The 144,179-nt window shown below is 43.9% G+C and overlaps 2 long non-coding RNA genes across 4 annotated transcripts; one reads left to right on the forward strand and one right to left on the reverse strand.

The window, feature by feature from the left end:
* Positions 1–932: 932 nt before the first annotated feature.
* LOC149992327 (uncharacterized) lies at positions 933–119,494 on the reverse strand. The gene is made up of 5 exons (XR_016508307.1): positions 119,351–119,494; positions 112,039–112,172; positions 69,569–69,678; positions 44,362–44,442; positions 933–1,593 (listed from the first exon to the last, which is right to left on the reverse strand). It is a non-coding gene; the product is annotated as an uncharacterized LOC149992327 (long non-coding RNA).
* On the forward strand, positions 7,384–27,023 carry LOC149992328 (uncharacterized). Of its 3 annotated transcripts, XR_016508313.1 has the most exons (5): positions 7,384–7,408; positions 10,699–10,838; positions 15,446–15,593; positions 23,054–23,219; positions 26,776–27,023. It is a non-coding gene; the product is annotated as an uncharacterized LOC149992328 (long non-coding RNA). The 3 variants fall into 3 exon arrangements; XR_016508311.1 differs by lacking the exon at positions 26,776–27,023 and having other exon boundaries at positions 23,054–23,974; XR_016508312.1 differs by lacking the exons at positions 7,384–7,408; positions 26,776–27,023 and adding an exon at positions 10,159–10,260 and having other exon boundaries at positions 23,054–23,974.
* Positions 119,495–144,179: the final 24,685 nt, after the last annotated feature.

The following is a 144,179-nucleotide window of genomic DNA, read 5'->3' on the forward strand; positions in this document are numbered from 1 at the left end:
CCCAAACTTGGGGATATGAAAATGATTCTGGAATTTCCTCCAAACAAGACACCTTTGCTCCGAAGACATCTGTACCTCTCAGGAATGTGGTGAGTTGTGGCTGCCCTTCCAGCAGGCCTGACGTCATAAACCCTGCAGAAATGCTCTCTGAGGCCGAGCACGTTCAGGGCTCTCCGTCGCCCTTACATGGGCAAAAGTGTATTTGCTCTGCACCTTCATCACCCACAGATTAGCTAAGCAAACCCACAAACACAATGGTTTGGCGATGAGATATCATTCTACTGGGAGCGGCCTGCGAGTTCTTAAAAGGTCCGCATCAAGCAACTCCGAAGGAATGACTACCCCAAATGCGGATGGAGTGACAGAGGACGATGTTTTAGCCCAAATCAATTAATAGTCACAAAAGTGCTCATTTATCCTTAGTATTCTAAATAGAATTTTTTTAAAAAATTTCATTGTTGGTGACCGCTAGGGAAAAACAAAAGTTCTTAGGAAATTTGGATTATATACACAGTGACAACAGGTAAAAGTTCTGATTAAAAGGAAGAATCCTGAGCAGGGACCATCCTCAGATGTTTAACATCCATCACATCCAACAGTCAGAATAGACAGTGACCACAAACAACTACTCTTTGCGCCCGTGCGTACTGGTTGAACATCAGCGCTGCTTCTGTGTCGCATGCACTCACCTGTTACCAGGGAACGATGCCTAAATTGTACCTATGAACCCTGTCCAGGTGGAGATCAACATCACACATCAACCTAAAGGACACTGATGTCCCTGATACAGATGGATATAAGTTTCAAACACAAGTGTATTCATTCTGTCTCACTTCATCAATTTTTCCTTCTCTAATAGATTCTTTCTAATCAATGTGAAAGCGTATGCGGATACCGTTGTCTACCTAAACAACAAAATGAACACCCTTTGTGCTCCGCTGGTCTCCATCACCCCTGTACCGTTCCTTTTCCTTCGAGCAAAGTTCTAAGTGGAGGGATGTGTGTTTCATTTATCCCGAGGGACACAGTCCAAATGCTGACAGATGACTAAGCGCCTTTGCTCCTTCACTGGTTCATTCTCTTGAATTTTGGGTTAGTTGGTTATGAGCAGATACATTTTCCTTCTATTGCACATGGAAAAATTGACATGCAGACTGTGTTTCTGCTAAACTAATCTTTGTGGGATACGTACACGAAGCAAATCAATTGGCCTGTGTCGTCTACTCTATGTCTTGATGGAATTCGGCAAGAAAAAGTTAGCTGAAATCAGTCTCACAGACATTCTGTGTGGGTGTTTATAGGACGCTTGGTCGAAGGCTCCTGTTTTTATTTGATTTTACACTTTCTAGGTGGACCGCGTCAAAGGCGTCTTAAAATGACTCCCCAAGCATCCTTCCAAATTTCCTCCCCTCGTCTTCATACTGAAACTTCTACGTAATCTGTCCCTTTCTTCAGTGTCCGGGTCAAGTTCCTGCTCTTCTGGGAGGGCTTCCTGGCTCTCCCAACTTCCCGAGTCCAGCGAGCCCTCTGTTCTGTGAATGTCTGTGACCCAGTCTGTCCCCAGCAGGAGATACTTGTTAAGTTCTTCTTTGACTGAAAAAATAAAAAACCACATAAAAACATCCTATTTTCAAAAACTAGAGTTCTATTTGATCGAGGTGATGCTTAGCACGTAGAACAGAGCCCTACGGCAAGTCTGTGCTCAGCGGTGGGCTGTTCCAAGCGGCGCTTCTAAATGCGCCTTCTGAGGACGCATCAGACCCTTTCTCCGCTCTGGCTACCATGGTCTCCCCTCAAAATACCCTCCACCTGTCCTGCTCTGTTCCACCTCATGCTCTTCCCTACGTCCAACATGCCCTTTCCTCATCTCTGCCTGGTTGATTGCTACTCGTCTTTTAGACGTTAGCTCAACAGTCACTTCTGCAAGGAAGCTTCTGGAACAGGCCTTCTATCCTTGACCAGGACCAAGCTGGGGCCTCTTCATATGGCTCTGCCTTGTCCTTCCTGATCATTTATAATTATATACAGGAGTCCCTCTCTATGTCGCGGTTCACTTATCGCGGCCTCACTGTATCGCGGGGTTTTTAAAAATATTATATTTAATTACTTATCACAGATTTTTCGCTCTATTGCAGGACTTTGTGGTACTGTATACGTATGTTGTTAAAGTGACGTAGGTTTAAGAGCGTAGGATAAATGTAAGGTTCCTACTTCGTGGGGGGGTCTGGAACATAACACCCGTGATAAGTGAGGGAATACTGTATAGTATTCTTAAGAACCTCAGACGATCATTTTGTTAAAACCTGAACAATTGAGACTAACAACTTTTCACTGGTGGCCGTTGACTGGATTCCCATTTCTGTGTGTTTGGTTTGGCGCATTGGCTATTATTACAGATGAAGGAGAGAAACATCATTGCGTCCCAACGCCCATCACAGCTCCATTGTAGAAGGGTGCCAACACCTGATAATAAATCTCACGGCACAAGTTCTCACAGTGGCAGGGGACTACGGGACAATCTAGAATAATCCTCTGTTTCACAGATAATTACACTGAGACCCGTTGAGGTTAGGCCATGTGTCTCCTTAGGCTAGGACAAGACCCCAGACCCCTGATGCCCACCCCATGACCTCTCCCGCTTTATTCTGGGCCATCCCATTCCTTTTCACAAGCCTTATGAAGCAACATATGTCCCCCTTTTTCTTAAGAGTAGGTCTTTGGCCAAAAAGAAAAAAAGGAAGGGGCTGTGAAGACTTCTCCCCTGCGCTTTCCTGTAATGAGGCTCTGTTTGTATCATTTAGAGAAAGGTGATATGCAGGTGGCCCCTTGGTGGCACTTAAGAGTCATTTCTGTGTGAGAACAGAGTTCTTAGTGGAGCCGTTGATGGCCCGGTAGGTGATGATTGATGAATATCGATTTCCAGTTCCCTATCCCTGACATCATCCATTTGGAGACAAGCCTCCAAACGCACGAGGCTGACATTCCTCAGCCCAGCTTGCGGCCTGGTTAGCCATGATGGTCTCCAGGCGCAGATGATTTTGTCTCTCAGTCTTTTCTCAGGTTGCTACCCTCAGCCTGGACTGGAGGCAGGGCAGGCTCATGGGCGTCCCTACTGGAGCAAGCCCCATGGCAAGGTCGACGTTCTGGCCCAGAGCCACTGAACCTTCCTGACCGCGGAGGAGGAAGTCCCTGCACCTGCTCGGCCTGGCTCTTCTCCTCTCCAGCACCCTGGGGTCAACCGCTCTGCATAGCAGGAGCTGTGCTGGGCCTGCTGCCAGACAGGCCTGATTAGGATAATGCCCAGCGGGTTTCGCCTTTCTCCTCTCCTCTACCTCAGCTTTCCCACCCTTAAATACACTGAAGGCCCTGCTGTTGCTAAGGGCCCAGATGACAGGACCTGAGTTCTTTTAATGGTTGTATCAAAGACCGGAAGCTCTCTTCCATGGGAAGGAAAACTAAAGAAACTGGCAAGGCGATTGGAGCCCACGGGATCGGTGTGTGAGAGCGGTTTTTTAAAGGAGGTTCACATTTATTTGGGGGATGAAACATGCTTGATTTTCACCAGTATTGGCCAGATCAGGCGATGGGTGTGCACAGGGATTCAGTCGGAGGGAATGATTTAGGGTGCAGATGGGACCTGTCTGGAGTAGGATTTGACATTGGCACCAGGAAGGGCTTCCATGCTTGTAAGTATCTTTAATTTTGCTGATCCATCGAGGTGAGAGAGCTTCTTCTCCTATCGCCACCCCCCCCGTTTCGTTCCCTGACATTCTTCTCGCATTCTTTCCTCTTTTTCTTCCTCTTAGTGGATCCTGAATTGGAGGATCTCGTTGTCCCCTCGAGTTCTGGGCAAAGGTCATGATGGCCGTTCCTCAGCAAAATACCCACTCACTAATGAGACGTGACCTGCACAGATTTGAATATACGGCAGGTGTCAACTGAAATTGGCTCTCGCCTCTCTACCTGTCTCTCTCTCGTCTCATCTTGGACAATTGTTTTCTTGGGGGCACATTTTGATAAGAAAATGTAAATTGAATGTTAAAAGTTAGACACCACAAGTAACTTGGGAGAATTACAGGGTATGTAAGGAAGTCAGAAGAAAGACAATTTGGTATCTGTATTTTTGTAGCTAGTAAGAAAGCAAGCGAGCAAATCTAAAAGTACGACAAAATAAAAAAAGCAACCCAAACAAGATGGCATCTTCTCACCCACAGTGGTTGAGCTATCATCATGGCTGAAGAGGTTAAGGTATAGGAGATGGACTATGGCATTATTCTGTCAAGAGTTCCTGCATCTCCAATTATGTTTTTAAACAGGAAATCTCCCCTAGAGAACACAGTTTGCTGAGAGCTTGTTAGAATAGAGTGGAATGGACACACGGAGGGTGTTAAGACATTTGGAGACATTGCAGGAGCTTTAAAGGAGCTGGAAGTTGGCCTCTCTATCATCTCTCATATTTTTATCTACTGAGACCCACTGGTCCTTTGAAGCACCGCTAAGAGAAGCCCTGGTCAGTGTGAATCAGTTTAAGTCAACATAAATGAGGACTTATCCTCTGAGCACTTCAGGGCAGTTTGGAACTCCACACAGTCCTGCTGGTAACCGTAGGGGTCTGTGTTCACAGTGACTGTTACTTGTTATAGCTGCCATCAGCTGAGACTGTAGGTGGAGTCATGTCGATGACACACGTAAGTCACCTTTGTGCTCTGAAATGAGCCTGGGGTTACAGGACAGGAAGCTGTTCATTATTACAAGATATTTTTCCCCTCTTGGGATCCTTAGAGAAGAAGAAAATATAGGGGTGCATGTCTTCAATAGATCTTCCAATTTGTGAAGCCCTGATATTTGATTCAAGAGAAGGAATTACATAATACCTACGTAAATATATATAATATATGCATATGTATGTTTATGTGTGTGTAAGTATCTTTGGTAAAACATTAATAAAATTGATGTAATTATTTTTTGGTCAAAAGAAACTATATATATATATACCACAATCAATTAGGGCACAATTTTTCACTTGGCACAAACAATTTTTGTTTTACAAAGCAATCCCTTTTAAGGTCATAAATGAATGAACCGGTAAGATCCCATAAGCCCTTAAAATAAGATTTTCTATAGTGCATTAATAATAATAACTCATATTTATAGACTTTTCTCTTGTGCTAGGTACTGAGCTAAGCACTTTATATGAAGTATCTCATTTAAATCTCCCAGGGACCCTAGGAGTTAAGGGACTCATTATTCATTATTTCGAGAAATGGAAGCTTCGAAAGTTTAGTAATTTGCCCCAAGTCACACCATCAATAAGAGGTGCAGCTGGGATTTGATCCTACACAGTCTGACCCTACAGCCTGTTGCTGTCTCCTCAGCAACAGCATTTCTGTATTTTGGGGTCCCATGCTGGCTCTTATGCAAAGTGATACTGCACAGAGAACTTGGGACAAAGCAGTGCACACAACTAAGGTGTGAGTAGAAATAAAATGATCGATTCTTGGTTTACATCCAAACGTCATTCATGTTGGCCAATGTTTTTCTTTCCATCCTTAACGACTTTGCTTTCATCATTTGTTGAAATTCGGGAAAATCTGATATCACAGAATTAAAAGACAGGATGTGGAAAAATGGCCAATCTAGATTTTTCTCTGTTCAGTTCCCATGATACGGAACGGGCTCTGTAGGGATGAAAGCTTTTAACTATCGGGCAAGAAGCTGTTTATTTTGATGTAGTGAATCACCCCTCATGCACAGAACTTGGGCAAGAAGGCCAACTCCCGTATTTTGTGATGTTGTCCAACAATAATTCAGCCTAACACCTGAGTGCTTGGGGAATTCACTGGGTCTCTCTTGCCTTCCACAGGCTCTCTCGATGTACACACGCCTCCTATAGACCCGGAGGAATGACCGACATTTATTCAGTTTGTAAAATACAGAATTGTTTTCCCAGAAACACCAGCGAGAGGCATGTGGGCCTTACCAGAGGGGCGAGTGGGTGTGAGAAAACGCAGGGCAACCTCTTGTGTAAACATCACTGAGGCTAAAGGTCGCCGCAGTCCCGGCCAGGCTGGGAGAGTAGAGGATGCATGTGCCAGGCTGGCACGCAGGGTGCCGCCCATCAGGGGAGGTGAGGCGTGGGCAGCAGAAGGGGTCCGTGCCCCCCGCTTATCTGTCAGCTGAAGTTTTGATCTCAAGACTGGGAAAGATGCGGCCAGAAATAAATGTTTAAGGCATGACATTCTTTCCACGTTAGGACACTACATTCTTGCAATTCGGTGACAGATGACTGCACAGAGAGCTTGGTCCCACGTATGATCTAATTCCCTAAAAATGAAAAACCCTGGGTCTTGGCTGCAGAGCATGCCAGGAAAGAGTTAAAGCTGGATGCTGGGCCGCTGTCTTCTTCCTTTCTGGTGAAGGACAGGCCAGGGTGCTGAAGGGCAGCCCGCGGGCACCGCGTTCGGGCCTTTTCCCTCCAGGCTTTGTGGTCTGCTGCCTTCTGTGGGCAGAACATCTCCCTCACTTCCCTCTTCTCCTTGGCTTGAAATCACGCCTAAGGAACATGTACCTTCTATCTTATTTTTTAATTTAATTAATTAATTTGGTTTTAATGGTTGTTCCATTACAGTTGTCCCATTTCCTCCTGCCCTTCTCTCTTTAAAGCACTTTGCGATAGCATCTTATCATCCGGAGTGGCTGAGCTCTCCTCCCGGCAACAGAGGTAGAGGTAGAGGGTGACAGGGACAATCATTCCCACTTTTGAAAAGCTGACAGTGAGCGTGAGGGGCTGTGGGGGGTGTGTTCTGCGTGGGAAGTGTCTGAATGGAGTCCAGCGTGGCGGCCTGGCCGCGATCATTCTCCACCCGGCGGAACAAAGCTTCCAATAATACACGGTGACATTTAAGCAAATATTTGCGGCTCTGCTTTCCCTTGCTTCTTATAGGAAACAAGTAAGATTTTTAAATGCCTCAGGGATGTGATCAGCAGACAGTAGTGGGAAAGAATTTTCCTGAAACTTGACTGGCCATCAAAAGAAGGGAGGAAGATCAGAAGGACCGGAGACTATTTCAGCTAATCAGGATGTGGCCCTTTCCGATAGCTGATGTCCAAACCATGTTTGGAATTCGATCCCATTAACTTGGGTCGCGTTAATGAGTGTTTTCCTCTGGAGCCGAGCGGGTGGTTCCATGTTTGGCAGTGCTCTCCCGGTCTGTTGCTTACATTACCTGACCCACATTTTCCTGGTGTTGCCAGTGGGAAAGACAAAAGTGGAAACAATCTCAGAACCTGGAAAACAGTGCTGAGAACGCAACTCATCTTGAACGGAATTGCTTCCAACAGAAGCCCTGGAAGTTAGCTTCTCACTGCGGCCCAAAGGCAGAGAGAGAGTCCTCTTCATATCAAAAAGGTGATGGGCTATCTTTCTTTTCTTTTTTTTTTTTTTAAGCCTGAAATAGGCAGCCAGTCTCTGCCATCATCCTGTTGACTTTTAACAAAATCAACCAGAGACCAGCAACTTCCTTGGATCCAAAAGCATTTTCAGGGGATCAATAATGAGATGTCCTCATCGATCAATTTGAAAAGCTCCACACAGGAGCCTCGCCTCGTGCTCTGAAAAATCTTTGTAGGCCTCTGCTCATTGCAGAACCTTTTAAAAATATTGTGTTTTCAGTGAGAGAGGCCTTGGCTATCTCCAAGGACTTTTATGAGGAGCAGGAGGGGAAGGAGAAGGCGGCCGTATGCTGGATGCTGTGTGTGTGCATGTGTGTGTCTGAGTATGTGTGTATATGTGAGTAGTATATGATATGTGTAAGTATGTGTACATGTGAGTATGTAGTGCGGGTGAGTATGTGTGTGCATATGTATGAGTGGACATGCGTGTGCGTGTATGTGAGTGGGTTTCCCATTAGACACGAGGCTCTTTGAGGTGGTTGGTGGGGAACCCTAAAGGCATAGGGTGAAGTCCCAGTGCCATCATGGCCGGCCTGCACCGCCTCTGACAGGCTGCTCCTTCTCTCTGGGCCTCAGTTTCTTCGCCTGTGCATGCAGGTACCCGTCACGCCCCCCTGGTGACCAGGTCGCAGTGAGATAGGAGGGGGAGGTGAGCCGCTAGGAAAGTTCCCAACAGGAACCTCAGATAGCATCTCTGGGCTCCCTCTCCCCTTCCTGGTTCCTGGAGGAGCTGTAGCTTTTGTTTCTTGTTTTGAAACGGAGTGGGTGTTCCCCCCGCGTGGCGGGCTCTCTGACTCACAGCAGCATGTGGGTTCTTGTCTCCGGAGCCGTCGCTCACTCTGGGGAGAGGCACGGTCGCCCTCCCTGCTCTGTCTGCTCCACTTCCCTCCCGATGGTCCCAGGTGCCGGTGGTGCCCTGCTCCCGGGCGCTGCCACCGTGGTGTCTGGGTGGGGAAGAGGGCTCCGCCTCCCTCCACAGCCCCCGGGCCCAGGCGCAGAGCGAGTCCTCACGGAAAGGAAGGAAGGACGCCAAGTCTGAGACACGCAAGAAGGGCCAAGGGATCCTTCTGTTTCAAACTGACTTTGAATTCCATTCAGCGGGCTCTCCAGTCCCCATGAGTTACTCTCAGAAGGAACCAGACAGAGACACTTCCTGGCGGGCTATTCCCTCTGGCTGCCGTGACAGTCCCCTTCCAGCTCCCTCTCCTATTTTCATCCAACACTCTGTTTTCTAAACTCCTTTTGCTGGGAAACGTCCTCCTTAGAAAACGGACTAGTCAGTTACAGTTTCAGAATTGTTTACTTAGACATTCAGGAAACACGCAACACTCCCTGGGTGGAGGGCTGTGTTAGATCCTGGGGAAGAGGGTAATTTAAGACTTTGTCCCTGATTTTAAAATGCTCGCAATTCACTGGAGGAGAAGGACAAGTAACTTAGTGACCTCAATGCGGTGTGGTGACTGCTGGGACGGACGTGGGAGCACAGGGTATACAGGATGGCCGAGAGGAACGAGAGTTTGAGAAACCTGTCCAGGGCACCAAGTTTGTATGCGGGGGAGACAGGATTTGAGCCTGTTTTGTATGACTATGATCCTACAATTATTAATGGGGTTTGCCAGTGAGAAAAATATTTTAATTGCACATTATTTTTTTGAGAAGCAAAATGTTACAATTAATAATAGTGATGTGAATCAAGCTAACAGAGCGGCAAAGGCTAAAGCATACGACTGGATAGAAAAGAAGGATTATTCATGACGTGTCTGCAATGTCTGTGTCAAAGTGCACATGAGCGAGGCCTTCAGAAGTTTCTTCTGTCGGTTAGGGTTGTGGTGGGCTGCCTGGGGCAGAAACCAGACCACAGAGGCTCCCACAAGCTCTCAAGTGGCGGTTCGGGGCTGGTGCAGCTACTCAAGGAAGCCACCCAGGGCACCAGCTTCTACGAGCCTCCCAGCGTGCCATGCTTACCATGTGCTTTGCACCCTCGAGGTGGCAAGATGGCTGCTCTACCTCTGGGGATTGCGTTCCCCTCCAAGACTGAGGAAAAGGGAGAGGGGATGAGGACGCAAGGTGTCCGCCAGCTGAGTTCAGCCCTTCCAACTGGGCAAACAGCCCGATCACATTCCACTTGCCTCTCCTGGTCTCCCGCTGGGCAATACAACCACCTTGGGCTGCAAAGATTCTGGAAAAGAGGATGCTCCCCACCCCTTAGATAAACTGCTGCCCTCCCCAAAAGCTGGGCTCTGTGAGCAGTACGAAAAGGAAGCACACATAGGAAACCACCAGCAGCACTGTCTGCCACTTTCCCTTAAGGAGCCTCACTGTTCACTTGAACTCTTATTTAAACCGTTTGTTCTGCCACAAAGCTCATTAAACTATATATAAGGCAAGAACGCGATTCAGTTCCAGCTTGTCTGAATGATCACACAGCCTGCATAAGCTGAGTCTAAATCACAGCTGGCACTACAAGTGGACCAGGTGCCTCTTTACCTTTCTTCTTGTGTTGCTATGGCACACCCACTCCCCCCCCTCAAATTTCTTTTTTTGGTGACAGTAAACCTGTTTCTCAGTGATTTTATGCTTTCAAATGAAATATGTCTGTGCTCCCTATATTGTTCAATTCTCTTTTATTCCTAATTTTTGCTATTAGTTATTTTCATTGGGCTGCAATGAAAGTTTTCATAAAATACGCCTTGAATTTATAATAAAAATCAACAGAAGAAGAACGGAATAGGAGTGTGAATGCTGACACCAAAGGTTCCAATAATGAATCACTCAACACATATTTATTGAGTGTTTTCCACGGCCAAGGTCATTACTTTATAACACAAACCTTTACTATCTCCCTCAGCACCTGGCATGCTGTACTGTACATGATAGTCAATAAATGTTGCTGACTGACAAAACTGTGCCTACCAGGGGATTTAAATGGGTAGAGAAATAATGTAATTTCACCCATCATCATCACCATCACCACCATCATCATCATCATTACCACCATCACCACCATCATCACCATCATTATTATCAGCCGCAGTATCATCATCACCATCATCATCATCATTGTTTTTATTTATGGGGAATTGCCGAATGTTATTTTTAAAGTGGAGTGGCCATGGGCTGGGATTGTACAGGAAGAAGGAAAGCTCTGCGCTGGTCAGGAGTCCCACAAAGGTCCAGATGAAAATCTTCCCGGCATTGGGGTGCTGCCACTTTAATTGCTCATTGCTTTGATTCTTCTGGTTGTAGAGCAGCTGAGCCTTGCTTCCGACGGAAAACTGCGTAGAACCATGAACGCTTTGCACTGAGACAACACAAGAGGTCACCCTGTTTGGGACAACCCACAGAGAAACCCGCCCATTTGCAGACAGAGGCACCTAACTCTGAAGGTATGTGAATCAAGTCTAAATTTAGAGGCATGCTGGAGATGAGCCAAGAAGAACGGAAATGTCAACATATTTTGAAAGATGACATCGTAACATGCGTGTCAATCGATTCAATCATTCATTCATTCACTCATTCAACAAATATGCATTGAAGACCTGCCACGTGCCTGGTCCTATGTTATATACCATGGATATAACTGCTCTCAGAGGGGCTTCCATCCTGATGGGCGGAGGCGGCTTGTTAGTGAACAGACACACACACACACCAGGCAGTGCTAAGTGCTCAGAAGTAAAGGGAAGCAGGTGAGGGCGCTGAGAGAGCTGGGGTCGTGGTGGTGTGGAGGGTGCTGTTTCAGATAAGCTCGTTAGGGGTGGTCTCTATAAGGGGTCACTGAGCCGCTGACGGAACTCAGGGAGGCACACACGTCTCTCTGGGAAAAGACACTTCCGCAGAGGAAAGGGAAAGAGACGGGAGCCGCTGGGCTTGTCTGAAAAGCAGTGTGTGGAGAAGACCCGGCAGGAAGGCAGGGTGAGCGTGGGTGGCTCTGAGGGCTGCTGCTGTGATCCAGAGGCAGGATGGCGGCCGCTGGGGACAGGGTGGGGGCTGGTTACTTCTCCGCTCTGTCCTTTTCACGGTTCTCCGTGCTGCTTCTTCCGTCCTCTCTCCTGTGCCTCCAACTCCAGCACCACAAAGCAAGATGTGGACCTTCTCGCCCAACAGGAAGTCCTCTTCAGGCATAATTTCCATCCTAGCGTTCTACCATCTGGAATTCTATGTCTACCTCTGAACGCACACTTCCGACAAACAGCTAAGATCCTATTTAGGTAACAAATCTCTATCTGGATAACAATCCTCAAGGCCCCTACTCACTGACCTTCCCGTCCCCCCTCACATTGTGGTCTGTTTTTATTCCTAAGCACGTAGATGCTCTTGATCTTCTTTATATCCTTTGTCTCTCTTGCCGCCAACCGTCATTCATTCTATTTTTCCTTTCCTTAAAATTAGATCTCTATGCCCCGTTAATTTTCTCAATTTTTGTTGCTATGAGTATCTGGTTCTAGTCACTCCTTGGATAACTCTGCTCCATTAAGACAGTTTGTATTTACATGGGTCTGCTTTTGTGTTTTTTTTTAATTGTTTATTTGTTGTTTCTGGCATTTCTAGGATGGATTTTTGAACTTCTCAAAAGTGAGCACTGTTTGAACTACCTCTTATATCCAAGAAGTGTTCTGTATACAGAAGGCACTCAACAAATGGCTAGTTCTCTGTTGACCAAGCTTTTTGCTTGGGTCAGGTCCAAACACTACTCTCGTATCTACCACACTGACTGGTCCGCATTGCCATGTGCCCAGACCCTGCGATGGGAATTCTTTAATGTGGAGATCACTATCTGTGGGCACAAGGATGGCTTGATACATGACCAGAAGTACTTCCCACGCTGAGCACGCAAGCCTTTGGTTGGCAGCCAAAGGCAATTATGTGCAGAATCTGGAACTGTTTGTGATTCTGAGTTTCATGCTTATTCATTCTAAGTCCTTTATGCTTTTCTCCCAGAGCCACCCATTTCCAGGGGATTAGCATCAGGCCAGCCATTAGCCGTTGGCCGTTGACTGTTAAGAGTTGTTTAGCAAACCGCAGATCTCTTGCATTGTTTGAAGTGGTGTTTGAGAATGCATTTTTCTCTGCTCACCTGAATTATAATTGGCTGGTCTCTGCTCACCATATGTAACAGCCACATGGGCTCTCTCTCTGAATCGGAACTACCCAGTGCGGCGTGGACTCGTGTGCTAACTCAAATGACCTGGTACTTGCTTCATGTCTGTATGTAACTCCTTGAGGCTGGAAAAGATTCTTTTATAGAGTCCTACCAGGTCTGGTACAGCTGGTGATCACTCAGTCTTTATGGTTCAGCTGATGGACTGGACCGACAAGTGATAAAATGATTAAACTACAGGAGGGAAAGCTCAGAGATTCTCAAATTTTAATCAGCTTTAGAAGCACCCGGATGGCTTTTCGTTAGAACAAGATTGCCAGGCTCCACCCTCTGAGTTTTGGATTCACTAATCCCATTAGGTCTGGAGTTGGCTGGTGATTTTGTATTTGTAGCAAGTTCCCAGGTGCTGCTGCTGTTGGTATTGCCAGAGGGGTCACAGTTAGGAATCACTGCCCAAGACTAAACCAGGAATCCAGTTTTTCCTTTGGGAGGTTGGCAGACAGAGCTTCAAGCTTCTGACCGTAATTCATGCCTAGAGGGTGGTGGTCCAATCTCCCTTCCACACGTCTGTGGGAACCACCAAGCTGTTTGGTCTCTTCATGTACACTTTTATTAGTTCACCTCTGAGTCATGCTTATTATACTTGATTATAACATTAGTCAGAAACACCCAGCTCGAATGCTTCCAAATATGTCACCACTGGACAAAGTTCCAACCCTGGCAAATTGGGCTACGATCATCCATCTGCCCAGGGGCTGGAAATTTACCTGTGGGTCTTGGACATTTTTGCAGGACACGAAGGGAGAGCATAGCATGATGTTGTAGAAAGACCAAAGGCTTTTGCAGGCAGCCGCTGTGCGATGGAGTTATTAAGCGCTCTATGATGCCCGTTTCCTCTTCTTGAAAACAGTATACCAGCACCTCACAGAGAAGGTGTAAGAATTAAATGTGTATATATATAATTCCCCTTTTGTATGGACACATGATACTTCTTAATGAATGGTGAGTAGGGTTCCTATCCTGGTAACTTCCTATCTGTCCACTCTACTGTCTGCCTGGTGCTTCTGTGGGTTTCTGCCTGCTCTGAAGAGATGGCTGGACTTGTTAGATACCTTAGGACGTGTCAGACCCTTTTAAGGAGGTCGGTGATTTGAACAATCACTACAGAAGCACTACCCGAGAGTCTCCATGGTGTAGCAACTGTGCCCAAAGGCATACCAGCACCCACAGAAAAGGCTTTGTTTCCGTCTTTGACAGGGCCAACCTTAGCCAAAATTAAAAAGTCCTTCCAAGTCACCTCCTGCTCTGTGGCCCCTTTCTCCTGGTGTCTGCCCCTCTCTCAAAACTCATTCTTTGGAAAGGAGTTTGTGTCCGTGATTCAGAAAGCCCTCTGCCCTTCTCACCCCAGCCTGGTAAGAATGGCCGCCACCAAGAGCCCCCGTGGTATGAGTGTGTGTTGTATCCTTCAGGTGAACTGAGGTGGAAATAGACCAGGTGACTATTTCCAGGAGAATCAGTGTCTTTGTCAAGGTGTCTCTGTAGTTTGTCGCATTCGTTTTCACATTAATCCCTGCCCCTAAGTGGTGGCTGAAAGGCTCTCTCCTCTGCGGAGGTAATTTCAGGCATCAACAAACCGGTGGGGAAGACCAAAGTGCCTCAGGTCGCTACTCCATCCACATGGGGATAAGATTGGCCCTGGGTTCAAATCAATTCTAAAAATGTTACTATTTCCTGTTGACATGTGGCCTCAGAGAAATCCAACATACGCATGGACACACACACACACACAACTTCCCTTTGAAACCAACTTTTCTCCTTATAGACAACTGCAGGGCCAGCCTCCTTTAATAGGACAGAGCGTTTTGTCGGGATAAAAATGCTCTTTTGCTTAGAGAAAATAGCTCCTTTGTTTTTACCACGTGAACCTCAGAAGAGAAATGGCAAACATCTCAGGAAAGAAAAGGGTCCCCTTTAGCTCTGCTGGGATTCCACAGCGTGGCTCCAGCTTGTCTGGGGATGTCAAACCTAATGCTGAGACCGCCGAGCAGGGAAGGGACAAATATCACTCCCGTGATAAGGAGGAAGCTGAAAATAGGAGGAACAAAGGCGAGCTTATACTGTCCACAGAACACGGCGTGATGACAAGCAGAGCAAAGGCAGCTGAGAGAGAAAAGGAAATTCCCGAGAGGGCGGGGGAAGGGGTCCTCAGCACCCCCAGGTTCGGTTTCTAAGGGAGGAAAAAATGCAAAGACTATCCCTACCCTTCAGGGGTGCTTGTTCAAACACAGTGACCCACTTAGCCAAGGCCACTGCTTTCTCTCATCTGTCGAACCCACTCGGATTTGCTCAGGAGAGCTGAAAATCCTGGACGCTCTCCTGGCGAGGTCCTCAAAGTCTCTGCTGCAAGCGTAAGAGGAAGGTCATGGCTCTCTCTTAGTTACCACTGGAATGGGTCACCAGGCACTATTTCTTTTTAGTTTTACATTCAGAAGGAGCTGTTTCTACACACTCTTTCCCCCCCAGGAGTATTATGGGGGAGAGCCCCCCCAGGAGGAAAGACTGGGACGGCTGAACCATGTATGGTGAATTGAAACCAACTAGGGTCTTCGTATGAGATCATGCACTCTCCTCTCAGATACACGTTACGTACACGCTTTGTGCAGATAACATCCTTTACCCTCTACTTAGTTTTACCTTTATGGGTACTTCGGGGAGACACCTTAATGCTCATTAAGTGACGGAGTTAGAATTCAAACCAAGACCTGCGTATGGCCAACGCTGTGCTGGGGTCTGTGTATATGTAACTCGTCACCTTTGCATAAAAGCAGCATGAGGTAGCTACACATCTTTGGTCGGGTTTTGAAGTGAGGTGAAGAGAAGTTCTTTTGTTTACAGGATCAGCGATCTTGCACGCAGCAGGACTCTGCTCTGGTACCTTCGATGACAAACGTCTGCCTTTTTCCTGGTGGCACCGAGGTGTACGCAATGGAATCAGTCAGGGGCTCTTCGAGGAGACAGAAAATTAGACACATGTTGAAATTTGGTAAGTAATCATACCCTTACCTTCCTCTGTGCTCCAAAGCAGATAGACAGTGGGAGAAGAGGAGGGAATGTTGGCTTTTGGACTGGAAAGAGATTTGGAAAACATGGTTTAAAGGACAGGCTGTAATCCCGTTTCCTAAATGCTTCGCCCCCCAAACTGAGTCAGTTTACCAAGCTGGGGGCTTGTGCCTGGAAGACCGAATCCTGCCCAGGCGTGGCTGCCACATGGAGGATGGCATGGAGAGCATGCTGGGGTCTGCTGGGAGGAGCTAGGGAACATGTGCTTCTTCCTTCTTCCGTTCTTGCCAATGCGACTGTTCCCTTTTTCTCTCGTAGGGAGTGAACGAAAGAAGGGACAAAAACATTTTGCTCATTTTCCCCTTCTTGGGAGTGCAATGGAATTTTCCTCCCTTCCAAGGAAGTAAGTGTCCCCTGCGCTACAAGCAGTGAAACTATCGTTTTGAAGTTTGGGGGTTGGATTTGAAGGCAAGGTTCAAGACAGTGTCTGGTTGAGCTCAGCTGAATTTCAAGCCTTTGCATTTTGTGGTCATAAGCAACAGTCTAGCTTCTGAATTGAAAAGTTACGGTCCACGCATTTGCTCCGTGTGAGCAAACTGTTCACTCTGGGTAAGCAAGCGAAATAGCCAGTCATGTCAGTGGAAGGAAGCAATGGAGCCAGTTATTTAACTAGATTGGCCAAATATAAAGAGAGAGAGAGAGAGAGAGAGAGAGAGAGAGAGAGAGAGAGAGAGAGAGAGAGAGAGAGAGAGACTTCATCTGTAAGTCATTTGCTTCTGTTCCAAGGTGGAAAAAAAAATCAGTCAGGCACATTTGGTTGAGAATGAGGGTCTGGATGCTCAGTTAGGTGAGCACAAACGAACAGCAAACGAGGAGGACAGAAGTATCAAAAAGGTGATGTCATAGCTGCAGACAGATACACACGTTCAGGATGACCTTGACACTGGTGGGGAATGTTGACTGCTTTGGGTGATTCTTCAGGATGAGATCACATCAGAAACACTTCTCACCTGGCTCGGGGATGAGTTCATGTGTTCAGATCACAGAGAACATCGCGTGTGGGAGCTCGCCGTGTCCTCTTTACCTTTAACACAGAAACTACTTAACCGAAAGAAGACGTGATGAGGGAGCGCCAGCCTGATGCTTTTTAAAGCCCATTAGGGCTCCTATGGAAGTCACAGGGTGTGTTTTTCCTATTGGAGCTGCAGTTTCCACCAAGCTAGGTCAAGAGTGTGACTAATATATTGTGACCACTTTGGCGATACGGCCAAGATTTGTTAGTGAGTGTTAGCATTTTGTTGATGAATAGTTACTGAGAGTTCTTCTGTGACGCCGGGTTCTTCAGGACATCCTTCACCTGGTCACTACTCTCTTGTATCTTCAAAACACATAGATAGGTCCAAAGCACATAACGACTGGCCTCCTACTGGACTCAGAGACCAGATTCTGGCTCCAGGCGTGACGGTCGCCCCTGTGGACCCGGAGAAGTCACTTTATTTGTTCTTTCAACAAATGTGTCCTCGGCAGCTGTATCAGGCGCCCTTCTCGGCACTGGGCGTGACTCCCGCCTTCAGGGCATTTCAGTCTGAGTGAAGAACCCAGGCCATTAAACAAACCGTTACAACCAAGTGCAGTTAAGTGCTATTGTGGGGGCCCTGCGGGGCCCTAGGCGGCACAGAGAAGATGCACCTGCCCTGAAAGGTCAACCAAAGCTTCCCCATGCTTCACCCAGAGGCTTCAAAGGTTCAGTGGATATTTGAAGACAGCATGTTTTTCAAAGAGGGGCTCATCTTATTAGTCACAGACATAGGCCAGCGGCTAGCAGGCACTTAAATTCAGAAAATGTCAGTTTGCGGGGACCCTGGAGTGTGAGGAAGGCAGGTGGCAGCCTGGAGAGAGGGGGGCCAGGCAGTGACAAGGCGAATGGTGGTGAGCGATGAGTCTGGAGGGGTTAGCAAGGCCCTTGCTTTCTGGGAGCACGACATCGGAACGGTAGTGTCCACCTCATGCACCTGTTCCGAAAATCAACGGAGAAAAGGTACACAGGACAGTGTGCCACCTACCAAGTGCTGGGCAGAGGCGACCCACGCGTCCCCGCGCGTCCTCTGTGGACTTCAGTTTACGTTTGCGTAAGCAGGACACTGTGGCATCAGCTCTATGTTCTAATGGCCTTTCCGACCTAAGTTGCCTATTATTAATGATATAGTTTATTTGTGACTTTGTTTTCCACCCCTCCTCTGGGCTCATAGCTGTATTTATTCATTGCCGTTGGCAACATTGGGCCCACCAGGCAGACGACTCTAAGGGCTGTTTCCCAGAACCCGCACGTCGGTGACTTGGACCATCCCCTCACAGAGAGGCGACCTTAGAGCCGCCCAGAGCCCTCGTTCTCTGCTCAGTCACCACAGGCTCTAGACCCTCTTGGTGAGGAGCTGAATCTGGATTGACTTTTTTTTGAAGACCTAATTCCATTTGCTCTTTCTGGTTCCCAAGAAGAATAAAGTTGATGAATGTGTTACGAGCACTTGTGTTCAGAATAGCCAGCTAGTATTTCTCCTCTGCTGGATAAATCCAAAGCCTAGGTTTTTGTGCCAGATGTGACTTGTGTCACGGTATAAGCATATGACTCTTTTTTAAAAAAGATTTTATTTATTATTTTTAGAGAGAGGGGCAGAGAGGGAGAAAGAGAAGGAGAGGAACATCACTGTGTGGTTGCCTCTTACACACCCCCAACTGGGGACCTGGCCCGCCACCCAGGCCTGTGCCCTGACTGGGAATCGAACCGGTGACCCCTTGGTTCACAGGCCAGCGCTCAATCCACTGAGCCACAGCAGCCAGGGCTGAGCCTATGATTCTTTATTTTCATGTTTCCTTCCTCTGATGAGAGAGACCCAGGACAGGGACGTGTGCAGGGCAGGGCCTGTGTAAATGCTTCCCTCTGACTTTGGGTTGATGGCGCGTTTTCTAAAGAAAGGTGTGTGCACTGGGTGGGTGACGTCTCGCACTTTTAGTACCTAGTTTCCACGCTGTCAAGCTCCTTGAACAGAGAATGTGAGCAGAGACCAAGGTCAGAGGGAGGATGTGAAGAGATTACTGGCTTTTCGGCTGCTGCTGACAATTCCCATTTTTCTCTCACACGTACAGAGAGGGAAGCGCCTTGGAGATAGAACATTATGCGCATGACTGATACTCCGGTGTTCGGTGAGACTTAGCTGCACGGGCCTTTCTGGTATCGACTGGCTTGATTGTTCCTGGGTCACTAAGGTCTCTTTAATGTCGGAGTGTTTCCCTTTATCCCTGAAAGACTGGGGAGCGCAGGGAGGTGTCTCAGTGTGTGGAGGCGTCAATATTGGGGGGCAAGGTGGGGAGAACGATGCGGTACGGCGGGGCGGGGCAGCTCCTTTGAGAAGTTGGTACAGGATGCAAACGATAACATTTCCTGCTCTTGAGGAGTCTGGTTAGCTTTGGATGTTGAGAACGTCACACGTGTGTATGTGTGTGTGCTGGGGTGGGGAGGGGCAGAAAGGGGCCACGCAACCGGGTTACAAAGAGGTTTTGAATGAGCCCCCAACAGCAGAATCATTAGAATGTCAGTTCCCAAATATCCACGCCCCCTGCTCCCCCCCGCCCCGCCCCCCTGTTGGTAGGATAGCTGAGAGGCTCCGCTGTCCTTCTTGAAAGCTAGTGAAGTTCTTTCATTGTGCTTGCTGAGGCCAGCGTCCGATGAGCGGCTCTGTAGCCATAGCTGTGGCCTCTGTTGCCCTGGCTGGTGGCCTTGGGGCGCCCTGCCCCTGCTAGGGCTGGTGTGTGTGGCTCTGATGGGGTCCTCACGCGGTCCCCACTGCCTCAGGCTCTTTGCAGGAGGCCCTGATCTTACCGAGAAGTGCAGCCCTTGCTGAGGGCCCAGCTCTCCGTTTCTTACAGTGCCCCCTAGTGTTACCACACTTGACTGTCTCGGGTGCTGCCCCCTAAATCCAAGTCCCCGCAGATAAGGGTGCGAATCCCTAGGATTGTCAGATTTAGAAAACAAAAAGAGAGGATTTTAATTTAAATTTCAGATAACCAGTGAAAGAATGTCTTAGCATAAGTATGTCCCAAGCGTTGCAGAGAACGCACTTATACAAGACCATTTTTCATGCAGTAGCTAAAGTTCAAATATAATCAGGTGTCCTGTATTTTGTCTGAAAACCTGCAAGTATTAGATCCAAATTAGTGATATTTCCACCTCCAGACCCTTACCACACTTACAGTGTAACGGAGGTAACAGATTACACATGGGAAAGAAGGAAATTTCTCCTTTTCTTTAGCATATTCGCTGCCACAATGGGTGTATTCACACGGGAAGGCACCGAGTGACCAGCTCCAGGGTGGATCAGGGCTGTGAAAGGTATGCTTCCCTTCAGGTTTAACACCCAAAAGCCTGAATTTTCAGAAGGATGAACCTTGAGTTTGGTCTACAGATAAATCTCTAGGGGTCTAGTCACTTTTTTGTTTACATCAAATGGGTCAATCAAATATAATTCAGACACCTAAATTTTGAAAAGTCGAATAGATTTGTATATCCCTTTGAGTGCCAATGTCAGACGCTGACAAATTTTTCCAAAAACGCCAGTGTCCCTCCCAGCGACTCTTTTTTCAATGGCTATAATTGTAAATAACAATGGAATAATCCATATTTTATGTTTTGTTCTCTTTTTTTTGTACCTTAGGTTATATATTGATATAATTTTTTTCTCATGTTGATCCAAATTTTGAATTATGCACGGCACTCAAAGGGTTAAATATTGGTTGGGGCAAGATCATTTTATGGAAAATGCACTACAAGCAATCATTTCTTATATTCCTTTTTTGATTAAAAATATCATTTATTTTCAGGGAAGGAGATGGTATGTCTACATGAACACAATAGAATAGTTAATAGCTTTGCAGAACTCTCTCAATAAAACAGCTTCCCAGTGGATGAAGGGATGAACAAAATGTGAAATGTATCTATGTATCTATAACTATATATCTATATATATAGTGAAATAGTACCCAGTCCTAAAAAGGAAGAAGATTCTGACATATGCTATAACATGAATAAATCTTGAGGATTCATTCATTCTGAGTAAAATAAGCAAGGTCCACTTACACTAAATGAAATAAGGGAGTCACAATGGAAAATACTGTTATGATTCCACTTATATGAAGAACCTAGAACTGTCCTTTTCATAGAAGCAGAAAGTAGAATGGTGACTGTCAGGGGCTGGGGGAGGGGAATTGTTTAATGTATATGTCACAATTAAAAAAAAATCTTCTTAATTTTTCCTCTAACACTATCTAAAAGCATTATGAACCTGTCCACTTTTGGCCAGATAAATCCCCCAGATTTCTCAGTTGTGTTAGAAAATCAGTCTAATGCTAACTTGTCTACTCTTTCCTGGACTTTTACCTCATCTTTCCTTGGTGGTTGGGTTTATCTCATCTCAGCCTCAATAACTGCAGAGAAGGAAAAAGATTTTTTCCCTCATTTACACATCATTTTGCAGGGAAAGGTTGACAAGTTAGAGTAAGAAGGACGAAGTGTGAATAAGAATTCCTGAAAGCATTAGGGGGAACCACTAAGACTAACCATCTTAGAAGGAGCCACACAAAATAAAACTGGCCCTTGTTCCTTATGGGTTTGCTGATGTAAGATGTCTTACATACATTATTGTTGCAACCCCAAGTCAGAATAATATTTAACTGCTAAATGGGGGCAAGGAAAGATGAGAAAAATCAGACTCCAACATAATCACCATTCAGGGCAATGGCAAACTCTTCAATCAAATTAATGAATAAATCATTATTGGAATTTCAACAGGTTAATATGCATGTCCCTAAATGTTGTCTTTATATGAGGTTAATGGTCCATTTTTTAGTAATCTGTTCTCCAGATAATTCTAAACTGGTATTTTTCACCAAGAGATCATTTTAGTCTCCAGGAAAAAAAGAAGTCCATTTCAGACTGTGTGATTCCTTGGCTAGTGACATTATTTCAAGAAGTGGTCTTGCTTTTGCAAGACTGCAATGTCATAAAAGTAGGCCAGCGTCTCTGAATGGCTGGCAACGTTTGGACTTCTGTGTAAATTATTTGGGGAAAGTATGTAAAATGTCCAATATGGAATGTTTCAATTCAGGTGCTGAAGTGCTGTCGATTTAGGCAAAGTGGAGCATGAAATAGAAGCCTGCAATTTGTTCTGTTTTCTCATTAACTCGTTTATTCGTTCATTCATTCACTAGGGAAATGTGAACCAAGTCTTCAATACATCAGGCAGCATTTTGAATATAATTTAGCTAGATAAGCAATTGAGATACATGTTGAATGGGAATATGTGAAATTTTTGTTACCCCAGTAGTTTTTCTTCGGTATAAATTATCTTAAAAAAAAATTATTTATTTATTTTTAGAGAGGAAGGGAGGGAGAAAGAGAGGGAGAGAATCTTCACACACCCCCAGCTGGGGACCTGGCCCGCAACCCAGGCATGTGCCCTGACTGGGAATCAAACCAGCAACCCTTTGGTTCATAGGCTGGCGCTCAGTCCACTGAGCCACACCAGCCAGGGATGAATTATCTTGAAAACAGTCAAAACTTTTGTATTAACTGTGCTGGTCAGATGCAGCAGACAGCCTACCCTTGGAATTATTCCCCAGGACACTGGGAAGAAAGAAGGCAGCGTCACTGGCCCTGAGTCCCCAGTGTCCTCCCCACAAAAGGTCCTTTGTCATTGTTTACATTTTCCACACCCCTGGCTCACGGAGCGCTCTCTCGAGCTGTCTGGCTGTGCACTGAACTTACTGCAGATCCCAGATGTGGTCACACAACCGGCCATCTGTCCATCCTCTCCTTCATTTGGACAGAGGAAGCACTTCACCTTTTAGAGTTCAATATTCATTCCCAGCGTTCCTACTTAAAAACTCTGGTCAACATGTTTATTATCATTCTCATATTTTTCTCTGAACAAACTTTCCTGGGATGCTGTTAAAACTCTGAGAGCCATGGCAACAGTGCTGGGAGAGGGCCACCAGGCCCGGGGGGGGGGACCAGGACAGTGTGGGAGAGGCCCTGCCACCGGCCAGCCGGTAAACAAAGGCAGACAAGCGAGAAGCCAATGGGGCCGCCATGTTGGACGAATGAATGAAACAGCCCACTGTATTCCAGAAACAGGAAATAATGTCCACGGAGAAAGAAATGTTTCCCTTTTTTGTCCCGTCAGTCATAAAATCTCATCACATAAGTGGTAATCAGTCTGTAACTTTATCCCCACAAAGCTTCAGCCTTTGTTCTGGCTCTTTCTTTTCTTCTGCCTGGTCTCTGCCTGGGAAGGCTTTACAGTTCCGCCGGGAGAAAGGGGGAGGAATAGATCCGCTTGGTACTTTTGAAGCTTTTAAAAGAACATTTGCTTTATTTTTCTCTTCTTACAGACCACAGCCAAGTGCTGGTGCTCCCCTTTGAAAGAAACCTCAGCTGTACCTGCTCTTTCGTCTCTAGTGTGGAAAAATGTCTATCGGCTGGAAGCCCTCGGCGTCTTAATTTTCAAGAGTTTTCGTTGTAAGCTGGTCAAGGCAGGAGCTAAGGTTTCAGGCAAAGGTAACTTTAGTAGTGAAGCCTGATTTTCACCCCCATCCTGTGCTCTCCAGGCTGCAGGGGTAGCTTTCTGAGAGCGGGTAAGCTCCTTAGTGAAGATGTAAACTTATGTTTTCTGGTATCTGATAAAGGCTGCTGGAAACTGATACTTTAAAAAAGAAAAAAAAAAAAAAAAAGCAAGAAAAAAGAAATGAAGGAAGAGAGAGGGGAGAAAAGGAGGAACGGAACCCGAAGGCTTACAAAGGGATTAGAAAAGTACACTCCAGATGGAAAATTTTATGGGAGCTGGAGAAAATGCATAAGTGAAATATCAGTATCATAAAATAACAGGAAATCGTGTAATCTACCTGATGGAGAAAATTGTCACTTTAAAAAAACTCTCCTCATTTCCTTCAAAATTATTCTTGTTTTTGAGCCAATGAGCTACAGCTACACTGACCGCGGGCCTTTCTTCTGCCAAACTCATATTTGCCCACAGAACCTCGGTGTGTTTACAATTGAAACATTTCCATTCTGTTTTTTTTTTTTCTTCTTCTAATTAAAATAAAGCCACCCAGGGGCAGACAGAAATCATGCAATAAGGAAAGAAAATTGCTAATGATCTGGGTGAATTATGATCCAGAAGTTTAGAGGGAAATTAGAGGGAGTGTTAGAGCCATGGCTTCAAAGCAAATTTGGGGTCAACCAGAAGAAATGTATGAGGGGGAAACCCTGTGTTTTCCTTTAATAAGTAACAATAATAATACAATTTGTCTTAAGTATGCGCACGGAGGAAGATAAATCAGAAAAGGAATGCCTGAGGCTCTTGCTCCGGAAAAATATGATATTGATTTTTTGCCATAGTCTCCCTCCTCCTCCCCCCAGAATCAATTACATGACTTAGTAAGCTATTGCAGAACATATGAGAAAAAATTTGTTCTCTTACTTAGATAGTGTATTATCAGGGTTAACTTATTATCTATGCATATTATTTTGGTTGAGATAATTTTGGCATTTCCAAAGGTAATGATTTAAATTGGTCTTATAACCCATGACATACAAACACACACACACACACACACACACACACACACACACACACACACCACAACCTATTCAATGGCATGAAGTTGGCCAGGCATTGTGTTAAATTGTTAAATGCAGAATAGAAAGATGGACTAGAGAACAAAGATGAAAGTACGAATGTAAGTGTGCTTACAGGTAGAAAGTGATCACGGTCACAAGAGATGGGCAGATAAAACTTTACGGAAGTTCAAAGGATGAAGGATGACTTAGAATGGCGTCCAAGAAAGGCTTCTTAGAAGGTCCGTGTTTACTCTGCCTTTTTAAAGTTGGGTAGGAATGAGACACCATCCTGAATAGGTTCGCCTAAGTTTTAAACAAGCCTCTGCACATTTGTTGACTCATTCACTCGTGGACAAATGTTCATGGTGCTGTGGGTGTTCTAGGTTCTGGAGAGAGGGCAGTGACCCAGTCAGATGTCTCCCGTGGAGCCGAGAGTCTGGCAGGATCACGGCAGTGGTGGTGATGGTGGTTGTATTTGAGTGTTTTATTTTTTGGAACAACTGTTGTCTTCGAACTACTGGTATTGGCTGCACAGTGAGAACATCTGTCTTTCCAGTGAGTCAGTTTGTGGCTGCTGGAAGACTTTAGACAGCCGTCAGGAAAGATACTGAGATAAGGTTCAAGTGTACCTACATGAAAGCTCAAGCAAAAGGTACAGAACTGTGCGCATTTCCAAAGGAGATCATTCGAAGTCGTATGTCGTGCGCACATCATTTGTAAGGTAGTGTGAAGAGCAGGAGAAATATACAATGCGTGAGATCAGTTCAGGAAGCATAAGGTTAAGTTTGGAAGAAGAATGCTCTTCATGGCGACTTCATGATCAATGTGTGAGAATTAGTCTCTTGGCAAGTAACTTTCAAGTTCTTTGTCTTTCACAGCCCCTGACTCTACCCAGGGAGGAGATCAGCTAAGGAAGATCAGACGGTGAGCAAGAGTTCCGACATAATCTGCAGAGCTAGGACTAGTTCCTGAATACACCATGAACAGACTAACCTCACTATTAGAGAGCGGATGAGCATTTGCTCGTTTGAGGTTGCATAATCACTAGGAAATGGTTGGTGGGTATTTAAATAATTTTGGTTTCAATATGTAAAATAAGCAATCAAGATTTCAAAGAGGAATTCATCCAGCTTCTTTTCTTTAAAAATCTTAGTATCATAGTGGAAGAAGAATCATTGGATACTTACAAATCTAGCTGTTTTATCCTGGTTCTTTTAGAAAGCAGAGTCTGAGGCAAGAATTAAAAGGGTCAACCACTGATTTGGGTAGTGCCAGCCAAGGTCACTGGGACTGAGGGGAGACCGGAGACGAGGGAAGACGGGAAGCCACGTCACGTGACAGATTCCGTTGTCGGCCACTGCTTTGTCCTAAGTTGCGAAGACACATAGCAGGGACCTCAAGAAGTGTGCTCACTCTGCTCCTGGGGAAAAAGTCCGTGGCAGGTCCGCAAGGAGAACCACATCTCAGAGTGGGCCATGGAGAGGACACCGAAGAGAGGAATTATGTGTTCAGTTCCCTCTGGTCTCTTGTTTCCCATTGGCCAATGTTCAACTGCTGGGGAGTTCACTTCTTTCTGAAGGTTTAGCCGCCTCCTCGGCACAGAGAAGAGCATGTCCTTAGGCACGGAAGTGGAGAAGCATAGCATTTTGGGAAAACTTCAGGTAGCCTGGTTAGCCTTTGCCGGTTTTTACTCTTGACCTCTGAGTTATGTTCATTAGGTTGATTCTGCCAGAACAAGGCAGGAAACGGCTCCTGGGTGACGTGCAGGTTTTTCTATCACCTGGAATTTCTTGAGAGTGGTTGGGTACACTTCCATTATAAGCCAAATGAAGCAGGCCAGACACAGTCTCTCTCCCCCTAACATACTTTTAGAAAGAAAGCATTCCTAAGGGAAGCTGGTAGCTCCCTAAACTGGAGATGGGAGTAGAGAAGCCATAAATGACTTGCCCAAAATATAGACGGTCTTGCTGCTGGAATTGGGACCTCCTCTTACATTGCAGTGAAGCTATGGGAGTTCTTCCCTGACCTGGTCAGTGTTTTCAGCTTTCCCGGGTTAAACATAGCCCAGAAGCACGTTGCTACAAAACAGAATGGAAACATCAAGCCCAGTTTAACTCAGTTTCTCCGCACCAGGGTGGGTCACTGTTACCCTGAAATAGCATGTGAACAGCAGAATTTTCTCAAAGTCCTTTTACCATATTAAATTACCAAAATAAATAGCAGCTATATTTTATCTGCAGTATCAGCATGATCATATAACCCAGCGTAGGCTGGTATCACTTAACAAGCTGGGCTTAAAACAACACACGCACACACAAAACCCACAGTGGAATATCGGAAAGTGCCGGGCGCTAATGCACACCACAGCATGTCTGGCTTATTCCCGTATTATGATGAATTAAAGCTTTAGATCTGACTAATTGATTCAAAATCCCTGTGCTCTGCAATGTGATGTCCTCTCTTATAAACCACACTCAAAGGCTGACTTCTGCAGCTCCTGCAGCACAAAGCACTGCCCTTGGGGAAAGATTAGATGACTCTGGGTTGGCCGAAGATGTGCTCAGAGGTCCTCCTTCTTTAGAACGTGAAAGAGAGTGAAAGAAGGTAAGTTTACTTTACCAGGTGACCCAAGAGAAGAAACATATTAAATAAAAGATGAAAATGTTTCATAGTTTTGATCGTATCCCTTGTAGATTTCAAACATAACCAAACTTCTAGAACCTGACATTTTGAACTCATTAGCAGGGGGCACTGCTAACTGCTTGAAAATCTATAGGTTAGTTGAATGCAAAATAATATTATGTCTCCTCTTTTATTGAGTTATAATTAATATAGAAAGGTGTACAAGGTAATGATTCAATATTTGTATATGTTGCAAAATGATCACCACAATGAATCTGGTTAACAGCCATTACCATACATAGTGACAAAAAAATTTTTTTTCCTGTGATGAGAACTTTAAAGAAATAGTCTCTTAGCAACTTTCAAATCTGCAATACAGTGTTATTAGCCTCAATCACCATGCTGTACATGACGTCCCCAGGGCTAAACTCTGGACCTTTTGATCACCGTTAGCTCTTTCCACTCCAACCCCTGATTTTACTACTTTTAAGAACATATATTACTGAAATTAAATGCTTATGAAGTACTCCTGAATTCTAAGCAGGCCTGCTAAATAGACAATTTTTCTAGTCTATTATTAAACTGTACAATTTCTGTTAGTTTATTATTAAGCTGTTCATATTTTAATAAATGATTTACTTTAAAGTTTTAACCGCCCCAGTAATCGTATTGATAATATAACATAAACATATTATAAGTTGAGTAGATGAAAATCTAAATAAAATGAGTCTCAGATTTTGTGCCTAGATAAGAATTAAAAATAAAAACCCCACAAGGCCAGAGGACTTTTAAAGGTATTTCCATTCTCATTTACACGGTAGCTGATATTAAATAAGTGGATAGTACTATGTTATTAAAGACATTAGTGTGAGTCCACGTTCACAGGAGCAAAGAGTCACGGAGTTTGAAGAGACAAAAGTCACCCAGTTCACCCAAAGGAGGAAGCCAGTTGCCAATCCATTCCATTTCTGTATAGCTGTGACGGTTAAAACGTTCTTTCTTGAGATGAGCTAAAGCCTGCCAACCTGTAACTTTCCATCTGCTTGCCCTACTTTTTCCTTTTGGAAAAATATAAACTAAACACGATTCCTTTTCTATACACTAACTACCCAAATATGTGAAGACTGCTATCATATTCCCCTTGTTTTTTTCTCCATTTTCCTTTTTCATGCAATCTGCTGTCAAGCCAAGTTTCCCCATTTTACAGTTCTATCAGGGAACATTGGGGAAACAAACGTAGAATGTATATGTTTGAAATCTCATTTTGTCAGAGAAAATACAAGTAACTGATAACAAGAAATAATTGAATCTCAAGTCATGAAAAAACTAAGTTCAAACCATTGAGATACCACCTGTGACTTAGACATGGACAAAGAGTTACAATATAGCAGCCACCACATTTTAGGAAGTAGCTCAAAGAATCATTGGTGTGGGACAAGCACTTAGTTAGGAACGGGTTCATGGTAACAATGTCCAGAACAATAAAATTGAAAACAATCTTATAAGGGTTAGATAAATTCCCAAATGCCCACTCTGTGGTATTAGAAAGTGATAGATCAGAAGAATATTTAATGATGTGGTGTTAACTGGACAAAAGTAGATTGTATTACAGTATTGAGTGTTGAGTGATCCCTATTGTATAAAAAAATAAAAGTATATACGTGTTTGTCTCTATGCATCTATGTATATAGTTATTTATATAAGAAAGGTAGGCAGGAAGGTGTAACAACAGAAACTGGAAGGATTTACACCTAAGTCAGTGGTCATTTAAGTGAAGTGCTTTTTTTGGTTTTATGTAGCCATTGGAGGCTATTATTACAGGTCGTTCTGAATCACTATTTTGACACACCCCTTCAGTGGCAAACTTTTGCTTCTCTCCAAAGCATGTCATAAGATGTCCAACAGGACAGGACGCAGGAGTGAGCATGTTGATTTTTTTGCCATCAGGAAATGAGCCAAGGCACGCCCATTTGGCTGCGTGCTGACATCAAAGATGAAAGCCGTTAATTCAATCACGCATCCTTTTATCCCCTACTCATGAAAACCCACTGTGTATCAGGCCTGTGCTAGACACTGGGCTTCTCAACCATTCGTAAGCCACCATCTTGTTCTGCTTGAAGGACACCTAACCTGGGCCCGCGACTCTTCATCCATGCACTCAACAATGATTCTTGAGTAGGTACTGAGAATCAGCCAATCTAGCGAGGGCTGGGAAACCAGGTGAAATGATAAGCTAGCAGCAGGGTCAGGAGAGGAACAGAGTCTCTTTACTCTTGGACTAAATATATGGTTCTGGCCCTTGAATCAGGGTGCAGATATGATCTCTTGGTCATTACTGGGCTTCAAGGGCACGAGACTAGGAGGCTAAACTCCTTCCTTCTATCCAGAAGGATTTGCCATGACTCCAGGTCAAAGGGAGGACACCTTCCCCGGGCCTGAGCTTACACATAGATGAGTAGCCAAACCAGACAGAGAACCCACAGCTTCTTTTTTCCCCTTTCAGAGATCAAAATGAAACTTGTTCATTTTCAAGATAAAAGTAGTCTCTTCCACATCACAAAATGTTTATACGTACGTATATGTAATATTTATTTATGTCTCCCATGTGGTGATTTAGGTACAAATGATTCTGGAACATATGGAATACATTTTCTTCTAAAGTAAACAGAGATTATTACTATTCAGGAGGACCCAATGTCAAAATGAGGGCTGGCTCCTCTAAATCCCTAAGAGGTTGAGAGAATGACTAACTTCACGTTGCAGAGACGTACTCCGCCTTTCCTGTGATAATAGCCCTTTCTGAGCTAACACAAGCTTGGCCTTTGTTTGGGAGTAATGCGAGGGTTATTTTCAAGTTACTCAAGTGCTATAGCCAATGACGTAGTGATGTAATCCATGTTCAAGGTGGTACAAGGCCGAACTGTAGATCAGAAGCCAATTATATGTACATATGTACTTAGCGATCCTTGCTTGGCCCTGTTAAATGAATTAGCCGAGCCTATTAAATTTTCTGTAATCCATGGTCATACACTGTATGCTTAATCTTAATTTGCACATCATAAACTATGTATTTAACTATATTTACATAATCACTGCAACTTAGTTAATGTTGTAGGGAAAATATTTTCTCTGCCCTCTTAGTTTCAGTCCCTGGAGCTTGTGAATAAACTGACAAAAAAGATGAATAGGAGAAAAAGAATACATATTTTACTTGATATTGATAGTCTAAGATGTTATGTGCATGGAGACCTTTACAGAAAAGAAGTGAACATCCAAAGAGGCATCTGACCTGGGGGGCTTATATACCATTTTAACAACAGGGTTTGAGCTTCTAGGTGCGGCCTCGAGCCACCTCACTGTCACCTGACATGAGGAGAAGAAGAGCGGAGGAAATATCTCAGCTTTGTTAATTTTGCAAAAGTATTTGACTATATGAAACACCATGTGAGGAACTTTTGCCAGCGTTGAAGGGGCCTCATGCAAGGGTGAGGTCTTGAAGTTTAACCTCCACAAGCTTCATGGGAAAATCACCTCTGTAGTAAGACCTAGGAGCCAATGAGAAGGACCAGACTCTCCTTCTACGGGAACACACACTGCATTCATGAGCGTTCCTCTTATCCCTCCTTTTATACTGACGCTCAAGATTCTAGGTAGGTCTATTCAATAGATTCCGTTTGTACTGCTGGTGACAGAATTCACATTGGTGTTCAACCCGTTGGACAGCTGGTTCTCCAGCTACAGATTATTATAGAGGAAATGGCTAGCAGCCAGGCATTGGTGAGAATAATTCCTTTAAACATACTGTTTTCTAACATGCGCCTCTTTCTATATTTGAGAAGGATATTAAACATGGTTTTAAACCGGCGTTTTGGGACATTACTCACGAATGAGTAAACCAAAAAATAAATAGGAGACCTTGAAAATCTCCTGCAGCATGAGGGAAAAACAAAACATTATTTCTTGAGAGAAAGTGATTTATTTCATGAAGTATAAGAAGTATTTAGAGAACATCTTATTCTCAACGAGGACATTTTGTCTATTTCAAAGCAGGCAGAAATAAGAAAATTTCAAAACAAAAACAACAATCAAAGTAAATTGTATTTTAGAATGCTAAAAAGCAGACTCAAAATTACAAAAGAATTTAAAGAATGAAATAGACAATCAACTGAGAATCAGTCTCAGAATTCAGAAGAAATTAGCATAAAAATAAAAACAGGAGAGAATTCCTAGCAAATTTAAAAGGCAATTCATGGGTACTCAAGTCCCGAATAACTATTTCCATTCAGGAAGAAAGAAAGAGAAAATTTTCCAGATATAAAAAAATTCTCTGATATTTATAGATTTTTCCCTTTTGCAGCTTGTATTATTAGTAAATAGAGATTCATACAATTAAAATATGCTGATTAAGTATTTAAAACATCAAGCATAAATGACGAATAACCCTTCTAAGGAGGAAACAATAATGACCATAAAATAAAACCAAACACAACGTCTTAAGTGACTTCAGGCATCTTTTCTGAAACAAGCGAATATGAGACAAAAGCCGTAGTGCCCCCTTCCCCCAAAAGCAACAAGGAATCTTAGAATTTTACAAATAGCCAAGTTGACACTCTCATATCTACAAAATTTGGTAAAATTTATCTGCTGACTCCCACAAAACCGCTCCAAACTATAGTCCTGATAATCAAAGGGTGAGTTTAAATGAGACGCAAACGAGAAACAGGAGGTAAATGCTCTCTTCTGTCTCTCATGCCACAAAATTCTGAGATTCCAATATTTGAGCGAATCAGTCATTTTTGTATTTTCTTGTATTTTTCTTTATGTCTTTTGGAGTGATGTCTTGAGAATATTGCTTTATATCATGGCCTTTCTCGGGTAGGGAGATTGAGTATAAGCCAGTCAGATAAGCAGCATTTTCTTGTTTGAATTTTATGGATTGATGCATATGCGCACATGTGAGTGTGTATGTGCTAAGGTGTGAGTATGAATTTGTCGAGAGAGTGAGAGTTTCTATGAACTAGACAAAAGCATAGTTTTATTTATTCAGTTACAGGAGATAACATACTTAATCTGGATAATAATTAAGATGCAATTAAAATGTAGGTGGATTAGGTAAGTCAGGATGGTTATTTTAAACCTAACTTAAATAGAGCACATATAATTTAAATGCTGTTTTAATGTGATAAAAAACAAGCCAGCTACTATGTATGTTAACAAAAGTTACATTTTCCCCATATTTTTTCCTAACATGAATCACACTATTTCACATATAAGTCTTTGAAAATAAGAATTCAAATTTGTACATCCTAATTTGTTATTAGAGCTGAAATATTTTTTAAGAAATAAACTTGGAAATTAACATAATTGTTGGCTAAAATTGCTACTTCAAAATACAAAAATAAACCTATGCCTCTCTTTAGTCATTTAAAAACATTAACAATTAAATTAATAAATTATGGTTATAACATAATTTAAAAGTAAGACCTTCACTGTTATGTAAATCATAGTAAATATAATGTAATGCATTATATGGCAATTGAATATGAATTTCATATTGTATGTGAATTTCAACCACCTCAGCTTCCTCTTGCTAAATACAAATCTGAATTGATTTGTTTCTATTTGACTGTTTCTCGTGCAACTACAAGGGAACACAAATAGTTAGACTACTAATTCTAAAAGTAAATTTTCTGGAAAATATTATAGTTTAGAGAAGGAAGAAGAAAGTGGACTGGGGTCCGGAAAGGCACAAACTAAACCTTATCTCTAAAAATATCCCCTTCCTCTGGGCTCTGCCAGAGAAGAGTATAATTAAAGGCGTTTTCAGACTAAAACCCGGTGACCCTCAGGAGCATTCACTGGGGCCAGCACCCAATATGGCTTTCTTGGTGCCCATCACCCACGACACATCCACCGGCCTCCAAAACTGTCCTCATTAAAATTAAACCTGAAGAGGGATATGCTAGTCAATTTGATTGTGGTGATCATTTCACAATGTATACATATATCAAAGCATCACGTTGTCCTCTTTAAATATATCAAATTTTTATTTGTCCAAAAAGAAATGAGACCTGAACAAATCCACAAATATAAAATCAAGACTGACATGAACCTTTGCCGAAAACGCAAATCCAACCTCAATTGCCACCCTGTTTTTTAGGTTAAAGAATTCTGGCCGGTTATTTATTTTTCCGAATTAATTTTGGATCATGAGATTCTATTAGCTGGGTTTTGCTGGCACCGAATTGCCGAAGGATGACAAGAAATCGGGAGCCTTGGAAATCTTACACGTCTGCCCTGAGAATTCCAGTCCCGTTTTATAACCCCAAACGGCTTAGATCATTCGGATCTGGTTTAGATAAGCTGACGAGAATGAAACCAACCCAGTGAATCTCCTAAGCTTCCCCCAGCCATCCTTCATTAAGGGAAGAGTCAATTCTGCCTCGTATGAAAACCCAAAAGACCAAAAGACCAATCTTCACTGACTTTCCTTTCATCTGAAACTTTTCCCACAACTCTGCTGCCAGCTCCAGAGCAGAAGTTTCAGTTTTTGCATCCCTGTTTTTCAAATCCAGGGAAGTTACATGGGGACATTCCCTGCAGCCTCGTTGGACCATGAGCTTCCCTTTGGTTTAAGGAGTTCCCAGAGAGCAGGGCATTTGCAAGCACTCAGACACCAGTGTTTTTGCCACTAAAGAGGTGCCATGGACGTCTGTCTTTGCTGCTGAGGACTCCAAGAAGATACCTTAAAGGATTCTGCAAGTGTTACAAGCTATTTTTGGCTTTCATCAAATTCTAGCTCTCTCTATAAAATTGATAGAGTGGAGCATATTGCAGGGGAGGAAAAACAGTCTTCTTCTGCCTGTGGAGGACACACTCTGCCCTGACTTCCTGGGAATCTCATCTTAAAGGAAGGCCTCTGGCTCCCCATTCACTTCCAATGGGAGGGTTCCGAGACAGAGCGCCCTTGTGTTAAATTCCAGCCGGTAGCAATTCCAGAATCATCGGACACGAGAAGCAGACGTTGCCTTTGAGAATGTCTAGTCCAGAATCTGCATTTTATACACAGAGAAATGTGGCTCAAAGAGATTGGGTGTCTTTCCCATGGTCTCACGGCCAGTGGGAGTGGGAGTGAGGGTTGCAGCCTAGGTTTTTCCATGCCTGGCGCTTCCAATCTGTCCTTGGAGACTGATGGCTCCTTTTGGGCCTCATAAATTAGCAAAGTTCCAAATTTCAGTCAAGTTGTTCCTCTCTGTTCTTTACGGTGTTACATGGCAGCTTTTAGTCTCAACCCTTAAGGAGTTTATAAAACTGGCTTAAAAATCTCTCACTTTCTCAGTGATGATGGTGAATGTCTGAATACACAGCTTGGCTAAACTCAGAAAGATTGAGAGCCCATAAAACTCTAGGAAAAAAAAGTAGTCACAGGCTCCTTAGGTATTATGAGTTCCATGGGGAACAATGCAGGGTCTACTGCAGTACCTGTATAGAGTAAGCACCCAACAAATATTTTGTCAATAAACTCCCCCCCCCCCCCCCCCCGTTAACTTGTCCAATTTAGCAACGCAAGTAATGTAGTCTTCCTAGCAGCAACTCATGTTCAAGAAGTTTCTCTGGTCAATTTGTCTGTCTCACACCCATCTTCAGTTGGAAGTTCTCTGCTCTGTGTCCTTGGCCATCATATTTTTTCCATTGGCTTGGCCAATGTGTCAATTATATGCATTGCTTTGTTTTGTTAAATCAATTACTGAATTATAAGCACAGAAAGGTGTTCCTAAGTGTATAAGCTTCCTGGGTTTTCTCAAAATAAACATAGTCTGGTTTTTAAAGAAAAATACAAAAATAATAGTAGATTCCCTGTCACTGGAAAATTTACGATCTCTTTAAAGTAAAATATGTGCATAAAAATTAATTCTGCAAATGACATGTGCCAAATGGATGAATGACATGATATTTGTTGAAAGAGTTCGGGGGAGAGGGGGAAGACTGAGCTGGGATAGTCTGGGAGGACTTCATGGAAGACAGAATTTAGGCTAGGACTCAGAGAATGGCGATGAGTTGGAAAAGGATAAAAAGAATGAAAGAAAGTTTTTGTTGGAGTGATCAAGCATCACAATGATGGACGCACTGCCATGTGGTCTGTCACAATGGTACACCCTGGAAAAGCTCAGGTCTCCGCCTCTACAAACCTATGTGCTGCCCCTACGGGGTCTGACCTAGGGTGACAGCATCAGGGATGGAAAAGAAGAGAAGATGTGGGAGAGGCCATAAAATAACGCAAGTGTTGTCGAACACAGCTTAATTGGTCGTAAGAAATTAAAGGCCAACCATGGTTTAATATGTCATTTCCCTAATAACATTTTAGGCTGAGCTCTTGATGTTTTAATTCCAAAAACTAACTTGTGAGTTTCACTATGAGGTTGGCCCACGAGGTGATATATTTTTGGTCAAAGGCTTTTTTGATGAGTCTTAAGAAACAACAAGTCCATACTTCTTTCATTTGTAAGCTTGACCCCATGTGGAGGTATGGGCCAGGCAAATAAATAACAAGAATAAGAACGTCTTTATTCCTCTCACATTCCCTTGACTTTGTGCTTTGTACCATGGCAAACTGGAAGGGGACATTGAAGCATTAATACGGTTCTGTGAGGTACTCACAGTGGCCCCTGAGGAACAATTTTCAATATGTTACACTGTTATGCTAAGAAAGTTTGCAACCCGGATCATTTGACTCAATCCCCCTCTCGTAAGAATCAGCAGTGTCAAGTTGCTCAAAGAATATTCATTAAATCTAAATAAATATAAGAATTTTACAAATTTTCCACACAGATTTATTGGGTACCTCTTGAGTGGCTAGCACCCTCAAGTGTCTTCCTGGCATGTAGGTTGGGACCCAATAAATATTTACTGGAGGAATTAATGAATTGGTGCAAAGTAGTGTTTTAGGAGGTGAATGCACTGGATTTGAGAAGGAGGAGGCCAGAGCAGAGAAAATAGATGACTTTTGTTGTAACCCAGACCTTTGATTGCTAAGGCTTAACTGTGAAGACAAAGGAGAGGGTAGGGGAGTGATATTCTATGGGCAGAGTAAGTGGTGCATTCTGGCCCGTTGGCTGTAGGGAAACTGTTACGATAAAGGAGAAAAAGAAGAGTCAAAGTTAGTTGGCTGTTTGAATTTCAGTAGAAGGAGCAGTCAAGTGAAGGCGAGGGAGCAGAAACAGTATTTCTGGTAAGCCTATTTGGTTGGGGCCTCAGCAGAAGCCTTGGGCTAGGACGAGTAGAATTCTCCACCTGGTGTCTGGGCCAGAGGCCTGAGCTGAAAGTCCTCAACGGATCAATCAACTGACGCGCACATGTCTGTCATTAAGTTAGATTGACAGGATAATGCAAAATCAACCATGTTAGGTGAAAGGAAAAGGGCTCGTGTCTTCACAACCCAATAGTCAGATTTCTTCTGAAGGACCGGCTCATGTCATTGAAATCCAGAATGCATGAAATATGAGTCTCCAACACCATGGGCACTTTTGAACCGCATTCCTACAGTGTCCAGATCAGGGGCGACGCTCTACCAAGGTGTTTCCTGGTCCTTTTCTCATTATCACCGCCCAAGGAGCTTTAACAGACAGCTTGAGAGGGACGGATGGCATTCGGGCCTAAGACAAACGGATGAGTTCACTGGGAGAACAGTATGAAGAGTAGAAACCTAGGAAGCCCAGAAGAGGAAGGTGGGGAGGGGGAGAAACCAGCAAAACAGACATGATACCGTTAAAAGAGGGAAGTATAAGGAGATTTGCAAGTGACAGAGTCAGGGGAAAAAGGGAGCTTTAATGAAGAGGTAATAGGAGTCACCCAGGATGAAAGGAAGGTGAAAGGCAAAAAAATAAAATAAAATAAAATAAATCAAGAAAAGACCATTGCATTAATCCTTTATGAACTGGGCTTATTTAAAATTTCTGTCTGTGGCCACATTTATGTGACTTATTTATAACTAGTCCAATCAGTTTTTACAAATTAAGCAGAAATAATTGCCTGTCCCCAGTTATTCGGAGCTATGTATATGCTTTTAAATAAGGCTGTTTGGTTTGTGGCTTTCAATATGCTGTGTTGACATTGGGTAGCTTTATCACAACAAGGATTTTGATATACAGTCCCTTTCTCAGTAGTGAAGGCTGCTTATTGTTAGCATCAAGGAAAACACAGTCCATCTAAGGTTGAGACTTATTTTCAGAAGGAACTGGCAGTTCACTCATTGGGTGGTAAACAAAGAATTTTCAGTGTAAGGACCAAGGGGGGTGGTCCCCGGGCTCCACCGTGGCACTGAGAGGCTGAGCAGGGGTGAAGACATCACATCACTGACCACACCGGGAAGATTTTCAGGCCCCTGCTGTGTGGGGTTTTGTTTATGGGTCGATTTCGCAAACAACTTCTCTCAGACCAAATATTCAAGGAGCTCAAGCTTGGAAATAATTAGGTAGCTGGTTCAGTGTCCATGCTGAGTCAGGGATCTGATAGGATCTAAGAGATCATCTAGTCCAGCCCCCTGCCCCCCGACCCCAGCCTAGGAGCTATCCTGATTTACAGTTTCCTGACAGATACTCAGACGTGTCTGCTTGGTTGCTTCCAGCAAAGGGCCACTCACTACACTGTGAAGTCCTTTCTGAAATTAGCCATCTGTATCCTGGAATTATTATTACCAATCTCCTGGAACTAACACTGTTTTTAGCACTACACACACACACACACACACACACACACACACGCGCGCGCGCGCGCATTTAATCTTCTCTTTAACTCCATGGACAATATGGCCACAGAATAGAGTAAATGCTATTAATAGCCGCATTTTTAGATGAGGAAATTAAGGCATGGATCAGTTATGTAAGCTTCCTAAGGTCCCAGGGTTTGAACTGGCACCTGAACTCGTCATAACTGGTTTGCTTTAACACTTAATCCTTCCTGCTATTTATTCATACATTTGAGGACAGTCATTAGGGCTTCCCGAAGCTTTCTGTTCCCAGGCTGTCTCCAGTTAATGTAACCATTTTTCTCATGCCATGGTTGTGATTTTCTAGAAAAGCTTGTCATTGTGCCCCGAACTGAATACAGACTCGGCTACTGTCAGACTAATGCACAGAATTATGTGGAACTATACAATAGTTAGGCTCTCAAATCAGCGCGCAAGGTGAAAACTGAGTATAGCGAAAATTACCTTTGAAAAAGCCCTTCACAAACTTATAATGGAGAGTACATACGATATTGTATGTACACTCCCATACAGAGGTTCTCCTGTTCACTCCAATCTGAGAACCATTGTGGTCCAGCAAGGCAGGGACAAAAGGAAAGGCGATCTGCAGGTGCCTAGGCATTGCAGTCACTCTGCTTTGAAGGGGATGAGCACATTCCTGGTGGTGAATGCAGCAGAGGATGGAAAATACTTATTTTTTCCTGTTTATTTGCAGTGCAAGTTCATGCTAATGAAATATCGAGCTCTGTAACTATATTAACAAATGTTAAATAGTTTTTAATTTAAAATAATTTCAATGTTAAGCTCTATCGTATATGTGTGTTGCTGCAAGAATTATACAAGTGAGAGAGGGATAGGTTCTCAAATCACTTTGTAAGTATAGCTTCACTATCCAGGGCATGGCATTCTCAACAGGGGAAGTACCCCCCCCCCCCAGGAGGCAAGAATTGGTTCTTGTGGGAGGGGGGTGGCAAAAATCTTAAAACATTCACAATTTTTTGCATTTCATTTTTTAACATTCACTTGAGCCTTAATGGTCTAAAGCTACTATTTGACTATTCAATAAAATGCTAAGTTTGTCTTTCAGAAATACATTTACTTTAGAATACACAGGTGTACACAGACATATACACATATATACACGTATCCTACCTATATTTTTAAGCAGATATGTATTTTTAATATTTCTTGTTCATCAAACATCTACATGTTGATTATTATGACAAGGAAGATTAAAAGGTCCTGCAGATTTCTTTAATGAGAGCTACAGAGATGCAGAATTAACAAAGAACTGATTTCCTGGATAGGGCACTTTTGTTGCTTGAGGATGTCTGTGTAAGAGGGAAAGCACCACCAGAGCATCAGCTGTCAAGTGTGAAAAAGAGTTCGAGGGCCCCAGAAATCTAAGCAGTGCAGGTCAACCCCAAAACATTTCACACACGTCCTCATGTGAATGAGACGGATTTCTATCCTGTTCTTCTTCAGGCAGAAAATCCAAAAGGGAAATATCAGGCTTCAGATGTTTGCCAGTCATTCAACCAAATACCTTAAATGTTTGTTATGTGCAAAACAATATACTCATCTAGGTTCTCCTATACTTAGTCTTTTCCCTTGGATCAAAAATCACAAAGAGGTAGCCCTGACTGCGTAGCTCAGTTGGTTATAGTGTCATCTTGATAAGCCAAGGTTGTGGGTTTGATTCCCGGTCAGGGCACATATAAGAATCAACCAATGAATGCATAAATAAGTAGAACAACAGATCAATCAATCTCTCTCCCTGCACCCCCTTCCTCTTCCTTTCTAAAAAAGTCAATCAAAAAATCACAAAGAGACTTCCAGCCAAGATGGAGGCCTAGACAGATAGGCTGCATCTCCCTCCACAACTAAGAAGGAACACAACTACCTGAAAACTAGAGACAACCAGAAGTTCCAGAAAATCAAGCTGCATGGAAATGCAACAAACAAAGATACAAAAAAGAAATACTCGCCCAGACATGTAGGAGAGGCAGAGCCGGGACGGAGAGGACTCAATGTGGTGGCGGCAGTGGCAGCAGTGGCAGGCTGGCGGAAAGCACAGCCACACATTTAAAAAGGTTGAGAAGGATACCTAGGGAGTGCTCCCAGCACCAGACCAGACCAAACAGCTTATGGTCCCAGCACCAGGGAAAATCAAGCCTCATTGCTTATGACTGGGGGGAAAATCAAGCCTCATTGCTTCTGAATGTGCAAACCAGTGCGAGTTGGGGTGCAGGAAGAAACTGTCAGTCTCTCAGCAGAGTCCACTTGTTTAAAGGGCCCGCACGGATCTAGAATGTCCGCAGACCCACCCACTCTGGAAACGACATCCAGGGAAATATCTAGAGAGACGCCAGTCCCATACAGAAGTAGAGGAGGTGGGAAAAGGGGCGAGTGCTGGGCAAGCGGTATTGTTCCCTCTCAGAACCCCCCCAACACACACACACACACACATAGCACCACAACATAGTGAAACGGGTCGCTCTGTACTGACGAATACCTAAGGCTCCGCCCCTTGCAACATAACAAGTGTGACAGCTCTACCTAAGACACAGAGGCAAACAAACACAGGAGCCTGTCAAGATGAGGAGACAGAGAAGTATGGCCCAAAAGGGGGAACAGATCAAGGTTCTAGTGGGAGAATTAAGTGACGAGGAGATAGCCAACCTAACAGACGCAGAGTTCAAAACACTGGTGATAAAGATGCCCACAGGCTTGAGAGATATGCTTAAGTATGGCAAATACATAAGAGAAGAAGTGAAGGCTATGCTAAGTGAAACAAAGGAAAATCCACATAGAACCAACGGTGAAGAGAAGGAAACTGGGGTTCAAATCAATGATTTGGAACATAAGGAAGAAAGAAACAGTCAACCAGTGCAGAATGAGGAAATGAGAATTGAAAAAAATGAGGAGAGGCGTAGGAACCTCTGTGACAGCTTTAAACATACCAACATCCAAATCATAGGGGTGCCAGGAGAAGAGGAAGAGCAAGAAATTGAAAGTTTATGTGAAAAAATAATGAAGGAAAACTTCCCTAATTTGGGGAAGGAAATGGACATATGGGTCCAGGAAGCACAGGGAGTCCCAAACAAGCTAGACCCAGAGAGGACCACTCCAAAACACATCATAATTAAAATGCCAAAGGTTAAAGATAAAGAGAGAATCTTAAAAGCAGCAAGAGAAAAGCAGAGAGTTACTTACAAAGGTGTGCCTATAAGACTATTAGCTGATTTCTCAAAAGAAACTTTGCGGGCAAGAAGGGACTGGCAAGACATATTCAATGTGATGAAAAGAAACGACCTACAACCAAGACTGCTCTATCTAGCAAAGCTATCATTTGGAATGGAAGGGCAGATGAAGTGCTTCCCAGACAAGGTAAAGCTAAAGGAGTTCATCATCACCAAGCCATTATTATATAAAATGTCAAAGGGACTTAATTAAGAAAAAGAAGTTCAACACTATGGATATTAAAATGACTACAAACTCACAACTATCAACAACTGAATATAAAAAATAAAAACAAAAACTAAGCAAACAACCAGAATAGGAACAGAATCATAGGTGTGCGGATCATTTGGAGGGTTATCAGCTGGGAGGGGGGAGGGAGGGAAATGGTGCAGGGACGAGGAAGCATAATCGGTTGATACAGAATAGACAGGGGGATGTTAAGAATAAGATAGGAAAGGGTGAAGCCAAAGTACTTGTATACACAACCCATGGACATGAACTAAGGGGGGTGGGATTGCTGGAGGGGAGGGGAGTACTGGGAAGAGAGGAGTAAAGGGAAAAGAAATTGGGACTACTATAACAACATAATCAATGAAATATACTTAAAAAATCACAAAGAGATCACCAATTCTAGGAATATAATATGCATTCAAAATAAAGCAAACTATCAACAAGGGAAAATTATTATGATACTAGGAAGGTATATTTAATTGGTGAGAACAATGGAGAAAAATGTAAATAATTTATAGAAGATAATGTAATAGAGTAAGAGATTTCAGAATCCCTCAAGTTTAAATTCCCATCTTCCCATTGACCTGCTGTGTGATATTAGATGAGTCTCCTATTCTTTATGCCTCAATTTGCATATATGTTAAATGAACACCATAATAGGTCCTTTCATATAATTATTCTGAGAATTAACTTAATACATTAATGTATCAAAAGTACCCGGCTGAATATCAGTAGTAGAAGAATATTTAGTAAATGGTAGCCACTATTATGTTTAATAATAAAATCTAGAGAAAGGTGAACCTCAGCTGCAATTTGTGCTTGAATGAGAACTTGAGACTCTCATTCAAACTGTGGGCTACATAACAAAGCAAGCTTGTTCCTCTTTTAGGAGAATCTCTCTTAACAAACTGCATTTCTTAAAGAAAAAACTCAAATTCTCAATTCTTCATCATACTGAGAGTCAATAAAATGGTTATATTTAAAACCCCTTTTCTCTTGGATAATACAACATTTTTCCTACAGTAGAATGTCCAAATGAATATGTATGCATTTAACTTGATTACCCTGGCTTTTCTCTTTTCTTTTTTTCTTTTCTTTTTCACTGAAATAATGTGGGGACTGAATACATAAGCTACCGAGATAATGCAGAGTTTAAAATTCAAGCCTGTTAAATTCAATTACTGCCTCCTCTTAGATTTTAATTAAATGGCAAGAATATCTTAAACAGCCATCTGAAGTTGCGTGCTATACAGGCAGAATTTCCCGGTCCTGTTGTCACACTTAGTATGGCGCGGGGAAATTATTATAGTTCAGTGGGTTCCAGTTCTTTGTATCTGCCACAATGAGAGGAAAAGGGGGCTGGGTCAAGGCTGAAGAGGTTTGGAATGTGAATCAGGAGGCCTGGGGACCTGGCTGAAGTTCACTACCCACTTGGCAAATCTCTGTACCAAAGGGAAAAGGCTCTTAGTTTGCTCACTGTGCACAGCGGTGAACTTGGGCAACACAAACCCTCACCAATGGCTGTACGGTTCTGATAGTCACCATGCTTCCACAGATATGCTCTACGTATTAGAAAAATCATGATATTTGTAGCAAGACCAATCAATGGGAATATACATTTGACCCTTGAACACCAGGGGGATTAAGGGCTCTGACCCCTCCTCTGCAGTCAAATATTTGTATATGACTTTTGACCTCCCCCAGACTTGACTACTAATAACTTACTGTTGACCAGAAAATGTATTGATAATATAAACAGTCGATTATCACATAGTTTGTGTATTGTATGTGTTATATACGGTAGTCTTACAATAAAGCAAGCTAGAGAGCAGAAAATGTTATGGAGAAAATCATAAGAAAGAGAAAATAAATTTACAGTATTTATTGAAAAATATATCTGCATACACATGGACCTGCACAGTGCAAATTTGTGTTGTTCAGGGGTCAACTACATTACTTTTGTAATTTTTTGGCAATTATGGTCAAGTCTATTGAATGCTTCCTGTGTAAGCAATTAGGTTACATATCTTACAAATATGACCTTGGTTAACAATACTGTGAGATTATTATTTTGCTCCCTTTATAGACGAGAAAATTGAGACAAACAGAAGTGAAACACAGTGACAAAAATAAGTAACGTCTACCAATATCCATGATTTCCTAATTCCCCAATAAAATCTGACTTTTAGCAGACGAGCTAAAAAACAAAACAAAACAAACAAACGAACCAAAAACAACTCTTCCCAGACTCCCTCGTCGGTAGTTAGGTGTTATCACGTGACAATGTCCTGATCAATGGGATATAAATGACAAGAATGTGGCAGTTCTAGGGAACCTTCCTTAAAGACAGTCATGCTCTCCCCATGAACTCGGTCTTCTGTGATTTTCTGTCCTGCTAGAAATGCCGACTGGATGTCTGAGACCCAAGATGCCGCACTGAAGCCTGGGGACACCAGCGCAGTCCAAGGTCACTAGGAGGCTGAGTCTCTTACTAGTCCCTTTTAGACAAGAGAGAGATAAAGTTTTCTAGTTTATGCCGCCGATATTTTGGGTCAAAATCAAACGCAACTTGAACTAACATGACTGAGGCCCAAGGTCACGCAGCTAGTGAGTGGCGGAGCTGGTGTTCAAACCCTGGTTTGCCCGACTTAGAACACAGAGCATGGCCATAGCATTATACTAACCAGGTGTACTTGATCCTGGACCACGTTGATATTTTGTATCCAGATAGTCTGTCTTTCTCATTACATTTGACCCCAGCTGCCAGGAAATTGAGTTCTATACCCTCAGTACATGCACATCGTTTTTGGCAAGAGAAAGGGTCTCCTGAAGGCCAGTTTGACCTTACATTTTTGATGCAGATGCTTGGAGGGAGTGGCTAAGGCACCCCACCGAGCAAACTCGATTTGCATAGCAATGGTTCCCATCCGCCTTCTTCATTTGCAGGAAGGGACCCAGCCTGCAGGGCTTGCCCTGGGACCTGCCAGCGTCTGCATCCGCTCAAGAAAGCTGCGTTGCTGGCGTCCCATCCTGCTGTCGCCGTAATTCAAACAAGTCACTACAGAGTCCTTTGGCTCTTTTAAATACATACAGTACCGCAAAGTCCCATGACATAGCGAAAAATCTGCGATAAATAATTAAATATAATATTATTCAAAATCCCGCGATACAGTGAGGCTGCAATAAATGAACCGCAGTATAGAGAGGCACGGCTGTAAACGGATTTTGTACCTCGATTACCTGCCAAATACCTCAGTTCCACACACAACATTGCAGATAGGATGGAAGCCATCTCAACTTGGTCCTTGCAGAGGGTGGCAGCTGGGAAGAGAGAAAATGAGCGTTATTTGTAGATAATTTCATTCTACTCCTCAACATCTTGAGAAACTAACGGAAAAGTTGTTAAATTCCTTCAGAGTTCCTAAGGTGGATAGATATGATACAGTTGGAAATACTGGTAGTTTCCTGTGGAATAGGCATAATCATATGACATGTTAAAAATGTGTTCATGTGAGCAATCAAAAAGAAAATAAAATGAAGCAGTTGAGTTTAAGAGTAACCTTAACAATAAATATAGTGGACTTTTAGGAAGAAAACTTCAAGTTTTATAAGAGTTTTAAAGGATGATTTAAATTAATGAAGCGACATTACATTCTTCTGAAGAACTGAACACTGAACACTGCAAAACTATTTTGAAAAGGCTTTTCCAAATTAATTTATAGGTTATGGTCCTGATCAAAATTATATTGGAATTTTATGAGAGCAAAATAATTCTAAAGTTCACCTAGAATAATAAATAATGAAAAAATTTTAAGAAAATTTTGAACATTTAGAATAATGAAGGCTTCACATTTTTAAATATATTAGAAAAATAAAACTAATCATGCAGTATGATAGATATAAAAATATAGATGAACCAAGTATATGTAACAACTCAATAAATAAAAATATAAGGGAGTAATAAATTCTTTAATAGATTAGGAGATTTGCTATTTGAATAAAAATTAATAGTGACAACAATCATATATCTTATAGTAACATAAATTCTGTGTTTACCAAAAATTCATCGTCAAATTAGGAAAATATAAATATAGATGACTATATGTCAAGTTTCTGGATGGGGATGAATTTCCAAGCACAAAAGAAGTAGAAGAAATAACAGAAGAAAAAACGACTAGATTTGGCTCTATAAAAATTTATGACTTTTCTATGTCAAACACACAGTAGAAAGTTCACAGGACACTGGGGGCTCCAGTTCTGGAGTGGCAGCAGGGGAGCCCTGTGGACCCGCTCTCCTGTGAAGCAAGCCTAACTGTGGAAAACTATACATATAATAATAATAATAATAAAACAACCAACCATTTAAAGTCTCTGGCAATTGTCCTAAAAACATAGAGCAAGTGAAGAAATATTGGTTCGAGAGGAGCTCCTCATGTCAGTAGGAACAGCGCGAGTCCAGGGGACTTGGTCTGTGACCTGCTCACTGCCCTCTTCTCCTCGTTTGCCAGCTCAGCCTGGTGGAAGCTTCAGTCCGGGTGGGTGTAGCCACGTAGACATGACTTCCTGCCCCTCAGCGCGCAGTCTAGAAGCACACATCTTACCGAGGGCAGGTTGTAGCATTTCTCATTCCCTTCCACTCTTAGACCTAGAGGCTTAATTATTGGTGTGTGTCCCGAAAGGTAGGGGGCTACCTTCCTGCGCTCAGCCCTTCTCTTAGGATGGAGGCTCTGGCTCAGATGTGGGGAGAACAGAATTCTGGGGTGCCCACTGCCTTCACCTCTGCTCCCCTGTCCTTGCAAAGGTACGTGACAGGGGAGGAAGCCATCAAGACCACAGGCTACCTTTCCACCCAGTTCCCCCAACAGCGGCTCAGAAATTTTGCCAAGGGGGGTGGGGAAGAGCTTTGAAGCTTTCCCTAAAGGAATTGATTTTACTTCAGACAGAGTGTTGGGAAGTTCAAGTCTATGGGCACTCTTGTAAACAGCAGGTCCTCTGAATTAAAAACCATAAGCAAAACCATAGGCGAGCGCCTTCTCCAGAGAAGAGCAAAGGGGGAGACAACAAAGGAGAGAGAGCCCTCTTGGGCCCACGACAGTCTCAGAGAGGGGCATCCAACCCTTTTCTTACCCAAATATAATTAAATCAGGCCACAGAGAAGTTTATGCCCCCAGGGTTTACTGGAAAGAACGGAGTCACCAGCCAGCAATGAGTGAACCCCAGCAGCTGCTGGAGACACTGAGTGAGACATTTTAACAGAGGGGGTCAGGGGAAGAGACAGTGCTGTATTCCTACGAGTTGGGTGGCCTCCAAATACTCAAGCCATGAATTTAATCTAAAGTACTCTTAGTGGGGACTCTCTCTACAGTTAATAAAAACCAATGCAAATTCCTTCTGGAAGTATGCACCTTTTCTTTAGGACTCAATAGACCCTCAAGAATAATTTTTCAAAGAGACCGGGCATCTCACGGTCAAAAATGACTAAGCATAGGGAGTGTCCAGATCTGTTTCTAAATGTACGTCCTTTCTGAAAGGAAACAGGATTTGATGGGAGTAATAGCTGGTCTCAGCCCTGGGGCACGGAAAGTAAACATTAAGTCTGCAATAAATACCCTTTTGTGTTAAAAAAAAAAAAATTCAGAAAGTGGTCCATATGAAAAATGCCACTAAAGGCAGCTTAAGTGAACTTCCAACGATTAGATCAGAGAAAACCTGAGCATCAGAATGATCATTCATGCTGATATATGAGAGTACATTGGATAAAATAATCAAGAGTTCATGTTGACATTGGAAAATATAAATAAGCTAATAAAGGGAAGAAGAAGCTTTATTTATTTTTTGTTCATTTGTTTATATTCTAGAACTGTCAGGTAACTAATAAATATAGAAAGAATGACAGGATTAGAACATCAGCATTTTGAAACCATCAGAATAATTGATTTGGGCAAGAATCACCAATGGATGCTAAAGCTACCGAGTGGAAGTGTGTTGGGTAATGAGATAGTCTCAGAGCATCTCCCCACAGATTATTTGTTAATTAGAAACTTATAAAAGAAACCTTTAGACTGGAGAAATTCTGAAAACACAACCTTAACTAAGTGATCAAAATTAACATCACTACAAATAAGACCAACTGAAGGCCTCTCTGATGAAGGACACAGATGATGGATGTCCTATTCTTGCCGAACATGCATAACCTGAAACCAGCCGAGGGGAGCCTACCAGACAAAGGCAAATTGAGGGACATTCAACACCACGATTAGACTGTACTCTCCGGTGACTTCCACTTCCTTCTCATCTCTCCCATTCAATAAATCATCTTGTTCTGGGGACTTTGCCTCCTAAATATCGCTCGAATTCATTCACTTCCTTCCATTCTCTTTTGCGTCATGTCACCTAATTGCTAAAACAGTCGCTGACCAAGTTCCCCTGGAGTCCATGCTCCGCAGGTCAGCCTGCAGATCTGTCTACAGTCTGAATCTGATCCCGTCACCTCCCAGTGGAGACTGTCCCGCAGCTAGTGGTGTTCAGTAGCTGTTAGAATAAGGGCAGGCTCTCAGATCTGCTTCTTAAAGCCCGTCTCGACCTGCTGGCCCCTCTGCTGCTTCTCACTGCCAGCCCCCTAGTCTTTCCACAGGCCGCTTCCCTTAATTTTCAGGTTGAGGGATGTGGCTTTTATCCACATCTAGAATGGTTTCTCTTTCTATCCTTCCTACCCCACTTCTCTCTTGTTGAGACTATACCCCCTTCATCCATCAGGCCTCAGGTTAGATAAGATAAATCCTGAGACGTTCTCTCTACCCCACCCCCCTGCCCCCGATCTCGCCCAGAGTGACTGAATGAATACATCTTGTCCATTTCGTCACCCAGGGCGCCCATCGCCGAGGCAGGGCCCCAGCAGAATTGTGATTGAATGAACGGACAGTGTAGCTGCAGCAGAAGGAGAAAACACTCATTTTAGGAAACAGTAGTAAATGTTCCAAACAGCACAAATCGTGTGATACTAACCTAACCGTAGGGGTGGCTAGCTGAAGATAATAGTTAAAGGCCGAGGAGTGACTTTCTGAACTTCCTATGAAAAAAAATACATATTTTCAGTATCCAGGTCTTAGTTTCTAACTACCATTGGCCAATAAAGGGGACCCGGGCTCCTCGAGGAAGTGGCTGATTCCGCGGTTGGGACCGGAAAGGATAAGATGAGCAGAGAACAAATGATTTCTCTGAGTGCAAGGGAATGCTAAAAAAAAAAAAAAAAAAAAAAAAAAAAAAACCCAACAAATGAGATGAAGGGACTAAGTACAAACTGGAAGTTATAAAAATAGCCAATGAGATGTCAAGTCCAGCACAGGGAATAGAGTCAATAACATTGTGATAATTATGTATGGTGCCAGGTGGGTACTGGACTTATTAGGGTGATCACCTCATAAGTTATATAAATATCAACTATGTGGTACCTCTGAAACTAATGTAATATTGTACGTCAACTGTAATTGAAAAAAAACTAACCTCATTTTAAATGAGGTCCTGTTGAAAGGACAGAACAGGCAACCGAAAGAGATCCCATTGGCTAAAGCCAGGACAACTTGAGCAACAAAACCAATAGTATTGCATTGTAGCCCCATGAGTGAAATAAGTATCCAAAAATCTATACTGATATAAATTGACTGAATAAATAAACATGCGCATGGGGAGAAGACATCTTACAGAAGAATGCAGAAAGAACGAGGGAAATAGAAAATCACCATTAGGTAAACACTAGAGGACTAATTGTTGTAGGTGAGAACCATCGATGAGTTCTAAAATTAATGAGTGAATGTCAGAGGAGGAAGAGAATATTTGTGTAGCCTCACAAATATCTTTCCCAAGACATACATTCATTCAAAAGAGAAAAGTGAGACTTATAGTCAAGAAACCGGGCCGACAGCACTTCACCCAAATGATCCAGGTTAACGTGACCATGTGTCTTATCAGACACACGGACCTCGTGTGCCCCTGGCCGTGATGCACTGAGGAGCGTCAGACATCACCTGGGTGGTATTTTTGTCCAAAAGGCATAAACCCAATCTAATCGTGAGAAAAGATCAAATTGAGATTGAGGGACATTATGTAAGACAAGTGACCAATACTTTCCCAAAGTGTCAATGTTGTAAAAGAAAAGAGGAGAAGAGACTGTCCTCCCTGAGGGTAGGTAGACCTTGTCCAGTCCATTGGAGGTCTGAAGAGAACAGAAGGTGAAGGAAGGGACAATTCGCTCTCTCTGCCTGACTCTCTTGGAGCTGGGACATTAGTCTCCCTGCAAGCTACTGGGTCTCCTGGTCTTCAGCTCAGAGAACGTGGGTTCCTTTATATATATGTATGTGTAATTCCTTTACATACTGAATATATGCATGTATGTATATATGTATACATACATACACACATCCCATTGGGGGAACCCATACGAATATGGGCGCGTTTACAAGATGAGCTTTGCCTCTGTGAAACTAAAAGAAGTCTGTCAAGAGCTCCCCGGGGGACAAATTCCTCGAGTTCTGGAATACTGAGCTGTCCTCGTGGGAAAACTAATTAGAACTTTCCAATTTCAAATTACAAAGTACAGTCTAACATGCGCAATGGAAAGAGAGTAATAGGCAAACATCCAACTAAAAATGTTAATATTTGCTTTCATAGAACATTTCCTATTCAGCTTTCTGCTCATAAGCAAACATCAACAAAACAGGAAGTCATTAACGCATAATACGCGACCCCGTCAGAGCAGCTTCCCTCTCCATGTCCGTGACTTCATTTTATTCTCGTGTATTTAAAAAATCACAGCACATTCACAAAAGAACTAGATGAAGAAAAACTTGGAGGTCATTAGACTTGAAAGACCTAGAAGTCATAAATGATATTTCTTCTCAAAATAATTTCAACTCAGATTTTTCAAGTTTACCTTCCCACTAATTAGTGGGGGTTTTCAAAATTTTTTTCCCCAAAATCCAGAAGCTGCAGGAGGTCCTTTCTATGACTCATTTCCTGCACCTTAAATGCTCTGAAAAGGTTATTTGAATTTATAGTATTTTACTCATAGAAAAATCAGGGCAGCAGTTTATTCAGGGAACGGTGTCATTTTGCCCACATGCTGGAAAGAGGTTGTCCTCTGTGAGGAGTCATTTGAAAGGAAAACACCTAAGCAGCCCATGACTAAGACTGAGCACATTTCAAACTTTTTTCCTAAGTGAACTAGTCAAGTTGATTTATTCACCAAAATATGATCAATCCCATCCAAGGCGTTGCTCCAATATTTGGAAGTTGATGGACTGAGAAGTTGACAGAGACTGACTGGCTTGCCCTCATTATAATGATTAATGTGTGTGGTCTGGTCACAGCCACAGGGCTGCTGTTTCCGTCCCTTGTCCCTCCTATGCGCCCGAAGCCCTGGGCAGAGGCAGTGACACCCCGGGAGGATTACCTCTGGGCAGCAGAAGCTGCCGAGGAGAAGAGTGATTTCCTGCGCTCCCCTTTCTTGGTGAAGTGTTTCCTGTCGTTATAACTCAGGTCTGCTCCGTCCAACATCCCAAATCTTGACGGTCAAGATTACCGCACAGTTGACTAAGGTCCCTGAATCTTGTCACTCTTCAATTGCGAAAGGAGGGCAGGAGATTTCCTGGACTCCTTTCCCATTCTTTTCTCTCCTTCAGCTTCATTTGTAAAACCCACGCAAGACTTCTGTGACGGCTGCTTTTATGTAGCCACTGGGCCAGGCTATGGTGCCCAGCTGTTTGGTCAGACGTTGGTTTACCTGTCGCTGTGAGGGAACTTGGTAAATGGGATTAATATTTACAACCTGTTGACCATAAATAAGCAAGAGAGATCACTGTCTATGATGTGGCTGGCCTCATCCAATCAGATGAAAGCTGTAAAAGTAAAGGGAAAAAAAAAACCCAAAAAACGCTGCCTATTTCCAGGAAAAGAAATCCTGCCTCAATCTTCCAACATTGACATCCTGCCTGAGTCTCCAGCTTGCTGGCCTGCCCAGATGGATTCCAAACTCGCCAGCCTCCAGGACGGTGGGAGCCAAATTCCTTAAAATCAACCTTTTCCCTGAATTTCTTCTATTTATCTATCTACCTACCCACCTTTCATTTCTCTCTGTCTCTCTCTCCTGTTGGTTCTGATTCTCTGGAGAATCCTGACTAATACAACCCATTAAAGGCTTTTTCTCTTTTTCTTTTTAAAAAGGGTCTATTTCTATCTAGCCAAAAAAGCAACAACAAACAAAAAACAAACAAACAAAAAAGAAAGCAAAACTAAACCCTTTGTCTTTGCCACCAAGAAGTAATCCAAGTTTACCTTAAAAAACAGATAATTTTCCTAATTCATTTGTGTGATGTTTAGATCGGAGTGGGCTGAAAAGTCGCCCATATTTTGATAGACGCCCCCCCCACAACCCCACTATGTCAGAGCCTCAACCTCAACACCTGGTACATGTGACTGATCTTTTAGGGACAATTCTCTTAAGCGTATCCAATTCACTATAAAGAGAGAAGAACGCACACACACAACGCTGTAGTTTACAAGGTGGGAGACAGTGTGACCTGTGAGCCTCTCACAGGTACGGGGACAGTTGAAGGATTCAAATGTCTGAGCAGTGAGAACCAGAGGGGCAGGGGCCCCTTCTTTCGATGTGACCCTCAGTGAGATTTAAGGTGCCTGCAAGTTTGTAAACACCGTGCTGTGAAAAAGAACCAGAGATCGTAGTACTTTCTTTATTGATTTTCCACTTCCTTGAGATTAAAAAATATAGTCATTATTTTTCAAAATCTCTAAGGAAATTGCATGGTGTCAAGATAAGTCCATGAAGCCAAGCTATGAACTCGTATTTATTTATTTATTTATTTATTTATTTATTTTAATTTTATTTTATTTTAAAAATATTTTTATTTTTTTATTTTATTTATTTGTTTTCAGAGAGAGGGGAAAGGAGAAAGAGAGGGAGAGAAACATCACTGTGTCGTTGCCTCTCACTCGCGCCCCCAACTGGGGACCTGGCGTGCAACCTGGTCATGTGCCCTGACCGGGAATCGAACCAGCGACACTTGGTTCGCAGGCCGACGCTCAATCCACTGAGCCACAGTAGCCAGGGGAATTCTTGAGAAGAAGAGATTCTATGGAAATGTGTTCAGAACTTTGTTGTGGTAGCAGGAAGGCAGGGTCAACCTCTATGCCTGAAAGCCATTTTCCCAGTTGTTCTTCTGGTCTTAGTTACAATACAATGGAAATTATTTCTGCAAATGTGTAACCTCTCTGTTAGCAGTTTTTGGATATGCTCCTCAGCAGCATTTTCCCCCAAATCAGGCGAAATCTGAAGAGTACATTTGGATGCAGGAATAGGCATCTTAATCGGGAAGCTTTTATTAGAAACACCCATTGTTTCAGGAAATGGCCCACATTCAAGGAGTAAGCATGGCCTCTATCCCTTGTGCCTGCCCCGACGCTGTCTTTGAAACAGAATGGAGTGCTTACTGGAAGCACACATTCAAGAAACTAGCACTTCGCGGTGTCCCTGTGGGCCAGCTTTGTCCATGACACAAAGGGGCTCTCAGAGGAAGAAGCCAGTGATCATTTATCCAAGTGTGAACTTACATACCAGGCTGGTTCTTTGTGTTCCATTCATCACTAAACGATCCGTTTTCAGGGGTTTTGTTCTGAGACATCGGTTGGACTGAGCTGGCTGGATGGGTCTCACAAAGACCCAGTTTAATTTCCTAAAAATCGTAGCATCAGAGCAGCCAAGTATATTGGCTGAGGATAAATCTGAGCATTTATTTTTTCTGTGTCTATAAAAAAAGACACCCCACACACCCCCATTCCCAACAGCCTAACAATAAGTAAGTCAGCCTGTGATGCCCATGACTTCGACCTTAAAAATTTATGGTGTCCTCTATTTATTCTTGTCCATTTTAAGAGTTAATGCAACTTCTTTAAAAAAATCATTTAAGGGCATTGTGGTAAAACATGGGTATGTCTGGAGGCTGAAATGTGAGATTTGCTCATATACAAAATCAAAACGGATCATAAAACAGCCACTGAAAACCTTTGCCAATTGTCTGTAAAAGGAGACCCCCAATGACCTACAGCAGGAATATAAATGCAAAGTTGTACTTTGCCTCATGCCCTGGGGAGGGTTTTGGCTTTAAGATTTTGTCTCCTTGCAGCCAAAAGCAAAAGCCAAGTGCATTGCTAAAGCTTTAGACACATTTTCATCAATAAAATTTCTTATAAAACAGATCCCGCAAATGCTGAACTTATCTGCCAAATAGCCAATTAATTATTTTACATCCTTGTTGAACAATGAAATAATTTATGATGGGTAAAGGTTTTACCATCACCAATTAGTGTTCTGGAAACCACAAGGCCTACGTTTCAATTAGCAAGAGGCATCACAGTTAGGGATGAAAAGAAGTAATGCTGTGTGTTGGAAAATTTCCCCATAGAGGAATAAAACTCCTGAGGAACAATGACCCAACTAATTTGAGAGAGTTGGTTTTTTTTAGAAAAACAGATCCTTTTTAAAGGTAAAAGTTCAAGTTCTACTCAGATGCCTGGAGTCCCCAGTCTTTCCCCTCTGCAATGGCCTTTCTTTTTATAAATTGCAGCTATTGAATTTGTACCACACTTGCCCACCATTCGTTGGTGTGTTTTAATCCCAGTTCAGACATTGTCTGTGAGTTCGCTCTATCAGTGACAGACAACATTTCCTATGTCGGGTCAGTGGGGAATATGGCGTCTCCAGTTCCTTGAATTTTGCAGAGAAGAGGGCAGTCTGGGCTGGAATAGCACCTATACCATCGATCTTGCTTCCCAAGTTCAGGCCAGGTCTGCAATAGAAGGACAGGTCCTATGGGGGAGTGTGTTCTGAATTCCAGATGACTTGTCTGGATCCCACTGCCAGCGTCTTGTAAATGATGATGTCATGTTCAATGGACATGTCACTCAGTGCCATACCTGTTTACCAACCAGGCTGAAATCTACAACCTGCAGGGGGTGGAAGACGTAGGCAGTTGGGTCATGGAACAAGAAGTTGTCTTCCAGGTTATAGGCCACTGAGGGAGACTGGAAGAAGAGTTGTCATTTGTGAATGGAATTCTTGACCCTTCTGGCCTCCTTGGCTGTTTAAGTAGAAAGAGGAAAAGGAAAAAATGCAAAATCTCTTGGATCTATTTCAAATGATATAATTGGATGACTCTTGAAATTGAGAAGTTGACTTCTTAGGCATCTTGATATTCCCAATATGGTCGGTGGGTGTGTTCACTTCTGTAACTAACAACTTCTAGGAAGTAAAGTTGCCTCCTTAGAAACTCCCACTCTCAGCGGGCTTTGCCTGAACAGAAATCCTGTGAGTTATGGACTTGGACCCTGGGGTAAGGAGGGTAGCTCCTGCTGGAATTCCTAGAAGCCACACATTCACATCAGAGAAGGAAATTGGCCTTTCCTTCTTGACCCAGTCCAGGACGAAATCCCACCCCTTCAGAAACTTGTAAGTGAGAAGTGTTGGTAGGTCTTAATATTCATATGTGTTCATCTTCTCCTGTCCCACGTGAATGCATGTTTAGCTCTGGTCTTGGACATGATATCTATCTGTTACTGGCCAAGTCAAGATCATCCTCCTATTTCATAAGCAGCCATGACAAAGACTCCCCAGGGAACTTGGTTATAACTTCCTCTAGGTACAAGTCCATCTTCTGTGATATCCTCACTTTAAGATGGTCCAGCATATAAAAGGAATTCACACTTACAAATAAGAGGAATGAGCTGGAATATATCTTTCCTTCTTGAAGAAAAGAAATTTTATTTTATTAGCAGAGTAGAGAGACGGGTTTCCTGAATAATAAATACACTCCTTTAATACTTAATTCGCATGATCCTGCTTTCTCTGAGTCTGACTTCTAGAAAAATGTTCAGAAACACATCAATGATGGATCAGTTATTAGTAATAACTCTTCACGGAGTCAACCATAAAGTCCTTGAAGCACATGGCCCATAAAAATGTAATTGAAATTCAAATGTCTGAAAGACAAACCAAACCAGGCCAAATAGAAACTTACACTGTAGAAGGAGATTGTGTTTCCAGAGAAATAAAAACATTAAAAAAATCTCTGATTTCTTCAGGCACTACCTTCCTAGTCTCAAGCCCTCCCTAGGTTGACAAGAACCTTCTCAGGTGGGAGGGGATTTCTGGACACAGGTGCCAAGTTTCCCTTGGGCCTGGGAAGTCAGTCCAAACACCCACCAGCCCCCACCTTCACTGTAGAAGCCAGGGCTAAAAGTGAGTGGCGTGCTTTATCTAGCCACCCTTTCTACCTGGCTATCCTCCCCATCACCATCGCGGCAGCTACGTTTCCGCCCTTTGGTGCACAGATGGCTATTCAGGGAGGGTGCTTTGGTAGAGCTGGTGCTTGAACCAGAAAGCTGAAGTGGAGAGGAGGTTGAAAGGATGCGCATAAGGGATTGATAGCTCCACTGATGTCGTATGTAGCTCCCCTACCTTAAGACTTCTGCCTCCCCAGCTTTGCTAAATTTGGCGTCTCCTCTTCAACACATGCACACATTGTTTTGGTATTCTGTAAGCAGAGGCTAAAAAAAAATACTCTATTAATTATAAAATGTCTTTGTTCCCTAAAAGATCATAACCATCTTTTCTTCAAGTGGGACGGAAGGAGAGTTGGCGGGAATCATCCCATGCGTCAGAAAGAAGGGCCGATTTAATTATTGCCCGAATTTGGTGACTCTGGGCAAGTGTTTGCATCTCTGTGCGTCTCTTTCCTCCTCTTGACTCTGAGGAAGGCCATGCCTACCTCAAAGGATTGTTGAGAGATGAGGTGTGGGAAAGCACCTACTGTAATTCCTGGAACATAACGTTGCCTAAAAATAAATGTTCTGTCTGACAAATGGGTATTACCAAATGGAACTGTAGAGTGGATTCTTTTGTCCTGGTCAATATGCCCCATTGCCTTTCAGACATTTAGCTCGGCTCTGTGTTTTGTTTTCTGTGCCCATGGAGGGAAGGGGTGGGAAATGAGGGAGAAGAGAGCAAAACTCCCCACAGAGCCTCTTGATGTATGCCTTTCCTTCCTGGACATTTAGTTTAGGTCCTGCAAGCATCATAAGCATCACATATTTACTTTTATCACAACTTGTGAGTGGGGGTTGGAAAGGCTCTCAGAAGTGCGAACCCTCTGCTCTGCAGGTGTCACCTCTCAGTTCAGCCTAAAAGAAGATGGGCGCCTCTGAGAGACACCCATGGCTGGGAGAAATGGCTGAGAGGTTGGGCCTGATGCAGAGCCATCCCCACGGCCGCCGGAGTCTAGGCAAGGGATAAAAGGGATCCAGAAGTCTCCGAAAGGAAACACAGAAGAAAGCCGTGGCTGAGAGTGTTAACTAACGTGTGTGTTCACTGGGGAAGACACAGAGTATTAACTGGAGGTGGCTCTGTGGGCAGGGGACATGGGGGGCAAATGGCGGCTACAGTCGGGCATTGGGAACAGGGGAACAAGGGTGCCCATGACAACTGAGAGAGGGTCCCTTCAGCATCAGAAACATCGCAGCTTTGACTGGGACTCACAAACAAGACCCACCATCTACAAACTACAGATACCCCAAGGAGGCAGAGACCCTTGGAAGGATCAGCAGGCCCCTCCTCACCTGTCGTAATGCCTTGGTGAAGATTAGACCATGGATTATAGAATAGCATCATCTCCTGAGTACCTAGCTGGTCCCCTGGAGGGAGGAGTCGGGGGAGGCTGCACAACCGTGCAGGATCGCAGAGGAAGGCAGCAGGACCCATCATCATCACATCCATTTTAAATCAATCTGGCTCAGTCACATGGGATAAAGCGAGGCATGCAGAACTCATTTTGAGCTGCAATAATAACTGTCATGAACCAGCATCTTATTGTGATAAATCTGGGCCTTTAACACGGAGGAGCTTCATACAGGAAAGCCACATAAAGAAACCTACAAAAGTAAAACCATAACCTTGTCATAAAAAGACATGTTTTGACTTGATATCTTCCTTTGGTTTTGGAAATTTACCATTATTTCTTTAATATGGCTTCTTACGCTCTCTCTTCTTTCCTTTTGGGATTCAAATTAGGCTTTTGAGGTCTACTTACTGTTTCATAGGTTTCTTATTATTTTCTTTTCTGTATTTTCTGTTCTTGGTTTCCTGCTTTTACCTGGATATTTGATTTTTCTACTGACCTAACTTCCAGTCATGTATCCTCTCTTCTGCTGGGTCAAATCTGCTTCTAAACCCCACACTGAGGCCTTCCTTTCGATGATTGCGTTTTTTGATGCGAGCATCTGAGTTTGATTCTTTTTATTTTCTTTTTAAATCTAGATTCTAGTTTCTCAAGGGAAACTATAAACCATACCTCTTGTTTGGTAACTCCCCAAATTGGGTCCTATCTATGTTCGATGTTATTTTATGTTTTTTTCTTTACAGTGCTTCCATGGGCCAGTTACTTTAGATAACTGTGGACAGGTTAAATGCAGTAGGTCACTTAATCCACTCAGGGACTGAGCTGGTCTGTGGCTGGGCTCCAGCCTTCATCAAGTTCTATTTGTTGTTTATACCCGCTTCTGGAGTCCCGCCCTCCAGGGGTCCCACCTGAAAGACTTGGGTGCTTGTTAAGGCCACTTGTTCTTGGTAGATCCTAGGGTACGAATAGTATTCATCTCATTTTATCATGTGACCATAGATCACTCTTCTTTTATCACCTTTTTTGGAGGGGGGGCGGTTAGCTACTTAGCAGAGAACTTAGATCAGCGTAAGAATTTGACAGATGTCTTGAGGGGAAAACACCATCTGTGTCTTATTTCTCATTAGATCCTGGCCCCTTGACGCCTGGCTGCCTTGGAAGGCCGAAACCCTAACCTTTGTCTCTCTGGCCCCAGGATATTGCTAAAGATTTCTGGTTCCTCCGCTCCTAACAGGGGTCACCTGCCAAGATTCTCAGCCTCTCCTTCTCTACTGAGGATCAGCAAATGCTCCTTGGGGCACAGGGCACACCCTGCAGGGTATAAGCAGATCTGCCTGAGATTCCCTTGACTCCAGGATCTTAACTCCCCCAATCTTGCTTGCCTTCGCAACCCACCAGTGACCTCAAGAAAACCAACAACAACATATTTTTTCCTATTTTATCAGGCCTTTCTAGGTCTTCTGGGCAGAAACACTGGTCTGCTGCAAACTTTTATTATATAACTCAAGGTCAAAACCAGGCATGAGACTCCTTTAAAGTACATGTAGGCATGTTTACACATTTGAAATCCAGTATTTCCCTCCTTCCTCTTTCTCGTCACTACTGGGTTTCCCTTGTATTATTCCTTTGCACACCATGCAAAGAAAAAGTTAAAAAAGCTGGCAATGTTAGCTCAGGTCTTGTTCAGCTAGACCAGGGTCCGGCCAGACCTTTCGGCGAGTGTGCTGCCAGCCACTAAATGCAGCCCCTGGACTCTGCACCTTTGTCCCGCAGGGTCACTGCTCACCCTCCTTACTCAGCTCTGTCCTGAGGCTCCGCTCCTAACAGGGGTCACCTGCCAAGATTCTCAGCCTCTCCTTCTCTACTGAGGATCAGCAAATGCTCCTTGGGGCACAGGGCACACCCTGCAGGGTATAAGCAGATCTGCCTGAGATTCCCTTGACTCCAGGATCTTAACTCCCCCAATCTTGCTTGCCTTCGCAACCCACCAGTGACCTCAAGAAAACCAACAACAACATATTTTTTCCTATTTTATCAGGCCTTTCTAGGTCTTCTGGGCAGAAACATTGGTCTGCTGCAAACTTTTATTATATAACTCAAGGTCAAAACCAGGCATGAGACTCCTTTAAAGTACATGTAGGCATGTTTACACATTTGAAATCCAGTATTTCCCTCCTTCCTCTTTCTCGTCACTACTGGGTTTCCCTTGTATTATTCCTTTGCACACCATGCAAAGAAAAAGTTAAAAAAGCTGGCAATGTTAGCTCAGGTCTTGTTCAGCTAGACCAGGGTCCGGCCAGACCTTTCGGCGAGTGTGCTGCCAGCCACTAAATGCAGCCCCTGGACTCTGCACCTTTGTCCCGCAGGGTCACTGCTCACCCTCCTTACTCAGCTCTGTCCTGAGGCTCCGTAAGCCCCGGCTCCTGATTCCTGTCTCATCACCAGCTAGACTTCTACTCTGTGGACACTAGCTTCTCCGGCTTAGTCAGCGGTTCACAAATGGTATTGGATTAGAGTTACCCCTTGGATTGGGCTCATCAAATACTACTAAGCTTGCTTTTTTTTTTTTAATGTAGGTTTCTAGGTTTGGGTCATAGATTCTGAATCACAGTTGTTCCGATGAGCCCCAACAATTTGTATTTTTAGTAAGCACTCCAGCACCCAAAAACCACTTTGAGGGGGATGCAGGGTATCCTACCTTGGCTCGTACCCCGGGGCCTCACGCTCTGGTAGTGGCTGACTCAGGCAAGGGACATTCTTCACTGAGGGTTCAACAAATGTGGTTTTTGGCTGTCTGAAGTGATCCCTGTCCTCTGGGGAAAAATAATCAGGGGATTATATAGAATTATCTCCCCCAAAGGCTATGAGGACATAGACCCTTATCCACGTGAGGTGGCAGCATGGTAGATTATGTGACATTTTGTCTTTGCTACTCTCTCCGCGTACTTAGAATGTCAAGTGAAACTCAGAAACACCTGCCATTGATTGTCTGAACTATTCAGGGGCAATCTGGAAAACCCTTTCCCATCTGATACACGTCATCTCCCAGCATCTTAAGCTATTATTCAGAACATTTCTATTCTTCATTTTATACGTGGGACCGTGAGCCAAGCCAAGAAGACATTTTTGCATTCCCCCGTCTCCTCCCTACCAGTACTGGGGGAATGTCAACATAAAAGAAAAAGGCATATTATTTAGGGTGGCCTGAGGGGTAATAAGCAGGATTAATGGGATGAAATTGAGCAAAGGAAAATTTAAAGCGAACATCAGGAACATTTTCCGAAGATTGAGATCAATGATCCTGTGGAATGAAGGTCCCGGGGGAGGTTGTAGGAGCCCCATTACTTGAATCGGTTCAAACCAGACTGGACCAAATATTTGACTATAATCCCACCTTGGCAAAGAGCAAACCTGCAATGGCTGGAAGATGGAAAAAATGACCTAATAGGTCTTTTCCATCCCTGACTTCTATGAGTCATGCAATGTATGCTGTTGTGCGTCACACAGCCGCCCAGACCCGGGGCGTCCGCTATACATTTCAGCCCCCAAATCCTCCCATTCTGACTGCGCCCCAACGAAACGGCTACCTCAGCAGGGGCTGAGGGCTCCGGGGGGACTTCTGGTGAGTTTATCATCAATTAAAGATCAGAAAGGAAGGCAGAAATCAGTCAGGACCGGAGGGTGGTGAGTAATTGAGTTCTTTTCCCTGCCCTCTGGGAGGCTCACTCTCAACTCTTTGCAGACAGACAGAAATCTTTCCACTGCCCCGCAGTCCGTGGGCTGGGCTGGGACCGCCCCCTGCTGCCTCTCCAGGCCTGCTGTGGCCTCTGGGGCCCCCTCCCTTTCTGCTGGGTTGCTGGGAGCCTCTGTCCCCTGCAGACAGGCTTCAGGACCGTCACAAGCCCCCAGGTTCCTTAAGTAGCATAATTATCATTCCCTTCACCTTCTCTTCAAAGACGATGGTAGCAGAACACCTAAAACTGGTAACAGCAGAACTGCTTGGGATTCCACAGGGAGGGGCCCCTAGGCCCCACAAGAATTGTCCTTCTTGCCACGACCCAGCCTCACAGCTCCGTCCCAAGGCTTCAGAGAGCAAGGCACAGAAGTCACCTCACGATCACACACAGACTCTAAGGCAGTCCTCCAGGCCCTCCCTCCTCCGTGCGCTCCTGCCACTTTACCGTCCGCCACAGCCAGAAGAGTGCGTGGAATAAGCGTGACCATGCCAGGCCTTGCAGGGGAGACAAGGCAGCAGGTCCAGGCCGTGACTGCCTATCCTCCCCTCCCCTCTGCTGGTTCCCAGCCTCCCCGCTGCTGTGGCTGCACCAGGGCTGGGAGATGGAGGGAAGGAAGGCGGGTCACTGCTAAGGAGGACCTGTGCTTCTGTTAACTACGCCAACCTTAACCCTGGCTTTTCCTGACACCAAAGAGAAGTGGGCGGTGCCACTTGGTCCATCATTTTCCTGGGGGTTCTCTCCTCTCTCTCCCATGCTCCCTTTGTCATGCTTAAGGGCACGTGACAACTCCGTTTTGCTGGGCAGACACGGGAGCATGGAGCAGGGCCCACCCAGACCAGTCCCGGCCGCGCAGCTTCCCCCCCAGGACGCATCAGGCTCATCCCCGACCTGGCGTCCATATTTTAGCTTCCTGTCTCCCGTTCCCGAAACGTCCCAGCTCAGATTCTAAGCCTTGTTCGCGAGCCAGGAGAGAAGGAAATGGACTCGAACCCAAGCCCGTCTGCGATCGCAGCCCAGACTCCTTCCCCTGTGTTGTCTGTCTCCCTGAGCAGAGATAACGGCTCCCGTAATGGAACCTAAGGCTCGCTCCCTGTTTCAGTCCAGTCAGGGATTTTCTACATTCGTAACAGAGGGAAGCTTTGGGTTCGGAGCAAGATACAAAGCCGGTCGGCGAACCTGAAGTCACTGTAGTCCACCTGGGTGGGAGGCCTTAGGGCCGAAAGGGCCAGGAGACAGGCTTCGAGCCCTTCCTGCCCCTCCTGCCTCTTCCTGAGTGAGAAAAAGAGAACCTAAGGGGTCTACGTTGCTGTCAAGGCCCCTGTTTCAAGCAGAGAATGAGGAATGAGCTGAGGCTTGACCTCAAAGCCCACCCGTTTTGGTTTCCGCCAAGTTATGAGTTCTCACTGGACATTGTCAAGGGTTCTTGGAAATTGCGACTTTAAGGACATATAAGAAAACCAATGTGACCACAGGCTAAATGACAGACCCAAGAGTTCAATTCCTATGACTTGTTTCTGGTCACAGAAATATCACTAAACTTCTAAAAAAAGACCTAAAACACTTCTAATATTAAATATTGTGGGCTATACATACATTTTAGAAAGATAAATAAAAACAGGTAAGATAACGATTCTCCAACCCTCTGATTCCAGTTCAAGGTCACAGTGGCTGGATCCTGTCCTGGTAGCTCAGGGTACAGGCAGGATGACCCTGGATGCTCTTCCAACATAAGGCCCTCCCACCCACCCACCCACACTCACTCACACCCAGATGATACAGACACCCCCTTGAACCTCACGTGCACATCTTGGGGATATGGGAGAAAACTAGAGTCCCTGGAGAAAACCCATGCAGACATAGGGACAACATGCCAACCCCCCCGCCACTCCGAGCCCCCAACACACACAGGGTAGCCCTGGCTGCTTTCTCATCGACATGATAAGGAAATGGCATGGAATGAAGTGATGTTTTTCAAGGACCTACTGTGGTGACTCATAGGAAAGTGGGGCAAAGGGACAGGGCAGGGCCTTGAAATGGGGCGACTTTTAGAGCAAAGGTTTGGGCAGGAATTTCCTCAGAGAGCCGTCTTTCATGAGCCAGTCCTCTGAGGGTCTTTTGTGAGCACATCAGAGACATATGGATTACAAACATTTAAAATCCATATGGGTTGAAGAATGGGGACAGGAAAGATTTTGGCAAACACACTTGCTTTCTGAATGTGTGTGTGTGTGTGTGTGTGTGTGTGTGTGTGTGTGTCTATATATGTATATATATTATCAAATTTAAAACATTTGAAAAGCAATCCCAGGCGTTTCAGCCTAAACCACAGAGAGGTTCATCCATTGCCATTAATAAGTTCCAACCCTTCTGCTGTGTGGTCTTTCCCTTCCACGGGTTAGGACCCCACTAAGTCTGCTTTGCTTCAGCCTGAGTTCTGCCTGTTTTATCCATTTTTATTTAAGAGAGGTCTATAGAGATGCAATCTCAGTCTCCCATACAGGAACCCAACTCCCAGGAGTCGGCATTTAGCCGAATGGTTTCCTTGTATTTTAAAGTGTTTTAAGTTCACTTATAAATAAATTGGGCTATACCGGTGCCTTTGTAACGCACATCATGAAAAATGAACAGTCAGCTTAAAATAGATTCTCTTTCCCTGCCAAGTGCATTATGTGAAAAATGTGCTCCGTCTGGCAGGACAGGCCGAGGAGTCGTGTGGATGGAGCTCAGATAAGGCAGCCGTCCTTTGTGTTCAGGGGACGCCGCTCAGACCCACACCTCTATCAGGACGTCCACCGTGATCCATCCAGAAGTCCACAAGGGGACAGACCTCCGTCTCTTCCCGACACACACAAACCTCCCTTCCTTTAAGCAGCGGCAGCCAGTGTTCGGGGGCCTGGAATGAATCACACTCGGCTTCGTTTTCCCTCTCTGTTCTCAATGGGCCCAGACCAAGAACGTGAACATTTCAGCTGGTGACTTTTCCATCTGAAGCCTGCAGCCTGACAGCCATTACTTCACGGCAGCCGATACCTCCTGCAGCTTCTGACGACGCTTTTTGTCACGCGTGTAGAATTGATCTTGCAACGCACTCCTTATGCGTCTTTAGTTTTTGCCTGTTACTTTGCTCATTGACTGTCCAATCTGATGTGTCCTTCTGTTCTCCTTTCGTGAGTTCATTTCCATTATTTTCTTTCAAGTCCGCGACGATGTCCAGTTTCTTAAAGATCGCACCCCTGACCCTCTCCAAGTGCGAAAGTCTTGTTCTTTGAATAGAAGAACTCTCGGATTCTCAAACCTTGTTTTCCTCTGGCTTTCCTCCGTCCTTTCTTCATATTTAACAGATACTGAATGTGGGAGGAGCTGGTGACTTAAACCATGTATAACACGGTTGCTAATTTGAATTCTTCCAGTGCGTGATTGGATACTTTTTGAAATGTCTTAGTTTCCTTTCTAGGAAATTCAAGTTCAAGCTTTGGCACTTAGCAGCTGTGTGGCTTATCACCAAGTGATGGATTTCAACAATTTTTTTTTTTTTTTTTTTTTTTTGTTATACATGACACTCCATAGTCTGTTGTGGTGGGCAGAATAATGCCCCCCCCCCCCCCCGCCAAGATGTCCATGTACTAATCCTTGGAATCTGTGGATTTGTTACTTACATGGCAAAAGGGGCTTTGTAGGTATGACTAAGTTAAGGATCTTGAAATGGGGAGATTATCTTGGATTATCCTGGTGGGCCTGATGTATTCACCAGCGTCCTTATACATGAAAGAGACCGGAACGTGAGTAAGAGACAGATTTCAAGACTCTGGCCTTGGAGATGGAAAAGTCCCACATGCCCAGGAGTGCAGGTGCTCCCCAAAAGCTGGGACAGGCAAGGAGGTGGGCCCTCCTTGGGGCCTCCAGGAGGGAGGCCACTTTGCCAATTTGTTTCTCTTTGCCTTCCTGTATCTTCCAATTTCTACAAAAGGTATTGATTTCCTAACTAGAGAGAACCAAAAAAGTTTTTGTTTTAAACCACAATAAGCTATAAACACAAAAAGAGGTTATAGATATCATTTCGAGGAGCTGAGATTTTGCTAAGTCTGCGGAAAAGCCATGGGTTGAAGGTGACGTTACTTGAGAACAGCGAGGACGACATTATTCTGTGAGGTGAGCTGAGACGCACTCTTCCTCTAACCATCCGAGAAGTTCATGGTCGGACTGATGATCTCTTACAGAGCTAGAGGAGGCGGGCAAAAAAAAGCCCCTCCCAGGGAGGCGACCCCATCTTATCATGAAAACAAAGCTTGTCTTAATGAGTAGTATTCCCTCACGTATCGTGGGTATTACGTTCTAGACGCTCCCACTTAGTAGGAACCTTACGTTTATTCTACACTCTTAAACCTACGTCACTTTAACAGCATACGTATACAGGTACCGCAAAACCCCGTGGTATGGCAAAAAATCCGTGATAAATAATTCAATATAATATTCTTAAAAATCCCGCGATACAGTGAGGCCGCAATAAGTGAACCGGGATATAGAGAGGGACTGCTTACTGTAGCGCCCACTCTCCAGGGAGAGGAGATTATAGAAGGTTGGTGGAGGTATGACTTTGGACGGGTCTGGAACAAGTCAGGACCCCCGCCCCCACACAAGGAAGCAGATGAGAGGTCACGATGCTCTTACCTGCCCCGCTGTGGGTGGGGCCATGCAAGAGTCTGACGATACAAGCCTGACCTTAGGTGCGCAGGAAGAACCACTGTAAAGAAAGAAGTCCCAGCACCTGGGGATTGTTTGAAGGGCAGGATCAAGAAAGAAGGTAAAAAAAATGACTGCCTTTCTGAGCCAGAGGGTGTCACAAAAATGATACAGTTATGAGTAGAAGTTAATCTTAGAGGGGAGACTGTGGGTTTGGCTTTGATGTGGCAGGTGAACCAATGGCAAAGATGCTTTAGTGCAATCGCCAGAAGTTGGATGAGAATCCAGGACAGAGGTTAGGGCTGGGTACAGAGTAAGTAACTACAGACTTTGTGGAAAACAGACTGTGTAACTCTCTCACTCACAAATGAGGTCATACTCATATTATTAATGACTGATAAAGGCATAGATCTTTTTTATGACATAAGAATTCCATCCCACAAGTACCGTCAGGTCTTTAGGCAGCACAATGCAGAGTTTCTTCTTCTTTTGGGGCTGTTAAAACCACTGACTTTGGTCTTGGACATTTATAACCTGACTTGTGATGGGTTATCATATGATGGAAATTAGCTTTATACAATAAGGAAAGATTTCTACTACATGAGAAAGCAAAATCCACTAAATCATATCACCGATCTGTATTGTTGGGAAACTAATTCATTCTGGTGTGGGAGAAATTTCTTTCATCAAAATCTGTAACAAGGCATTTGATGAGGCTGAAACCAAATGGAGAAACTCCAATGGATAATTCAATAATTTTACAGTTGTGTGATTTCACAGACTGACAGAACGTTCATGTTGTGAATATTCGTATCTCACAGAACGTTTACCACTGTCTTTTATTTGACTGAAGTGGCCAGAAACCTGGTTTCTAGTCCTGGTTGCTCCCCTCACAGATTTGGTGATGGCAGACATATCCTTTACCTTCCTTGGGTCTTTGTCTTTCACCAATTAAACAGCAGTTGCAATACCCTATGGTCCTAACTTACTGTGCGAGCATAAAGTAAGATAAAACATGCTAAATTATAATGGGGTCTTTTTGAAATGTTAGCCAAATTTAATTTCTGGCACACATTGTATTTGAAAAAACCTTCTTAAAATCATGCAAAAAAAAAAAGGTGTTAATAAAAAATTATATCCTCGGTGACCCATTTGGTAATGTTTTATTTAAGTATAATATATATTTTGTAAGTGAACAAGGACATTCAAAGCTGGTTTTGTCATGTATATGCGCCCACACATGTGCGTTTGAGCTCTCTCTCTCTCTCTCTCACACACACACACGCACACACACACACACTGTGACTACGCACATATTTTTTCTGGTACCAACTGCCACTTGATATCACTAATCAGACAGCTGTGAAATGTGAAGGTAATAGAATGATCATAGCTCATTTTAATTGTCAACAAACAAAAGCTAGAGACGTTCTTCGCAGGGACTTACATTTTCTTCAGGGTGTTCGTAATTCTGTGATATCAGACCTTCCCACGACGGAGCACGGGCTAGCTCTTTAATTCACCTTTGTTGGTCTGGAAGTGAGTAGGGCCTTTGACATTTATCATTCTACCCAGGATCAATATTTAAAAAGCATCATCTTTACTGACTCTTCTAGGTTGAATCGTGTGCCACCCAAATTCACATCTTATCCCTCAGGATGTCAGAGTGGGACCCTATGGGGAGATTAGAGTCTTTACAGAGGTGACCAAGCTAAAGTAAGACCATTAGGACAGCTACTAATCTTTATCTTAAAAAAGAGGAATCTGGAGACTGACATGTACACAGAAAGTCATGTGAAAATGAAGGCAGAGACCAGGGTGAGGCTTCTACAAGGCAAGGAGCACCCCAAAGTGCCAGCAAACCACCAGACGCCAGGGGAGAGGCAAGCAACAGATTCTGCCTCACAGACATCTGAAGGCACCCACCCCACCCTCCCGCCACTTTTGATCTTGAACTTCTAGCCTCCAGAACTGTGAGACAATGCATTTCTGCTGTTTAGCCACTCGATTAGCGGTACTTTGTTATGGCAGCCCCCAGAAACTGATACAAACAAATCCCCTCCTACTATTTACAAATTTGTGGAACAAACGACCAGAAGACTTTGAAGAGCATGTGTTTAAGAAAAGTAATGTGTGGGTATTCAAAGCCATTTACTAAAAAAAAAAAAAAAAAAAAATCTATTACCATCTATTACCAAACAGATATTATTTTTATTCAAAGGCTGGCAGTGAAATTACTTGGAATATTTTGGTTAGAACTGATTTCTTCTTCAACAGAATTCCTGCCAAGTAGCGTGAGCATGGGCTGTTAGCCAGGGTATAGCAATGGCTTCATGATGGAGAACAGAAGCTTACAATGGGATTAAATTAAAGCTACCTCCATCTTTATTTAGCTTTTAAATGTGATAATGCAGTGAAGACATCCAGCTCCGTGCCTGGAGCAGAGTAAATGTTCAGTAAATAAATCTAAAATCGGGAACCTTTGAAGTCTGGATAGAGTCACTCAGTTTGATCTGAAAGGGATTAATGTTTTTAAAAAGCTGCTATATGAATTCTGCTGGGATCAATATTTGCTATTAGCACAGCTCCTGAACACCTCTCACCAGAACGCGGGAGGAAGCTTGTGCACATTCGCACCCAGCCCCGCTGTGGGTAGGGCAGCACACACACGCGTGTGCCCTGCTAAGGTCGGGTCAGATCCGGATGTCAGAGCCTCCCTTGGTTGTGTTTCTGTTGCCTATTCTGCCATCTCTCAATTGCAGCCCCTTACAGAGATCAATGTAAGTGCCCCGTGAGCATCTTTTCCTCCCAGACTGTAACTCCCTGGGGGCAGCTGGGGTCTCTTGTCTTTGTCAGTCCAGGGCTTAGCCGAGTGGCTGCCACAGAGAGGCCCTCACTGCCAATGGCGAACATGTGTCTATGTTGAGAAAACTTCGGCAGGATGAAATTACATCATGCAAAATTTTAGCTGGTTTACTTTTCCGCCGCAAAATTGTTTTAGAATCGAGTCACATTAACATTTTAAATGTTAACACTGCTAGATTCTTTAAATATCGTATCTTATCTGGTTTTGAAAACATGCCTCCCTCTCCCCCAAAAAGAGAGGGCTGATATTATTATTATTCCCATTTGAAAAGTGACAGAACTGATCCAGAAAAATAAAACTAACTTGCAGGGGATTTTAGATATTTATCAGCCCACACATGCTCAGAGTGTGGGCGTCCAATCCCGCAATCCCGTTTGGGCCATTCTGCTTGCTACCGCTGTCACGCGATGTCACTGATCATATGGCTTTCAATAGTATTGATGATGTGGTTGGCTACAGTAGCCACTGAGACCGCTAGTTTTGGTGGAAGAGATAAAAAAGGCTCCTGACAAGGAGAGGCACCGTAGGAGGTAATACCTCCAGAGACACTACGCCGTGGAATCAGATAAGCCGTACATTGGAACAGGTTCCGTACGAATCATCCTTGTGGACAGAAATGGCCCCCTGCCCAGAAACAAACCGGAAATGGTAGAAAAAGGACACGTATCAGCCAGGCACCCACCTCTGTATCCCCTCAGAGTTTGTGGGTTACCCCCTAGGAGTTGCTTATACACCGAGGCCAGCCCAGCAACAAAAATCACTGACCTGAGAGGTAGTACTCTCTATCAAGCTATCTATCTATTTTCTTCTTACTTAAAAGTATTTTATGTATAACACATTATGTATATATATATTCCTCCCCCTCTTCCTTTCCTCTTCCTCCTTCCTCCTTGGAGCAAGCCCGTTTAAAGGCAATCAAAGCAAAATCTTTGATCCTTCCGGACAATTTTTCTGACCGTCTTCTTCTTGCTCACACCATCCTCTGTCCCACCCGAGTCACAGAACTCTTCACGTTTAGTGTCTCTGTTTCTTCTTCCTCCAACTCATCAATGGCAGGGATAGTTTACTTAATAAACACCTGGCACGCAGTGGAGTCTCTTATCATTAAAAAAATAATAAAGTAACAGAACCGTTGTATTGAGTCGGCATGATAGAGCATAGAATTTCTTGAAAATTCACAAAGGTTTCTGTGTTTAAGATGATGATTCTGTCGTGTTTGGTTAGGGAGGTGTGCTGTGTGCGAGTCTGTATTTTTCGGTCACTTCTGCCTCCCTGGTTTGGGGTTCTCGTTGTTGGGCAGGCCTACCCCTGCCTGTGAAGCTCATCAGACACTTGGCATTTCTCTACTCCAGGATCATCCCTATCAGCATTTGTAAACTTGATGGACCAGAGCACCAATTCTGTTATAAATCCCATTAGATTACCTTTCCGTGGGAGGCTGAGGAAACCTCTGTGGCACTGGGCTGTAGCTACCAGAGACGGGATTTCCAGGGATGAATCATCACTGGTCAGCAAATCTTTCCTCTTCCAGCTTCTGGAAAAGGGCAAAAGGTAAGGTACTAAGTGACAACTCAAACTCATTCCAAGAGGACATTCTCTTTAAGAGACATTTCGAAAAACAAGGACACCTTCCCCTGACAAAACACCTTTCAGAAATGTTTTGTCAAATAATAACTTAGCTTGACTATCTGGTCATTTCTAGCCTTTCCATGACCCAGTGTTACTACCTGGAATCAAGGTTGCCTGATGCAATTTTTTCCCCTCCTCCAAATTTCTCTGCTGTGTAGACACAACTCTGGTGAAACCTATTGGACTAGGTACCCTGGAGGAAATTTTCCTGCATGGTGGGGCCCCCACCCATCCTTGCCCACACTTCCTAGTGGAATTTTGGAAAGCACTAGCGACCTTTGCAAGTGTACCACACCTCGGATTCTTATTTTTCCATTCCGTGGGCAATTCTCTCGTTTTGATCCTGTTCTCCATTAAAGGCGACCCAACAACTCCAGGTACTTCCCTTAAATACTTAAGCAGCTGGACGGACATCAGCCCCTACGACAGATCGGGGAAGCAAGATCTCCTTGGGTGTGTTCTCACAAGCCGCTGGGTCTGATTAATCCAAGGAAAAGTACAAATGACTTCCAGCTGAAGCAAAGCACGTCCCCATCCGACTGGCTCCAGTTGGGGAGAACTTCCTGTTGGCTCCCAGAACAGACCTACTGCCTTCGGACCAGGCCTTGGTTAGAGTTCAGGCAGTAGTCATGTGAGGAACTGCCCTTCTTATTCAATCACCGGAGAGGGGATTCAAATAATCAGGCTCTCTAGTGTCATTCCAACACTGGACAGATGCATTTTTGTCATTGTGGAGTATAAATAGAGCTGGAACTGCCTGTAGAGCAGGACATGACAGCTAAGTTTCCTCTGATGGCTTGCCAGTGTTTTGAAAATGTTTCCTTGCTCTTTCATGAAGAAGCATCCTTGATTCGGCTGATATTTTGGTTGAGAAATCACACTGGCCCTCATTTTACAAAGGCACTGCCCCCGTTTAAGAAAGCCAAGTCACCTGCCCAGGGCCTAACTTCTGCTTTTTGGATCTGCGTGTCTCTTCTGAAGCTGAGCCTGGCAATTTTCTCTTTCATAGCGTTGCTTACAAGACATTGGAGAGTCACCGAAGACACATTCTTGTTGAGGGAGTCTCTTGGATCCATTTGGGATTGTTAAGGAGTTCAAGATCAAACCAGCTGAGGTGTTGGGTAGGGACTGATCACAGGAGGCGGTGCTTAGGTATGACTAAAAGTGGGACTCAGTTTGGCTCATGACAATCCTCAGAAGAGTCAGCGTACCATGGGGAAGAGCAGCATCAATGTATGAGAATCAACATACGGGGTCCTGAGATACCCCCCAAATTTTAAAGTTGCTTCAGGCGTAACCTCTTTACCGTTGCTGGATCTCTTTGGTAAAAAGAATATGGTAAAAGGAGCCTCATCTCCGCAACAGACTGCATTTTTTTTATCCACCTTACAGTCCCTACCGATACATTCTTGAGCAGAAAAGTCAGTTCAGGGAGAATATCAGTTCTCTCGATTAGCTGTCAGACCTGCACTGCTTTCGCCTGAGAAGAGTAACTCTATGTTACACAGACCACCTAAGCACGCAGCCTTTGGAAATGAAACCCGTAATGAGTACACACACACACACACACAAACCCCAGAATATCAAAGAATAGATGTAATTAAGAAATCTATTCCAATTCCTTTATTTCACTGGTACATAAACTAAGTCCCAGATAAACGAATGGACTAGCAAATATCTCTGAGGAAATTAGCAGTGAAGGGGATGGGACTATACACCCCCCACCACCACCACATATGTCCCTTTGGCCTAGGGATTATTTTGAGTTGAAAGTAATGGAGGATCAACTAATGTATAAAGAAGCCTTCTGGAAAGTTCCTTTGTCTGACCAAAGGCTGGAACTCCTCAGGAATGAGGACAGTCGTAAATCTTCTCCCCCGAGGAATGAAGCAGCCGTGAAGAAGATGGGAAGTCAGCACTGAGATGAGCCTCCACAAATGAATCTTACTAAAAGGCCTCTTATCTTCCATTAGTTGCCCCGTATATTCACCTTTCGACAGCCCACTGCTTCTAGAGTCTCAAAGTCCGTTTTCCTTTGTCCAGTTACTTCTCCACAATGGACTGCCCTTTATTGCAATGGCCCAGAAGAGTCCAAGTTTAAGTGCTTCTATGCATTTTCACAACCCTTTTGTGAAGTTTCCATGAGCATAAAAATATTGACATCAACAAAGAAACATATACTTTTCTTTCATGGAGCTATCTTTTGCTACTTTAATTCACATGTCCCAGGTACAGAGCCTGAGAGGGTAGAGGAAAAGTTTTTTTCCTCTCTTACAGCGGCAAAATTAAGACTAAGACTCCCTGGTCTATTGATACCCTGTTCGGCAGTCAAAAGAAAATTAAAACAGAACAAAACAAAACAAAGTCATATTCTATTTATGACAGTTTCTTATATATTAAAAACTTGTTTACCATGTGTATAGTTTGTTATATTTCCGTTTCTTATTGAGACCATTTGGAGAAATGAGGAGACGGAAAGAATTTAAAATCAAGATTGGAGTCTACTTAAAATTATTGAGGATACTCTTTTCTTTGAATTCACTGGACCATTTTCTGATCAACTCAGAAAAAAAATTCTGGGGTGCCTGTCACACCTCCACCATCACTGCCAGCTGGTAAGTATTTATGCAAATGAATACGGGATCGCGTGTCAAAGTTCAAGCTTTAGAGTCATGCAGACCTGGGAGAGTCCATTGACTTGTTACATAGAGACTGGTTGTGAGGGCTTTGACAATATTATCTGCCGTGTGTATTGACCCAGTAAATTGCATCCTGCCATATCAATCTGATATTCCTCTCGGTGCTTTGAAAAGTATCTGCAGCACCATTGAAGTGGACGTAGAAAATCCAGAAGAGAGTGAGTAGAGGGAGCCTCGACGCTTGCTTTTCTGCATTCGTCAATGCAACCCAGCCTCTGCCTCAAGCAAAGCTCTGCAGTTTTTCAGAACCGGGGCAAGAAGCTGCTGGAATCCTTTTGGAACGGCCCAGCAGAAGGGAGCTGACTTGAGAAGGCCTGAGCAGCTTATTTATGTGTAGAGTTTAATGCGAAAAGGTGCCATGGAAGGTGAAGACCACATCTAGTGTCAGAGCAGTTAAAATATTAAACATCCCTAATGACTGCTTTTAAGTCATTGCTATTCCTTACAAAAACAAACCCGTGCTAGATTAAGTGTGGGGCACTCACGTGACAAATGATACCAGTCATCTGGATTTCTCATTATGGAGCTTCTGCCAAGTTCAGACTTTGCCAAGGATGATTTAACCATTCAGAGTGTCAAACTGACCTTGCACTTGGGGAGGAGTGTGGGGTGAGGCTTCATGGCCTGAGCATTGTTTTCTTGAGTTCTAAAATACTGAGCAGATGAAACCATAGGTTTGACTCCCTTTCTTCACCCTTGTAGTTAAAATCTATGCCCAGCATAACCACACTATTAACACGCTGTGTACTGAGGTATTTAATGCCTTTTAGCAACGACGAGAATTCTCGCTGCCCGTCCACAATGTGTTAAAACTACATGTGCTGGAGGTCTCTTTATCTTTCACATATTAAACCCAACAAGTACTTTTAAGAAAGAGTTTAGAGGACAGTGGGAGAAAACAGAGATACAGGGTTTAGAACTCCAGAGCTGGCAAAATTAAATATGATGATTGCTTCCTTGGAGGTGTCTGCTTATGTGTGCTCTTTACCGCCCTGCGAAATTCAGGCTGCCGCGAAAGGCTTGTGTGACAAGGACTGAAATACTGTCTGAGCCGCGGGTCTGCAATTCTGAATGCATTAGAAAAAGAAGGCCCTACGTCCTTCTAAACATGAGTAAGCACAAATAATTAGTATTTTAAAGTATTTTATTTGTTTATTTTTAGACAGAGGGAAAAGGAGGGAGAAAGAGAAGGAGAGAAACATCGATGTAGGGGAGAAACATGGACTGACCTCACCAGGAATCGAACCAGTGACTTTCGTTTTGCCACACTGGTCAGGGAACAAGTAATTAGTTTTAAATGCTTCCTGGTCACTTTGCTATTGAACTGGTAGGTATAATTCTTGCAGAGCTAAAAGGAATCGGTCACATCATCGTTCAAGTCATTAGCAGTGCTGCCTAATCATGGTTGTTATGAAGGCATCGTCTTTCATGCTAGATCAACTTGCATGCTGTCATCATGGCTAAAGGGTTCTTGAAGTCTGCTGGAAGTAGTTTGTTCTTTGCTGTAGCTAGATAATGCTTTTGAGGGGAGAAGAGAGGTTTTGCTGAGTTCCACAAGACACACAGCGAAGTCATCCTTCTCAAAGCGTGGAGGACAGCGTAAAGGACATCTATTCTTGAGGAAGGAGTTGGTGGGCAGTGGGAAGGGCAATTCATGAGAATTTCTCACTTATTTAAACTGTCTTACAACTCCATCCAGACCTGGCATTTGCTGGTAAGAAATAACCTGCTTTGGAGGTCCCACTTGTGGATCCCACACTTTCTGACTTCCCCTAAAGCCACTGAAGTCCCAGGGAGACATTGGGACAATGCTATTAGTAATAAGTGAGCTCTTTTGCAGGAGCACCTACTACCTGTCTGGTATTGTTTTGTGTGATATCAAATTTAATTTGTTATTCATGCCCATCTTACTAGGGAGGTTTTAACCCTCTTTACCAATTCAGTCGGAAAGAGAATGTAAGGACGCTGCTTACGATTGCACAGCTAGTCTTCGGTGGAATAAGGTTCCAGTTAGCCCGGCCTCACTACGAGCCCAGCTTCCTACGACACGCTGTCCACGCCTGTCCCAATCATCACCCTGGCGGGCAGAGGTGATGGTTAGTTACGACTTTTCTTCACTCGGCCTCATTTCTTTACTTACGTGGTTATGAATGTAGAAGACACTGTAGAATCTTTCATTCGAGATTTGTTCAGGGGGGGCTGGTTTTTAAATAAAAGCTAACTTGGAAGAATGGCTTATGTGCAGTCTTGCTCAGAAGCTGCCCTGGGAGCCCATGGTTCTAGGAATCAGCAAGACACTTGACATTTGTTCATCTGTAAGCTCCTTGCTAGGAAAGACATTTGAGAACCCAATTAAAAGTAGTCGGTACTTGGTCACAACCAGATGATACATTTATTGGACAAATTAATTGCCTCCAGGTTCTAAATGTGATTTTCAAGTGGGCTTGAGGGCAAAGGTTAAAAAATAATCAGCTGTGCCATTTTTGAACACTCAGGAAGATTTGCTATCTGAGCAGGACTCTAGAAACTCCGGCTACGCACAGCCTCTGCACGGTTCAGTTTTGGCCGGTTGCTCTGTGTTCTCAGTCTACGTGCCCCGACGCTGCTTTGTTTATTTTGGTGCTGAAAAAGTTTGCAACTCATTGTTTATACTGCGAAGAGTCACTTCTTTGAATTGCCTTTCTCTGGTTGAAGGGCAAAACTACGCTGGGGGCAAAGCTGTAAAACAGCTAACGTTCATCCTTGGCACCTTGTCTTCTGCCTCACCCCGGCCCCCATTCTTGGCCTTTTAATTTGTTTCTATTGCCAGTACCCAGTGGGATTATACAACCGCAACTCCTCTCCAGGATAAAATGCTCAATCGGCTCATTCATACTGAAGCGTTCCTAAATTAATAATATATTTTCCTAGGGAGAGGATCAATGATTTCAAAGGTATAAAGGACTCGTTGTAGTGGACAAGTGTGTGTGTGTGTGTGTGTGTGTGTGTGTGTGTGTGTGTTATGTACAATACATGTCATTCACACAATCACTTCCTTAGGGGGAACCACACTTCACCCAGGGAGGGTGTGTGAATCAGGATGGCCGAGTCTCCCAATTACAGTGAATTGTAAAATCACCGATTTTCATCCTAGGTTGATTCAAGTTTTTTGGTACTTGGAATTAAAAGGCTCCTGACTGACATATTAATGGCATGATTGAAAACACAGCTGAGTGAAATATTTTTGGGTGGACCATATTTCTGTTGCTCCTCTTCTATGCTGGCAACGCTGCTTTGCTATAACTTTTGAAAAATAATGCCATGTTGATATTGTAAGCTGCAGTTATTTGCCGGTAGGCAGCTGTGCTGTTTCTCACCATTTCTTTTTGGTGTCTTTGTTGTGATTCAATTCAATTCAGTTTAATTAATCTGGACTAGGTGCTTGATGAGGGACTTTTCTAGAAGGTAGGCAGTAAACCATTTAGATATCACTTTGTAATGAAGCAACTCTTCCACCCACATGGGTTTGGAAAGTATAAGCTATCGTTTCAGGTTTTGTGTGACCATCTGCACCTTTTAAGTCCATCTGTTGAGAACTGATGAAAATCAGTGACTTGCCTCTGTTTGGACCTTTGATGCAACGCTGAGGTCTTTGGTGAGTAGAAGATGGGACTGGTGATTATAAGCTGATACTTGACAAATTCGCTGAAAGGAAGAAGACCATTTACATTTATATTTCTAGTCCTGGGTGGCCATAAGAGTTTTTCAACAACATTGCCAACACTCCAATTAATGAAAGGCTATACAAACATGAGATGAAAGTATGAATCCTCCGGTTCTGGTTTTGAATGTCTATTTATTTGAAGTGATTATGATTGTGTATTTATTTATATGTGTGTATGTAAACTCACACAATTCTTCATAGAAGAATCTATAAATAGCTCTCCTAACCATCCTAGTTAAATATCACGTGGATTCCAGTGGAAGAAAAGATCAAACTGGTGGGGCTGTTACAACTCTTATTATCGTTTCCTTTTTCATTGTTTAATATGACGTTGTTTTTGTCTCCTAGACTGGTGACACTGAGTGAGACTCAGCCTTTGCCCCGAGGACCTTCTGCTCTCTGAGTCACTGGCTTTTGTTTTCCAGCTGGGAGCTGGGGTCCTCTCTGCACCTCCAGGCTTGTTCCCGGCTGAGAAGTCCTGTGAGGGCAGCTGCAGTTATGAGGGCAGGCCTGCCCTGTTGTCGCCTCTGCTCTATAGGCACCAGGTCACGTCTGATCATATCAGCTGAGGACACTCCCCTTCTTAGATTGGACCAAACTATACAAATCAGCTGGATGGGCAATACAGGCAGTCGCCTGGCGCTCTTCTCTATGGTCAGCGAATAAGCAGTTTGAATGACTGTTGTTTGTTTGTTTGTAATGACTTTGAGCCCTGGCTGGTGTGGCTCAGTGGATTGAGTGCCGGCCTGTGAACCAAAGGGTCACCGGTTCAATTCCCAGTCAGGGCACAGGCCCTGAAAGCCCTACTGTCACCTAGTCATGCTGTGTCCAGCTTCCAAGGGAGGAAACATAGACCTCCATCTCTCCGTATCCACGTTCTGCTGTAAGGAGCTGTTGCTCTGGCCATTTTGAAAATAAAATCTGCCAAAGTAAGTCCTTGTGAGCATTTTGTCTGATTAAATGCTCTCCTTGAGTGAGACACTAGTAGAAAAACCTTGAACAAGGGATACTTGTGTCTCTTGGCTGAAATGCGGAGCTAATTTGCACTTGAAAGAAGGGATCGCATTCGGTACGGACACTGGTATCGTCAGGTGTGTCTACCAGTGACTCCAGGACCCCATCTTCCACCCTCAGTTCATGGCTACGAGTTTATAAAAATAAAACAACATGTCAAGGTTGGCCTTATTACTAACACGTGAAAAGTCATCCTCCAAACACCACACAGGGGTTTCCTAGTTTGTTTTCTTCCCTGGCCTTCATTTGAATCACAGCCCTACCTGGGGCACTTCACAGCAGGTTCTCTCCGGTTGGGTTTAATTGCTGAGAGGTGTCTTTTGCTAATGAGATGGAGCAATCTAAACTGTGACCTGCATTCCTGAGACTTGGGCTCATGTATTTTAAAACATAGCTAAGGGTTAAATAGACGTTTGAAACAATAGCCTTTTTATGATTGTTTTTGTTATTGCTATTATTTTAAACATGAAGCTTCATGTTCCAAAAATATTTATGTCCTTTCATAAGAAAGGGCAGTCCTCCTTAAAATTGTCCAACGTGAGCCAGGATCGACATTACTGAATATCATCCTCTTACCTTAATGAGAATTAACAGTTTCTCCTCATTGCCTGGTGCTATTGCTTTTTTCCCAGAGGAAATGTGAGTCCCTCTGCTTTGGCCTTCTTTGCCTTGTTTTCTGTTCTTTCACGATAGAACATCCTCAGTGAGACATCAGCTATAACTGCATGTGTCAATAGCAGGCAACCGACCCAGTCTTACAAGGATCTCTGGACTGACCAGATGGTTCCTCTAAACACTTCTCAACTATCTACGATTGCCACCAACTGAAACTCCTATTTGCACCTCGTCCAGCAGGGTCCCACTATGGAAGGGACCATTCATGTTTGATCAAGGGGACTGCCCATATAATACAAATGGTTGTCTACCCGAGGGAAGCCAAAGGGACTTCGCATAAAGTCCATGGCATTGACCTTTGCCTGTTGCCATTGTCACTTGTGTGGTATTAATATCCTGAATCTAGATGGAATCCCTGGAGCTGCCATTTGGAATGAGAGCTGCTTTGGTTTGATGTCAAGAATAGGGAACTTGGAAAACACAATTTTCTAAGAAATAACACTCTTCTAATGTTTAGCATTTCCAATCATCAGGTTAGACTAGATTACAACCAGCTTAACTATTTAACCAGTAACCCCTTTAAGGATTTCTCCATGTGTCTAGATTCTATCAGGGTGACAACGAGCAAGCAGTAAAATGACTAGAAGTTTTGGTTAATTCATTAAAAATTTGTGATAGGATACCTTCATTTCTGGGTATGCAAAAGTACCAAAGCTCTTGAAAATTTCACTTCGATTCCCATTTTCTGACTCCATGCATACATTTTGAGGCTTTTATTAGTGCCCTCTAAGAGGATTAAAGAAAAGGTTGTAAATGAACCTCACCCTGGACTTTACACCTTAGGTAAAAATCAATTCAAAATGGGTCATGGGGATTTCAGTGTAAAATGTAAAATGATACAACTTTTATTTTTTAAAAAAGGAGAAAATCCTTGGGAGCTAGGACTATGTAAAGAGTTTTTAGACTTGCCCCTAAAAGCACAATAAAAAGAAAAATTAATGGAGTTGGCCTCATCAAAATTAACTTTTGTTCTGCAAAAAAAAAAAAAAAAAAAGAGGAAGAGAAAAAGATCAAGCCACATTTTTGGGGAAAAAAAGCTTTGCAAACCACATATCCAACAAAGGCCTCATATCTGGAATATGTATTTAAAAAACCCTCAAAACTCAACAGTCATAACACAAACAATCCAATCAGAGAATGAGCAAAGACATGAACAAGCTTTTCACAGAAAAAGACACGCAGATGGTAAATCAGCACATGAATAAACGCTCACCATCATCAGCTCTGAGGGAAATACAAATAAAAACCACGCGCTATCACTCCATGCCTAACGGGGTTAAAACCAGACTGAGTGCCAACACCATGTGCAGGGGAGAAAGCAGAGAAATGAGGTCCCTCAGACACTGGGAACCAAAGGGGTACAGCCGCTCTGGCAAATAGCCTGCCAGTTCCTTTAAAAACTCAACATGCACTTACTGTCTAATTCAACGATTGTAGCCTTGGGCATTGATCCCAGAGAAATGAAGACTAATATTCACACGAAAACCTGTAGATGACTGTTCACAGGAGCTTTACTGGTAATAGCCCCGAGCTGGAAACAACCCAAATGGCCTTCAACAGGTGAGGGCCTCGGTAAGCGAAGGCACCTCCGTGCCAGAAACGCTGCGGAGCAGTGAAACCTGCCCCACAGGCAGAAGCTGGGATCCATCTTAAGGAGACGGTGCTGAGGTTGAAAAACCAATCTCAAAATGCAACACAGGATGATCCCATTCACACAACCTTCCTAAAATAACAACAACTGGAGAGAGAGAGGAGCGTAACGGCAGACAGAGGTTAAGGAAGGGACAGGGGTGTGGAGGGGAGTCTTTGCTCTCAACAGAAATAAACACCTCCTTAACAACACAGGGTTGGCCCTTCCAGTGCACCCAGCACAAGACGTTCTAATTTCTTTATTCTTGAAGTAGTTACGTATTCCCAGAAAGTGGCAGGAAAGCGGGTTAATACAAGAGGTCTTTGGAGATAGAACAGTTCTTTATTTTAACTTGTGATGGTGGTTGCATAAATCTATACATGTGATAAGACTGGATGGAACAGGTAAATGTGCTTACATACCCGTGCGTGCACACACACACACACGAGTGTATGAATGCCCATAAACCGTGTGAACTTCGGATGAGCTCCCTAGATGGTGTCATCCCGGTCTTCCTGGCGGTGCTATTGCACTATAGTTTTGCAGGATGGCGCCCTGAGGAAAGCTGGGTGAAGGGTACATGCCAACCCCCGGATCACTGTCCTGCAACTTTCTGTGAACTAACGACTCATCTGAAGAGACAAAGCATGAATATATGAAAAACTGAATAGTTCAAAGTGTCCGTCCATCTAAATAAAATAAGGATTAATACAAAGCATCAAAGATGAATTTATATTACTACCGTAGAGGACAAATTATGCAAGTTTAGAAGAGGGGAAGGTTGCTTTGGGGAGGTTTGGGGGAGGAGTCTGCAGAGTAGATAGGGTTTGAACGGTTGGAGAAAACGAGTTCATTGTTTCCATGAAACAACCGAAAGGCTTTTTTTTTTGTTTTATTTTGTTTGTTTGCTAATAGTTGCTAAACCTGACAGGCTTAGAGAGTGCGAGTTTGGCCCTCGGGGCTCTTACACGAAGCCTGAAGCCTCATTCAGCTGCACCAGCCTGACCTCAGAGTCAGCGGCCAGATGCCTGAATGTTCGCGCATCCACTGCCGGACCTCTACAGATGGACGTGCTTTTTCAGAAAAAAAAGCAAATGGAGCAGTGCATTCACCGTGCGCTGCAGAGTGTGAGAACCCGGCTGACATTCTCACTTACTCGTCACCCGCTTCCCTGAATATGTCCCCCTTCATCGGCTCCCACGTCCCTTAAGAGCTTGTGAGAAGCTGAAGGGCAGAGCGCTGAGTAGCCGAACGCCTTCCATTTTTTCTCGCATGAGGGTGCAGGGAAAGTCAAGGCCCTGTGACAGGCGGAGTGCCAAGGCAGGCGGGACAGGAGCGCTCCTCTGTGGGGAAGGGCACCGCCACCGCGGCCGACACGAGGGCGCAGCTCTCTGTCTGTCCAGGGACTGCTGTGTTTGGGAAAAGAAGCTGCTGCAAACGGAGCCTTCTGGAAGGGAGTCCCCATGCCCAGGCGGCCTGAAATCTGAGCGCATGTGCAGAGGAGGGGGGCCAGGTGCTTCCACACATTCCCTGGGAATCCTAAGCAGGCAAACTCAGAATTAATCCTGTGGGCCCACGTGGCTGAAGCATACGTGTGGGAAGGAACAGAGTGTCTTTTCAGGCAACGGAAAGGAAATGATAGACAACTGTTTTCTCCTATACTGATGGAGAAGCTGAGGAAAGAACAATGCAATAATTTAAAAATGCAACCAACGATATGTCCTCATTTAACCGTGAATTAATGTCAGCAATGCCGTAGGTGTCAGCAACACTTAGAGCAGAGGGGGGGTCAAGTTCAATTTCCAGGCCCCGGGACTGTCTGTGGAGCCCTGTAACCTGAAGACTCAACTGCCTTCTGAGTCGGCTGTTTTTCCACTTGTGATTTTTTTTTCATGGATTTTGGGGGGTTTGGTATGGGGTTGAGATAAAAATAAAATTCGCAAGTGTTTGTGGTGTATACACTGTAATTACTTTGAAATAATTGAATCAATCTAGCCAGAGGTGATGTGCTCTAAAATTTAAAACTTCTCAGAATTGAATATGTTACTATTCCAATGACCAAAATAAAGACATAAAATTAGTTCAATGAGTTTATATTGAGGGCTGAGTGTTTAATAAAAGTCATTATGCTCTGAGCCACGGGGAATATGAATGAAGACAGCATACACATCCCTTGAGAAGTGCCCATCTTACCTGTGTTCAAAAATGCCTAAAAGAAGCAACAGAAACCCCACATTTCTGTAAAACTTTAGTGGCTGCGTTTATACACACATATTGGTTTCAACAATCCTACCGAGGTCCAATGCAGTTAAGTAAGGTTTTCTGTAAGAGAGCCCGCGTCACAGGGCAGTCGGAGGAGAAAGGAAAATCATGGAACCCCACTTGGTCTCAGGTCGTGCGTCTTTCCCCCTTCTAGGAATATGACCCGAACACCCAGATTTCCTTGCAGCACCGGAACGGTGTCTGCCGCTTGCTGTGCTCAGCGATAAGAGCTGGTGTGCGTTTGGGGGTCTTAGTCAGCTCTGCTGTTGGACCTGAGCAAGGGGAACCCCTGTCCTAAGCCGCTGAATTGAGGCCACCTCTGTCACTTGGGATCCAGGGTTCAGTGCTGGTCCGGCATGATCCATGACCAGGGCTGGCTACGTAATTTGTGGGGCCAAGTGCGAAATAAAAATATCCACTTTACAAAAAAAAAACAAAACAGGGAGACGTGCTGTGGAAGGTACATATACAGATATTGTTTTTCTTCTTCCGCCAGTCTCTCTTTCACTCTCTCTCCTCCTCTCTCGTAATGGTGTTTATGGTGCTTTTATTTGCTCTTTTATGTCGTCCCAAGTAAAGAAATTCAAGGTTTTAAATGATTGGCGTGCATCTCACGTTCAGCCTTATATCCTGCCATGCCAGTGGTAAATGTAAACACTGCCGCATTCAGCTCGTGTGCAGAATCCCTGAAATGACACAATCTGAATGTCGTTGCTCAATCCCTGGAGCTGGCCAGGAGAGGCAAAACACCAGCCAGCCTCGGTGGGGTGAGGGGAAGGAAGAGAGGATTCCCCACCCCAGGTGTGGAGCCAGCCAGAGGAACGCGAGGGAAGGCAATCCTGGAGGGAAGGGGCATCTTCCTGCCCGATAGCCGGGATGCAAGGGAATCTTGCCTAAAGAAGGATTGTTTCCCAGTAGAGCCGAGCGTCCCCCTTCCTGTCGCAAAGTATGATTCTGGAGATACTTAAGAATTAGTGTGGTATCTGCAGTAGCGGGACACAGTAGCTTAGACACGTGTTCATGCTGTTAAACATTCCTTTTGCTTTTAAGTTTGTAAGATGTAGGTGCGGATATAATGCGCATCAAATGTAGTTCTGATTCTTTACCCAGGCAGCCAGACGAACACCGAGTGCCAGAATTGAGTAGTCTTTTATGTTAAAAACCTTAGTGATTAAATTAAACTTCCAAACCTTTTCAGATTAAAATACTTTGATTTATATTTTAGATAAAGAAATTATCATTTGTATTTTGTCTTTTAATTTTAATGGATAGATTTTAATATTTGAAGGGGGTGACTTTTAAAACATGTACACAAAACAACTAACTTTCCTCTTATTACATTTGTTTTAATTTACATTTTATTGTACTTGGTGTATATTTAATATTTTACTTTGTGCTAGAACGATGCTAAATGAAAGCAAAAACTTCGTGAAAATCTTGTTTGTAACAATATAATTAGGGATTTTACTGAAACAAAGGAACGAATAATACACTTTCATGGGATAAAAATATACTTTATGAATTGTGGAGGTCTTCGCTTTATTACTCATCCAGACATCACCAGCCCATAAACAGTATATTTTTATGTGCATAATAATAACTAACTTCAGTTGGCTTTGATGTTTTGCAAACTTCCAGTCATATAAAACCAAAGCTTTACTCACATTTATTTTTTTAACCTTTGTCAATATGAAGGTATAATTTTCAACTTTCAGAGGATAGAATTTTTTTCCTTAACTCTTTGTTAACTCAATGTATAACTTGTAAGTATCAGACATATGGTTTACAGGCCTCTGCAGTTGTCTTTCCTGGGGTCTCAGATACCAGGTGGAGTCCTGTTGTATTTTTTTTAATTAAAATTTTGTCGCTTGAGCTATAAAACTCTCACACAGAGAGGACAGTTGGCTTTTGTGAATGGGACTAATTGAGGGACCACAGTTTTAAATGTCTCCTTTCTCAGGCTCACGAGGGTATGGACTCTTTGAACCTGGGACAGTTGATAAAATTACTGGCATTGTCTGGGTTAATTTTTCTCTTGGACCAAACACACAGAGCGGCCGGTACTGGAACGCTAAGCTGGGGGCCGGTGGCTGGTGAGAGGCCGGCCTGAGGCAGGTATAGACTCTCAAAGGAGGGCACGCGGTGTCAAGCCAGTAATGCCCACTGGTTCCCGGCGTGAGTGAACGGTGCTGGAGACAAACATGAGTAAATGAGATGAAATGGAAGTGGTAACTGCTTTCATTCTTCAACTGAATGAAATGTGATTTACTGTCTAATGAGACCAGATAAATAGGAGTGCAAAGTTCAGACTCACCATCACATGAGGAAATAAGTCACCATGAGTGAGGGTTACCAGAAACAACGAACAATAGGTTTAGACCCAAAATGGTTCAGATATTGAAGTTTTAGATGCAGGATATAAAACGATTTTGTATAAATTGCCAGAATAAGTATGAAGTAAAAGATTGTGATAAAGTTATCAGACAAATCTGAACGGATGAGTTAAAAAATGGATTAGGCTAGCATAAGAGAAAAGTAAGTAAACTGGAGAAGAAATATAGAAAAAATCCAGAGGGACATAGAAATGAAAACATAGAAAAGTTTAGAGATATGCAGAACAGCATGAGACAATCGAACATAAATCCAACCAGTGTAAATCTCCCAGAAGGAGAGAACAGAAGACAATTTTAGACACACTGACATCATTTTTCTGCCCTGATAAAAGTATTAATTTTCAGATAAAAGAATCCCAATTTACAGCAAATGACAAATATAAAGAAGACATTTATAAGAAGCACGTTGTGGTAAAATTGTGGAGTGATGGAGATGAAAAGATCTTCACTCAGCAAAAGAGAAATGTCAGCTTGTGCACCAAGAGAAGATAGCAGACTTATAGGAGGTCTCTGAGAGCAACTACAGAATTAAGAATATCATGAAAGAATATCTCCGAAAGTGTTGGCACGAAACACTTTCCAACCCAGAATTTTGTACCCAGCAATACTGTTTTCCCACGATGAGAGTTGGCTTATATTGTATTTGTTATTACCAGATGGCCCTTTTGATTTATGCTTTAAATACATCACCTTCATAAGCTTATGTTTTATATCTTCAATAAACCAGACACATGTACTATTCTCATTGATGTAAAGGTCAAACACATAGACGTTCCATGCTTAGAATTTTAATTCCACTCATCCTAACATTACTCTGGTGCCCTAATATATATTCTCGTATTAAGTAACAGTGTTTTCTCAACATAGTTAGCAGTCTTCAAATAGTATATAGTGCTTTGTCATTAGAAAGCACTTAGGCCTACAGTATCTCATTTGATCCTAACATTTGACATATTGGGTTGGGTAAAAAAGTCAGTATTTTTGCATTCTGCCCAGAAGAAAGCAAGTTCCTAAGATGTTAAATGACTTGTTCAAGTCTTGCAACTAGAATTAGGCTGAGCTAGGACCCTTCCATCCAGCATTTAGCACATGTGTATTAAATATGATGACATGGCAGGCAGGCTTCAAGACAGTGGAGGTAGAGTGGAATGATCCTCACCCCTGGTTTCTGTAGTTCATGTGATATTCTACATTTCCCTGAGTTCTGCTCTTTCTCAGCTGCCAGGTTCACTGCCAAACTTGTCTCTTAAATTTTTTCACTACGTTCTTGAGCAATTTTTAAAAAGCAACCTTTAAAAATATTAATCACACGGCTTTCTCCATAGTTGGTTACAGACTGATTTACATGCACAGTCATGACTGGGTGACTGTGAGCCAGGGTTTCCTCACATCTGTGGCCCTGGCCCCCAGCACACAGTGGGAAGTCAATACCTATTTGTTCGATGACTAATGAACAGAACATGTGAAACTTATTAGACAATTTGGGCCATGCGTCTCATTCGGTGAAATCATATCAAATGCATCCCAACTGAGTGTCTGCTACCTGATTAGGCGCTTCCTGGTGGAGAAGCGGCAGCTCTGAGGACTTGTGGCCGGCGGGGTAAGTCCTTAAGCTGTCCTGTCGGCCTATCAACACCATATTTCCTCCCTGACTTTCTGGTCGCCCAGCTTCGCTCAGTCATGGCTGATTTCCGGCTCAGATCCTCCAGCTTGACTCATGGTGTGACCTACTTTCCAGGCTCCGCTCCTCCCTCCTGGTTCTCAGACTCTGACGGGCATTCTCCGTGCTGGCACCGAGCTTTTGTGGACAGAACCACCCCATCTTGGCAGGGTCTTGGGGAATCTCACCCTCCAGCACCTCCATGCACAGCCCTTCCTTTGCTCACAAAAAAATTACCCGCTGCCCGTCCTGATGGGTCTTGTCCTGGATCAGAATGATGATGTGTTCTCTACAACTGCCAGACTTGCCTTTGTTCTTAGAACTTCTTTGGATATTTGAACTCCTTGCTTTTGTATCTCTCTTTTGCTGATCCCCTCCTCCCTTTTCTTACCTTTAGTTTCATTAAAAACCTTGCCTGTCTCAAACATACGTCCAGCCAGTCTGAGGACTGGCTCTTTGCTCCTTGAAAAGCAAACCTCACCTCTAACCCAGTTCTCTGTGGTAAGAGCTATACCCAAGGCTGCACACAAAACTACGATCATCAGGCATCGTCTGCCAGTCCCTCCCTGCACTCCTGAATGCCAAAATGGGCAAGTATGAACCATGTATACTTTCAAAGAACGTCCTTCCATTCTGACAGCAGGCACTTTCTGGAGATTACTCCTATTCGCATTTCCATTTCCTTGTTCTGCTAGCTCTCCAATGCCCCTCCCCCTTTTTTCTCTTTCAAAAGGTAACATTCCCAGTACACTGGTGTATAGTCAGGGAAACTTGTGTGCATCCAGCATCAGAATCAAAGTCAGTGGCATTTCTACTGAGGAAAATCTGTTCTTAATGATACATTCGGATTATGGAGCGTTTGTTTGTTCCAGACTTCCCTTTCTGAATCCCAGCAAGCCCCAGGACATCTCCAAGTGCCATCAACTCCTACAGTTAATTTTTCATCTTAAACATAATGAAAATATAATATTAGTGAAATAAAGCATAATTAGGTGAGTTGCTCTAGAGAAAAATAAATCCCACAGAACCACATAAAAAAAAAAAAAAGAAAGAAATGTGGATCCGCTGTTATAATTACTGTTATTATCACAAGTAGCACGACCACTCCTATTATTATTTAGCTGCATGACACTTTCAGGCAGATTCCACCCTTCATTTTTCTGTATCATCTGGCCGAGCCGAGTATCATTCTGAAACTTTTGAGTCAATTCAGAAGTCATCATTTTCTCCTAATGCTGACCAATCATCTGGAATAAGGCCACTTCATAGCGTTACAAGGTTGGAAGAGATCTTCAAGTTTACCTCATGCAACTGACCACCACCGATTGCCCTGGTCTTCTTTCCTGCATTCCTGTCAAGAGGGTGGTCTGGCCTCGGACAGAACGTTTTGAGGATGATCTGTTCTCTGAAACACCGGGAGGCTCTCTTTTTGATCATCTTTCACCTCATTCCTGGAGCAATTGTCCTTGAACTGTGGCTGGGTAGCTGATCACACCCCAGGGGGCTGAAGGTGAGACTTGGCACACAGGTCAGCCAAGTCCAGTTGCATAAAACTGATGCCACTCATATCAATAGGGCCCTTTTCTGAATTCGAATCTTACCTGCAGGAGCCAGTGAGAACACCAATTGCTCTGCTGTTATAAGCGAACAGTCTTGCATACTTTAGAAGCGATGAGCCTCAACAAAAGGAATTTTCTTCCAGTGGTCTGCGTTAGGGCCAGTGGGAGCAGCAGTGCATACCACGTGCAGGAGGAATTGACTGGGTCGCAGAACAAGATCCCTCGTGGCTCACGGCTTATTGTGTTAGCCTGAGTCCTCTATTGTCCTAGAACTAACCCTTAGCTAATGTTAACCACTAGGCAAGGCGTAATTTCTTTTCTTGTATAATTTCTTAAGCAACAGCTCATACTTAATAACTGCCATTACAAAGAACTTGGCTCTCTTGTACTAATTACTAAAAGGAATAAATAACATTCTCATATTTTCTTTTAAACTCATGTCATTAACCCGTTAAAAACTTAACCTCACCTGCCATTGGAGGCAGTCACTGGGAGAATAATAGCTTGCATTTACAAAATATATTTTAATGTGAAGCAAATCCTTCTTTCTCTTTTGCTGTTTTGGAGCACACTGCTCAGAATTACAAAGAGGCAGCGTTTAGGAGGAAGAACACTGATTAATGCACAGCGGCTGAATTTGTCCTTGGGAAGAAAGGAGTCTGGGAACTCTTCGCTGCTCATGGCAGAGTAACTCTGGGGGTCCCTAAGAAGGACTCCAGAACCCCTGGCTTTGCAGAATCTTAGCCGACGGGTGTGAGCTGCAGCCTGATGGCTCATTCAAGGGCGCCCTGGAGGTGGGTGATGGAGACCAGGCAGGAGAGAACTTCTGAGGAGAAGTTAAACTCCAGCCAAATGACTCAGCAGCGCTCCAGCGTGCTGCGAAACCCAGTTGTCTGTTGTCTATTGCAGGGGCACCCCCTTCCTCCAAAAAAAAAGAGGCTTGTTTGTTACAAGAGCCCCAGGCGTGGAGTTCAGGTACAGGATGGAACACATCTGGAAGATGTAAGGACCTGGGCGTGCAGTTAGTGAGTTTGGTATTAGCACACGGGAAGCAGACTCATCTTCTCATCCCTCACCTTCTGTGAGAGTCCGGCCTTTAAAACGTCTGTCTTATTAATTATTTTTAGTTGGGGAAATTTGGGACGATTCGATTATTTGTTGGACGTGAAGTCTTGTTGGGGCAATGGAATGTGGCCGCTGTAGAAATCATCTCATTCGGCAGACCCGAAAGCTTCTCAGCCCTCCCAGAGGTGATTTCTGGAGACCCAGGAGTGTGTATGAGTGTGTGCTTTGACTCCATGGTACCGGAATGCGAATAATTTTACTGTAATTGGGTTTTAAAGCATGGCAGCCTATGAGTGAAGTAATTTCTGTACAAAAAGGTTGCCCTCTAGGTAGCAACCCACTGATGACCTCTCTAGAAGGTCGGAAAAACAGGAACTCAGAAGTTTGTATATGTATAAATATACAGGGTGGGGCAAAAGTAGGTTTCTAGTTGTTCGTATGGAAAATAATACAATAATTAATGATAACAAGGACAAACTCTGTATTTTGTGTGCCTACAGCTGTAAGTCTGCCCTTGCCCCACACTGTACGCATGTGTAGTAAAGTTTTAATACAGGAATTTCTGGAGCTTGTACACATACATCTATTTCTACAGTTTATAGAATTATATAATTGTATCTATATGATTATTTAAATTTCTGAAAAAATATACATGTGTGTTTATCTATGTGGGTCAAAATTGAGACCTTGATCTAGATGGACTTCACAATTTGACTGCTGGGCGTTAAGGGTTTACGGAGAAAAACAAAAATCGTTTTCAGGCCGTTTTCAGTCTGGGGAGAAGTCAGCAGTGTCAGAGTTTTCCCAAATGGCCTTCTTCCCAAGGGTTTCCCGGCCAAGTTTGAATACCCCAAGAGGCTGAGGAAAACACGTGACCTTCTGGGCACGTACGCCCCTGTCCTGATCTTTTTAGGCTGACCCATCGCAGGCAAAGAGCTGAGCTGAACAGGCAGCACCCTAACCAAACAAGACGGCCGGCAGCCCACATTTCAGTTCCTGCAAGGAACGGTCAATGCACAAATGTTTTCTTTTCCCTGAGTTAAAAATAGCTAAAACTGAAATAGATCATCCTAGGAAATGCTTAAGAATAAAATGTGTGTTTTACTTTTTATTTTATTTTATTTTTTTACTTTCTTTCCTTAAAAATGTGTTGCATTAGCCCAATCAGGCAGCTGCAGCCAGGGTGGAATGTTAACCATCCCATCGGATGGCAAATTGGAGGGGAACATGCCTTTCATCTGAATTATAGGCTGGGCACGGGAATGCACTGTATTCTCTGCTCTGTGTGAGCAGGAGAAACTTTTCCCAGGGTATTTTGCTTTTGCATTTCTGACTCTTATTGGATTGGAAGCTCGTGCATGTGACCCAGCAGGGTCCATTTTCCATAATAAGCCTAAAAATATGCCAGCAATGTTTTCTTTAGCCCAGGCTGTGAGTGTCAAACATGAAAGTGACAGCCCTCCTTTTCCGGCCGCTTCCAGTTCACTTTTTTCCAGGAGAAAGCTCCATGGTCACCCCGCCCCTCGCGGCAAGTATCGTTCTTCTGAGAGGGCCCCGTAAGCTGGAGTGGGACCTGACACAGAATCACCATAGAAATGACCTCCGTGTGTCCCTAAAGTACAGATTTTGGTTCTCTCTGTATGGAGATGTGTCTAATGACTCACCCTCAGTAGGTCCCAGCCCTGGGAATGTTCTTCCTGTAATGGGAGCACGTTGTCACTGAGTCATCGGTGCTCATCACCAGAGACCACTGTGGCCAGTGAGTTGTATCTGGATTCAGGGCTGACTAAAACCAAGTCCATCCAACTGGAGTATGAAGGGGTTACAAAGAGATCGAGGGCATGCAGTTTCGTTAAGCAGAATCCTGCTGAGTCCGTTGATACCCATATAAACTTTGGTAGACTTTATTTTTAAACCATAACTTCTTCACCTGCACATTGGGTATGTCAAGATTTTTCAAGGATTAAATATAATAATGTATCTGAGGTACTCAGCATAGTGCTAGTTATTTTAAAGAGAAAGCCTATTAACTTGGTCTCATTTCTAATCAATTGAGTCAGCTAAGCATAGATGGATTCTGGGATTCCATGAGTGAAAACGCCATCACTGTGATTAGAAACAGTGTCCCAGTCTTCTTCCGATTATTACACCCTGCTCTCACTCAAGCACTTCAGATCAGTGGTTCTCAAATGGAGGTCACGTCATTCCCACTGCAGACGTTTGTGTTTGGCCTTTGAACCATCTGTGTGGTGGGTACCATCTAGTGAGCAGAGGACATGGTACTGCTTGACATTCTCTTACATGCAAGACAGTTCCCCGCAGCAGAGAATTATGTGGACCAACATGTCAATAGCACAGAAGCTAAGGAATCCTGGTTTAGAATAAAAGCTTTAGGATCTGTTGTTCGGTCTGGAAAGATACCACAGGAGACATCCAAAGGAACAAACCTATGAAGTTTCTCTCCATGCCTTGTTTATTCCAGGGACAGTGTTGACTGCCTACTCTGTTTAGAGTGGAACTCTTGGGGGTTGAGGCAGTCTGGGTTCTGAAGCCAGTGTGCTTCCAAAGAAGCCAGGATGCTGGCCGATGGGTGAAGGACAAACAGGAGTTAGCTAAATCCTCCTGATGGTAAATGCATGCGTTGTATCCTCAATTAAATATAAATTAGAAGCAGCTTTAACGTGGTTTAATATCATGACTAAGACTAAAGGGGAGTTTTCCGAAGTAAATACAGGGTGTCACAAAAAAATGTATCCACAATTTTAACGATTATAAAGTCTGTATTTATTAGCATACAGTTCCCTTTCAACGTTCACAATAAACTACATAAATGTACTTTTTTATACTGAGCGCCTGTTTTCAAACTTATGACCATTCTGGTCTAGACATTGCTGGCAACACGAAGCAACAGAATCACAAACATCAAGAATCATTTTATGTGGTATTTGGGCACATTCTCTTTCAGTGGCTCTTCGTAATTCATCAGTGGTTTCAGGTTTTTTTAGCAGAAATGTTATTCTTGAGAAACACCCAAAGGAAAAAGTGTAGTGGTGTGAGGTCTGCTGAAGGATAACCTACAGGACCCCTCTGCCCGATGCACCTGTTTGACAGGTTCTCATTAAGACAGGCCCTCACATCACGATGGTAACGTGGAGGCGCTCCATCTTGCGGGAAATAAAAGTCCTTGTCATGAAAATCTTCATGAGTATGCGGCATGGCTGATTCCCGCAGTCAATTCAAGGAAGTGGCCCCAGTTACAGTACCTGCAAGAAAGAAGGGGCCAGTGAACCCACGCGCGGGTAAGCCACGCCACACTGTCAGTGCCATCTTTGCTCTTCTACCGCGTGTGCGTACTTCCAGTAGCGCTTCAGAGTGAACTTTCTTTGTTCAGAACTTAATCTGGTTTCAGCCATTATTTCTCAATGATTAAGTCTATAACAAACAAACACAATTCAGCAAGCAAGTTACCAGCTGTTAAAAGTGTGGATATATATATATATATATATTTTTTTTTTGCAACACCCTGTACATCTGCAAAGCTGATATTTTTACCGATTTCAGAGGCTTTGAGCACCTTGCAGTAATACGTAGGAATGAGCTTGTCTACGGAAGAGCTGCTTCTTTTCCCAGACCAGGGTTTGCCAGAATCCAGATGTGGAGAATGCGCGAGTCAAAGCTCACAAAATGATGTGCGTTTCAATGAAGCGAAAAGGCTTGTCTTTATTGAATTCAAAGATTAAAAGTTAACATTTTCTTCTGTAATTCATTAAAAGTATGTTGTGTCAGCCTCGTGTCTTTTAAAGCTCTGAAGCTTTACTTTACTTTTCGGGAAGTGTTATGTATGCGCCTCTGTCCAAATGGGCAGAGGCTGCTTTCGAGGTAGAGACCCAGGTCTCTGTGTAATCATGTACTTTAACCAATAATGATTAATAGTGAATATTTTCCCGACGTGTGTGTAATCAGTGTTTCCAGCATCATTCCACTGCTTGCTCACATCTCATGCTCTCGATGGGGTCGTCATAATTTGCTTATGATGGCTTCTCTCTGATGTCCCTTAAATGAAAAGGTCACCCGACTCACCACAACCAAGTAAAGTTACTCCATAATCACTTGAAGTCAATGTTTAGGGTTCATGGCAAACTGAAAAGTTCTCAGCCACATATTATTTTATTCTTGATGCAGAGAAATGATTTTGCTTGTATTGGCACATTGTTCTATTCAGATTAAATTTTTATCAGGACTAAAACGGTTGGTGTTGCCATGATTGATTGATCAAAACTAGAAAAAACTGAGGAAAGCTTAGTGCAAAAATGTTTCTAGAAAGCTACGCTATGCATTATTTTAATTGACAAATTCGCTGAAGAACATGCATAGAAAATAAAGGCTTGGGAAAGGTCATTGTGAAGAGAATCCATGGATTCCGGCTTTGCTCCGAGGTGTGAACTAGATAAATTCACTTGGACTTTCTAAAGTGTCCAGTAGCTCATTTATAAACACCGAATGGTTGAAGTCCCTCCCCCATCAAATGTTCTCATTCTGCACTAACGCTTCATTCCAGTAACTGACGGTGCATAGAAAAGAGGACTGCAGGTAGTTCTAGAGCACATGTAGCCACCTGATTGAATAGTAAATTATTTCTTAGCAAGAACACCGAGAAGGACTCTATGATCTATGACCAGCTGTCACGCGCACAGGTCTGTTTTGGAAAGCTGCCAGCAGCAGCTCCTTCCAGGGGAGTGCACTGCCCTGATCACAGGCGATCAGACGACTGGGCCCAGGAAGCACCTCACACAAAGACAATACATGCTGACCAGTGGCCCCTGATATACTAATATAGCTCTTGTATACTGTTCAGCGAATGGCTGGTTTGGCTCAGTGGATTGAGCGTCGGCCTGCGAGCTAAGTGTCGCTGGTTCGATCTTCCAGTCAGGGCACATCAGAGAAGGAAAACTCTGACTCCAAAAAACCTCCGCTGCCTTGCGGCGTACCTCTTCAGGGGAAAGGCTAAGGGAGTAAACCCCGACAGAAAATCCGGAGCCGGAGTCCCTAAGGCGGTTTGACGTTGTAGTCAACACCGGCAACTCCTGCGGCGCACCTGAAGCCAAGCTGTATCGACTCCGTCTTTCCCTTGGACCCTTCAGCTGTGAAGAGAGGGGGGGTCTGCTGCATGGGCAACAGCAGACCCTCCATATCACCCTGCCCAGGCTCTGTAGCTTCAGCTTCACTGGAGAGGACACTCCAGCGTCATCGTAAGATGTCGATCCAACACGGGAGGAGACAGATACCGTGTCACTCCCGAGTCGGACTGCACAGCCATTCTCGGCGGTGCAGATAGACTCTTAAGAAGCTACACCATCGTCTCTCGAGACGGACGGCTGCCGACGACTGTTCAGCGAATGGCTGAGCCAGCCCTGCCTGAGAAGTTTGGTGAGAGGGCAAGTCAGCAGGGAGCAGAGCGGCAGGGAAAGCAAGAGAACCAGAGGAAGGAGACAGGAACTAGAAGAGATGAGGCGTCAGCAGCCAGAACGGAAGCAGGATCCACAGGGCAACAGAAGCGTGGAGCAGCTCTCACGACCAGTGAGCCGGAACCCTGAAGCCCGCTCAGGGCTTCCTACCAAACGCCTAGCCACAGGCGATGCATTCGGGAAAGGGACACTGTTGGAAACATAGATGGAAATCAAAACCAAACTTTTTAGGTTGTCAAACCCTCATGACGGGATGGTATCCATCACGTTAATAAGAATTAAAGACGGAGAGAATAGCACCAACGGGCTCTTCTTTGAGGGGTACGCGGTAAACAAATGCTAGTTATGTGCCTATGAGCACGTTTTAGCCAATGGCTCTGTTGGGGCCTGAAGAGTTTACCTCGACTTTAGCTCTGGCCTTGAATTCAGTGAAGTTTGAAATGAATCCATTAACATGTAGTCGCTTCTCAGACATACGGTGACGGAAGATGATTTGACTTTGGGCGGTGGGCACACAATGCAATACACAGATCATGTATCATAGACATGTACACGTGAAACCTGTATGATCTCATTAACTAATATCAACCCAGGGAATGCAATAAAAAGGGGCAAATGAAATCCATGAGGGGTAAGTACTAGAATTTTGATATCCCATCTTGTTTCTCCTCCTCCTCTTTTTCCTTCTTCACATGCTTTTTTAGGCTACAAATATCTACGAGATGCTAACTGTCACTAATTCCTCTTTGAATTCCCGTTGACAGCATTATATAGTGCCTCACACATAGTAGGTGCTCAATAAACACACGCCAATAAGGCCATGCTGAGTGACAAATAGAATTACCTTCTCAACGATCTATAGTTTAGCTAAGGCAGTCTACAGAACACTTAAGGGATTTTCTACATACTAAAATAATGGGAAAAAATGTATGTGGGCTAGACATATTAACTGGTCCCTGGACATCCTGGCTCCGGATTCCTGAAGTCATTGCTGGGTCATGCATTCATCAGAGGTCAAAGCTTGGAGAATGTTGCTCTGAAGCTTCTCTGTATAAGGGTGTAATTTCAAGTTGCTAATAACTCAGGAACACTTGATCTCTTTCCTTATTCTTGCCCAAATGAATCATTTTCTTGGTAGTTTACCTTGAGCTCCTCCTATTTATACATAGCAGGCTAGCTGGCAAGGAAAACTGTGGAAATCTGTCTTTCATATTGAAATATATTGCTATCTGTATTTTTTTTCTCCCTGTCCTAGTCTTTTTATCGAATTTTTTATTTTTCTAGTCCCATTGTTTTAAGCCTGGAAGTTTCTTCCAGGGCAAATTAGTCCTAAGTCTACCAGGAAGTCGGGGTCTCTACCGTTGACTGGATTCATTATATAAGAACAAAATCACAAAAAGCCCCACTGCATGGTTTCCCAAAGAACTGTCCAGAAGAACTTCCACTTTTCAGAGCCTCGTTTGTTTTCTAAATCCCCGAAGAGAGATTTGACTCAGCAAAAAAGACTTCTGAGCCTTCTTCAGCAGCGGCAGCGGCAGCTGAGCTGTGGATCTTGGCTCTCGGACTGGCCTAGTTATTCAGCAGATACTGTCCCGGCCAAGCCCTGGAATAGCTTTTAGCCACTGCCACAGGCGCTGCCTACCAACGGTTGCCTAGGTGAGGAGAGCCTTGGCCATAAATCCTGGCACCATCCCCTTCCCCGGATTTTGCCTGATTCATTTGTTCGCATTACGCCTTCGGAGTGGAAGGTATGATTACCTGCCTTCTGGCTTGCTTACCGCCCCCCTCCCCCCGCCCCCCATACTCTCTCTCGACCTGGTACATCAAAAACTGGATTTAGAGGAGGCACCAGTACCCACGGTGCTACCAACACACAAAATGAGAAAAAGTGCTGCTGATTATTTAAAACTGTTCGGGGGCTCTCAAAATGTTTCCTTCACTTTTTTTTTTTTCTGAGTGCATTTTGGACAGTGAGCAACAGTTGGCTTTCTGTGCGTTTGATTTAAAAGGTTGGTCTCTGACTCTGTAGGTATAGAAAGGCAGCTGGTGAATAAGAAGTGTGACAGAAAGCTCAGAAGCCATTTTTAAAAAGATTGATAAATGTGACTAGATATAAGTATGCTTCATGGCAAAAATAAAGTTCATAAGGGAAAATGCTGGTAACACCACAGATAGAGTCAGAAGGCATGAAATAGGGAAAGATGCTTGAAACTCATTTCACAGGCAAAGGGCTAATTTCTTTAAGATATAAAAAGCTACCGCAAATCATCAAGAAGAAAAAGATCAACAACTCAGTTTAAAAATTGTGGATTATAGAAATAGAAACTTGATGAAAATGAAATTCAAGTGGCTTTTAAAGATATGAAAGATGTTTGAACTCTCATTAATATAAGAAACACGAATTGAAACTAAACGCAGATATCATATTTTACTTATCAGATTGGGCAAGACCCCAGTTTGAGACACGCTATGCCAGGTAGGCGGTGGATGAGGAGGCATTCTCCTATGATATTTCTGGAAACATAAACTCATACTATGTCTAAGGAACCACATTTGGCAAAATCTATCAAAACTATACTTGCACACTGACCCAGCAAAATTGTCCGATGAATGTACTCACCTTTGTGTGTAAAATGGCACACAGAGAGTGGAGCAAAAGTAGCTTTGCAGTTGTGAGTATGTGAAACACAATTTATTCTTGTATTATTACTTATTAGTTATTGTATTATTTTTCCATATGAACAACTATAAACCTAGTTTTTGCCCCACCTGTATATAGGGCTATTCCTTGAGGCAGTTATGTAGCAAAATATTATAAACAACCCAAATGGAATACTATTTAGCTATAAAGAGAACAAGGAAGTTCTTTGTGTATTCACAGAAAGCTCTCCAAGAGATACTATTAATCAGACAAACTGAAGTGCACATTAGTGTGTGCAGTATGCTTTCATTTACAGAAATAGACAGGAAAATTATAGACCGGCACAGAATACTTATTTGCTTATATGTGCATAAATTATTTGTTGGCAAGATGCGCAAAATGATTCCACAAGAAGGGTATAAATGGATGGGGCATTTAACATTTTTATGCTATGTAAATGTCTCTCCTAATAAAAGATTTGAATAAAAAAGACTATTAGAAAAGAATGTATCATAAAATAAAGGCCAACTACATAAGACTGGCGGGAACACGCGAGACCCTGTGTCTAATGAACAGAGCCACATAACAGTAACAACCAATCAGGCCCCTTTTCTTCTTCATAGAAAGAACTTCATGGTGTTGCTAAGGTCTAGACTTGGGTATTGCGGTTCCAATGGAATGACTGTCCTTCTGACTCATCACGGAGCTGCCAGAGGCTACATGACTCACTAACTCAAGCACCTGTCACTTTTGCCATGTTGTCCTGATTAACTGCCACTCCTGCCACCAGACACGCAAGTCTCACTGGCCTCCGATGGAAACAACTGTTCTGTTTGTCCTTCCTGCTGCTGATACTGAACCACCGCGCCAGGTTTCTTGCCTTGATTCGGATTCAAGGTGGTTTCCGTGAATGGTACCCAGTGTTAACACGCGACAGGCAGGCCTAGAACACACACAAGGACTGGGACAAAGAAGAGCACTAACAAACTCTCATCATTCACACCTCCGTCCTGAGCCTCTTCTTCCATCAACCCGATTCCTCAGCTTTTGGGGATTTTTTCTTGCCATTTAAGACCTCATCTTTCTTTGCTTCCCTAATTCTGGCTTTCTGTCCCCCGGCTCACCTTCCATAAACATCCTACTGTTTCACTTGGCCCTGGGATTGTTCTCTCTCGGTGCTGCCCCCATTGGTAGAGATTTGGCCATATTTGCCTTGGCCCTTTGAGCTGGACTCAGGAAACTAGATTTGTTGCCTGTTCTCACCTTTTAAATGTTGCCTCTGAGTACGTGGTCTGAACAACAGCCTGGCTCTGCCTTTTGGCTCTTCCGCCATATGGCCTGTGTGGAATTATTCACTCAGCATCAGTCTGGGCCAGGTTGGCTTCCACTCTTTTCTCCAGCCCCACATTTCCTAGTTGTATCTTGTTGCTTATGCGGAGTCCCCTTCATGATGCGGTGAGTCCCTAATGCTAGACCGCACAGGCGCTCAACTGTGGTTGGCATTCAAATCACTGGGAGAATTAAAAATTCATTCAGATGCCCAGGTCCTACCCGAGACCAATTAAATGAGAACATCTAGGTACACAGGGCTCAGGCACAAATATTTATTCAAAGCTTCCCAGTTGATTTTCATGAGTAGCCAGATTTTAAAAGCAATAATGTACAGTTAGGGCTGGCCAAGTTCAAATGCTATACTTGCTCAAGGAAAACCATCTGGGAGCCAGATTCACACTTAGGTGGCCAGTCTGTGACCTCTGACTGGAGAGTGAGTTGACAGTCTTGCTGGGAAGCCAGGGGCTTTGTTTGTGTGCATCCCACAAGATGGGCAGAGGAAGCAGTGAGCAGAGAATTCAGAAGCAATTAGCGAGCATCCGTGCCTTCAGGGTAGCCTTGCTCCAAGAGGACATCTGATAAGCTGCACATAATTGTACGTTTAGGGTAAACAAACTGTTGCTGAAAGATGGTATCATGCACATGTGTTGTTGCAGCGTTTTTGACTTGGAATCCTGAACCATGGCTAATTGTATTTTCCTCCAAAAAATTCTGTTTGTGCACATGGAGATTCAAGAGAGGAGGAGTGTCAAAGCCATAAGAAAGAAGGAATCAGAAGCTTCCCACTAGGGGAGCATAAAAGGACAAATACAGCTCTAACCCTAAACATGTGAATGGTCATATCCTATTACAGTCGTTAACTGTAACTATAACTTTGAGAATATGGATTTGATCTTTCAATTAGTGTGAACAGCTGCATTCTTCAGGTGAATAAAAGACTATTTGAATTGCTTTCCAATTTGTGTCCTGTAACACATTTACATAATGACAACACTTTTAGGGATGGTAACATACAGAGCAAATGCTTCCTGAATTTTAAAAATGATTTTGACAGAGCAGTTTAGGATGGGTTAATGTAGCATCGTCACTACTCTCTGATTCATTAATAGAACTGTTATTGATAACTTTTAAATATTTTAAATAGTTCTGTTCATAAGCTAGATGTATGGGCATGGGTTAAACTCCATCCACAGTCTCAACAAAAATGCATATATTGCACGTATAGTTGACTATACTCAATATATGTGTATATTGACAAAAGAAAATTCAATATTTAAAATTGGGAGTTCTTGAACATTTCTCAGTATTCCAGACTCAGTCTGGTTGATGGTCTAGGTTATTGGGGTGACAGGTCCTAACAGGGCCTGTTGGTTCCCAAAAAGTACAGGCCTGCGGAGGGACATGGCCCTTCCTTTGAATCCTGGCTTCACCTCTCCCTCTGAGCCGCCAGAAAGACTCCCAGGTGATGTCTGTAGTCAGACGGTGTGAACACAAGGCAAATACATGGCATTTGTCGAGTGCGTACCCGGAGCGGACACTTGGTTAACTGCTCGGGGGAGAATGAGAAGTAGAAGGCACAGCTGACGATATATTTGGGGAGCTAAAATACAAAGAATCAGAAGGCAATTAATTAATAAGACATACAAGGTACTCAAGCGAAGTTACAAAATCCTATAATCACTAGGTGCTATTTAACGTTTTCAAGTTCAGTTGAGAACATCCGCCTTTCAGAATCATGTATCTTGCATGGCATAAGCCATGAAATTTCCTTTTATTACATAGGAGCTCTAACCCTCAGCCTATGTGTGAAGGTATATGATTTAATTCAATCCTCACAGTGACCATGAGGAGACAGCATTAGACTGGTAAGAAGCTGGAAAGTTTATCTTCACTGTGAGGTTGTAATGACTCTGTGTCATTAGTCAGAGATTCTGAATATGAGTCAGCTAAAGGCTATATGTGGCACAGATGGAATTATTAACTGCATCTGAATGTTGGGAATATTAGGCTGGAGGTATATAAGTTGCCACCGTCGGTCTAAGCTGCTCGTGTCTGAGGCCCAGTGAGCTGAGACCCAGCACAAGGAAGCCCCGAAGTAGGGATGCAAGTCTGGACTCTGTCACTACCGAGGGTTCGGTTGGCAGAAGGACTGCCCGGGGACGATCTGCAGGACGTGTTGGCAAAGATGCTCCTGCAGCAAAATGTGGGGTGTGGGTCCTTTTAGGGGCTGGTCAGAGTCAGGAAGCCAGCATGGCTGGGAACAGAGCTGGGATTCTGCACACAAATTCTCTTTCAGGAACAAAGGAGACAAGATCAGGGCATACATTTCTTCCTTTTTCTGTGACATTGCCATACAATGAAACTTTTCATGTTGTATTAATTAATGGTAGCCTAGTACTAATAATGGATCAATTTCATGACACTTTCACAAACATAGACTTCGTAAAATTATTAAACTCACTGATAACATTGGAAAGGGTTCAGTCATCGGGATTGTGATTATATGTTTCCTATGCTGTGTTTATTTAAAGTTCAACTTCCAAAGATAGTTCTAGATCCAGGTCAAAGGTCGCTCCATGAATAAGTGACATGAATTTTGGGCCCCTGAATTTCTGCTGTGTCTATAAAATGCAAATTGCTTTGATCAATTTCATTAAAATCATGTTCGATAAAATTCGGGGGATTGTATAAACAAAGCTTTTTGATGTAGTACAGATAGAAAAAAAAATTGATAGGCTATATTTTCCTTTCTTTTTGCGACCTGAAGAAGCATATCTCACAATCTGATGAATCATTTGATATTCACCGGTTTGTGTATAGTGTGGAACAAGAACCCAGAATGTATGGCTTGTGTACCAAAAAAGTGACCTCTGAAAACCTTGAGGTCTTTAAAGATAGTGAAATAACCCATTAAAGTATTTTTTTCTCTGAATATCTGAACAAGAAAATGTGACTCTCACAAAGGAAACCATTTTCATGTCTGAGGGACACACGGAACACGGTGCCTTAGAATACACTCACATTCAGAGGGAAGGTAACATTATTTGGAAACGAGAGTCTCCTAAAACCAACCAAATTTGTGGAAAACAAGCACTTAGCCATTTCCTTGGAAGGCCTTTGGGAAAATATGTCTCCAAGTGTTCCTGTGGAGCTAGTATTTTGGAGACCACATGGGAAGCACATGTCCTTTCTCTCGCATGTCCACTGACATTTAATGTGGGTGTGCATGGAGCCTGACAGCCAGACTGTCCCTGGAAGCAGCTGCTATCATTCCCTGTGGGCACTCAGTTCCTCTTTCCGAAGATCCTGGGTGAGCCAGGGAGCTCCCCCGCTGCCCCGTGACTCACCCCGCTGCCTACAGGTGCCCCGAGGGACCCGCCGCCTCCCACTGCCGGCAGGAGCAGAACAGCCGCTCCTGCTCTCAGGCGTGGCCAGGAATGCCGTCCACAGTCAGCTCTCTCTTCAGCCTGCTGCGGTTCACATGACTCGCATTCTTTCGGTTGCTGCAGATATGAAATACCCTGTGCCTTCCAGTCAACGATTAAAAACTCAGGCTCCTATTTTTGCAGGGCATACTGAACATGTTTGCATTGGGGGGTAAAGCATCTTAAACTTGAATGGTATGTAGATTTATTCTGTGTCTCAATGTTGCACATGAAAGAGATTTTTTTTTTCAGTTACTCGGGTTTTACTAGGGTAGAGAGTGTCAAGACAGATGGTAGGCTCTCCAAATAAAATATTTTTTAGTACATTAACTGGATCTTAACAAAGAGTTGCATTTTGTTCATGCGAAATGGACTGACTTCGCTTCTCTCCTCCTCAGCCCCCCCATCTGTAAAATGGGGACAGCAGAGCGACCCCCCACCCTGTTTGCCCTCAGGAATTTAGAAGCACAGCCAAAAGAGAGGGCGCTCACATTCGCGGAGGATTTCTCTTCCCAGAAGCCTTTTCTCCCCCTGCTTTTTTTTCCTTAAAAAATATTCAACATCTCCACCCCCATCCACCACTCTGTCCCTCGAGCACCTGCCCCCAATCACCTTTCTCAGGGTCCTCACAGCACCGCCCAGCCTCCGCCACTCCTCCTTCCCTGCTGTTCTGTCCCCTGGAATGACCCCCCTCCTCAGTCGCATTCACTGCCCCCACTCTTCTAAGGATCCGTTCACGTGCCACGCACACTAGGGTCTCTGAGCCGCACCAGCTACAGGGGCCGTGCCCCCTCCAGCCTCTGCCGACCGCAGGGACCCTCCCAGCATTCTGCGCACACCGCTGCCACAGCGCCTGTCCTGTGGACTCTGGTTTACAAGCCTGACGTGACCCAGTTTATACTACTTTGTGCTTTGATTCTGTACGTCCTAGCAGAGTGCCTGCCACGTAGGGTTACTAAATGCGCACTGAATCAACCAATCAACTTAATAAGTCAAATATTTTGCACATTACCTGATACTAATTACCTGCCTCTTCGGATTCCTTTTTTAAAAAAGTATTGCTCCCCAAAGAACAAATACTTGGGGAAAATATCTGTTTTTAATGGATAGTTCTCTGTTCAATAACCAACCAGAAGGGCCGGCTGTGGAAGAATGCAGGGACCTTGTTTGTGCATGACATTTGTCTACTGAGCTCCCTGATCCTATGATTTTTTGGGGGTGTGTGTGTAAAATATATAAGTAATAAAACTCAAAGACATTTGCTAAAGTAGCCCTCACCCAATCCTCATAGATTGATTAATGTGTTAAGATAGCAATGCTACCCTGGCCGGAGCAGGTAAACTTATTCCTTTCAGGAAGCTGAGCAGTGCTCCTCGTCAGGCGGGCCACCAGGAAGCAGACTGGTCTTCCAGGGGAAATAGCGTGGGAAGAAGGCTCCCCTGCACTGGCCCAGAGTCTTGAAAAGTAGGAAGAAGCCCAAGAAGTAGGAACACAATATTTCCTAGTCTGCCTTGGAGAGTTCCCATGTGCGCGGGTTGAGTATAATTATTTGTAGCGCCCTGTCTCCATCTTACAGGGGTCCCAGGTGGGAAAGTGGTGGTCCCTGTCCTGCGAGGAGAAAAAGATGGCCACTCACACACATAGGAAACTGTCCGCTCACAAGCGCTCCAGGCCTTCTTCTCACTCCCTGTCCTCTGCCCCTCAAGGAAGACAGTCCCTCCTGGTGGCCCCAGTAACTAGATCATTTTGCATCAAAGGTAGTTATTTCACTTCGAATGAATCATCTATGACTTCTTCCACTATGTCTTTTATTTGATAATTTTGAATAAACTATACTAATTATTTCATTAATTAAAATATGTAAGTAAAACGAATGGTCACTTGACTGAAATATAACGGGGGGAGTTGTTCGTCCTCACGCTTCATCATTTCATTTTAACAACTTGAAGTGGACGCATAAACTCTCCTCCCAAGATATCTCTTTTCCTTGGATCTTCCAAAGTCATACAAAAGCTCAGGAAATTCAGAAGAAAAGCAGGGCAGGATCAGGATAGGCACAAAAAGCGTCCTAGAATAATCCTTTCTAGATGATTGCTCCCGCCAAATTGAAGATTGGGTCTCCTCTGTTTAAAGAAACAGCTAGCTGTGGTTGGCCTTGAACACGGTGGGGATGGTGACCGGGGAAGGGAGATCCCTCGTCTCTGAGCTCATCATTTCAATGGGAGCCTTTGGGTTCAGCGCACACGCACAAATCCTCCTGGGAAAACCCGAAAGCTCAGGGTGCAGAGGTCTCCTGAGATGAGGGAGACAATCAAAGGTTCTTATCAGGTAGCTGGAATGATCCGTCTGGAACATGGAGGGAGAGCACATAGCGACATGCGCAGCTCTGGTAAGTTTTGGAGGATCTCAGAAACGTGGGGTTATGGATTGCTCCTCCTAGCTGATGAAGCTGTGGCATTAGGGGACTTGATAGGCTCTTGCTTCTAGCTGCAGAAAGACCCTGCCTGAAACAGACAAGCCTAGGCAGAAAGCAGCGTGCCTGAACGAGCATTTACTGAGTTCCTACTCTTCCAGGCACTGTGCTCCTCGGGGGACATGAGGTCAGCAAGCCCTGCCCACAGAGAACTTACATTCTAATTCACAGATATAGGCTGTTAGAAAAAGTTGCTGAAAGGCCAGTTAGGGAGGGACAAAGTATTAATGAAAACGAAAGCAAGATAAGGGGATGGAAATGTGTTCTGTTACTATACTCGGTAGGATGATAAGAGAGCTGAGGGACAGTTCCTGGGCAGAGATTTCGACAAGTGGACATGCCTCAAGGAAGAAACATGGCTGGGACTTCAAGGAATAACAAGCTAGGAGGAAACATCATGCGCTAAGGGAGGCAGAGAGAGAGCAGGCAGACCACATCGCAGGGCACTGCAAGCCAGGTTATGTCAGGAGACTGCTGGGCCATCTGTAGGTAGCGCAACTGGACCGTCCAGGAGCTAGTGTTGAAAGGGATGGTAAGTTTTCCAAGTTGAGATATAGTTTTAAGGTCAAGAAGAAAAATCACCTTATGAATTAGGTATGAAAGGTAAGCGCGAAAGAAGAGTTAAGGAGACATGTTGCCAGAGAGTCCACCAATTTAATTTGGACCTTTGCAGGGACAGAAATGCCAAATCTCCACCTCAAGTCAAGGTTGGTGACAACAGAGGCAGACAGCTGAGGGAACCGAGGAGGAAATGAGTGAGACCAAGCTTCTTCCAAGCGCCTCCTGCTAAGCATTCTTTGCCAGGCAAAGGGAACAGTCATGCTGCAAAGGCACAGATACGAAGGAGCCTAAATACAAGGAATATATAATCAGGGTCTCCATCCACAAAGGCAGTTGTTCAAGTTGCCTCGAGTAGCAGGCCAGGGGTATGGTTATAGCTGCTAGACAAGGAACTATGAGACAGAAAGAGCACAGAGACATGTTTCTAAAAGATAGAATGGTCCGGATTCATATAGCCATGAACTAACATGGGAGTTGGCTTTGATGCTAGCCGTGGACTCAGGCACAAGTTCATAGACCCAAAGAAAATAGACCAGCAGCCTACTACATTTTTAAGTGAGCTGTACTGCCAAAACCCCCTACGACTGGCCAAAAGAGCCTGTATTTCTCAAATCCTGAGATAATCCCAAGGATCCAGGAATCACATCAACAGGAAGTGCTCTGCTCCAGTGGCCAGGTGCCAGAAATTGCATCCTTCCCAAAGTATCTCCATGAAAGACAACAGACAAGGGAAATCCATCCACAGGTTAGAGCTGGGGGTGGGTGTTCTCATGAGTTGACCCAGGAACGCCGCCCACCAAGGACAGGTTTTCCTTGTGCTTTGTGCCAGCAGATTCTGATATGTCCCACGTATACCAGTGATTCCCGCGTGTTTCACATTGCGCTCTTTTCCCAGCGGAAGTTGTACTTCATCGCTCCAGTTCCTGACTAACTTCTGTCAACGCAAGTGTCAGGGATCCTGTGTTCTCCCAGAAAGTGAACTTGAAACAAAAGCATATACGCTATGACTTTGTGAGGGTGTGTGAACCATAGCGGCAGGGCTGAGAGGCAGAGGGAGTGGCCTACAGAAGGAAGGAGAGCCCAGCTAGGGTTCTAGTACTGAGTCCGCTGCCGCTAAGCCCGCGTGCGTATTTATCACACAGGGCTATCCTCTGGGAAGCCCCGTAGAGTACATCTGACAGGTGAAACTAGGTGAGATTGGGGGGTGCAGTGTGACAGAAGGAAAAGCTTTTCATGGGCTCCTGCCTCCCAGCAGTTAAAAAGTTGACCCTTCAGAACACAACACTTTTTCTTTTTAAGTTGTGCCTCCATAGGCACCAAACCCATCCCCTGGTGTCCATGGGCAGGAGAAGAGGACCCAGGGCTTGGCCCCGAGGAACCCCCATGTTTATAGCTCCGATCGAGGCCATTCAGTAAGTACGGGACAGCACACCAAGAAAGGGCAGCCGGAGTGGGACAGACGAAAGAGCAGAGAGTCGCAGAAGTGCTTCCAGAAGGAGGGCCTGCCCCGCTGCGTCAACACCAGGGCCCAGGACTGCTGAGAGGTCAGGTGGTACATCGGAAGTAAGGACGCACACACAGGAGACCCCCGCGTCGTTCTAAAGAGCCTGCAAAGAGTGAGAAGCGGGCATACATTTAAAGAACTCCGCATATTTAATTTTAATGAAATTCGTGTTGGAGGTGAGCTATGCGTGGAGGCAGCGTGGGACCCACGGTCATGCAAGACAGGCGTGGGTTGGTACTGGAGCCGGAAGCTGGCCTCTCGTTCATCCTGTTCCTTCCCGGTGGCTTGCATATTTAAGCATCTTAGTCACTGACCCTACGACTTACGGAAGTTTTGCCTAGGGTTTTCCGGTATTGGAACTGTTTACTTATTTATTTATTTTCCTTTTTATTGACTTTATTGGCGCGACGCTGCTTAACGAAATATACAGGTTTCCGGGGCACAATTCTACCACACATCTCCTGTCCGCGGTACTGTGTCCACCACCCCGGTCACGTCTCCTTCCGTCACCATTTATCCCCCCTCCACTATGCTTGGAACTTTAGAAAGAATGACTTGGGTATATTTTCATTTAAAAGTATGATTTGCTTATTTTTCTCTTTCTAATTGGATAAAGTTAACAATTTAAGGTTTTTTTTTTTTTTCTCATTTTCTTCCTTTTAAACTCTTTTATTTCCTCACTGTCCCAATACACAGCCTTGTGTTTATGACTAAGGGGAGGGTTCATCCTCCCAGAGATTTCACACAGTTTTTCTTTACAGAGCACCCGGCAACTAACAAACTTCCGGCAGTTTATTGAATTAACTGGTCAATGAAGAGAGAAAGTAAACCAGTATATTCACAGTCATGTAGTTACTTGAATAAAAGAATAATCAGTCTGAAGATGGTGTTGGTTTCTGCATAAGGATAACTTTCTGGTACCCAAATATAACCAACAATTTAAATTTTCATGCTATGTGGCCCCATATGTTAGCAGTAAAAGGGTCTCACAGATCTTAATATCTTCTTTTTCTAAGGAAATGAAAATATGCAGTTCTATGGGGTGTCAAATTATTTTTAGTAATGTTCCGAAAGAAGTCATATTTACTTTAAAATGATAATAATCACAAGCCAAATTTTACTTCCTGTCCCTCCATGTGGGCGCATCAACATTGTAAGAATGTAGGGAAGTAAAGAGAATAAGAAAATTGTCCACCGGCCCAGAACATCATGTGATGCTAGTTACAGTATGCTCATCACAGCTAATGAGACACTGGCACTGTCTGTCTCTCCAAGGGGTGTCGGCGTAACGGTGACAACAGTGATGACAGCGAGGGAAGAGAGGTGGCAGAATGCTTCAGGGCTTGCCTGACATAATCATAGAAAACAAATTCCCAACATCCTCATCATATATGGTACAGCTTGACAAACAAGAGACAGGCTGCCTGACCAAAGGTCATGTGGTAAGTGACAGTTTAATGGAATAGTCCAGAGAAGGTGCCCATCAGCCTGGGACAGACAAAATGAGTAGGACTGAGGTATGCGTAGACAAAGGAAGGACTTTTAGGGCTGAGTGGACCAGGATCTCTGGGCTGGTCCATTAAACCGTATTTCAGATGCCCCTGGAAAGGGAACCCGAGAGGCGCGTAGAAGCAGGTAGGAACCTTCGTGATTTTCAAGTGTTGGAGCATATGAGCAGCTCTCTGTTTTTGTTTCGTGGATTGTTTTGCTTGTTCATGAATTTGTTTAGGATCCAGATGAACTTCCGTGATAGAATTCCCTTCTATGCACATCCCATTCGGCTGGTTACGGCTCACCCTTCTGTGTGGTTCCCATGTCCTATACATGGCCTGGTTCTGCTCTGCCCAAGTGCGCTTTGTCAGCCCTGACTCTCTGGACAGCAATTCTTCCTCTACACATGCCTAGCAAACTGGTCAGCTATGACCTTTCCAATACAGAAACAATCTTAACTCAGAAGATGATGCCTCTTTCAAAGGGAGGAAGGGAAGATGAAGGGAATAACAAATCTTGATCTCGTTCAGAGGCATTTTTAACAGCTTTTGAAAAAAAAACTTGTGTTTTCTTGACATACATGTAGGATTCAGTTCTGTCCTATGTTCCCATTTAGAGGAAGGAGAATACATTGCCTGTTTATAAGAACAAACAGCATCCTGTTATCCTGCCTCTTTAGCTTCTCCAAGAAGTTGGGGTATAAATAACGCAATAATTTTAGCAGTGGGGTCGGTGGTGGGTTGAGTTGTTTATAAGTGGCAACAGGTGGAAAAAATGAAATGGGTCTACTCAGGCCCCTTAAATTTCTAATGATAATTCCAGGTGCCTATTTGATCATTTTAAATGTGGTGGAATTTCTGACTGGCTCAAAGACAGCTTGAGAGAAGAGATAAACTATGTGTCTCCGTGATTTTAAAAAAGAACTTAGTATTAATGTGATTTGTAGTGAGGAGATGAGAAAAAGAGAGCCCTTTTCAGCTTCATGTTCATATAACTTAGAAACATGAAGCAACGTGAATCTAAAAGCTTACCAAGATGATTACTTCATTTTTTTTTAAATGTTGGTTCACTTGGGCTGAATAGCTTTTTTGTTGGGTTCTGCCTTCCCCCTTTTCCTAGGATTCCAAGGCCAAATGTAAAAAGAAAACCAAGTTCAGCATTGGGATATAAAAGGGAAGCTATGCAGATAGGTTTCTGGCACCAGCTGCCTTGGAAATGCGAGCCAGGGAGTGCTTTGCGTTTTGTTCAGAATACTTGAAGTGGCCCTACATTGCAGAGATGCCTACCTCTGGGAACCAAAGCACCAGGCAAAAGAATCCGCCACTACTTGGCAAAGACCGTGAGCGCAGCAGGCCACGTTTCTCCCGTGGGTGCCGAGCAGGCCTGCTCCGGGGCGGCCACCCATGTTACTCTCTCCCACACACCCCGTCGCACTCTTTCCTGGGACCTGAACAGAATCACACTGGGCAGGGCCCTTCTCTTTGGCAGAGCTGAAAACACATGATGAGGTGCTTTCTGGCTTTGGGAAGGGGTGAGGTTTGGTGATTTACAGCTGGTGTACGCTTTAGAACAGGCTCATCTTCGGAAGGGAGGGCGAAAATTGTGCTCCCTGTCTGTCACGGGGAGGGCGCGGGGCGCGGGGCGAGGGCATTAGGCAGCAGGCACTTAAGAGTGCTGTCCCGGGTGCTGGGGGTGGATCCGAATTTGCGCTGGGACCTTGAGAAAAATACACCTTTCAGTTCCTTGGTTTCCCAGTGCATTAATGTCACCGGTTTCTCTGCAAGACACTGGGGGAAAAGCATGGCTTAAATGTGACCTCGACTTTCCCTCTTCTGCCTCCAGGGAGACAAGTACGTGGTGACGGAAGAAGACCTGATTTTGGGTGGTGAACAGGCAATGCAATATACAGATGATGTATTGTAGAATCATACACCCGAAGCTTACATAATCTTATGAACAGATGCCGCCCCAATAAATTAAAAGAAAACTTTTAAAAAATGTTACCTCCAGTTGTTTATTTTCTCTTCCTGTTTGCTCTTTGCCCTTCATCCTAGCCTGGCTTTCCGAGTCTGGTTTGGGGAGGAAGACAAGAAACCACATTAAACAAAAGGAAGGGGAAGGTGAGGGCCAAGTTTAGAACTCACTCAACCTTGTGGGTGTGGAGTTTTCAAGCAACCTCCTCCCTCTTGAGCTTTCAGTTTGTTTATTCTTGGCAAAAGGAAACTTCCTGTTTTTTAAGAAAAACAGCTTATAAAAAGGCTCGAAAAGGCTTCTTGGACATCAAAACACCCTTCCCCAAACAATATTTTGATGATTTAACATGTGAATGGATCAAAACAATGTGAGCAACATTTCCTACAAAGTATGTGTGGGTTTCAAAAATTAAGAGGATAGTACTTAGCTAAACATACTTTGATTATGGAAGATCAAAAGCATTTGAAAACTCGTCTGAGAGCTTCGCTAAGTTTAAAATGAGGCCAATCCAGCCAGTCTCAACTGAAATGCAAGCAAACAATTTATTATCAAAAGGGCGCATGGATGTGATTACACTTGAATCTTGGGGCTCATGACTCTTGAAGCCATAATCATCTTTTGAAGTGACTGTGTCATGCTGGTGAGACATCTCAGGACCAAGCTCTCAGCTAGTCTATAGAGGTGGAGGCTGATTCAAGGCCAGGTGCCTCAACCTCTTGGTTGGCCCTTCTTCATTGTCAAGGCCAGTCTCTTATGGGATAGTCCCCATCACTGTTCATTGGATGGGTGGTTTTTGTCCAATGGAACCAACTTATCTGCCAAATCTCAGGTCCCTATACCCAAACATCTAAGGCTGCTTCTATTGTACATTCAGTAGGTGAGATGGCTATCAACCTGCAGGGATGGTTTGTTTGGTCCTCAGATGCATAATTTCTCCCAGTCAGCTAAGTTATTACAATAGGTAAAATTCTCAATAACAATATGAATAAGAGGCAATCTTTTGACCTTAGGGAACTTTGAAACTAGCAGAGGGAACGCTGTAGCAGTAACAATCTGAGGCTCTGTTATAGAACCTCATGGAGGGTATCTATCTATGAAAATCTACACTTTCAGATGAGAGAGAAATTCATCTTTAGAGTCATCATAGTATTATCGGCATATCAGATGGCACTTAGGAGGAAGGAGGGGTGGAGTTTAGGAGTTTACAGACATAAATGTGGGAGGAAATGAAGGCACTGAGGTGGAATAAAATAATTACAAAGTCCTAAAGAAGTGCTACACCCAGCACATTAGTGAGAAGTTCAGGAAAGGCGGGACTGAAGGGTCAGCACAGTGTTTTCCAACTGTAGTGCTCTGAGTCACGCATGGTCCTTGAGAAAAGAAGTTATGCGATTAAGTGTGTTAGGAAAGTTTTGTGTCAAAAATGCTAAAATCTGAAAAATTCACAATTTGGGAATGTTTAACAAACTTCCTTCCAGGAGAAGCCATCAAAGTCAATATTTATTTAATTCATTGGACAAATATAGGTATTAAAGAGATGGAACTACTAGACTGGTAGATCTGAGAAAGGTGCAGGAGTCGCTGTAAACACTTAATGAGCCTTAATATGCCAGTTGACATTATTTGTTCTTGAGCACTCACACAGCAGGGTCTGCTGCATAGGCAACAGCAGACCCTCCATATTACCCTGCCCAGGCTCTGTAGCTTCAGCGTCATCGCAAGATGTCGATTCAGCACGGGAGGAGACAGATACCGTGTCACTCCCGAGTCGGACTGCACAGCCATTCTCGGCGGTGCAGATAGACTCTGAAGAAGCTACACCATCGTCTCTTGAGACGGACGGCTGCCGACGACTCACACAGCAAACGTTGTTTGTTTTTGTTACAGTTGATGCTCCTTGAAGGAGGCACCGGACAAGGATTTTCATGACATCTTTCTAGATAAAGTGAAGACATATTATCTGAATGATATAAACAGGTAAAGGGCTTTACAATTAGCTGAAAGGTCAGGCTTGGACAGTGATCACTACCAGATGGTGCTAACCTGTGGGGAAACCTTTAATGTTGTGCCGAGAGCTTTAATCATCATCTTTAACCTGGTCAACATATTCGCTATTGACTTAACGCACAAAAGTGTGCAAATCAAATTTGGACATCGTGGAAAGTTGGGAAAGAGAGTGATAATTCACAGAATCTCAAACAATAGTCTTGATGATCTGAATGATGGTCTAAAATATATAAAAAGAAAAAATACACCTTAAAGTCAACTCTACACATAGGAGAATAGCATAGAAGGGCTTTTCCTGGAATAAACCAGTAAATGCCTTAAGGATGCACAGAAGACTATAAGCTAAAAGATGTGACAAGAGGAAAAGGTACATTTTAGACAATGTCATGTGATTTTAGATTGTGTCAATAGATATATGGTATCTAGATTTAGGGAGGTGGGAGTTGTGTTTCTTCTGCACAGGTGAGAGCACATAATAACATGTTACCCAGTACTTGGGAGAGACAAAGACTAACTGGAGCTACTGGGAAGTCTATGAACAAGACAATGAGTAGACTTTAAAAATGACCCACAAATAATAGGTGGGTTAGGAAATCTTAGTCTAGTAAAGAGAAGACTTGAGAGCCAGTATGGCAACTGTATTCAAATCCAGTCATGCATCACTTAATGGGAAATTTCTGAGAAATGTCATTAGGTGATTTTTGTCATGTGAACATCACAGAGTGCACTTACACGAACCTAGAAGGTCTGGTCCGCTGCTCACCGAGACTACATGGTCCAGCCCATGGCTCCTGGGCTACCACTCTGTCCAGCATGCGACTGTCCTGAATGTTGTAGACAATTGTAACACGATGGTATTTGCGTATCTAAATATAGAAAATATACAGTAAAAATATGGTATGCAGTGCTTTTTATAGGTTTGTTTATACAGGCATCACCACAAAGACGAGAGCCATGTGCTGCGCTATAATGTTACAACATCACCGGGCCATAGAAATCTTCAGCCCCCTTATAATCTTATGGGACCACCGTCATGTATGCCGTCTGTTGTGGACCAAAACATTGTCGTGCTGAGCCTGGCTGCATTTAGTAGTTTTTCTTTAGAAAGAGGACTTAGACTTGATTTCTATAACGCCATGTGGCGGAATTAGGGCCACTAGGTCTCTAACTATCTTCCTGTAAATATTTATTGAACGTCAGCTCTGTGTCAGGCTTCGTGATGAGCGAGGAAACACACCTGAATAAGAAGAGGTTTTGTGTTAAAAGAGCTCAGGATTTATGGGATGAGAGAAACACAGCCAGGAAGACCCTGCATGATTCATGGGCCCCTAGCTGTGTGCAGGACAAACGGGCAATTACCTTTGCCTGACAGGGATATTTTTTGACCAATGTCATAGATCACACAATTTAAGCACTCCCATAGTTTTGTAAGGTTTACAAAAAAAATTATTTTTTAACCTCAGCATTTTGTAGCTCTTGTCCTATAATTTTTCTTTCCCCAGAGGCCACCACTGTCACTGCTTCTAGTTGATTATTGTATTATTTATGTCTACGCCTCTAAACAGCAGGGCTGCATTGCTACTTCTGGATTTTTCCATGTCAGGTTTTATCTATTGACGTTCCCATAGGGAAGGCGAGGATGTAGCTCTGTCTCCTCCCAACACCCATGGGCACCCTTCCATCTCCCATTCTCTCAACAGAATTATGTTGCATTTTTGGTTACAGCAAGTATTTTGTTATCGTAAAAACTGTATTCATAGCTGAGCCATGTAAAATGTTTCCCTTTCCATTCCCGAACAACTTTTTACTTTCCCTAAAATTAATGTTTTCTCATTTCTAAACTTACTTCATTTTGGGTGTACTTATCACCAGTTCAACCCCCCAACGCTTCATCATCTAATTTTTTTTCTGAAGACATTCAGGGCCATGTGATTGCCGTTCAGCCTCATTTTCCAGAATGTCCCCCAAAGCCTCTGAGCTGCTCGAACTGGGCGGTGTGCTTGGGGCGCAGCTCCGTCCTGGCATCTCCTTCCTGAAGGTTCCTTCTGCCTCCTTCCCCTTGGGGCCCCTGCTGCCCAGGCCCCACGTCTTCCCTGAGCCCATGACCTTCTGTGAATGAGCACAGGAGCTTATTTCCCACGCAAGAGCCACTGAGAGTGAAATATCTGAGACACTGTCGAGCTGACAATATCTTTATTTTACTCTCATACTTGATGGACAGTTTATCAGGTCTCGATATCTCGACAGGAAATCATTTTCCTTCAGAATTCTGAAGGCATTGCTTTATTGCTTTTGATCTGCTGGGTTTCTGCAAAGTCTCAAGTCTTTCTCATCCTGACCCTTTGTTTACAACCTAATCTTTCTTCCATTTTTGGAAACTTTTAGGATCATCTTTTTTGTTGAAATTTCACAATGATTTGCCTTCATATGGGTTTATTTATTTATTTATTTATTTTTCTTTTCCTGGGTACTCAGTCGACTGTTTCCATCTGGCCCTTCTATTTCGGGGAATTTTTCTTGAATAATTTTATTGCTGTTCTGTTCCTCTCAATCTCTCTCTTCTTTCTGGAACTCCACTATTTTGGAATTTGGACGACTTGCATTGGTCGTAGTACATTCATAAATTTCACTTCCATTAACAACTTCTTCCTTCCTTTGAAAAATAAACTCTGATTCTTACTACATGGTTGCATTTATATTTTGTCTCCCTGACAATATTAATACAAACTTGTAAATATTGAAGTTTTCTTCTCTCTACAAATCATTGTCTTAGCCAAGTTGCTCTGTGTGACGGGGTGGGGTTTTCCGTGTTGGATGCTCTGGTAATTTTCAGACCTAAGAGGAGGACCCTCACACGCTGATTTGCTGTTCTGGGTGTGAGTTTCACTGGTGATTTGTCAGGGTGGTTTTAATGGAGACTCTCTACTGTCAATATCCTTATATCCTTCATTTTGACAAAGAAGTATTTTCCACGGAAGATTTTTAAAACTTGTGTCTGGCAGCTGGTGTTCTGAGAGCCAAGGGGACGTGGAGAGCAGAGGGTGTGTGCGATCATCAGGCATTGGAGCTCTCTGTCCAATGAGACATTTATACCACGTCTGTGCCCGCTGCCCCTTAAGGTCCTGCCCTTGTGCTTTCTAGACAGCAGTGTGGGGAGGAACACTGGCCCAGTGACCTCGGAGCTGGTGATCTGCCCAGTTCGTAACAAATACTTTTAACCCATTTTTGAAATGTATCCACTCCCCTTTACTTCTACATCTCAAGGTGCCTAACGAGGCCAAATTGTGAACCTTTGGGGATCGTGTAGCATAAATCTGGGTTTGTCTTCCCTTTGTCCTGCTGTTGGCTTAACACTTCTATTCTTTGGGTATCTAAGACATTCACTAGTCATCCATCTGCTTTCTAGCTTCCAAACATGGTTTTTTTTCTCTCTTATTCTTCTTATCCTTGAGAGTATATCTATCTATATCTACAGAAATAGATAGGTATGTGTGTGTGTGTGTGTGTGTATACACATCTATCTATATGTATGTGTATATGTGTGTATACACACACACACACACATACACACACAAATGATCTAGGATCAATTACGTGCATGATCTGGGATGTTTTCAAAGAAAGTGACATTTGTGAAAGACTTTGTACAGTAAGTCGAATTTTTCTAAGCCCTGGAAGCACTAAGGAAGAACACAAGTGACAGGAGAGATGAGGACTTCCATGGAGAATTCCAGAAGTGGTAAGTGTGGCTAGGCCACTGGATGTTTGGGGTCCCTGAGGCAGTAGTTAGCAAGGCGGGGAACAAAGAGTAACAGCACGTGGTATGCAGGAGAGAATGCAGAGAGAAAAGCAGAGTCAAAGGTGATTCTGTGGCTTTCAGGTCAGAACAGTGGGTGTCCAGCAATTAATGGAACCTATGGGGGGCACCTTTACTACATTATAAGTCACATGTCTCTAGCAATGGACTAGGTTTCCTTGAAATAAGATGCACTGGCCTTCTACGCAGCCATTCAGCCCTTAGGTAGATGGTGTAAGAAGGGCTCCATATTGAGTGGCCTATGAAAAATGCCAACTATTCTGGGGTGCATGGATGTCCGTATTTTAAGCTACTTGATCTCAGGTAAAGTTTGAGAAGCACAGAAAGGAGGAGAAGGAGGAGTAAAAAGGCAGAGAAAGAAGAGACAAAGAAAAACCACTCTGAGCGGTGACATCATTGCTGGGTTGTAAAACCGAGCATTAAATCTGGAAGGGTCGTTTCCATTCTGTCTCAACAGGGAGAAACAGGCTGAGCTCTGGGGGTCTCCGACTAACCTGTCTACCAGATGGATCCTGGGCTTGGTTGCTGGAAGAGAGAGCATGTTCCACCTCGGGGTTTAAGATGCAACAATGCATTATTAAACCTGTTTGTAACACAATGTGTAAGATGACATCATGTCCCTGGGTGTGTGTGACCTCACCAAGAATGTGTGCCCTGCTGTGCAGGGAAAGTGGAACTCCAGGCTACAGACAGTGAGCTAATGCCTTATAAATAGCTACCCTTCCCCCACTCCTCTTCTTCCTTCCAATCCAACATGTTCTTGAAAAGAAGGAAAAAAATCATCTTTCAGGCAATCCTGCATCAAAAAGATGTCATAAAAAAATGTGGAGCAATAAGCATCAGAAATGAATGAAAAATGGGCCTAGCCTCAGGAGACGGTGATTTTTAGTCTGATATCTCAGTCATGGTCTGTCAGGAAATAAAAACCACTGACTGTTTAGAACAGTAGGACCCCCGTGCGGGGAACTGATTATGCTGGTGATAGGAAAACACAGAAGTCCACAAGGCAGTGAGTGAGGTAACCCAGAGTCAGCCACGGCAAGCAGGGGCTGCTGCCTCTGAACTGGGTGCTCCGAGCCCGGTGCAGGTGGGCAGGAGAGACGCCACCAGAGGCGGACGGAGAGGTACCCTGACCCGGCCCTCCCTTGCTTATCCAATCTCCGACAAGGGCTTCTCTCTCAAGGGCTACGTCCAGAGGGAAGCCAGTTAACTTAGGAGCCTGGGAAGCCCAGCCTACATGGGATCAGTTTTGCGGCAAAGCCCAGCAGGGAAGGACAAAGAGCTGAGCCAAGGACACATGTGTCCAGACCAGCACATCTGGAAAGACAGATGCTCCCTGAAAGGGAAGATCCTGATTGTCCGCAAAGTCGTCACTGATCTGTACACAGTGAGGAATGACGACCTCTCAGATCCAACATCAGAAGGGGAAGAAGCGGGAGCGAACTTTTGCTGACCATTGGAGAAGCAGCCAGCTTTACCATCTTCAAGCCAATGAGCCCACCCAATAGGAGTGACTATCTCTTAGGCATTATTCACTGCATTATTCACTGGACAGCAGTAACAGAAAACATTATTTTGTAGGAAACATTTACATTTGCGTTGTATAGGGGTTGCTATTGTTGATGGCATTATTCTCCACAAAACTGATAGCCAATGCAGATACATTTGTTTATGATTCAGTAACTCCCTGCTGGGCAATCGAATTGTTTTCACTGGTCAATGCTGTTCCCAGATGATCCCACTGTAAGACCGAAGTAACTTTTTTAAAAGTGATATTTGACAGTTGACTGTTGACGCAATGTTCTATTATTAACTAACATGTAATTCGTTCATTAAAAAATACCTCAGCTGAATAGGATGTTACTTAATACAATCTATCAAAATGGAGAAATTCATGGTTTCTCAGGACAGGGGAGCAAAATTACAGTGCCGGGAAACTGGAAGCGAGAAGATGCCAGCTGGCAGGACACTCAGTGTTTCAGATGACCACGTGTTTATGACCTCTGTGTTCAAGGGAAAAAAAATTAATTAGATGATGCTATTTGAGAATCTTGGAATGCCCTGGCTCCAAGCCAGCCTTATCAGAACCACGCATCTGAAGTTTAATTAAGCTGTTCTAAATTTCACCTGTATTTCTGATCTTTGGGAAAAGAAAAAAAGCAATAAATGTAGGAACTAATAAATAATGGTGGAATGCTGAGATTCCCTCAGATGGCAGCACTCAGTGTAAAATGATGGGCTGTCCCAGAGTCTGCTGTACACTTGTTTTACTCAACGTGAACATGAGATGAAACAGAGTAAGCAATGTGGGAGCTCGGACTGTAGAAATGGATCAAGTTATTTTTGACATTTCAACTCATTCTCCAATAGTGTGTCTACATCTCAGGTTGGGGTCAAAACAGGGAAAGGCACGTGAATTCCAGCATAGGTAGTGGGGAGTAAAGGAAGACTCGCTTCTTGTTCACCTTGATCTTGATGAGATATTTTTATTGACTGACCGTCTAGCTGGTCATATTGGGAGTAGGCTTAACCTTCATTTATTTTTATTATTTGCTCTTTAACTGTGGGAAGATATACATGACACAAAATGGACCGTTTTTAAGTGCAGAGTTCAGTGGCATCCAGCACACTCACGTTATCCTGCAACCATGACCACTGTCTACCTGTAGAATTGACTTCAAGTTCTTCTGTTAACTGCTTTCTAAAAATTAAAAGAGTAAACCCTTTTTTAAATGTCTCTAGGAATATTTGGTCACTTTAGTCATAGGCTGAGAATAGATGTGGACATAGGTAGGAGCTAGAACGATCCCGCCTCACAGTTCTGAGGCCAAGTGCCTTCGTTACAGAAAGTCAGCTGATACTAGGAGTTAATCCCATCTATAAAATACCTTCACAGCGACACCTAGGTGAGTGATTGAGTAACTGGCTGCTAGAGAATAGCCAAGTAGACACATAAGACTGATCATCACAGGTGACAAACCAATTGCTACCCAATGACAAACTGACTGGCTTCGTGTAAACTGTGACGACTCTCTCCTCTACCCTCTGCTTTTTAACCGGCCCTTTTGAATTAGGTAGACAACCTCGGATGCGGATTTCCTGTCTGAGAGGCTGTAGGTAGGTTCTAAATGACAAAAGATTAATTAGGAAGACAGGGCATGGTCTTGTTGGTGCACCTATTAGCACTGGGAGCCTCGCTTCTGCACCTGAATATGCCAACGCCAAGGGGGTAAATTTCAGGCCCAAACAGCAGCCACGTGGCTCTCACGTCCAGCTTTGTTGTTACTGCGATTGCCAGCCCTTTAATTCAAGGAGACTGGTACTCCTCGTCTGCTGTGTCCCTAATTCAATATTCAAACGCCAGTTTAAGAACAACATAGTGCTTGTGTGACTTTGTGTGGGTCGTGGTCAATCCTAGGGATGAGGAATAACCGCAATGCAGTTCATCCTGTTGACCCCAATGAACTCTGCTCAATAAATATTTGCAGAGGGACTGAATGCCAGAGCGCGCCCTGAGTTTGTGCAACGTGGTGACATCTCCACCGCTCAGGCTGTGCTATTGTAAACTTTATCTTGGAGAGCTCACCATAGGTGGCAAGGTGGCTCTGCACCTGGGCCGCTGCTATTGGCCAAATTATGGGCTCCTGGAGAGGAACATTTCCTGTGTATTCTTAAAAAAAGAAAAGGCCCCACATGACTAATATAGCAAGAATGTTCTCATCTTCTCCAGGAGAAGAAAGGAGTCAGGTAGAGCTTTGCAATAATCCCTGGTCACGAACCTCAGTAGACACCCTGGCCATTAACTAACCACACGCGTGTGGCACACGGAACAGAACATCCCAGGGCTCGGAAACCACAGGCATCTATGTGCTGGATTAAAGGAAGCAGTTTCACAGGCCTGGGCAGAAAAAGGATGTGGGGAATTTTCCAATGGTTCTGATTTATAGGCAGTAAGGTGCAAGGTTCTGGTACACAGAAAACTGGGCTGCTTACAGGCCGCTCGGTCACCCCTTCCAGAAAGCCCGGCTGCCGTGGTTTCTAGGAAGATACCAAGAGTGTCACCATGACAACAAGCATGCCAGGATCAGTTCCCATCATCCAGCCACACATCTGGGCTGTGGTCTTTCAGAAGTAGCCACGAGCCCCTTGCCTTTGGTGACTGGCCAAGCGAGGGTGTGACATTTGTTCCCTGTTTAATTAAAAAGAAAAAAAAAAGAAAAAGCTTACCTATTTTCTCTCGCCAGTTATCTGAAAGGTCAAAAGGTGGAGAACATTTCCCTCCACAAATAAGCCCTGGAATGTATTTGCAGCCTGACGGTGCATGGGCAGCTGCTGCTCCTGAGCCGCCGCTTCCGCGGCTAAGGGAGGTGAGGCGGGGAGTTCTTTCCTGAAAGGGAAAGACAGAAACAGCAACTTTATATTTGTCATCGGACATGGATGGAATGTAGGGCCGTCTTTCCGATGTTCATGCAGGCTGGGAACGGCCTCGGGTGGGAGGGAAGTGCCCCCTCAGCACAGGGGGAGTTCAAGTTTGCCTTCAGAGGAAATAGTAAGATGAATCCATGCTCCTTCGAGGCCACGGTGACACTTTAGAAATGAACCTGGCCTTCGGGGAAGACTTCATGAAAGTAACGTTTTTACTTGAGAATGAAGCGAAGCTGAGTGTCAGATTTATTGTGCAGGGCTGCCCACAGGCCCCTGCCCCCAACCCGGACTCCCCCACCCCAAGGGCCAGGGTTCTTGCCCATGGAACTCCGCAGGGCAGAACCCCTTCATGCTGACACATGGGTGGAGATCAATTTCTGGAGGGAATGGCAATTGAATTGGGCCTTGAAAGGTGAAGGATCTGAACAACAGGGTAGGCCACACTCTAAGTGTCTGCTGTCTGCCTGATTTCATCTCCTGACATTCTGAGCATTTTCAGTTCCTGAGGGAAATCAGCTGGAAGCCCCGTGCTTGCTGCTGTGGAGATTCGAACACCCTCCTCACTGCATCAGAGAAGTGTGTGAGGGTTCTTCTTTTTCTGGGTCACTGTCCTATCATTTCTTGCTTCCACTGAATTCTCCATCCCTTCTCTAGGTCTCAGCATGTCAAGCTATTTTCTTCTCCCCCTCTGCCCTCCATGACTCCTATCTTCAGTTTCTCCGAACACCAACGCTCTGAGTGTGTCTGACATTTGGATTTGAAGTGACCACCGGGAGCTGCAGCAGCTGGCAACATCTCTAAAACTGTATCACATTTCCCTCACCAGTTTCCCAGGTCCAATGAGATGGAGGAAATATCATATTAGCCATCCTATTTAGGGTGTCACTCGTCATTAACCCGGGGCCACCGCTAGAGTAAGGCAAAGCTGATATGATAAAATGGTCCCCTGGTTAAGTCAAAGGACTAAGCGAAAGATGATGAAAAGATCCCCTGATATTATGAGTCAGAGAACTGAAAAGCTTTCTTTTTCGTAGAGCAGTGTGAAGTAAAATTTCCAGATCAGTGATTGACTCTGCTCCACGTGGTCATTCCGGGCCCTGGTTGACAGGGAGTTGTTGCTTTGTTTATCACCAGGCCTTGTATTGCTCACATGGCCACAGCTGCCGCAGCCCAGGGACTAGAGTCAGCAGGAAGGGGAAGGGAGGAGAAGAGTATGTGTACTGCCTCTGGCTCTCACCCAGGAGTGGCACATTCCCTGCATAAGAATTCAGTCGTGGGACCAAACTCCTCGCAGGGGGCTGTGAAGTGCAGTTACTACCCAGGTAGCCATAGGCCCAGCCTCATTTCGTTTATTACAAAAGAAGGGGAGACCTGGCTGGCTAGGTAGCTCACTTGGTTGGAGCGCCATCCAGACATGCCAAGGTTGCAGGTTCGATCCCCAGCCAGGGCACATACAAGAATCAACCAATGAATGCACAAATAAGTGGAACAACAAATCAATATATTTTTCTCTCTCTCTCTTCCCCTTTCTCTCTCTAAATGCAATAAAGACAAAATCAAAAATATAATAAAATGAAATAAAGTAAAATAAAATAAGGGGAGGGCCAATGTCGGCGGGAAGCTAGCAGTCTCTGCCACATCCTTCCCCTTATTGTCCAGAGACTTTCCCCCTAACACCCATCTTTTCTCCTCCAGCTTTAAAAGTCAACTTTTAGACTCCTGCCACATTTTTAATGAAAACAATTCACTTTCTCAAGTTTTAATGCTCTCTTCCCAGATAAGACTCGGTGGCCTTCACTTCTGATGCAAAAACAGCTAGTCAAGCTCTTCTTCTGCACCAAAGAATCAGCTGCCTTTGCGACACAGGCCCCCTGTTCCTATAACGGAATAGGTACTGGTGTGTGTGCTCATGAGTACCCACGCATGTGCAAGCCTGTACATAGGAATGTATTGAGTGCAGGGTGGGTCAAGGGGACGAGAAGTCCTGAGACGGAAACAGTAGAAACAAAGCAGTGTCACAGAAACGCATGGGATCAGGCCACAGGGACAGGTGGGTCTAGCCTCGGACACAGGTTACATGAACAGGGAAGGGGGCATGAGCAACGAGCCTTTCAGTGTCAAGTAACGGAAACCAAAGGCCACCAGCAGGGGCCGCAAAGCGTAATGATGGGAGAGGCCAGACAAATGGTCCCGCTCTGAGCGTGGCTAGAGCAGGGCTCCAAGCAGTGTCATCAAGGCTTTGCCTCTCTCCCTGAGCTGTTTGGTTTCTGCTTTCCCACTCAGGCTCTCTCCACAGAGGCCCAGATATCTTTAACCCACCTATTATCTGGAAAATGTTTACATTTCCGGCAAGTTGCCAAGGTTAAGAAAGGTGAGATTCCGGAGACAGGTCATTCCAGGCAGCAGTTGCAAGTCAAGGGCGTCCTTCCCTTGGGACTCCAGACCTAGAATGTTAGAAACCCAGCAACATGAAACAGGTCCCCTGGGACCTTCACCGTGACCTTTGTCATTCCTGTGCCACATCACTGTCCCTAGCCTGGTCGTGAGGGTATGCCCGCTTCCCTGAAATGCCTACTGTTCAGGACGATGGGCCGAAGACCCAGCTGCCCTGTGGGGTGACTTTCACGTGATGGGGCTCCTTCAACAGTCAGCAGGTAGGTTAAAGACCATGACATTTCCAAAGAGCATTTTGGGAAAAATTGGAAGCACTTAATGTCTGTTTGAAAGACAGCTTGAGGTAACAGATCCTTCCACTTATTCAAAATAATTATTTACCTATCTACCTGATTATATGTCAAACACAGTATTTGACTCGAGGAACATAAAAGTATTTTTAAAAATATCTAAAAGTTTCTGTCTCTCACCCAAAGTCAGTTCCACTAGAGCAGAGGTCCTGCCTGCTTTGTTCACTACCGAGGGCCCAGTGTCTGGAAAAATGTCTGGCATACAGTAGGAGCTCAATAAATACTGCCCGATTGGCTAAAGGAGCATAATCACTGCCCTCAAGAAGCTGGAAGTGCAGTGGAGGAGGAAGCTACACCGACACAAAAACGTGTCGTGAGCTCAGTGACACAGGAAATCACGAAACTGTATGAACTGAGCGAACAGAGGGCGGGGGAGAAGGAGGGGTGGGTAAGGCATCCAAGAGATGACGCCACGTGGACATTCAGGATGCGCAGAGCATTGCCTTCCACCCCTCCTCCTCTCCTCGAGGATGCTTGATTCCACGTCCCCTCCTTTGATGGACAGGGACAGGGGGCACGGAGCAGGCACTCTGGGTGGGGTCCTTTCTGTCGCTGTGGCGACGGTCTGCGTTGGCAGGATGTTAGCAAGAAGCCTGTGGGATCTTGGCAGAACCTCCCCCAGCACTAAGGTCAGAGCCGGGGGAAGGTGTGGCAATGGCCGTGGAGGCCCTGGGGCTCAGGGCAGAGTTGGCATCGGGCAGGACTCTCCCTGCAAACTGTGCTCGCACGGAGGTGACTGGGAGCTTTTCCTGCGTGTGGCCAATTGGATGGTGTTAAAACATGATTAAGCCTGAACATGTAAACAGCATATTCCCAAGTGAGTAATGATGTAACATTCTGTTAGGGTTAGGCTGGATTATAGCTGGTTGGGTTGCCTCATATTGGAATTTGGTCCAAATGTTGATTCCTTTTGTAAATCCCATAATCACCCCCAGGACTAGCACGATCCACCAAAGAGAAGCCTTTCTAAGGTTTCTAGACTTTCAAAGACACATTTCTTAGCCCCACCTGGAGAACCCCACCAACACCGACTAGCTCTTAGGGGCCTCGGGAAAATGGTGCACATCTAGAGAAGACCGTGTGGGGCCCTTCTCAGGCTCGCAGACAGTGCAGGCCTGGGTCGAGTGAGCTGTGCCTCACATCCTTACAGAGAAGAAAACCCAAAGGCTGTTCAACCCAAAGGAAAAATAAGACCACGCTCAGCTGAATTCACATCCGGCTGAAGCCAGGGTCCAGTTTGTAATCCTTCACGCTTTCTGGTATTTCTTCAGCTGCCATCAACACCCCTGCAGGAAGGATTCTTTTTCCAGGACAAGCAACCCCTGATTCATCAGAGAATAGAAGTACTGCTCCTGTGGTACTTTCCCAGGACCCTCAAAAGGTTTGAATATAAGTGGAAACCCAAAAGGTATTATTTCTCAGAAGTGAACATATTTTCACCCTAGTTTCAGGAGGTTGGTCCTTAACATCCCCTTCCATGTGGGGTGTCCCCAGTCTGCACCATGTTCCTGGTGACTTCCAAGGAAACTTGGGAGGTGTCGCAGAAGTTGGGCCACCTTGCTCTGCTCCAACCACAGTGTTTCTGACAGCAAAAGCAAATGTTTTAGCTAGGTAAGGACCTAAAATAATGAAGCTCTTTTTTAAAAAAAAGATCAGCTACAAGGAAGAAAAATGCTACAGGAAGCCATAACAGTAATGGTTATCATGATATTAATACGCAACATCTGGGCTTCTAGAAACTATGCCAATAGCCACTCAAGTACTGCTTCGGGCCGAGGCCCAATTAGATCTCAACTCTGGGCTAATGTAAAAAAAAACAAAAAACGGAACATAGTTCTTGAAGCTTGAATCTGAGTCTGTTTTGTAAAACTCTTGGGATTAAACCAAAGCTAGCTAACTATTCCATGTCAAAAGGCAAGATGTTTTCCTCCTTGATAAAATTATACAACAGACTCCAAGCAGTTGAGTTAAATATGACAAAGGCTCAGCATGACATGCCTGCTGTCACCCACATTATTCCCAGACCCATCTGGGAAAGCCACATAACTTCTCCTGTTCTTGTAGCTCCCATACCTCCCAGCTTCCCTGATGTGACCATTTGCCTGGCCTGTTATCAATAAAATAATGGAGAAAACAGGGATCTAAAAGATGGAACTCTAGTCATCCTCTGCCCTCTGTTGATTACCTGGTGACAGGTTGGTGGCCTCCTCCACCTCCATTACTTCATGGGAATAACAGTATTTCCTGTCTGCAGGCAGGAGATTCAACAAGAGGAATGATGCACCTCAACTTCATGTAAACTTTACCCACTTTCCCTTAACGTAATGCCATGAATCAACCAAATTACAATGCTGTGAATGCAGAATGTACATCCATGCACAAAAAGAATTAAACAAGTGTTATAACCTGTGTAATTTTGCTTATACCCACTTATTTTCAGGTGAGCAATTTGATATTGTTTTAGTTTATGGTGAGGTCTTTATATCACCAGACGATTCCTAGAGATTCCAACAAGCTGGAAACCCCACAACTCCACTATGTTTTTTCTTAAGAATTGAAAATAAACCAGAAAACAAATGGGCCCAAACCCCAGGTTGGTCACGAAAATGTCTCTGGGAATCACTCTTTCTTTCACATTTTCATAGCACTTTTTTTTTTTTTTGCCTTGATTATTACTAGTCTCCTTGGTTTTAGGACCACCTCCTTGCAATTCATTGCATACGTCTGCCATGTGTTTTTCTGGACGTAGATCTAATCAGCCCTCTCTGCCCAATCCTGGTTCCTGAGCCTTGGTAGAGGCCTCTCAGAAAGTAGCTCCGACGTGACTTTCTCACCCCATTGCCTGTCATTCCTCAACATGAGGTGTCTGAATGGTCACAGGGGACACGGGCCATCCCACCACTTCCGACGTCCCTTCTCACCAACAAAGCAGACATGTTATCACCTCTCCGAAGGATTCCCTTCTCTTTTCTATTGCTGTAGAGCAGTGAATTTCAAAAAGTGGTGCTATAAGAATTTTTAAAACATGCAAAACCTGATAATTTAGCTAGGGGCACTCATCTTTTTTCCTTTAGATTGTCAGATTAAAAAAAAAAAAAAGACAACAGCCAATACAACAATAGCCATCTGGTGTGAATTAATCAAAAATTACATCCAGTTTGTCAGATGAGCGAAAAATATACTTTTCGGTGTGCTGCAGAATCTCAGTAATTAGTTTATATGTGCCATGAGACGAAAGAAGTAGAAAATCGTTCCTGTAGCTTAAAAAAAAGCACTCATAGTGGCTTAGTCGCTAAAAACACTCATTCACGATGTCATGCAGGTCAGAAGTCCAGGCGCAGCTGAGCTGGCTTCTTAGCTCAGGGTCCCTCAAAGCCAGAATCAAGGTGGCAGCCTCAGCTGGAAGTTCAACGAGGGGAAGAGCTGCTTTCAAGCCCCTTGGAGTTGTTGGCGGGATTCTCTTCCTTGCAGCTGGAGAATGGCTGGTCTTTCTAGCTGTCGTCTGGGGCCGTGTGCTGCTCCTAGAAGCTTCTCTCAGGTCCCTGACACAAGGCTCTCTCCACAGGCCCTTCCAAACCCTGATTTCAGAAAAGTCCTACTCTCTCTGAAAGGCTCTCTTGATTGGATCGGGTCCACCCAGATAATCTTTCAATTAATGCAACCGATAGGGACGCCGGTCACATCTGCAAAACTGATTTTGCCATTCAGACGATCATGGGAGTCACGTCTCATTATATTCACAAGTTCTGCCCGCATGGAACGGGAGGGGGTCCTATGAGAGCAAAGATCATGCGTCATCTTCAGATTCTGCCCGGCCTCTCTTTCCTTTTCTGCTGGGTAAGCTCAGTTATTATTCATCGTCCAGGAGCTAAAGTAGATGCACCTCCCAGGTAGGTAATCCGGATATCCTCAGACTGAGCTGTGGGTCCCTATTTAAGCCCACACTACTATACATACTTATCACAATACATTACACCCAGCCATGCGAGTATCTGTTTGAATTAAGACGTGAGCAAAGGGGCTATGGTGGAGCCCTGTTTCACTTGCACACGGCACACTCCATGTTTGTTGACACTGTGTTCTGTGGGTTAAAAGTCCTTCCTAGACGTTGTTTGCCCTACTTGAAAGGGAGGTGCATTGGGCTACCTGGCAGGGAATATTTTCCCAGGTAAGGGTGGAGGCTGAATGCCAAGGGAAGCATGGGTCCCTCTGACCTTGCACAGCGGCCCTGCACATCAACCTCAGACCCTTCCTGCCAGGGGTGTAGACACAGGAGTCGTGAAGAACTAGGTGCTAGCTCATACGAGAAAACATACTCAGCACAAAGAGTGGAGATGCTAAAGAAGAGGGATCCCTCTTTTTAAATACGAAATGCAACCGTTATTTTGCATCTGCTGTCCCAGTGAGTAAGGCTGGTGGAATAAGGCAAATGGAATAAGAGAATTTTAGCAAGAGCACCGCTGGCATCCATGTTAAGAACCTCAGAGGGGCCATTAGTTATCCGTTGCCCCTTCCCCTGGGAAATTTGCTTTCATGAGGAGTTCCCATTGAACATGCTCGATTCTTTGTCCCGATAGCTGGTCAGTTCAGGTCTCACCCAGTCTTTCTGGGACTAGTGGGTCCAGTTTTGTGTGCCGCCTCCTCTAGGCGCACTGAGTCCAGGTGAAAACATTGCGAGGCGCTTGGATAGCCAATAGACGCCCAGGCACGTTCCAGCTTTAGAGGAAGAAATTGCATCTGCCTATTTAGCCATGCCAAATAGATCCCGCTCTGTCAATTTTCTGGGAAGAAAACTGGAATTTGAGTAATTTTAGACTATAGGCTGAATTTCAGGATTCCTCATTTTGCAAAGAATGAGCACGGGAAGTGGTCCAGAACCGCAGCTCTTCGCTGGGACTCTGTAAAGAGCGGCTGGGATTCACCTCCCGGGATTCTTTCACGCAGGACGAATCTGCTCGGCGATGACTCCGACCAAGCCCGGAACCCCCCAGATAACAGCCAGGAGGAAGGAAAAGTAATGACTCCGTACGCTGAAACATGTTTGCAGAAAACTGGGTCCTAAACTCTGTGCCAATGGGATGTTAGAAACAAAGGCCCCAGTTAGGATAATATTTAACCAGGCATCCAGCTTCCGTTAACGGAATTAAGAAAAATGTGCCAGTGTTCCGAGGAAGATGATTCCCACAGTTCCCCTCCAAAATGTTTTCAAATATGCAGAGGAAAAAAAAGAGAGAGAGAGAGAGAGAGAGAGAGAGGAATGAAGCAGAATACCTTGTGGACAATTTTTCTAAGCTGGGATAAATTATGTTAGCTTCTGTTCCCTGATCAATACCTTCCTCAAGAATGTATGGATATGTCCATTTGCCCTAATCAGCAGAGACAGGTTAAAAATTGATCTGGAAAGTCGGCACTTGACCTTGTGACTCTGCTTTTTGTCAACACATTTGATCACATCTGGTCTTCAACTGTAAAATTGTTGGCCTATGTCGGAGCATACTGCTCTGGCAGCTGCACGCATTTTGTTCACAGAGTCTCTCTTTCTCCCAGAATCTCGGGCAACCAGGACAACACAGCTTTTATTGCTAGATCCCCTAACCACAAAGAATTCTAACAAGTTTCCACAAAAACGCTCTCTGGCCCGTGAGAGTCAAAAGGAAGAAGCACGTGAGATGGTAAGACCTTGCTTTGAATTCTAACTCTGTCTTCGACCTCAGGTATCCCAAACGGCATAAGACATTCACATTCTGTCCTCTGGGTGTGTATGTGGAGGGGGCAGGGGTTGAAATACAGTGCCACTATAATGAGAATGCTTTCTTAAAACACTTCCACGACCTAACTTGGTGGCACTGTAGTGACCTGACCCTCTTGTCTAGAACAGCTTGGTGTTTTACAATAAAACAGATGTTTTCACTAATTAGACAAAGGTTTACTGAGCATCTACCATGTGTCAAAGTTATTGCTGAGGATATGTGATATGAAATCACCTCTATGAGGGAATAAATAAATAATTTAACTGCCTAGAAAATCAACTCTTTGATTCTAAACTATCATTTTATAATATAATAGACCAAAGGTAATACACAAAATATTACTATACTTTTAGTATACTCCTAAAAGAAATGTTTTAATACAATATAGGTAATATGCTCAAGTAATAGAGTAAATATGATAAGTAACATACTCATTTTTAAAGGCTTAAAATATGCTTAAATTTCTTACATTTACTGAACATACATCAGACAATTGCATTTAAACCACATCAGTGCCATGAGACAAAACGTCACTGCATAAGGAACTGAAACTCGGAGGCCTTTAACCACATGTCCAAGGTCACAGAGCTTGTGGAAGAGGTGAGTCAGCAGGATTCCAAACCCAGGTGTGTCTGGGTGCACAGGGTCTGTTTATAGCACCCACCCTGCCAAGCTCCTCAGGAAGCTGACTGCTCCCGGGGGTGACCAGCTTCCAAGTGCCTCCCAGGCTTTCAGAGGCTGACCTCAAGGCGGCCCAGGAATAATCTGGCACCTGTAGGTCATCTAGCAAAGGTCATCTTCAAAGAATCTTACGCCTTCCTGTAACTGAGCCTAGAAGTTCCATGTGGATTCCTTACGATGGCCTCTGGCTTTGTCCTCTGGCCCCAGCCTGTCTCCAGCTTCCTGGGACCCCCTGTCCCCAACTCTCCTGGCCTCCTTGCACTCCCTGCCCCCATCTGGAAGTGTCTACTGGATATGCAGCAGACAGGAACTTAGACCGGAGTAGAGCCAACATTTTTGGCAACCGTATATGGAAGCATCGAAACCGGAAAAGCCGGTGTTCATGCTGCCGGTCACTACCAGAACCAGTAAGTCTCCGGAGACAGGGACTGAATCTTCAAGGGCGCTTTATTCAGACACCGGCAATCTGAGAAGATGGTGGGTTATTTACCCTAAAAACCATCTTAACATCTCATCTCAAGACAACCTCTTTCTAAGGAGAAAAGGGTAGGTGAGGGGTCTGGGAAAAGGTTAATCACATAAAGACTTGCAGTCCGGCAGACACTTTTCTAGTATTTCTTATCTACTGATCAACAATGGGAAATCTAATGAACAAAATAAACTAACAAACAAAATTAAAAAATAGTGCTTCATTGTTGTCTATAAGGAGTTTCCAGTTAGAGTTTCCAGTGAAAAGATAGCTACACTGTCTAGTACTGCCACATGCCGGGACCCTGAGCGGAGTCTTCACCTAGCACTAACTAGATAGAGACCCAGGAAGGAGAGGAAAGAGTCCCTTGAGCAGATCCGTATTTAAGAACGATAGCTCTGCTGGGAGTAGAGAGCAAAACGGGGGGATAACAAGGGTTACGGGGGGCGTGGTGGAGGAGGAGAGATGGAAAGTGGAAATGGGCCAATTAAACACAGGTCCCTCTCGCAGCGTCCTGAGGTATCCTGACGGTCACACTCTTCTGTGGTGTCAGCCTGCAACGTGTCTTCACCCACTGTCCACTGGGAAACATCCTCTCTGTTTCACTAAATTCCAAGATGATTTCAGAGAATCCCACCCTTACCTCCGAGTGCTGGTGGGACCTGTGAATCTGATGGAATGTTTTCTTGTGGTTAGAGTATGATACATGCCTGAAATGCAGGAGTTTCACAGATGTCAGTGAAGTCCCCAGGAGGCTGAGTGTTAACAGAGAGTGATGGAAGGGACATTTTCCCAGGTTAGGCCTCCTCCAATCAGGAGAGCCCTTTAAAAAAGGTCTAAACGTCCCTGTGGGAAGAGGGGGTAGCAAAGGTTCTCCAGGCCGCCTTGAAGAAGCCAAACGACACGCTGCAGAGAGGGCTAGCAGGTACCTCTATAGCTGAGCGTCTCGGTCGGCTAATGTTGGGACTGAATCCTGCCCACAGCACCTCGGTCAGATTTCAGCATTCCAGCCCCAGCCAGCGCTTGGACTTGAGCCTTGTGCAGTCTGCAGCAGACGATCCAGTTGGGTCATGCCTGGACCTCTGACCCATAAAACTATGCGATAATCAATGGGTGTTGTTTTGGGGGAAATTCTGTGACGCAGCGTCAAAGATTTAATACACCAGCTTAAAACTGATCTGCTCCGAGAGCTTTCCATTCACTTCCTTTCTTCCTCTAAACCTCCACTGTCTACAACTCACTTTGATACTGCTGCATGTATATTGTAGTAAAATGTATTTGCTTCTATTTATTTATTTCCTACGAGCCCCTCTCTATCTGGAGCCACCGTACAGCAAATTCAACAGCAGGTGCTCAATAGATTAGAGAACTGAACTGATACTAAATCGAATAAGTATTCCTTAAACAAAACTTAGACAATTGAATCAAATCAAATGATGCTTTGTCTTTGGCATTTGGTCAGCTCCTTCAAGTGCTACAGGTAAAATCTGAATAAGGAACACAAAATACCAACTATGACAAGTTCTAGAAGCTTGTAGAATTTTTAAACAAACCAACTTCTCTGGCATGACCTACCTATAAGCCCTCACTGAGGCGGAGATTGATTTAATCACCTCTCAAAAGCCCTCTCTTGTTACAAGGTGTAACTTCCCAAGAATATATATATATAAGGTAACAACAAAAGAAAAGTACCTTCTTAGGCTAGGAATTCAAGCTTCCCCCAATTTTGGTAGCAGTTTATAGAGACATTTCCTCTTTTGAACGAGATGAGATACGTGCTGATAAGAATAGCGTCTGAGCAGAGTCCGGAAGAATATGAGTAGTTGGATCTAATCCGAACAACAGATAGTTGTTTGCATCCAGCGTTTGGACTGGGAAACGAGAGGTGTGAGCACCAACTGCCAAAAGCCATCCTCTGGGGTCTGGCACTTTTTCAAGCTCCTTCAGATATCATTCATAACTAGCTCAGCTCCGGGGAGGCAGGTCAGGATGGACAGGGCCAGCACGCTGATTCTCAAGTCAAATGAGGGTGAAAAGTTTAAAGTGTCACCTCATTAAACTCCCATTCATTCTAACAGCAGGAAGAGCAAGAGTAACAATAGCCCTCCTGGTGGATCACAAATACGAGGTGGAAGGGGTGTCTAAGTGAACGAATCCAGGTACATTTACACCTGAACCGATCTGGGGTTTGAACTGCTCTAGAAACCCTAGGAGGGCAGCACTAGAGTTTCTATGCCCCTCCCTGTATCCTCAGTGCCAAGTCCAGTGCTTGGCAAATAATACGCACTCAATTAATATTTGATGACTGCCTTTCTGGGGAAACACATCCTAAAGCTGAAAATAACAACAAACGCTTAACCAAATGAAATCACTAGAATCTACAGCTGGCAAAGCTCTCCTCCCTCCCTTTTTCAGGAGATTAATTGCAGTACTTAACATTTGTAATGCGTTTCTGACACATCAGAATGGCCACAGGGGACTAAGTACTGAAAATCTAATCCATTATTATGAGTAAATTGCCTTGTGGTCCCAACTATCCCCTAGGGATTTAGAGATGGGAGAGAAAGGGAAACTCACTTTCAATGTTTTTCTCAATGTCTTAATTTGGGAAAATACAGAGTATTTTTTTTTTTTCCAGTGGTTCATTCTGAGGTCTGGGCAAGGGTTCAAGGCCATTCCTGAGTTATCTAAACTGATTCATCCTCCCCCGTCCAAAGCCAACAATTGCGAAGGTTTGCAGAAGTACTCTGCCCTCGCTGTACTTAGTGCTGAGAGGTTTTTAATCTTTTCCTTGTTGGTCTCCTTATCTTCTGGTGCTTCTCCGTCTCATCCCCTTTTCCAGAGGCCCCCAACATAATCAGCATCTCCTGCAGCTGATGACAGACACAAGAAGCAGATGAGCTCAGAAGGTTAATGGAAGGGGGACGGGAAGCCCAGACTGATACAGAGAGAGCCAGGGCAGCCAGGAAGTCTAGGTGAGTTACAATCAGGCAGGCGCAGCTAGCAAAGGCTTCAAAAAGCTCAGAAACAGGGTCAGAAAAAGGCATGCTACGGGCCAGCTGGTCACCCTCTCCCCCCAGAGAAAAGTTACTGTTTCAGCAAATTAGAAAAATTATATCAAATTTTTCAAAAGGCCTTTTGGGTCTTTGTTCTCGTCAATGTATTCCCGTTGTTGGTCAGTCAGCTCCTTCAGTTAGGAAAATGTCCCCAGATGAAACGATCGTTTGTTAGTGTAAGGTATCCTGGCCAGCATCTCCTCTGTCTAGTTGTGTTGGGAGAACCCACATTTGATTTTGGAGAATGACTTTTCAGCCACTGAGTGTCACTGTCTTGGGGAGACTGTCAGTCAGAATATTCAAGGCCAAGCCTGTGGTCTATGGTGATCCAACTGAATCCGTGAAGAATGGAGTGCCACAGGGAACCAGAAAAAATGATCAGAGCTCTCTCAACCCAGCGGTGGTGTCTAGTGAAGACCAGCAATGCATTTCGTCAACTAGGAAGAACCTTAGTGTTACCCTGGAGCCTGGCTATTTGAGTGTGTTTGTGTGGTTTTCTCTCCAGGTATGTGGCCTACTCCCTATCTTTCCTGCAAAGTCTCTTCTGCTAAAGTTAGATGGAGTGGGTCCCTGTTGCTTGCCACCAATGACCCCTAACAGGCAGATATGTACCCAGCTCAATCTTACGTGACATTCTGGTGAGCAAAACAGATGATCACTGAGACCACGGGTGTAGGAGAATAGGACAGAGCAGACAGATAACTAAATCAGAGGATATCACGGCGGTTCAGACTCTCTTTACCCACACGGTCTTGTGCCATTCCAAACTTTCAAAACACTGTGATGATCACAGTTAAAATTCCCCCACTCTACACATTTTGCTTGTGGTTCTAGTTGATAAAATGGGTTCCAACTAGATTAGTGTTCAGGGCAATTCCAGTACTAAGCATGGTCTCTTTCCAGGAGGAAACCATGCTTACTTCAGAAAGAACAAAGAATTCAAACTTTTTCATTGAGATACAAGCTCCAGTTGCAATAAACATGGATTGTCAGGCCGGGTTCTCTTAAGTATTTAGGTTTTCTCATGCTCTCTCCCCAACCCCCAAATAAGTGACTGAGACATTTCTGGAAGTCCCTGGATCCTTGGAAAATAGTATGAAGAAACTGGGGATAAACAATAAGGATATTGGGTAGCATGAGAGAGATCTTTGTGGCAGTGATGTCCGAGGAAGTCTTTGTGATCAAGGTGGGGTGTGATGTGAACTTGGAACGACAGAAACTATTGGAAAGGAAAGAAGTGTGAATGCCTCCCAGCTGTGAAGGGTGGGGTGAGTGACAGGGTTCAGGAAGAAAACTACAGGGTGTGTCTGGAGGATGGTACAGAACAGGAAGCTGGCTTATACTTTAGAATTCTGAGACCAGAAAGCCAAGCCTACAGTTTAAACGAAACTGCAAGTGGTCAGATTTACATAATCGATGATACACATGTGTTTAACTCTATCAAAAACCAGTATTATAAATGTTCGCAAAACAGATTGGAATCAGAAATGCATATTACCAAAAGCACAGATTGTTTCAAAAAGGACATTTTCATCTTCGAAGGTTAATTTGCATTCAAATGATTCTGTGTTTGATATGGCTTTGGAAAGAGGATGATACATATGAATGACAAATGGTGAAACCAACCAGAAATGAGGAAAAATTGATCTTCACTAAGATAGAATAATTCCTGGTAAATTCTCGTTCAAGTTACAAATATTTGATCAATAAAGAACACATGGGTGTCCTAAAGTTCAACCACAGGAGGTAATTCAACCATAAGTCACGGGTAGAAGCCTGCCCCATAAGTGACACTAAATTTGGAAATTTTCATCATAATCATATGGAATAATAAAATAGTGCACAAAATCAGTCATCAGCATCATCATCATCATCACCCCTATCATCGTCATCATCGTCACCACTATCATCAAGAAACATTTATCGACCACCTACAATGGGTAAGAAAGTCCATTTATACTCAGATAAACAAGAGCTTATGTACATAAATGTCTTGTTTACATAATGGCAAACATATTTTAAAAATAAACCAGTTTGGAAATAATAGGAGAGGAAGCAACACCATAACATCCCAACAGATGTTTATAGAAATGCCTCTTTTAAAATGATAGAGACCGTTTGGTCGTGTTAAAGACAGTCCAAAATGTTCCTTTCCTGTGGCACAGTGGTTGGGCCACTCGGTTCTGTTATTTGACACTGCCTTGGCCTTGGCGGGGTTTCCACACCCCACAGCCCCTTCCCACTCCTCCCCCTGCCCAGCTGGTGTTTGGGTGTGGGGCCGAGAAGAGGGGATTACACAACACCACACAGCAAGAGAGGGACAGGATCTGGCAACAGGGCCCCAGAGATCTGATCCAGCTGCTGTAAAAGAAATCTCCTGGTATGTCCCCACCCAGCCCCTGACGAAATCGCAAGTGATCTTGGAACGGTTACAAGACCAGCTTGCTGATTTGTGCACATGTATGCAATGCAGGCAGGACAGCTTGCAACAGAAAGGGAGAGCCAGGGTGGGCCCTAATGCTCCCCCAAAGACCCCAGAGCCCACGACCCTGGGCAGGTGTGATACCCTTTCCGCTTCCTTAACTCCAAAACAGACATAAAAATAAGGACCTTCATTTCTAGAGGACACTGTGGGAATGCTCTAGGAATATGAGGGGATAAGAACATGTTGAACATGGTCATGAAAGAAAAACAAGAAACAAAAACAGTTATGAATATTTCATATAGATATATTTCAAATTGCAGAAAGTTTTTTTAAAGTTTAATAGGGTGAATACAGTACTAGAAATGTGCCAACATAAAATGACAAACAACTTTTTATGACTGATGAAATAAGCACTGAAGGTGTGGGGGTGCAGGGCCCGTGTCAGGCCACAGACTCACGCAGCTCTCATTTCATCAATAGCTGCCATGTGAGGCGAGCTGGGCAGAATATTATTGTCACCTTCTAACACTGAGGTTCCCAGAGTCTTGCTGATCCAGCACAGCCAGGTTTAGAATTAACATAGTAAGGGTGCTACCAGGAAAGCCCTGTCCTGGGCAGATTTTCATCATGAGGAATATTCTTTTTTTTTTTTTTTCTTTCCAAGATTTTATTTATTTAGTTTTTAGAACGAGGGGAAGGGAGGGAGGAAGAGAGGGGGGAAAACATCCATTTGCAGAAGAAACATCGATCGGTTGCCTCGTACGCATTCCAACCGGGGACCAAACCTGCAACCCAGGCCTGAGCCTTGACTGGGAATTGAATCTGTAACAATGACACCCAACCGACGGAGCCACACGAGTCAGGGTGAGGAATAGTCTTGAAAAAAAAATCTACCTGGCATTTCACTCTGTGGGGTGGATCTGTAAGCAAGCCAGAGCAAGGAGGTTCTCGCCTACCTACTCACAAGACCTTTAACACAGCCAAGATTTACCCCACGTCCTTAACATCATCCAGTAGTTACTCCATATTCAAGTGTTTCAAAGTGTCAACAGAACATTGTTTTTAGCCTTTTTGGGGGAATCACATCCTAACTTCACACCACGGACTTGGATAGTCCCCTCACCTTTGGAAGAGGTGAGGCTGAAGTTGGAAAACACCTCTTTAAAGTGTTCACCAACCTTGAGTTTTTTACATAATCCGCAATTAGCTCAAACCAGCAGTGTCCCTATTGGCAGAATCTGCTCTGTTGCGGATCCATAAAACCCAGGTAGAGGACAGTAATGAACTCTAACACAATCCACTTGCTTTAGAGTCTGTCCGGATCTGGGTGATCAAACAGCTCATCTTATACTCAGGAGGATATTTCAGAGAGATGAAATCTAAGATCATGGTTAACAATGGAGAGAACAGGACTAGACACCGTGGCGAAATTGGCCCAAAAGCCTTGAAGAGGAAAGTGTCCCTGCGCCAAACGGGAAGGAAGCTCACTACGGAGCTGGGTACTGAAGAAAGGGACTGAGGAGAAGAAACGAAGTGACTTGTGATCATGTTCACTCTTTCCACTGGGCTCAGTCCTCCCTGTCCCCTTTGCAGTACGTAAGTCGTTTGGGCCCATGGAAACAACAGTACGTAGTTCCAGAAGAATGAAACAACGACATATTTCTTCTTCCTGCTTTTTGTTTATTTCGTCTACCATAGGACATAAAAGGCATTTATTTCAGCGCAGACCAGACCCTGGTGAGTAATTTCCCATGCCAACACCAAGTCATTGAAAGGTCTGAGATGCAGTCAGAGATAATCGGGGTTCTCTCCCTTGTCCTGTGTGTGCCTTTCCCACTGCCCACGCCCCCCGAGGAATTGTGCTCCAGTGTGGAGAGCTAATAAAACCTATTGAACGTTCTGCCTTCCTTTGTAAGGTGCCAGGCATTGATTTTGTTCAAAACACCAGAGGCGGTGCCTGCGTGTTCCACGCTCTCTGCCAGTCACTGGAATGAAGCGCGGAGTGAGAAGAGGAGAGGCCGGGAGACCCCAGTGGACAAAGGGCGAGGAGGTGGGGGCCGGTTCTCTGACTGTAATAGTCTGCTCTGTCACAGAAAAGAAGCCAGAACTGTGGTTTTCAAACTTATAGGGGAAAAAAGAAACCAAAAAAAAACCTCATACTGTAGAGAGTGACGTAACATTTTCTCCCTCCCTATCTCATTTATTTCACTTTTTCCCCCCAAGAAATGGTCAGATGACAAAAGAATCAGACTGCTGGGCCCAAGAGTCCGATCAGAGTTCACGTCCACATATGAAGGAATGGGGCAAGTGCAGGCAGAGCTCGGGGGGCCCCTCTGGCGGAGGGAGGACCCCCTCCAAGTTTCGCTGTGGCAGCCCCACTCCGGAGAGCAAGCAGAGGGCGGATGCCAGCACAAATGTTACTGTAACAGGATAAGTGGGGGGAGCTGCCCTTGGCAAGACAACTAAGGCTGCTCGTTTTCATGATACCGGAGCGCGAGGGAGCGGGAGACCCTGGGCTCGCCCGCCAGGTGCGTCCTGTAAGCTTCCCCGGGTCCCGTTTCATCGGTCCCCCCGATGTTATTGCAAGAGGCTTCAAAGCGTTACCAAGAGGCTTGCCATCCCACTGCACTCATTTTGGCTTCTGTTTAGATTTCATGGTTTGCCCACTGAAAAAACAAACAAACTTTCTTTTGTCAGTGAAAAATAAGAAAGCATCTCAGACATCGGCGAGCCTCAATTTACAGGGGTTGAATCTAAAAGCAAAATCCTGGTGACATTTTTAGAGCCTCCTTGTCACATGCATGCACTGTTCACGGTCAAGGGCACTGTATCGAGCTTGTTGCACGTGGCTGATGTTGCAGCTTTTCCTTACTGTTGTTTTAAGAAATGTTAGGTTTCGAGGCAGCATGTGTAGCAGTGCGTCACAGTTTCTTTTCATCTCAATGTAGAGGGATAACTTCTGAGTTTTTGATTTTATTTTTGTTTTGTCTTTTTTTTCTCCTAAAGAGCATGGTTTCTCTCTACCTCACTCCATCCACCGGCTTCCCTGCCCCTCGCCCTCAGCTCTGAGCCAAGTCAGGGCACGAAGCCTTCGTCTTCCTGTCCTCGGAGAACACAGCACAAAACAAGTGCAGAACGAAAGTCGGTCCATGACTTTGAGCTTCAAAATACAAATTTCAAACTTAGAGCCAAATATTAGTTTGAAAATTCTAAAATTTTGGTTTGGGGCATATCTAAAGCATTTTCCCAAGGGAAGTCAGAGTATAAAACGATCAGACAAAAAAAAAAAAAAAAAAAAGAACAGTCATTTTTTTCTGGATCTTAGCCTCCATGAAGATGCCATGTGCTGAGAAAAGAAAGGAAGGAGGCAGAGGGATGGTCCCTGAGTACCAGCTTACTGTTGTGCTTTTTCCTCTTCTCCGGCAGTCCCCACTGTGGGGGAAATGAGGACAGAAGAGTAACTCTCCTCCACCTCCTGGTATAGCCCAAGGAGAGAGCCACACTCTGGGATCCCCCTCAGACATGGTGGTTGGTTCAGGAGTAGGGAGATGTGTAGCGTTCAGCCAGGGAGGAGTCCGATGGCGTGATGTGATTCCCTTCAAGAGAGTGTGGCCGACATAGAGACAGATTCTCTCTACATGCCCCACAGAAGATGGGCTAAGACAGTCAAGGCCAAGGACTCAGCAGTGAACTCTGCTGACCCAGGACTGGAGTCAGAGCCTGATTGGATCAGCAACCTGCCACAACTGATGATCTATGGGAATGCTCTGTATCTTGATAAGAATTCCACATCTTATGGAGATACGTAATATCTATAAGATTTAAGAATCAAAATGCATTCCTAAGTTCATTGCAGCATTATTTACAATAACCAAGATATGGGGGAAAAAAAAAAAACTAAGTTTAATGGAATATTATTCAGCCATAAAAAGAATAAAATTTTGTCATTTGCGACAACATGAATGAACTTAGAAGGTATTATGCTAAGTGAAATAAGTTGGACAGAGAAAGATAAATACCATGTGACTTCACTTATATGTAGAATCTGAACAACAAAACAAACAAAACAGAAATAAACTCACAGATAAAGAAAAGAAAGTGAGGTGGCCACAGGCGAGGGAGGTTAGGAGACAGGTGAAGAAGATGAAGGGATTAAGAAGTGCACATTGCCAGTTATAAAATAATCATGGGGATATAATATACAGCTGAGAGAATAGAGTTAATAATATGGTAATAACTTTATACGATGCCAGATGGTTACAAGACTTAGTATGGCGATTACTTTGGAACGTATATAAATGTCTAGCTATTATGCTATACACCTGAAACTAATCTGATATTGTAATATTGTATGTCAACTACAATTTAAAAATAAAATTTAAAAATCCATTGGATGGCAAAAGAAAAGGCCAATCTCAGACACTCTAAGATTTCAAGAGCTCTGAAATAGATGTCACATCTGGCCAACACGCACACGTACACGGAGGCTGGAATGAGGAGCAAATAGAAAGGCAGATACAATTGGACACCTCCATCCATCCCCTCCTTATCCTTACCTACCCTGTTTTCATTTGCAGGAGAAGTGGCTTTTGTGACATTCAGTCATACGATTGATAATTGCACGGACTTGTACCCAGTCCAGTACTTACTCTGAAGTAGGTGTCACTGCTTCTGAGCAGAGACACAAAATGTCATGTCTGGGCTTAACGGAGGTAGACCAACAAAAGGAAGCAATGAAAAATATTTCTGCTGGAAAAGAAAACATTCTGGGAGGACAGGTAACAGGTTGATGAGAAGCAATTCTTTGAGTTTGGAGGAATACACAGTAAGCCTTCTAGCTGGGGATCCTAGAAGTTTGTTTTCATACTGCACTTGAATTTAAAATTAAACGAAGCATTTGTTTACTTATCTATTATTTATGTACCTACTCCTTTAATAGAGATTTAAACTAGATTACCTTCCCTTGTCAATCTTCAAAACTTGGAGATGGCTTTCTTCACTATTAGCTGAACACATAGGAAAACTTGTTTAATGTCAACCTCAGAAATGTATTATTTGGAATGTAAACCTACTGCCAAAGGATGGGGGGAAAGTTTAAAGCATTGCAAGGAAAAAGAGAGTTTTGTTTTTAAAAATCATTTCCTGTATCAGATGACCCAGACCACCTCTTTATTTCAACAGAATGGAGAAGAGGATGCAAACGTACAATAATGCATATTACTTTAACCCTCTGAGTGTCCGGGACGAAACAATGTGAGTGATAAAATATTATTTTCCTAATTGCACTGTGAACCAGGAATATGGAAATGCGATGACAATAGAGCAGGATGGTCTTAGGACAGACTTTAAGGCAGTTTGTAAAACCCTGGAAGGCGTTTCAAGCAAGGTCATGGGGACTACCAAGACGGTAAGTCCTTGAAGCAGTGAAACAAATACTAAAACTGAAATGATACCGAGAACCTGTTAGATACACGGTCCTCTGGGGTGACTGGAAAGTCATTATTTCTGGAGGAAGAGACTTGAATGAGTAACCTCAAGGCTCTAAGACCAGAGTTTCCCAGGACTGGGATCTAGTCTCTGGTGGGCTACACCAGCCTTAATGGACAGAAGTCAATGACCTGATCAGCCAGTGAGATTTTTCCTGTTTTCGACATCTGTGAATAAGATAATGGAAAATGTTCTGAAAATAAACTTAATATTGAGAATCATCCTATTAAAGTATCGTGATTATCTCCATTCTACAGAAGAGATCAAAGAGGCTGCGTGAATCACGCGAGGTGACGCACAGAATAAGTAGCAGGGACAGAATCGAGAGCCTGGGCTAAGAACGCTCGTCATTCTAAGGGGCATTCGTTATTAGGCTCATTATAATCTAGATCTCCAACAACAGTGGATGGAGTTCTTAGATAATAAATAAAGATGTTAAGACTTTTCTCAAGCAAAAAATCAACTGCACAAAGGGTAGCACTGAACGGGAAATGGTGAGGAGCCCTCCTCCCACAGGAGCTGGGCTGAAACACAGAGAAAAGATGCGGAAGCAAAGAATGGAAATGCGCTGATTGGCTGTAGCGTAAAGCCTGGTTGGCTGTTTGTGCCTGGCTGGCCTTAGTGTTGTGATTTCACAGCCTCGAGGTGTGCACAGGCTTCAATTTCAGTTTGCTTACATAGTCTGCAAGGCTAGTAGAGCCACATCGGTCTAATGGCTTCCCTGATTAATGACTTAACTGGGTACATACTTATGGCTCATCCACACCATAGGAAACCATGTCACCAGAAATTAATGTGGAGGGATAAAAGCAAGGTTCAACACCATATAACAGTACATGTCAATCTTTTATTTTTTTAAAGAAACATAAAATTGTGTAAAACATATTTAAGTGAAAATACAAACGTATAATCAACTTAGAAATATTATACTAAATCTAGAAAGACATATACCACAATGTTAACCATGGTTATATGTGGATGATAGGAGAATGCATATTTGTTCTCTTTTTGTTTAGATGTATTTCCCATTTTTTTTTACCACAGTAATTATAAATTGGGTAATTCAAAAAGTTCTATAAAGGAAAAAACCCAAAAAGGGTCTCTAAAAACAAGGGGTTTTGTGTTATACAAGGAGTTAGTATTACAGAATCGCCAAGGGTAAGCATGAGGGCAAAGGCTCTCTGTGTGCTCATGGGAAATGCTCCAAAAAGACTTGGGTGATGTCCCCAGCTCCCACTGGGTTTCTCAGACTGGCTGGGTCCTGGTATCACATCTAGGCATTCACTTTCCTCGACATCATATCTCATAAGAGCTGGAAACAATTGTTCTAAATTTAACTGATTGGAAAACAGGAAGACCCTGAGACAAGTCCATTGTATAAAGCGCTGTAATCTATGAAAGACACAAAAGCCCATTTTTTTATGGAATGCCCACAATGGAATTTTTTGGGGGGCACGAAAAGTATTCTAGTCACCGACCCTTTACAATGCTCTGGAAAGTTTTTAACGTTCACAATTTTAAAAGAACAGGATCACTGCGTGTGTGTCTCAATACCTAAAGAGGAGAAAACAGTTAAGAAACATGGGTGAGACATTTATGTTTATAGTATATGAAGGGGCTGGGATTGTTTGGCAACCATTGTGATGTGGTCTTTGATTTTACAAGGAAACTTGGATATTTTTAGTGACTAAAGAAATCCTCAACTTAGTGAACAATGAGCAAGGGATCTAGACTGAGGTAGACTCCATTTATAACCTCCTTGGAAATGCTCATCCCCACTAGGTTTGCAGACACGGCACCAACCTGGTCCCATCCTTAATTTTTGGCCCCGTTCCCAACATGTCAGCATTGCCCAAGGCCCTCTCCTCAGCTCTCTATTCCTTTATCTCCTGGAGATCATAGCTCACCTACTTTCTTACCTTCACATCCGCACTAGTTATTGTCAAATCGATGTCATTAGTCCTGGGACAATCAGGGAAGGATTCCTAGAGGAGGCAGGTGTTTAGAGAGGGAAGGGATTTCAGTTGGGAGGACATGTATAGGGCCAAGGAAATCCCAGATAAGGGGAACAAAACTAAAACACCAAATGAGAGAAGTTCGGGGCGTGTAAGGGGCATCACTACTTTGATGGGAAAGTCATTCACGGACCCTGAGAAATTGCATTTTAGAGCCGTGATTTTATTTTTTCCTCACCCCCTTGTTTCTTAGTCTCCAAGCACCGGCCAGGACCAATGAGTGTTCCCATCCAATTTGCACTTCTTTTACACCTTGGTTGTCTTTTGCACGTCTGCAGGGCCGACTGTGAGCCATCAAAAACCAATCCTGAGCTTTCCCTGCTGACGACTCAGGCAAGAGCTGGTTTCTTCTCCTTATTAACCATCAGCGTTTATTCTAATGGCCACTGCTCAGGATCAGTTGCTTATAACGCATGCTTTTTTGTATAACATGGTCTTTTACTCACAATTTTAAGCACCTGCAGCTAGCAACTCTCCACAGACACATCACAAGTGGCCTTTTTAAGTGCCCAGTCAACTTAATAGGTTCTGTGAAGTATGACACACAACGCCACGGAGAAGGAGAGATTTCATAGATGCCTTCTGACAATTTTTATAACGTATGATCCAATCGGCATAAAGAACTTCGAGTCTCATAAGAGAAAAATAAATTCCTTTGACCTGGGATCTAACACTAGGGGGTCGACTTTAAGGACATAGGAGAGAATGAGAGAGGGGGTGGTGGTGGTGGGGTTCTTGAATGAAGAAGATCACTAAAGAAGTTATACATTTCCAATAAAAACAACTCTTAAAGCTAACATATATGGGGTTCTTCTAAAGTGCCAGTTACTTCTTTCAATGCTTTATACACATTAGCTCATTTAGTCTTTGACAATAACCGCATGACATAACTATTATTACTACCATTTTGCAGGTGAAGTTCACGCAACATGCCCAAGGTCACGTTACATGATTGTTCAACAGAAGTTAATCACACATGAACTCAATGAAATTATTCTTAATGACCAAAGAAAGAAATTTAAAAATCTTATATGTTTGGTGAGAAATTGAACTATGATATTATGTGTATATCGCGATGAGTGACATTTTAAAACTGGAGACCTAAAGTATGTTAGTTTAGGAAGAGAAAAAAAATAAAATAACTGATATGTTAGCATGATGGATTTGGTGGTGTTGAGGTCTTTTCGCCCAAATTACTTTTAATAGAATTTCATGTGATTTTTAGAAGTAATTAGAAGAATAAATGTAAATGGTGGTTCAGTTAACATATTTTATTGCCAAATATCTTCTGCTTCTGTAAGAGTTCTTGAGAACGATATTATAGCATTCTAGATCCATCTCTTCTTAGTCGCTATTTATCTACTACTGACTTCTCTAGCTATCTATTTCCTCTTGGAAAACAGAAAAGGTGACTGAGAGGATGAAGGTTTGATCGCAAATTTATATTTTATTTTCCCAACATCCTCCAGAACTGCTTTGTTTACACAGGCTAAGAGATAGGAGAAATTGAGAAACTACAGAAGGAACCAGGTTGAGTTTGATCGCCACTGCAGGTCTTTGTCTGAAACGGACAGAGATGCTGCTTTGATCGGCCACTTCATTTTGCCCTGTAAATGCATTGTTCGTTGGGCAGTACAGAGGGAGAAACAACTCAGCTGCTGAATTTTGCTGTATGCTCGCTGACAACGACTATGTAATATATCTGACATTCTTTGGGGTAGAGATAATTACGGCTTTGGTTCCCCACTCCACCCCATGCACACAAAGAAAAAAAAAGTTTTAAAGGAAAAGTACGAACAAACAACATTATGAAAATCAATGTATATTACCCCAAAGTAACATCTTAACTTATCTGTATCACAATGAGGCATAATCCTATGAAATAGCAGAAAAGCAACATCCACACATTGAAATGGGCAAAGACTCTTAAAAGAATAGCAGCCATTGAATAATGGTCTTTAAAATAATTCAAGGGAACTGGAGTACAGAAACAAACCCCACACC

The sequence above is a fragment of the Furipterus horrens genome, unplaced genomic scaffold (assembly GCF_987537825.1).
Source record: "Furipterus horrens unplaced genomic scaffold, mFurHor1.1.pri manual_scaffold_15, whole genome shotgun sequence".
NCBI lineage: Eukaryota > Metazoa > Chordata > Mammalia > Chiroptera > Furipteridae > Furipterus > Furipterus horrens.